The sequence below is a fragment of the Xenopus laevis genome, chromosome 2L, assembly GCF_017654675.1.
Source record: "Xenopus laevis strain J_2021 chromosome 2L, Xenopus_laevis_v10.1, whole genome shotgun sequence".
Lineage (NCBI taxonomy): Eukaryota > Metazoa > Chordata > Amphibia > Anura > Pipidae > Xenopus > Xenopus laevis.
The window spans coordinates 34,583,496-34,705,922 of record NC_054373.1 but is presented as its reverse complement, the minus strand read 5'-3'; the positions used below and the strand labels follow the sequence as shown (position 1 = coordinate 34,705,922).

The following is a 122,427-nucleotide window of genomic DNA, read 5'->3' as shown; positions in this document are numbered from 1 at the left end:
CCTAATAAAGTCAATACCAACTTGAGGTCCAGTCCTAGAGTGTGTGCCTTTGAACCAAAAGCTCATGGGTTCAATTCCCACCTCAGCCAAAACATCAGCACCAAAGCAGCTCTGGTCACTTGTGTTTCAACCCTCCCTCAAGAGTGATGGAAGGACAAGTAACAGAGGTCCATCATCTGCCTTCTATTTGGCTGCCCCTTTTTCTTACATGGGTTGTCCTTCTAAGCTACCAAGGTATCTACTTCAGGCCTGGGGTTCTCCATCTAGCACCTTGCCCTTACTTTAGGACCCAACTGCTACTGTTCTTTACCTTGCATTCTCCAATCCTGAGGAATCCTGAGAACTTAGTGGTGAGACTGCCCTATGCTGGAGGGGTTTACAAGAAGAGGGCTGGGTAAGAGATCAGCAGTTGGAATCACTAGCTGCGTGCCTAACTAATTGCCAACCCCAGTGACTAAGGTTTGCTACTTTTGTGATATTATATTAAGACTTGATACATCTGTATAAATTAACATTTGATAATTGTTTTACCAATCCTTCCATAAATAAACCAGTAGCCCAGACCAGCACTAGTGAACAACACCAAATCAGAGTCTGTGTTTTTTTTATTTGAAGAAAGAATGAAAGGCCACATGTGAAGCCTCCTTATTGCCTAAGCATGTGAGGGCAGTATAACTGGCATCTGTTATCAATGCATGTTAAACTCATCATCATCCTATTGTGCATGTTTCTGAGCTGGAATTGAGCTGGAAAAAAAAAGACGTGCCTGCAAGAACACATGGCTTAATTCATTAAGAATGACATCACACCTATAAGTGATTTCGTTTTTGTTTTACACAGAAAAAACTAATTATGCTGTTAACACAAGATAATCACGCCCACAGCTGAGCAATGGGAGGAGGTTTAAACAAGCCTTCATTTGTTTTTCAATACAGACCATACCCCAACTCGTGGCTTTTAGGGAAAACAAAGCTGAATTATTACTGTGTATATTCATGGGGGTGTCAGCTATCCCAGTACTTGAAATTGATCTCAGAATTACTTATATATAAACTAGGGCTGACATCAGTGGAGACATCATGGACTGCAGTAGGGGGCCCAGCAAAATTTAGATTAGGGATTCAACAAGCCTATAATCTCTGTATTAGCTAAATACCCAATGCCAGACAGATTTGCCCCAATACTGAACAGAACCATAATTTGCATAGTGAATTTGCTACATATCAAATAAATTGCATCAAATGTAAGCAAAAAATTGTCTCCTTCATTTGTACTTTAAATCACATGCCTTTAATGGTTTGGTTTTGGTTCAGATAAACACTGAGGAATCCTGGATTTGGTTCATCCCTACCGATGACAACAGCAATATTGAGTCCTCCCACTTCCGAATAGGCATGGCAATATCTGGGCCCTGTTGGTGCTAGCAAAGGGCTCACCCCGCTGGTTACAGGGAGCCCCAATCATTTAGTTATACAGGCCCCCAAGATTTCTAATGGCAGCCCTTGTATACATTGTGTCTTTTAGGTACAGTTATGGGACCTGTTATCTCGAATACTTGGAATCTGGAGTTTTCTGTGATTTGGATCTCTATATCTCACTAAAAAATCCCAAATAGCTGTTTTTGCCTCCAATAAGGATTAATTATATCTCAGTTTGGATCAAGTACAAGGTACTGTTTAATTATTACAGAGAAAAGGAAAATCATTTTTAAAAATGTGACTTATTTGATGAAAGTGGAGTCTATGGGAGACAGCCATCCTGTAATTTGCTGCTTTCTGGATAACGGGGGTTTCCGTATAATGGATTCCATACCTATACGGTCATTCCTCATTCCTATTTGGCCATCCTGTGCATGATCAAAAAAATAATAATATAGAACCTAAGCAGTAAAGAGTAGTACATTGCGAGCAATAAATGATGCTTATAGACAGGAACATAGCACATAGCTGCATTCCTTTCTTTTTATTGTCTGTTCTGTCTTCTTATATAATCCCACTGCTGTCATAATAAAGTAAGAGGAGGTGCAGAGACAATGTAGGGCAGCAATTATATTCCAATTATAAGATAATTTGTGATCGACTAAGTTAAAAGTTGCTGAATGTCCTGCCAACTATTGCTCATCTCCCAGCATCCTCTGGCAGTGATTGTATGGATTGCCATCCCATGTTTAGCATGAATGGATACATTGCCTATTTGTTTGCCTGCTGAATTAACTAACATAGTTCGGACTAAAACGTTTACTGCAGAAAGGACATTTTGGAGAATGAAAAAGCAAACCATTAATACATTTTTTTTTTTAAAGTTTACAAACTTTGCAACACTGAAACGAAAGGCGAGTCCAGATTGGAGGTTTAGATTTAATTCAAATTTTTACCATGATTTGAATTATTTTGTGCTAAAATGTATTTTATTTGTCAGATTTCAAGAACTTGAATGTTTGATATACGTTAAGCTAAGAAAACCAGAAAGTGAAACTTCTGCATCTTAAAGCTTGCAAGTTCATGTAGAAGTCAGTTTGAGTTTTCCCAGTTTTCACATTTTCTTGTATGTTTTGAGAGTTGATTGTTTTCTGATTGCTATCTGTTTGTACTGTCCATAGGGTTAATTTCTGAACTATGAGCATGCACTGTGGTATCTGATCATGATAGACTGGCTTCCATAGTAATGCGTATGCCATTGCTGGTGTGGCACCCTCAGTTTAACTGCAAGTGATGTTGCTGCAACAATGGCTGAAAGTAGATACCCAATGCATTGCAAGCATTGAACGTTTATATGTTTGAGTGTTTTCTCAATATATAATTGCAGTATGTTTGCAGTTCCAACAAAGTAGAAATGTCTAATTTGTATGTTTTTTCTTAGAATTTGCAGTACGAACCACACCTGTCTAGTAAATTCAGACAAACAGGTCATTACTGCAATTATAGTAGAATAACTACCAAATAAAGATGTAGCAAAACTCATTAAGGATTAACTCCCTGTCAGGACTGAAAGCTTACAGTGTAAATAGATTTGCCTCGTAGTTCTTTGAAATACTTCAGGATGTGACACTGACACTGACAAATATCTTTCCGACATCCTACGGATCTTTGCAAGTTGTCTTTGTGTTGTTCATTTAGTTCAGAACAGGGGGAGTTCTGGGCAATGTATTGTCTGGTCAATAAAAATTATATAGGGAGGCAAAAAAACAGCTTTCTTCAAAACTCAAGGTATGCCATTGTGTCCTCTAGAAAGATCTACTGGTGTAGAGAGTATCTGACATACAGTATTTTATAAAAAGTTATCTCCCCTTATATTTTTCTTCATTTCAGCCTTTCCATCCTTTCTTCACAACTAAGATCTTTCACAACCTTTATTAGATCAGTTACTGTTCTGGGTACTTTTAATGCAACTTTTGAGCACTGGAGATACCAAGTGCACTTCAATTTCCACATGAGACCTTATAAAGGGGAAAAATTACCTCCCATTAATCTATACCTTTTACAACAGAGGAAAATACTTTGCTGCTCCTGCTGCTGTTGACTGCCATTGCTTGCTCCGTCCAGGATATGCCTAATGTGATCCCATTGAGGGTATAAATGCCCTATGTATTTTATACCCCAAGTGAATAAACTTTCTATTAGTTTATTTGACACTTAGTTACCCAGATTGGAGGTTTGTCCAGATCCTTCACAAGGATGACACATCCTGGCTAGATGGTTCAATGTCATCAAAGTCCCCACATACATGGACGACAATGCGACAATAATGTGCAGATTAAATAAGGGTGGACCCCATGCAGAACCTTGTATCGTATTTTTAGGATTCCTAGTTCAATTAGAGATTATACCCTACACAAATAGTCTTTTTACCAGTTCTCTATCTATTTAAAAAGAGAATTACTAAGACCGCTGGAAGCTTACTTCTACTGCAGCTTCATGGTACACGTTTCTACTGGTACCTCATTGTTTGCCATGATCTGCCATGATTCCTACTTACTACATCATTCAGATCATCACCATGATCTGTTCTTCACAAAACTATGTTAAATATTTACTTACGGTGCCATTCTCCAGAAAATCATCTTGAAAGTGATCTCTTTACAAACCTTCAGATAACTATCCTATGTCAGATATCAAGTTTACAGGCCTATAATTGCCAGGTTGAGATAGTTAGATCAGCTTTGCTTTAATCCATTGTACAAGATGAAAGCGAAAAAAAATCTGAAACAGTGGGTACATTTAAGTTGAACTAAACTGAGCACAGCTTGGTGCTTAATGTTTTTTTATTTGTTTAGTAAGGGAATGCATTAAGAATTTGATTTATTAATTTGATTTTAGCTAGGGACTAAAATGTTGTATCTTTGTTGGCCTAGGTGTAGGCTTGGTATTTTCAACAAATGTTAAATGTATATATATAACATAATGCATGACACAGGTAGTATCCTTGTGATAAGTAACCATTAAGGCACCAACTTCAGTTATTCAGGTAGATTTTAAAATCATTTTTGAGGGCTTCTCCCTACTAACTTTTTCATTGGTACCAATGTGTACCAGGTCTACTGGAACTTTTCCAGACCTTCCTAATAACATTTACACTCCCTCCATCTTGTCCTAAAACCTAGTACTAACCAAAAACAATTTAGATTGCAAACTCTTTGCAACAGATTATCAAATCCATATTTCTAATACATTCTACACTTAAATGTTGTTCTAATGTTGTTTGTACATGAACAGGAAACTGGCTACAGGATCAGGTACAGATGGTGCTTGTCAGTGGTACATTCTTTACTGGAGAAGAGGCACTTAAAGGGAGATATAATTATTATGTTTAGATATTTAATAAGCTTTGTAATGTTTAGTTTACCAGTAGGCAGGGCCGAACTGGGCTGACGGGGCACCGGGAAAAGTGAGCCCCAGATCTTCCTCCCTTTTTCGGGCAGGTTGTGCCAAATACAAAGCGCAAGCATGTTCTGTTCGGGGGGCCCCGCCTGGAAAACCGGTAGGGGACATAGAGGGGGGGCACGGCGACATCAGCCCAGGTGGGCCACAGGCCCCCAAGTCCGACCCTACAAGTAGGTCCTTCCAGCTGACACAAGGGCACCCATTCCGATTAGAAAAAAGGAGGCTCAGTTTAAATAGGGTTATTTTTACAGTGAAAGCTGTGAAGTTATGAAATTCTCTCCCTGAATCAGGCAAACTGGCAGATAAATTAGATAGCTTCAAGAAGGGATTGAGTGGCTTTTCAGCAAGTGTGAATGAATATACAGGATTATTAAAAAAAGACTAGTGCAATGATTTTTTTTCTTTCTCTGAGGCAAATCAGGGTGGCTTGATTTCTTCAACCTAAATTACTATGTTACTTCTCTATGTAACTAACCTGACTCCCTATCTTCACCTCCTACTACACTGGCAGCAGTATCTGTTCAGACTGGAGAGAGGACAAGCCCTTAAAACAACAGAATAGCTGCAAAGTGTAGAAAGCAGATTGTGCAATGCCTTTGCCTATTTTCCCCAAGCTTTTATTTTAGCAACCCCACTATAAGAATTTGTGCCTGTCAGTGGCACACTGGAGGGCTGTATATGGGAAGTACACAGGTGACCAATCACAAACATCCCGTTTGCACACCATTACTCATATGCAAGAATGAGGGCCTGCGGGTGCAATGTGTACTCACTGCCTGCTTAAGGCAGACTTTAACCAGCCCAAGGTATAGAGCTGACTTTGTAGTGCATTTGGGAAAATACTAACTGGAATGGATGCTCTTTTGGGCCCTTAAGCACAGTTTTGCATTTGTGAATGAACCCTTATAACACTTTGGGTATTATTTAATATAAGTAGCAACATTCTCCAAAATTCTAAGGGCTCTTACTCACTGGCGTTCTGACCTGCGCTCCCCTGCGTTCCGTTTTTTGGCGTTCAGCTGCAGGGGAGCGCAGGAATAGACACATGTCTTTATTTCAAATGGGGCTGTACTCACTCAGGCGCGTGTAGGCACCGAACGCAGGTTGAGACGCAACATGCTGCATTTTTCCTGCGTTCGGTGCCTACACGCTCCTGAGTGAGTACAGCCCCATTTGAAATAATGACATGCGTCTATTCCTGCGCTCCCCTGCGGCTGAACGCCAAAAAACGGAACGCAGGGGAGCGCAGGTCAGAACGCCAGTGAGTAAGAGCCCTAACACTGGTAGCAGCTAATCAGCAGGTGTTGGCATTACTGTTTATAAGCAGCACCTGCACCTATGGGTTATAGCACCTGCTCAAACCGTGTATTTTATTACACATTTGGGTGAGTCACTACCAGCAATAGGTTCTCATCTCATTCTTGCCCCTAGTTGAGCTACTCTTGCAAAATGGTTGTTAAAGTGATTATAATCACATCAATGTGTTTAAAGAACATTATGGTCCTGCCTGATCTTCTTATCTTGGCATTCTGTGCCAAGTACAAACCATTCTTGCTAAATAATATAGGATACTAATAGTTTACAAATTACATTTTATAGATGAAGGTACCCAGATTATCAGGTCATTCATTCCAAGTCTGATCTCATGACACTAGTGTTTTCTCTTGTGCAAGATATAGATGTATATGATGGGAAGAGCAAATCTGCAGGTTTCATTTAGAAATCCTTCTTTGTACCAAATATAATTGAGATTCCCTGGCAATACACAGTTACATAGCAGATAAACGTTTTGCTGAAATGATATAAAACCAGGTTTTTAGCTGATCCAAAGGATGGTCAAAAGAAAACTTCTAAAGCTGTCTCCAAAACTGCAGATGGACCAGTCCCTGGATCAGCCTTCCATGTACTATAAATATAAATACCAATGACAAGTATTTTCTTGCTTGCTTAAAATGCAAATTGTGTGTACGTGTAAAATGCCTCCTGGAAGAAAATTCCATAACTTAAAAAATAAACTATATGACTATAAAAAATGTCATTTTTCTCACTTTAAGATGAAACATTCTTGTCCCAAGGCATGCTCTTGTGTTCTAGGGGTGAATAAGGCATGAGAGAGGTTACTGGTATGTCTCTCTCTCTCTCTCTCTCTCTCTGCCTTCATAAGTGGCTAATATATCCCCTACTCCAGTGTAAATGAACCCAGCTTGGTCACTTTTTTTTATACCCAGGGACCTGCATTCTATGTTTATTCTTTTTCCATAATGTCCACTTTTTGTAGTGGAGCCTAAACCTGTAGCCTACTACAGGTATGGGATCCATTATCTGGAAACCCGTTATCTGGAGAGCTCCAAATTATGAAAATGCCATCTCCCATCTCCATTTTATCGAAATAATCCAAATTTTTAAAAATGATTCCCCTTTTCTCTGTAATAATAAAACAGTACCTTGTACTTGATTTAAACTAAGATATAATTTATCCTTATTAGAAACAAAATCAGCCTATTGGGTTTATTTAATGTTTACATTTAAGCAGACTTAAAATATGAAGATCCAAATTATGGAAAGATCCATTATCTGGAAAATCCCAGGTCCCAAGCATTCTGGATAAAATCCAAGGTCCCATACCTCTACTGATATTGCTGCTCAATTGTCTGAATGCTTGCACAACATATTCATATATAACTAGGGATGCACCGATTTGATTCGGGAATCAGCCAGGATTCGGCCTTTTTCAGCAGGGTTCGGATTCAGCCTAATCCTTCTGCCAGGGTGAACTAAATCTGTTTATGCAAATTAGGAGTGGGGAGGAAAATTGCGTGAGTTTTTGTAACAAAACAAGGAAGTAAAAAATGTTTTCCCCTTCACACCCTTAATTTGCATATGGAAATTAGGATTCAGATTCAGTTCGGTATTCAGTAATCTTTCGCAAAGGATTCGGGGGTTTGGTCGAATCCAAAATAGTGGATTCAGTGCATCCTTATATATAACTGAGTTTGTCTTGTACAGGCATAGTCTCTATTTTCGGGAATTCTCAAGACTCTGGGTTTTCCAGATAAGGGATATTTCCTTAGTTTGGATCACAATACCTAAAAATCATATAACGCATTAAAGGGGTTGTTAACCTTTAAATTAACTTTTAGTAGGATATAGAGAGCGCTATGCTAAGACAGTTTGCATTTAGACTTAATTTTTTTTAATTTTGTGGTTTTCGAATTATTCTGCACGCTCCAGTTTTTTATTTCGGCTGCTTTCTGGTTGCTAGAGTCCAATTTAACCTAGCAACTAGGCAGTGGTTTGAAAGATAGACAGTAATCTGAACAGGGAATGGCCTAAATAGAAAGATAAGTAATACAAAGAAAGAATAACAATAAAATTGTAGCCACTGTATAACATACTAAACGTTACCTAAAATTGCGCCACTCCTTTAAATAAACCGAATGGGATAGTTTTGCCACTAATATGGTTATCAAGTTAGTTATCAAGTTATCAAGTTCCTGTTTCATTAGTACAGAGGAAAAGAAAATATAAAAAAAATATATTATTTGCTTATTGCTTTCTGGGTAATGGGTATCCGAATAAGGGGTCTCATATCGAGAACAAGATTATTAACAGAGGAGAAGATGATATACAGTATGAATGCAGGTTCCTGGGTAGCTAATCAGATACTCACTAAAACGACAAAATAATTAATTAAAGACATATATGGCCATTAATTAAAGGTCAATTTTTTGTGGTATTAGATCTTTTTGAAACCATTAAAACCAAAGTTATTTAAAGATCCAGATATACAGTAAAAAGTACAAACGTTAAAGAGTATAGAAAAAATACTAATATCTCTAAAACCTTATTTAAATAATGTTTATTAGATAAAAAAATTTTTAAAAAAATTAAAAATTAATGTTTATTTAGATAATTATTAGCAAAAAAGAAATCAAACAACTTTTAAAAGTCTGAATGGCTACAAAAAAAGTCCAATAGTATCAGCGCAGCTCCCATTTACTTCTACGGAACCTTAACTACTTTTAGCTGGAGAAGTTTTGTTTTAAAAAATTTTTGCGGTTTTTACACTTAATAAATGTTTTGCGTTTTAAAGAAATTCTTTTAAAAATAATAATAATCTGCCTTAGGGCGCGTGCGGCGCAGACTTCCGCTTTTTCTATGCGCATTGATGCTGGTGTGAACACGTCAGCGCGCAATTGCGTGAAATTCAAATAGTATTAAAGGGTATTTTACACTCTGATACTTGCCCGTTGTTAGGTTCATCCTTGTGAGTTCCAGTAATCAGTCACACACAACTATCTGGAATATTTTGTGTTGTATAGTTCCTACCGCAATCAATACCATGTCAATAAGTTTGTCACCTGCCCAGTTTTGACTCAGACAGCCTGGTATTTTGAAAGGCTGTCCGGTTTAAAAATGCCTGTATGGTTTTCCAAATTAGGAAAGGATTTCCTGAGATTGTCGTGGAGATCGACCAATCGCTGATCTCCTTGTCATAGCCCCACCCCCAACACCACATCCCACCCCCACTACATTACATCCCAACCCCATTACCTCACGGACCGCCTCCTGCTACATCACAACCCCGCCTCCCCGCCCGGAGTTAGTTGGGAGGAAAGGTGGCAACCTTAGTTGACAGTCTTATAGATTGGTTATATTTTAATTTAGAGGAACATTCTGACTAAACTGATAACCCTTGAGTTGAATGCACATTTATAGAAATACAATATAATGAAGTTGTGTATATTTTGTAGATATGTTTGTACCAGTTGGTTTCATAAAACACTGAACAAAACGCGCTAAAGGAGCCAAGAACAAATAAGAACATAAACCTGGGGTTTCATCACATCGTCTCAGACGGCAATAGATGCTCCTTTCTTTCAGCACCTTTTGCCATTTTATATTAGTAAGTGTGAGAAAAATGTGATTGGTCTCATTAGTGACGGGAAGGTGTGGTCTGGGTCAGGAAAGGTAATATGAATAGGGTGAAGCGTAAAGTCAAGATGAAGCACAGGAAGCTTAGTGGCCCCCGAGGCCCCACGGAAGTGCCTGCTAATGTGTTGTTTATAAAGACAAATATTTATATACAAAATAGATCATATTCCCAAATGTTTGGAAAAGATTCTGCTGAGGGCTCCGAGGATTTCTTTGTTATTGTTGCATATGGTATAGAGTAATGTGCGTCATTCATATCTGTTATTGCTGCTTTTTCACAATTAATTGGCTGCGGGTGGAGATTACAGTATATAGAGCCCCTCTATGCACGTTGTAAAGGCCACGATGAAATCAGAGCCAAACGCTTCCAATGTTTCCAATTAAATGATCAAATATAATTTGGGGATAATAGCAGCCCCAGACTACTACATACTTTAGGCTACATAAACCATTAACTTAGGAAGCGAAACATCACATATACCTAGATGTCATAAAGTCTTTTGGCATCACCTGTCATTTACTATAAAACATAGTAACATAGTAAGTTAGGTTGAAAAAAGACACTGTCCATTAAGTTCAACCTTTTATGTCTATATACTGTATAACCTACCTAACTGCTGGTTGATCAAGAGGAAGGCAAAAAACTTCTAAGGCCTCGGATTTGGGGGAAAATCTTCATTCCAAGATTACAATTGGACAGGGGCGGATTAATGCCTAGGCTACCCTAGGCTATAGCCTAGGGGCCCATTAGTGGTAGGGGCCCATGGGGTTTTTAATTTTTTTTTTTAACATTTTTTTTTCAATTTTATTTAAAAAAAATCAGGCTTGCTGACTGGGACTCTGGCTCACAGCGTCTCTCTGCGTCACAGTGTGCACGTGCACAGACTCGCCGGGCTGACTATCTTCATGTGGAAGGGCAGGCGCTCACTAGTGACGTCATTGGTGTGCGACAACGAAAACCCGCGGCTACTTAAGTGGGTTGAGTGCGGCGCGCTCTCGCACACACCCGGTCAGGCGCAGGCAGAGCAGACACGCAGTCTGACTCACCATCATCACTCCTCTGAGTCTTGCCTTTTTTTTTACCAAGAACCTGCTGCCCAAGTTCAAGTGGCCTATTACTGGCTGCACTGTGCTGGAACTTGTCTCAGTCCCAGGCAGCTAGCCTAGCTAGAAAGCAAGACACGGGGGTGGGGGGCCCAACGGGCCACATGGCCAGCCAGAGTGGTGGTAGCAGTACCCAGGTCCAGGGTCCTGCAGGCTGCAGCAGTCAGTGACAGTGGGCACCGGGCAGAGAATTTTTTTTAAATTAAAAGCTACCGTGAGGCGGGGGTCAGCCAGGAACAGGGGGCACCAGCTGGGCCCAGCAGCAGCTCTAGAGGCGCAGCCAGACTGCGCCTAAAACAGTCTCTGTCTGTGAGGTAATGTTTGCTGTACTGTACTGCAGCCAGAGAAAATTTGCAGCATGCAGACAATAATTTTTGTAGCCTGCAGACAGTGAAATAATTTCTGCAGACAGTGAAATCATTTTTGTAGCCTGCAAACAGTGAAATCATTTCTGCAGACAGTGAAATCATTTTTGTAGCCAGCAGACAGTGAAATCATTTCTGCAGACAGTGAAATCATTTTTGTATCCTGCAGACAGTGAAATCATTTCTGCAGACAGTGAAATCATTTTTGTTATTTTTTTTATCGCCGCGTAAATACACTAGCGTCATGTGCCATTGCCTAAGCTTGAAACCGCTAGCATATTTACACGGCGGTCAGGTTTTTTTAAAAAAACGGTGCACGTACCGCGCCGAAATAAAGTCCAACCATAGAAGGGCGCCCCGTGGAAAGTGTAGCCTAGGGGCCTCACATGTCCTTAATCTGCCACTGCAATTGGACCAGTCCCTAGATCAACTTTGCATAAAGAGCTATTGGTTGGTACATGGGTAAGACATGGCTATTGTCTGAAACTCTTCTACCTTCAGTGGCTTAACTATAGAGGAAGCAGACCCCACAGTCACGAGGGGCCCAGGGAAAAGAGGGGTCTGTTCCCACTATTGCGTTAAAATCCCCCTCTCCTCCACTTTCTTATAATTTTCTTTTAATTAACGTGTGAGCAGGAGCAGCTTTGCATGCTGGTCCTCCAAAAACTGTTCTGGGGGGGGGGCGGAACGCACTTGTTATGCCCCTGAATTAGTTAATAAAAACCTGCCCAGTTACCCAAAACAACTAATCAGCAATTTATTTGATCAGCATTGGTCAGTCACAAGTTAGAAAATAAAAATAAAGATGCAGCTCATAGACAATATATTTAGGGGCAGATTTATCAAAGGTCGATGTGAATTTTCGAATGAAAAAAAACTATTTTTTGTGTACTTCGACTAGGGATTAGTCCAAATTCGATGTAAAAAATTTAAAAATTCGATATTCCATCAATTCGAACGATCGAATTTGACCGAATACGGACCTATTCGATCGAAAAAGGGACCTATTCAACCCAAAAAAAACTTTGACTTAATTTCGGTTGGTCTTTTTGAATTCGAATTTCACGTTTTTTGAATTCGAAATTAGACCCTTGATAAATATGTCCCTAAGAGTAACAGGATAAATCACAGTTACAATGGGAGGCTTTTTGGCGTCACTGCTAAGCTGCCATCTTTGTCACCTTGCATCACTGCTGAAATGGCATAGCATCTTTTGTTCATTATAACAAGAAGATAATAGGTCTAATATTTTATATAGCAAATAAAGTGTACGGTTATTAATTAACTTAAAATACATGTTGTTTTGTCTGACTCATTATACATCTTGCTAACACAATTTTATACGTCAGTCTGTCTAAGGGACTCAATTTATTGTAGAATATATTAAGAGGTAAGAGCTCTCAGAACACTTACATCATGTAAAAATATAAGAATATATATAACATACTAGACCCTGCCCTCCAGTCCATGGCTTTTCAGTCATCACCCATAAATAAAACTGTTGTGCTTTTACCTGTACACAACTTATTCATTATGAATTCAATCAATGTCCCTCTTAGTTAACTGCGTGTATTATATATATATATTTGTTTTGTTTAAAAGACCCACATTCCAGTTTGTAATCACTCAAATTGCTTCCTGTATTGCAGGATATATGTAGGCAATTAAAGCATTTTGAGTGATTACAAACTGGAGTGCGGGTCTTTTCAACAAAAATATACACAATACTTTTGACCCTGCACCCGCATTAATTAGAGAAAGACCGGATTGGAGTTTGGCTACTTACTACTGACTAAGATATATATATATATATATATATATATATATATATATATATATATATATATATATATATATATATATATATATATATATATATATATACATATACCTTAGTTTGGATAAAGTACAAGGCACTGTTTTATTATTACAGAGAAAACAGAAATTTGGTTATTTGATTATAATGGAGTCTATTGGAGATGGCCATCCCATAATTCAGATAATGGGTTTCCAGATAATGGATCCCATACCTGTACATGCTTGAAAGTGGCATTATTTTTGGGGTGAGTATGGCTTGTGTTGAACATACTTTAAAAAATCTATGTTTTTTATTATTTCTTGAGCTAAACAGGGCTACCACGGAACTTTGAGCTACTCCATATTTGGTCCTTGCAAGGTATATAATTATATTTTCCCTTGTTTGTTATAGTTATACAGGAGCAGTGACCAGCTCCATGTTGTAGCTCCCACCCCTCCCAGCTATAGTCAGGTGATCCCACTGGTGTCTAATAAAAGGGCAGCCAAGTATGGAGGTTTACTTTGAAAGCAGCAAGTTAAGTTGCAGGTAAAACCAAGTCCCTTTGTAAAATGTATAATGAAGCAACAGAATTCTTAATGAATCAGATAAAATTGAGCATAGGACTGGCCAGATATGGGATGACTTTGACGTAGTTGGCCAGCTTAAATATATTGCAATATATGGACAAACAATCCCTGTTTTGTTTAAAGGGTAAGGCATTTTTTAGTAGCAGTATGCACAAAATGTCGCTGTCTTAAATATATTGATAATGGGTTGAGTGCAGAGGACTCTTGTATTTGACTATATAATTATATTCCCAGTGCATAAATAATTGCTGTATTTTATAAATCTCTATCTGAGGACTGCTTTAAACTGTTGTTAATGAGGTACCTGTTGAGAAATGGCAGCAACTATTGAGCCCATCTATAACCACAGCGTACAGCTGTTGTCTCACAGCCATTGTTCGAATATACACCATTCATACACTAAAGGTTCTCCTTGCACTTCTGCATACTGTAGTTGCGCTCCATGTCAACTCTTGTGAATCATGTACAATCCAACTACTGACACAGGGGAACTCTGGAGCTCCCACACTTTGTTCCCAGGGCAGCCACCATCATCTGACATAACAAACTTGTGTTTAGAGCATTGGGACTGATCTTGAGTGGTTGGACCCCAGCATAATAATTAGAGTGATCTATCCTTGGTTATGATTGTCATTGGCCAAGAAGAAAGTCGGAGGGGCTACACATCTCCAGTGGTTCTGGAAAACTGGGTCATTTGGCTGAATGACTGAATGTGGTTTGGATGCCCTCTACTGGTATTAAAACACAAACAATTTACATGCGCCTGTACTTGTATTTACAATATGTTGACTGATTAAACGATGTCTAAGTAATTGACATATATACATATAATACAAATATAAATATATATAAATGGAAACCTATTCCATGGCAATGATGACCTCGGGATAATTGTACTGCAGGTTTCCAAACCTGTAATACTTTCATGTAACTGATTCACAGAAAATTGGAGGAGGAATGATCAGGCACGAGAGGACTTGTTATGCATGGAACGGCTGATTAAGACATAGTTAATCATTAAGTGACCTCATCCATGCTAATCTTCATTCTCTTGTCTAGTGTCACCAAAAACAAAAAAGCTTTTTCCTTTAAAACCATAAACTTAAATAAACACTGGTTTTTTTAAGAAGAAGAGGAGGAACACAACTGTCCCTTCCAAATTCAGGCTGTAAATCTGTTTTCAGGGTTCATATTGACATGAATGTAGACAAAATACATATGTTGGCAAACAGCCTGGGTGTGTGCAGTGGATTCATTGCAACTTTATTACCAAGGTGGAGACCTGGGCAGGGCCCATCTTACAAATGGGTAGAGGTGCAGCAAGTAACTTCATTGTCTGACTTAGGCTGTGCTTCTTGCTTAACCTCTTTGAGGCAGAAGGACTACAGGGTTCTATGTGCTCTGCTACAGAGCAATACATGTCTTGCTGAGAAACAATGAGTTAAACAACAAAAAAAAGTGAACTGTCTCGACACATTACACATCTCTTGGGTGTGGTCCCCTAGGCTTATTTATTTCCTTCTAATATGCCACCAAAAATATTTCACAACAATGCTTTCCAAACTATAAAATCCTGGAGGAGACATTGGAACATAGGCAGGAGGTGTGTCAGCTCCTAATCTCTTTCTTCATTCTTTATTCCTCCTTTCCCAAAATTCAGACAATGTTTTGCACTAATCATTTTTCAGGTTCTGTTCAGCCCATATCACTATAAATTTGTCATAAAATGACTGACTGCGTTTTTAATGAAGCCTTAATATTATATATTCATTTTTAGTGTGATGAAAAAAGTTGTTTGCAATTGGTTTTGATTTTTTATTCTTTGTGTGGTTTGAGTTATTATAGCTTTTTATTCAGCAGCTCTCCAGTTTGCAGTTTCAGCAATTTGACTGCTATGGTCCAAATGAACCTAGCAACCATGCACTGATTTATACAAATCCAAAGGCTTGAATTTGTGTCAAATCCACAAAGGTCCGGGCCTAGTGTGGCAAATTTTTAGGGGCGGCATTCCGCCCAGCCACATAAATTATACTCACTGGGACACCCGGAGGGAAGAGTAGAGAAGCCAACAGAGCGGTGAGTTTACACGTGCAAATAATTAAAAAACTATAAAAATATAAATAATAAAGACCAGTTGAAAAGTTGCTTAGAATAGGTCATATATTAAATATAACATACTAAAAGTTAACATAACGGTGAATCGCCCCTTTAGGGCTGTTAGAGTCACAGTAAGTCTATAACCAGATACAAATTATGTCTAGACTAGGCTTTACTTGTACTTTAGGAATGGGCTATGGGTGCTAGTATTTTCACTTTTTCTTGTGATAATTATTTGTATGTCAACAGAAACACGCAGCACCTTATTTATAGGCCTGTTAATCATAGAACATGCAAGGCATTGTGGGAGTTGGAGTCTTTACTGGAGTAGAGCTGACTATTGCTACACTGGTTCAATGGAATGTGGACCAACAGTGAAGGAGCAGCAAACAACACACAACCCTTTCCAAAGCAATTACAGGTATAGGATCCATTATCCGTTAACCAGTTATCCAGCAAGCTGCCTCTCATAGACACCATTTTATCCAAAAAATCCAAGTTTTTAGAAATTATTCCTTTTTCTCGGTAGTAATAATAATCCCAACTAAAATATAATTAATAGTTATTGGAAGCAAAACCAACCTATTGGGTTTATTTGAAATAATTTTCCAGTAGACTTCGGGTATGAAGATCCAAAGATCCATTATCTGTAAAACCTCAGTTCCCGAGCATTCTGAATAACCAGTCCCATACCTGTATATTTACTATTTTAAAAGTCACTAAAAAAAATGTTTTACCAGTGCTGCTTCAGAATTCCATTTGCATTCATTATACAAAATCTTATATTTGAGTTTTCTGCCCCTTTAGGCTTCCCTGAGGCAGAGCTGCATTCATCAATGGCTTCCTTGGAAATAGTGGCTTTAGTATTCTAGAAGGCATCACAATTAGAACATTTGACTTCTAAATACTGCTTATCTAAATGACATGCAAAATGAGAAAATGTTTAGGGTGTTCAAGTCATTGTCTTTCAAAATACACTTGGAATACTATCGGTTTATGTGTATAATTGAATGTAGGCAGTGGTGTAACTATAGAGGAAGCAGATCCTGCGGTCGCGGGGGAAACCTGGGGAAAAGGGGGGACTGGACCGCAGCCGCAGGGTCTGTTTCTTCTATAATATTGAAATCCCCCCCCCTCCCCTTCGCTTTCTTTTTCTTTAAATTGACCCGCTCGTGCCTAGCGAGCACCGGGCCCTCCGAATATTTTTCTGGGAGGGGGGCCAACATGCTGTTGTTACGCCCCTGAATGTAGATGCAGTATTCGGGATGCAACCAGTCAGGAGGCTTAAGGAGAGGTAGCAGGCTAACAAATCTCTCTTCAAAGCAGTTAGCAGGCGCCAGCTTCAGCTCGTGATGACACTTGATGTCATCATAAATGTTACATGCCCTAAAACTTTCTTGTGGTTTCTCCTAGAACGCTAGAACTCTGTAGTTGTATATCCTCCCTTTTTTTAAATGCTCACAGTTGTATTGTGGCTGATGAGGTTGCAAATCTATCTACTGTTCCAACAGATTAAAGGTTAACAGGCAATACAGCTATTAAAGGGGGTGGTTCACCTTTAAGTTACCTTTTAAAATGTTATAGAGCAACTTTTCAATTGGTCTTTATTTTTTATAGATTTTTAATTATTTGCCTTCTTCTTCTGACTTTTTCCAGCTTTCAAATGGGGGTCACTGACCTCATCTAAAAAAGCAAATGCTCTGTACAGCTACACATGTATTATTGCTACTTTTTATTACTTATCTTTCTATTCATGCCTCTCCTAGTCATATTCCAGTATCTTATTCAATTCAATACATGGTTAGGAAATTTGGACCCTAGCAACCAGATTGATAAAATTGCAAACTGGAGAGCTGCTGAATAAAAAGCTAAATAACTCAAAAGCCACAGATAATAAAAATGAAAACCAATTGCAAATTGTCTCAGAATATCACTCTCTACATCATACTAAAAGTCCCTTGTTAATTCTAATTGCTATTAAGCATTGCAGTGTCTGTTCCAGGGCCACATTTCAACTGAATAAACACTCAATTTACAAGGATAAATTAATAGGAGCATAGTGGCAAGTGCAATAATAGGCATATTTTCTAATGATGCTGCAGTTCTATATATAATACCCACATTTTCCTTTACCGCCCCCTTGTGCTATCAACTGATTATTAAGACAAATATAACGAACCAGTGGCGTAACTATAAAGGAAACAGACCATGCAGTCGTAGAGGGTGGGCTACAGGGTCAGCGTTCTCTATAGTCTTAGAAATCCCCCCTCCCCAGCTGCTGTGTTACCTTACCCGGCGCGTTACTGTGCACTAGACCCCTCCAAAAAATTTTTTGCAGGAGGGCTTGATGTAGCGTTGTTACATCACTGTAAGGAACAAAAAAAGCAAGATTACAAGCAGCGAGATTAAAACAAAATGCAATTTATTCAGGGTAAGGAGCATGCAATTTATGTCACTATGAGAGCCTCAGACTAATATACAAGTTATGCCACTATAAGAGACACTCATACTGGTGTTTTTACCAGAAGCTGCTTCCTCTATAGTTATGCCACTGGTTTTTACCTTACAGAACTTAGTGGGCAAAGTCCAAAAAAATTCTGCAATTGCCCGTTTCTGCAATTTGCAAACTGCATTCTTGTATTGCCCCAGTTCTGTCCGCTCTGTTTCGGAGCACAGTGAGTTGCTGCTTGCCCCACGAATACAGAAAAGGGATTTTAAGCGACCACAGAAACATGCTTGTACCCTGTACATTTGCTAGAGACTTCCCCCGGAACCTTAGATACATAAATATACTCCACTGCAATGAAAGATGAACCTTTTCAAAACCATTTGAACATTGGAGATAGGCAGATGTAGAGGTTTTCCTAGCTTTATTTCCGTCTCATTGTTCAAATCAGGTAAAATTTGGTAAATTGTCAGTTGATAAAAACAATCATAGAAATCAATGATGGCAGCTTTACTGGGAAGCGCAAAGAGATAGAAACTATCTGTGCTCCAGTGGGTATTAATGCTCTACCAGAGTTACTGACATTACACTCTCTTGGAAAGATGAAATTGTGAATTAGGAAAGTATTATTTGACATTTAATTCAAGCATTAAACACTTTAGCTATATGGCTATACACAATCCATTCCAATCCATGCACAGTCTTTTCCAGCAAAACAGATTTACAGCAGTCAGAATAAGCCCGTTTTTCTTGTTCCATTCCAAATAAATGCCAAAATGTATTGCCCTAAAGGAATTTTGAATGGAAAAGACAAAATGTGATCAGCAATGTTGTGGCATGTGCTTGGGAGGGGCGTGTTGGTGTATGTCTTTAACAATGTTAGTTTATATATAGGATGGAAATAACTAATGAACTAATATTCACAAATGGAACTGAAAATAAGTGAGTGATTGTGCTTGTACATAGGATTCCCAGAAAATTCATAGAGCCAGATTTGGTAAAGACTTCTGAATTCCTGGGTATGTGCAATAAAGGTTAAATGTTACAAAAAAATGTAAGGGTACAGGTATAGGACCTGTTATCCAAAAATGCTCAGGACTTGGGGTTTTCTGTTAGTTGGATCTTCATGCCTTAAATGTATTAGAAAATCATGTAAACATTACATAAACCCAATTGGCTGGTTTTGCTTCCAATAAGGATTAATTATATCTTAGTTTGGATCATCAAGTACAAGGTACTGTTTTATTATTACAGAGGAAAAAGGGCATTTTTAGATTTTTGGATTACTTGGATAAAATGGAGTCTATGGGGAAGGTTTGTGCATAATTTGGAGCTTTCTGGATAATGGGTTTCCGAATAACAGATCCCATACCTGTATTTGTATACAAATTATTGTCCAGTTTATGGAAAACTGTCCAGGAATATCCTGCCTACATAAATCATCATCATGATGGGTATATATAGACCTCAGTGTTACATCAGTAGTAGAATAAGGAATCAGAAACCAAACGGCATTTGGAAGGAGTGGTACTGAAAATAAGGTGAAAATAAGGTGAATCTAAAGTGCAGGGCATTAGCTACCATCAAGTGGAACTTTTATAAAAGGTAAAATGTCCTGTTTGTTTTGTATAAATGGACAGCAGAATGAAACAAGGAAATGGGAGAACAAGCTAAAAGATAACACTGCTATACCGTGGTACAAAATCTTTTCTTTAGGGGGTAGCTGATTGGGGGACCAGGTCTGGAGCAGCAGGGGCCCACCTGTTTTTTTTCCCAGTCTGACCCAGGGAAGATAGAAGGAAGAACAAAAGGGATAGGTGGAAGAAATCACTGTAATGCTGGTCCAGATTGTGCCTCTTGTTTTTGGGCCACAGAACAACAATTGAACTTTAATAAAATGTTACCTGTTCTAAAGGAAAATGTTATTGTGCTCAAACAATCTTTTTTTTTGTAACATATTTTTATTTTTGTTTATAAAAGGCGATTAACATTTAGCATTGCATAATATCAGTGTTACAAAAATGACTGCCTCGTGAATGTTCTGCAAACAATATAATGAGGAGCCAAATCAAAAAAGAAAGGCATAAATACAAAAGGAAACAGAATACAAATTAAAACAAAAGCAAGAAACAAAAAAAAACAGAAGCAAAAGGAGTAAAACATTGCAAATTACTGAGATGCATATATATTGGATGCTTGTTCCTACAATGACAATCACTTTTGTGCTCAAATGATCTTTAAACCCCACAATAAGATGCAGTGAAAATTGGGTTGCCATCTGTGCATTTTTGACTTGGGCCCGGGATTCGGAAAGGTTGTACAGGTTAAAACTGCCAGCCCACTAACCAGGGCAGCCATTAGAAATCAGGGGGCCCCGTATAACAAAATTTTTGGGGCCTCACACACATGGCCAGGGCCCCCTTATAAGTTAAAAAAATTGGGACCCCAAAAAAAAAGTTAAATTTTTTTTTTAAACATTGTTGGCAAGGCCCCCTTACAAGTAAAAAAAAATTGGGCCCCCCAAAAAAAATTTTTAAACATTTTTTTAAAAAACAACCAAAACATTGGTGGCAGGGGCCCCCTTACAAGTTAAAAAAAAATTGGGGCCCCCCAAATTTTTTTTTTAAAAAAAACATTGGTGGCATGGGCCTATAGAATATTAAAATAATACATTGGTGGCCAGGGTATTATAAAAAAACACAAACTGGTGTTCAGTAGAATTCAACTCAAGGCTTCAGGACTTCAACTTCGCCTCCTTTCGTGACTTCGGGTCTTTTCTCCGCTTCAGGACTTTAATTTTGGCTGTTTTCTTGACCTTGGGTCTTTTCGCCACTTCAGGACTTCAATTTCGGCTGTTTTCGTGACTTCGGGTCTTTTAGCCGCTTCGGGACTTTGGCTTCGGCTTTTCGGCACTTCTGCATTCGGCAACCTGCGAAATGGCCGCACGGCTCGGGCGCTCGTAAGGGGGACCCGGCTCTTTCAAAAATGCAGCACTGCCGGGCCCCACTTCAAGGCCCGTGACACTTGTCGCCCCTGATGGCAGCCCTGCCACTAACCACCCCACTAACGCATTGTCACATCCTCACCCTGATGATGTCACCACCCCGCCCCAACCCAGGGAAAAGTGGCAACCCTAAGTAAAAAGCGTACATAATGCACCCTTCTATAAACAGGAAATCTGAAGGCCACTAGAAATATGAAGGTGCCAATAATAATTTAAATTAAAGGGTACCTATCACCTAAAAATTGCTCTGTTAGTGTGGGATTGTGGGACTTGCTCACATATCCTATGCCACATACATGCACATAATGAGCGAGCTGAGGGGCTCACTAGTTATGTGTGTGCCCCAACATGGCTGCCAACACAGGAGTCCCTTCCCAGTGCCAGAACTCCTGCAATTTATTTTTTGCAGAAAATGTACATGCTCTATTAAACTGCTCCTCCTGTGAGGGATACGATTTTTAGGTGATAGGTGCCCTTTAAATGTGTGTGCTTAATGTGATTCTTCAAACTTTTGTTAAAGCTTGAAATTCAGATTGTGAATGCAACTCCACCTTTGCCCCCCTCCCCAGTGATTATACATTTACTTCTCCTTTAAGGGTAAAAAAACAAGCAAAATTAATCATTAATCTGATTTTGCATTTTGCCTATTGCAATACTGTTTGCTACTTATAAATAGTGTGTATTTGCTCTTTAAATATCATATACACATTATTATTCATTATTACACTGAAAGCCTTTTCTCTTTATTTAAAACAGATTCAACTGAATCAACTTTCACAAAAAGCTAATTAGAATACATCCCAAAGATAGCTGAAGGAGGCCTCATGCAATTAGTGGAAATATAATGTACCTGACAGTAATTTTAGTAAAACAGCAGAATTTTTAATTCGAAAAAGTGTTATTTTTACATTGTAACTGGGGAAATGATATGTCTCCTTTAAGCATGCTGTAGCAACACAGAGCTACGGCAACCCCATTCACTTTCCAGTTTTCGATTAGGGGTCACTGACCCTGGCAGCCAAAAAAACTATTGCTCTGTGATTGCTACAATGTTATTGTCATTGTTACTTTTTGTTATATCTCTCTCTCTCTTCAGTTCCTCTCATATTCATCTCCCTGTCTCTCATTCCTGCCTTGTTACTAGGGTAAATTGGACCCAAGCAACCAGATGGTCACTGATATCTCAAATTCGAAAGCTGCTGAACAAAAAGCTAAATAATCAAAAAAATGATTCCAAATTGTCTCTGGATATCAGTCTACATCATATTAGGGGTTAATTTAAAGGTGAACCATGAGTTTGAATAGAAGAACTGTCCATTCTCTCCACTGCAGGAGCTGTAGAAACGCAGGTAGTTATCCTATATGTATAATATGCACCGCTTACTGTTTGCTCAGGCTGAATCTAGCACATTGTTTAACTTTGATGGGACTTTCTATACACTGAACATCTGTAAGCCAACACAGGCCCTTATAGAGGACAGATATATAGAGAAGTTATAAGGGTTCATTGATGCACTGGGGGCAAAGTGCAGAAATCCGGTGGAACGTACCATGTTTTTTTGTCTATAGGGTTCTTTGCCCTTGCCACTGTCAGGTGTCCCCTATGGGTAGTGGCACACGGGGCTGATTCAGCCAATCCAGAGGCCTCTACACATTGGTGTTTCTGCACTGAAGGCCAGGGCTGATGGGACACCAGGAAAATACTTAGTGGGCCTTTGTGGGCCCCAGATCAGTGATTTCCAGACTGCTTCCTGCCACAACCACCCAAAAAAATGAAGTGTGCATGTCTGAACAAGTGCACACGCTCTGTGTCGCGGAGGCATGGCGGCGCACCAAGGGGGTCCGGAGGGGGGCCTTGGAAAGTCTGACCCTGCTCACGGCACTGTGTTGGCCTGGGTGCAAACACAATGAGCAGATTTTTGTGCGAAAATGCTGAAATCAGCTCTGTGTGTCTGCACCCAAGCCAACACAGTACGTGTGAGTGCAGATTGGACCCAGGTCCAGACTGAGAATTAAAATAGGTCCTGCAATTTCAGGTACACAGAGGCCCAAACAGCCCCCACCAGCCCAGTAAATACTGACTTACTATTGCACCTTATAGCAGCCCCTCTGCCATTTGCCAGAACCCACAGATTGCCAGTCTGGGCCTGATTGGACCCCTATGGGATGCAAGGATTTGCACTAGACTGTGATTGGCTCACTGGATGTCAAAACATGAACCTGCCATTTACACAGGGGCGTAACTACAGAGGAAACAGACACTGGAGCTGCAGGGGGGGGGGGGGGCAGGATGTATAGGGGATCCCATGAGGCCCTAATTAATGAATGATTCATTTCAACATATATTGGTAAAACAGGACAAGCTCTGGATATGTTGGGGGCCCATAAAATGAATTTGCTGTGGAACCCAGCATTATCTAGTTATGCCACTGCATATATGGGGTGTCATTTGAGCAGGAAACCCCTTACCAGTTTGCCATTCTGCAGGCGCAATGAAGGGGAGATTGCTGGCATAATGAACTAGTTGGTTCAAGGGCATGTATAGACATAATAGTGTTCTATTGGAAAATGGATTTTAACCTCCACATTAAATTCAGACAACCACCTGTTTGGTCTCTCTGTAGATAAATGGCTACGTGCAAAGTCTGTTGTACACAGATTTCATATCTGAACTGAATACTCTTAAATGAAATGTACTGTCAGTTACTGAAGACTTCAGATGCATGCTGCAAATCGCTTTACTTTCCATAGATCCATACTGTAGGTTGCCCTGTACCAGCCATAAGATCCACATGCTGTAGGGCTGCTTAGTAATTAGATAATTCAATCATACATGCATAGAAACCAGTGCAGTCTACAGTATTCTTTATTGTTAATTATTAATAATCCCTCTAGCAAAGGTTTCTGGATTTTACTTCAATATATATATATATATATATATATATATATATATATATATATATATAGTGAATAAAGTACCCCCTCTTGTAAAATATAAGGATATTATAAGTTACCGAGGAGTTTCATGACCATATAAAAACACGAGGCCCGAAGGCCGAGTGTTTTTATACAGGTCATGGAACTCCGAGGTAACTTATAATATCCTCATATTTTACAACTGGGGGTACTTTATTAATTATAATATACAAATTTTAGTGAGTCATGTGACAGAAATTACATCACTACTCACCGTTTATAACTGATGACATCACTACTCACCGTTTATAAGGATATAATTTACAAGATATTCACAGCTTTTGTGTATTATATATATATATATATATATATATATATATATATATATATATATATATATATATATACGCATAACGATCCATTTCACAAAAATTACCACAAAAATATTACACAATATTTCAAAGTGCAGTGGCTTTGAAATATTGTGTAAGTTCATGACTGAAATATGCGTAATTCTCTGATATTCCCTGACACATTATTTTTTAAAAATTCCAGTATTTTTCATACCAGTCCTCTAAATCACAGTAGATATTAAATTTCCTACAATATAACAATCCCAGAATGAATAGATGAATAATTAGAAACAACCAGGGACTTTCTATCATGGAAAATCCCTCTAACTTGCATTAAGTTCCCCCAAGAACTACAGTGCAATGTCACTAAGTACTAAACAAAGAACCACAATCACAATAAGCTGCTGCAGGGAAAATTCCAAATTAATGGCAAGTTACAGTTTCAGTCTTTTATAGATTGATGCAAAAAATATTCTTCTGCTGTTCTGCCAAATTCTTCTTCTTACCTGCTATACATTTGATGGGAAGGGATGGAAAGGCTTGGTGATTAACTTGTTGGAGTACCATCTCTAGTGATGGGCGAATTTATTCGCCAGGCACGAATTCACGGCGAATTTGCCCATTACACCGCCGGCAAATAAATTCACGAAATTGATGGTTCTGACGCTGGCGTCAAAGTTTTTTCATCGCCAGTTCTGACGCTGGCACCCATTTTGACGCAGGTGTCGATAAACGGACGCCCATTGATGTTAATGGCCGACGTTGGCGAATTGTTGCCGGCTCCAAAATCAGTGTTTTGCTACTTTTTCGCCAGTGTCTCAAAATTCGCGGGAATTTCGCGAAATTCATGGCAAAGCCAAACGGGACAAATTTGCCCATCACTACCCATCTCCCATAGGCTCCATTTTAATTAGATCATTAAGATTTTTAGAAATTATTTTCTTTTCTCTGTAATAATAAGACAGTACTGTGTACTTGATCCCAACTAAGATATAATTAATCCTTATTACATGCACAACAATCTACTGGGCTTAATTAATGTTTAGATGTTTTTTTAGTAGACAAAATATGGAGATCAAAATTACAGAAAGGTCCCTTATCCGGAGAATCCCAGGTCCTTAGCATTCTGAATAACAGGTCACAGACCTGTATTTGGCTACATTCTCTGTAATGGGAATGAAGCAGAATAATACTACAAAGAAATCTGCAACATGTTTTGTCTACAAAAGCCCAAGGTTAAACACAAAACAATATACCAACCATTATAAACTGGAAAAAGTGGCACAAGCTAGTGCCTGCCAACAGCCCCGTGTTACTACTTTTTCAGAACATATAAGTCAAACAGGGCACAACTGGGGTTGGGGTACAGTAGTGCAGTTCAGGAGAGGGGAAGGAGACCCCTTACTGGAAGGAAATGGTGAGTCTTGCTTTTGGGTCCACCCATGTATACGCTCGGGAAACCTTAGCCAATCAAACTTAAGAAGAAGGGCAACCAGGGGGTACTGCCTTCTTAGTACCACCATGTTCTGCTTCCCTCCAGATCAGTGGGCCCCAAGAGCAACACACGAGAAAGTGAGCAGAATTTTGCACATTTTTTAAATCTTTATCTTAGTCCATAGCGATGCAGCAGTGTTAAAAAAAATAAGGAAGAAAAAAAAAGGCTAGTTTGTCCTTTAGGTTTATCTCTTCCTGCCGATCCTTCCACAGTCTCCCCACTGTATATAGAAAATCACAATCGTGGACCAGCGCCTGGGGCAACGGAGAGATCAGAAACACAATATTGTATAGTATGTTCCAGTTGGGTTATATAACACTGTGTGTGGATATAGCTCCAATTTGTGCGATTATTATGGTGAACAGTTATTTTCCCTTTAAATCTAACAACACCGCTTCACTCCAGCAGCCTGCTCGTGATGACGTCGCTTCCGCCTGACGCATTCCAAACGGCTTCCTAAGAGGCATGTGTATCAGTATAAATGCCTTTTTATGCAGCAATGTAGCAGTATAAATGACTTTTTATCATCTTTTTATGTTGTCATGTCCCAATCGTGTTGGTTACACAGTGCTATACTCCAAAGTACATTGTTTTTTGGGGAGGGGCCAGAAATGTGACAGCACCCCACTGGTTACTAGGGGGGGCAAAAATGCTGCTCCTGGAGCCAAATTTCCGGTTATCAAACATGAAGTTAGGTTCTTCTAGTGCAGAGAGCACAATTAGACCCCCCTGGACTCCCTTTTGCTCCAGGAGCAGCATTTTTGCCGCCCTAGTAACCAGTGGGGTTTCTCAACTCTCCTCATTTACACAGCACTCCTGTATAGGGGCTTTATATGTAAAGAGCATATGTTATGAGTCATTCCAGGACATCCTTTCTACTGATACTCTCAGCTGTCATGGTATTGTAATCAGAATTATGCTCTGGTGGAATTGGGGTATATTCTTGCCCAGTGTCTTCAGCCCACTTTATTTCTGCCTTTGATTGGCTGGTTCCTTCTTCATTGTGTTCTGTTCTGGTCTGGATGCATCATGTATCTGGCAACAAGTAAGTCAGAGGTACAGTAGATATTTAATTTTTCCTAAATTCTGAATTCTGCACCATTCTTCTGCTTGGGTTCATATAATGATCAGGTTTGACTAAGGGAAAGAATGATTTTGAGACAAATCTTTTCCCTTGAATTGTGGCTTTAACTGCCTCATTCTTTACTTTTTCAACTATCCATTTAATATAGAACTGAATAGAGCTGTAAACCCCCGGGTTTCGGGTTTTACCACAGCCTGAACCCCAACTTAATATTCCTATTAGTGAATACACATTGCTCTTCTTTGTTCTGCACATTAATGGCGATCCTCTGTCACCCTGAAAAAAGAAGAAGCAATATTACATAAATTGAATGCAGAAAATAAACTGTTGCAGAAAATCTCACTAAAGTTGGTAACAAATATACTTTGAGAATGTACTGTAATTGATACATTTGGAAGTTTGGAAAGAGGAAGGAGCAGCAGTGGAGAGAACCACCCAGACCAGGGGTAGGCAGAAGACTTTGGAACAGATAACTGCCCAGCACTCCCACATCTTTTAGCCCCAGGCAGGTGTCTCTTCTTCCTACCCCTAGTTCCAGCACTGATGCCCAGTATAGGAAAGTAAGCACAGTGTCACCTCCCTAAAGCAAAAAAATTAATTAATACCTCTAATTTTTTATCCAGTCCATTTAAGAGACAATATTATAATTATGTTCCAAAAAGAAGTTGAGCTTGAACTAACTAATCTATTCAAAAAAGTAAAAAGCATCTAGGGAGAAAAAGAAGAAAATCAAATTTAACTACTAAAGAGTTAATTGCACTAAAAACCTTAAAATGTGAAAAAAATATAGTCATCAGGAGAGCAGTATTACTTGTAATTATGTTAGATAGACTGCTACTTTTTCTTCTTCTACATCTGGGAAAAACCTACAACATAAAACAAAATATTAATTGTAATTCCAAAAACATTGTATATCTCATTACATGTAATAAATTTTCCAAGCAATATGTCACCCAAACCAGTGGTACCCTAAAGGAGAGAATTAGAGAACACATAATTATTAAGAACATAAATAATTTAACCACTGTAGCCAGACATTTTGCAGAATGCACAAATATATCTCTTAACTGTTTTTCAGTAATTGTTAAAGAGAAGGGTTCTGAGGTCAGAGGCCAGGATACCTTACATTGACTTCTTAAACAAGAATCCAAATGGATCTTTTTTCTAGGAACCAGAAAACCATTAGGAACGAATTTAGGGGCACATTTACTAAGGGTCGAATATCGAAGGTTAATTAACCCTCGATATTCGACCATCGAAGTTAAATCCTTGGACTTCGAATATCGAAGTCGAAGGATTTACCGCAATTCGTTCGATCGAACGATTCGAAGGATTTTAATACATCGATCAAAGGATTTTCCTGCTATCAAAAAAAGCTAGGAAAGCCTATGGGGACCTTCCCCATAGGCTAACATTGGTGCTCGGTAGGTTTTAGGTGGCGAAGTAGGTGGTCAAAGTTTTTTTAAAGAGACTGTACTTCGACTATCGAATGGTCGAATAGTTAAACGATTTTTAGTTCGAATCGTTCGATTCAAAGTCGTAGTTGAAGGTCGAAGTAGCCAAAAAAATACTTCAAAATTCAAAGTATTTTTCCTTCTAATCCTTCACTCGAGCTAAGTAAATGTGCCCCTAAGACTATACTAGACGTCTCCTGCTTTATTCAAGCATATTCATATTATTTCCATATGTCACCCAAGCTTATACACATTATTACTTAATTATTTAAGTAAATATTATTTAATATCTCTAATTTGTATCTTTCTAAGTTTTTAAAATTGCACTTTTCTATAATAATTGTTTAACTTCGGACAGTCTAACTTAATCTGTACAGAGCTCTCTGATTGGCTGTTTTATACTTGTTTGTGATTGGTCTGTTTTCATTTAAATACCACTGTATGTTTAGAAGATCCTTAGCCTATGACTAAGTGCCCAGAAGGCATGAAACACGCAAGGCTACAAAGATTGAGATGTTTTTGTCTTAAATAAATCACTTTTTAACTGAATTAATTATTGGAGTGAAGCCCAGTTTGTGCCAACCTACAATCAAAGAATAAGTGTGTTTATCACCTCCTGAAGCTGAAGGTCTGGGGCATGAGCACCTGGACTTAATATTGGTAAGTTAAAAATGTGATCAACATTGGATGTTTTCCCCAAAAAACTGTTTAAAGGGCACCTGTTGGCAAAAATATTACCCGTAACCAACAGGGGCGATCCTGGCCCCTCCCCCGCCTGAGGCAGCAGCAGTTGCTGCTGCCCCCCCTCCCCCGGAAATTCGCTCTTAAAGTACCAGGAGCAGCATTTTTGCTGCCCCTGGTACCTAGTGGGGTGCTGCCGCCTGAGGCGACAGCCTCAACTCGCCTCATTGGCGAAGCACCCCTGGTAACCAAAGATGCAGGCTAATAAAGCCCACACTCCGGTTGGGGGTAACAGTAGTTGGGGCACACGCAAGTGCATAATGAGCGAATGCTGTGACTTACTTATTATGCATGTGACATCAGATGCACATTACGTGCATACACTATGTACGATACAGCCACTCATACCGTGCGTTCCTCCCAGTGCGAGTGCCCTAGTGCTGGTGGGGGGCAATTTAAAAAAAAATACTGTTACCCCCAACCGGAATGCAGGCTGTATAAGCCTTCACCTTTTAGTTGGGGATAATAATTTTACCCGACAGGTGCCCTTTAAGACTCAGCTATAAAACATCCCAGCATATATATAAACCTTTAGTAAGCAGTCATCTTTGTTTATTCATTTCACTTTAGCTGCCAAGTCAATGTCATGTGTAGCAAAATAAAGTTCAAATATTTGCCCTCTAACTCACAAAGTACAAGAAAGACATCAGCTGTAATCAAGTGAAATTATTTAACTGCTAAACAAACACATTTAAACAAACACATTGTAAAAGCACTCTTTATATCATAATTCAGTAATATAATGATGTGGCGCAGATCAACTGGCATAAAGCTAAAGGAATGCTATACATGTCTGCATCATGTCTTTATGTGTCTGTAAATTAATATCTACAGTACTGTATATTATCCTATACTACCAATTAGATCAGTGACCTTTATCAGTGACCCTGACATCATTAAACACTGATTATAATGATATAATACACAAAAGCCATGAATATCTTGTAAATTATATCCTTATAAACAGTGAGTTCTGAAGTCATCAGTTATAAACGGTGAGTTCTGATGTCATTTCTGTCACATGAGTCACTGAAACGAGTGTATTATAATAAATAAAGTACCTTCGGCCTCGTGTTTTTATACGATCATGAAACTCCTCGGTAACTTATAATATCCTTGTAATTTACAAGAGGGGGTACTTTATTCACTATATAATACACAAAAGACATGCATATCTTGTAAATGATATCCTTATAAGCGGTGAGTTCTGATGTCATCAGTTATAAACGGTGAGTTCTGATGTCATTTCTGTCACATGACTCACTGAAACTTGTGTATTATAATAAATAAAGTACCTTCAGCCTCGTGTTTTTATATGGTCATGAAACTCCTCTGTAACTTATAATATCCTTATATTTTACAAGAGGGGGTACTTTATTCACTATATAATTTACACGGCATTCATGGTTCTTGTGTAATACATTCTTATAAATATATGCATGCATATAGCATCTAGACCTGAACATAATTAAGAAAATAAAGGTAAAAATGTGGGGTACAAAAATTCAACAATTGCAAAAAAAGGTTGCCCGAGAGGTACTGATTATTTTGTGTCAAGTAACAGCAAGGGCAGAGGTTTTTGGGCATTAAGGCTTCAAGTCCTGTTTTTTTTAGGCCAGCATTTGAACATGCCCCCTTAGGTCATAACACATGAGAAATAAAATACTGCCCAAATGTGAGGTTTTTTTAACCTTAAATAAACTCACAACTCGAATGGTTTATTATTTAAGAAAAAACTTGAATCAGCGAGATCGGGGTAAACAACACAAAAACCTGAATTGATAGATTAAATTGCTGAAACGATTTTTCGAGTGAAACCCACTGAAAGAACTCGAACATCATGAAGGCTATTAACATCTTCAAATGGTTCAAGGGACCTCTGCCATTGACAGGTTTTAGATGTTATATTTTAAGGTTCAAGCTATTTCCAGGGTCAGAGTCTCTCGAAAAAATTTGAGGCTTTTTTTTTCACCTGAAAAATTTATTTTTTTACTCAAAAATAACCTTAAAAACTAAATTTTTTTGCGGAAAAAATATCAAACCTTAATAAATCTGACCCTAATGGTCCAAGAGTATCAAGAACAGTAACTTAGCATTCTTTCCACAATATAGCACCACCTCATTTGAATTAGAGGCTTTGCCGTGATTTGAGAAGATTGGCAAAAAATGTTTACAAATTTGATTTTTTACAGTCAAGAATTTGAGATTTATCAGTCAAAAAAAATGAAAGAATTTGCCAGCTAAAACCTGGCGAGCTTCTGTAAATGTTGATGGGAGGTATATATTCAAAATTCACATTTTATTTTATTTATTTATAGATTTTTTTTTAAATCTCTTATTTTCTTTTTCAAAAAGGTATGCAGTTACAAAATATTTTCAGCATGTTAACCGTTATGGGGGGGGGATGTTAGTATGGGGGAACAGCAAATTGCCGTATTGTATATTTCTTGCCAGTATTGTTGCCTATTACATCTGATTTAGGCAATTATTTCTTCTGCCGGTCTCTTTTGATCTTTTGTACGTGCTCCAAGGAGTCCAGATTTCAGCATGTTTGTCTACTTTATCTGCCAATAAAGCTGTTAGATATAACAAGTTCTGTGTTAAATTGATTTTTTCTCCTATACCATGGGTGTCTATAGTCACTTGTAACCATGTTTTGCCAATTCTTGCCACGGCTAGGATTTGGCCCATTAATATATTAGTTTTTCCAAATTCTTTGGATTGAAGGGCCAAAAGCTCTATTCGAGCTTCAGGGGAAATAGGTTTATTGAATACCTTCCCAATTATTTGAAAGATCTCTTTCACATTTTATTTTTTTGTGTTTTATTAAATATTCAAATTAAGATGAACAGAACAATGTGATTTTTGTAGTGATGAAGATAAAGCAAATTTTACTTTACATAAGTACACTAAAGATGCTAGTTATAAATATATTAGGTGTATGTAACTCTTTATTATATCTTGCTGCCGCCCCCTCCCTCCCGCATGCACTCACCTTTTTGTGCTGGAGGGGGTCCGGGGGGGTCCAAGTCGGCTGCGAAGAGGGCCAGGACGCTAGCGCAGAGAGCATAATTGCGCTCTCTGCGCTAGAAGAGCCAAATTTTTGGTTTGAAAACTGGAAATTTGGCTCTTAAAGTACCAGGAGCTGCATTTTTGCCAACCCTGGTACCTAGTGGGGCGCTGCCGCCTGAGGTGGGTTTCTCAACTCAAATTGTCATTCGGTCGGGAGGGTAGAGGGTATGCTGACTTTCGGAATAGGATCTGTTATCCAGAAACCCGTTATCAAAAAGCACCAAATTATGCGAAGACAGTCTCCCCTAGACTCAATAATAAGCAAATATTTCTAATATTTTAAAATGATTTAATTTTTCTCTGTAATAATAAAACAGTACTTTGTACTTGATCCCAACTAAGATATAATAAATCCTTAATGGAAGCAAACCCATCATATTGGGTTTATTTAATATTTAAATGATTTTTGTGTAGACTTAAGGAATGGATATCCAAATTACAGAAAGATCCCTGGAAAACCCCAGGTTAGAGTCCTGCAGCGGGTTGGGTACCCGCAAAAACCTGCAGTACCATGCGGGTTTTTCGTTGAAGTTCAAGGTGCGGGTATACCCGCGGGTCGGCGGTTCTGCGGGTTTGCGGGTTGAGGGCCGGGCTGCGGGTCTTCTCAATATCAATATTTTTTCTGGTCACGTCCACTTCCGATGATGTCATTTCCGGTACACAATGACAGCACTTCCGGTTTACTCCCTTTTTCCTGATCATATCTACTTCCGATGATGTCACTTCCGGTTTATAATGACAGCACTTCCTGATTCTTGATGGTCCAATCGGGTAAGAATGCGGGTTGCGGGTGCGGGTTGCGGATTGCAGGTTGCGGGTACGGGTCGGGTTCGGGTCCCAAAAAATGGACCCGCGCAGGACTCTACCCCAGGTCCCTAGCATTCTGGATAACAGGTCTCTGGCCCACAGTATATATAGTTGGGGAATATAACAAAAATAATATGCTAAAAAACATGTTACCTGAGTATTTATTCTAAATAAACTTTCTGATAATTGCATGGAGGTGACTCAAGTCACCAGGGACACACACCCAGTTTTATATGTTTTAGGCTGAAGACGAGAAGAAGCCATGCCAGACCAGGGTTGGAACAACTGCTGCCAGTTCCCTGGCGCTGAATCACTCTAGGTTGTGCCGATACATATTTTAAGACTCAATCAGAAAACCTTTTCAGGTCATGAGCGATAGAAGTAAAATCATGAAAAGCAAAGGATTATAAATCTCCATGAGTAGGCCTGTCACTAGGCCAGAGTGACAATTTATCGAATTTGGATTCGGTATGACTTTTAATGAATAGGCCTTTAAATGCTAAATAATATAATAAATATATAATATAATAAATGCAAAAAAAATCCCTAGAGACATTTTATCCTCCAACCCCCCCACTAAATCGCTGAAAATCATTAGAAACCTTGCCATATTGCCCAGAAAATGTGATTAATCCAGCACATAGACTTTGTAGGCCTTGCCATAATTATAGTGTGTGTCAGTTTCTAGTCAGTCTTCCTTCACTCTTGCTCATCTTCATTTTATTACATTCCCTCTTTTATGCCTGTGGTTCATATTAATATTATTCACCCCTTCTTCCCAACTTCTCCTTCACTACACCTATACTGGTTCCATCTATAGAAATACGGGTATTCCTTTACTGAAATGTATATATATAATAATATATAATAAAGTCTTTTTATTTATCATGCTATGTAACTCCACGCTATGCCACTCCACAAAGGTTAAGAAATCTGGAAATGGAATGCTGCACAGTAACTAATGATTTTTATGGACTTGTGACTTGTTTGGACTGGTTGGTTTCTGTATGTAAGTGTTTTCAAACAGAATCTATTATCCCCTATACTTTAATTGTTATATTAAAAATTAAATATGACACATAAGTAAGCTGGAATACCAGCTACCATCACCTGCCCTCTCCTCTATTTACATTTAAAGGGTTAGTTCACCTTAAACAATGTTCTTAGACAACTTTCAATTCGTTTTCAATTTTTATTTTTTGCTGGTTTTTGAAATACTTACATTTTTTTCAGAAACTTCTTAGACTTCTAATTTCAGTTTAGAAGCCGGAATGGAAGCTCTATAAATAAAGTTAAGCAATTCAAAATAACAATAACAAAAATATTGAACCCTCACAACCAACTGATTGATCAAGCCATATAACATTTACAACTGGATAACATTTTCATGCTGCATTTTGAAAATAGGCAAAATAGGAATGCATAACATAGGCCCAAGTGCTCATTTTTCAGTGTTGACCCAACGCACACAACTGGTACGCACCTAATGAATCACACATTAACACCATTCAGTGCTGAAAATGACACTATTCACACACCCCATGTCCCAAAGAGAAATTAGCGTCTTTATGGATAAATAAAATTCTCAGCTGCTGCTGGTGATTTGCATGTTTTTGTAAAAAAAGAAGAAAAAGAAGCCAAATAGAAACTTCAACTCTAAATGGAACACTGATGGTGCACTGAAAATGCCATCCCCTTTAAACAAAACAGGGATTGGTTGTCTATATATTGTCTATATATATTGTATATTCAAGCTGGCCAACTATGTCAAAGTCATCCCCGGTCTGGCCAGTCCTACACTCATTTTAACCTGATTCAATAAGAATTTGATTTGCTTCATTATACATTTTTTTAGGGACTGTGAAACTTCTAAATGGTTGCCCTTTTTTAGTAGCTTTATGCACAAAATATCTTAAAGGAGAAACAAACCCTTAATTAAAAAAAACCCTACCCCCCTACCCTACATAGACCCCCTCCCTCCTCCCCCCCCAGCCTAGCTGCCCCCCCTGGGCAAATGCCCCTAACTCCCAGCGGAGTTCACGGGTGCCATCTTATTCTCTTTGCCAATCTTCGGAATCAGACTGGTGAAGTGGCACATGCACAGATGGAGGCAATTTTCTGTTTTGCGACAACTGCGCCTGTGCTGAAACTCACGAAAATTGCAGAAGCGCTGGTGTCATTTCCGAAGATTACTGAAGCAGCTGAAGATGGCGCCCGGTGGGGCAGCTAGGCTGGGTGCAGGAGCGTGGGAGGTATATGTAGGCTAGGGGGGTAGGGTTTTTTTTATTAAGGGTTTTTTCACCTTTAATGTCCTTAATATATTAATAATGGATTGAGTGCAGAGGACCTCTTGTATTTGTCTGTATGAATTATGTGCTCACAGCCTCACCTAATGGTTTAAAATTTAGTGGTGAGCACAACGTTCCCTTTTTTGCTTTCATGTGATTCCCATTGAGAACAATAGGAGATGGCAGGGGCACATGTCAGTGTTTTGATGTCACTTATAGGCAGGCAAAAAAAATTACCTAACCCAAACTAAGAAAACGTCATTCCTACATTAATGTAATACGCCTCAGCACTTTATTATTAGAAATTAATATAATAATACAATGTTTTATAAAATAAAGGGATGTTTTTCCAGGACATTATTTTCCCATTATACGTTTATATAAGATGTTCATTCTTCGGCTATTTATCTGAGTGCTCCCTTGCCTGGACGTGCCTGTAAGGAAGACCTACTGGAATTACCGCCGATCCTTCCTCCTTCCCCAAGATGGAGGCTCCCAGGGGTCCCAGGGGTCCCACGTAGCACCTTCTGACGCCAGCGCGTCAGAACGGATGCAGCGATGTGTCACCAGCATTGTGTCGCCAGCGTCAGAAAGGACCCAGTGTCGTGACACCAGCGTCATGAAGTCATCATGTCCATTTGGTGCCAAAGGAGGCCTATTTTATGACTGTCAGATGTCTGATTCTGTATAGCTGTTGCACTGCAGTATCCAGCACCCCTGATAGCCTTTAGTTTTCAGTTAGTACTAGGAATTGCATTTCACCAGTAACTAGTGATGGGCGAATTTATTCGCCTGCATCAAAAAGTTCTTTTGACGCCGCCGACAATTAAAGGCGCCCATTGACTTTAATGTGCTTCGGAATTGTCACCAGCATAGGAATTGCTGGCGTCAAAATTGTTTTGCTAATTTTTCGGTGAAACGGGACAAATTCGCCCATCACTACCAGTAAGTTAAGGTCTGCCAGCTGGATGAAACTCATATAAAGTGTTAATTCTGCCATCTTGTCCTACTGTAACTATATTGTATAGCTCTACCTTATGCCCACCCCCCACAGTTACTATCTGCTATGTGTAAGGTTAGTTCTAAATGGAGAATCTAAAGAAACCTTCTCCAACTGTCACTTTAATGTGGTAGATTCATTTGTAGGCCATCTTTAATGATCAATTTCAATATACCATGGTACAAAAAGTCAACATTCCAATTTTGGGGCCCTACATTAAATTTGCTGTGGGGCCCAGTAATATCTAGGTACATCACTCATTGTGCTAATTTTTATCACTAACCCCCAATAGTAATTGAACCCCAGAGTCTAACAGAACTGAGCCTGATGCCATGTAAACCTGTCAAAATGAAGTTGGAATACTTTGTTAATAAGTTTATGTGAGATTCTAGAGATTTTAATCTTGGCAAAACCAGCAATGTTCCCTTCAGTGATAATATCACCAGAATAACTCGCTGTTTCATGGAAAGTGGAAGACAGGTGTGCAGACGGGTGTCTAAATTACTGATTAAAGGTGATGAAAGGAATACATCTAAATAACAGGAGGAAGGTGTGAAGCAGGGAGTTGGACAGCAGGGATTACAGTAATATGTTTTAGGGAGGAGTACGCAAGGCAGACTTCCAGACATAGTGACGTACCCAACACAGACAACACAGACGTGCACCAACATTACTATCCTAAAGGATCATTGATAATGTAACTAGATGATGGATATTCATTTACCTATAGCCTAATTAGACTGGCGCATTTCAGCTACACATACTGTTATCTAAAGTGCACGTATAGAATCCATCACTTTACAACAGAGCAAACCAGGCTCCGGTATGAGAAGGATTCACATGTGTGCTAAGCTGCATATTAAAATGAACATTTAACATCACAGGAATGGATGGAACAACATTACAGAGCACATACACCAGAACACTGGGGATTACACGTACAGGGGAGTAAAAGAGCTGCACGTCCCCAGTGCTCCTTAGAATGCGGCTGGTCGGCATGCAGCCCCGAAAATCTTGTAGCGCTATCTGGGCCTGGGCACAAAAATAATGTCTGTGTCTGATTCTTTAGACAAAATTTAAAAATTTCATTTTATACAAAATTTCAGTTCACCAGTTGATGCAACTTCCCCCATTAGCTCCCCATGTTCTTTTCTCACAGCACATGTTCTGGACTGCTTTGTTAATTCACATTCGTATCATAGTCATAGTCAGTGCATTCTGCATCTTTGACAGACAAACTTCGTTTTCTGTGTCTGATTTCTGAAGACCCCTATGCTTAGCTACAGCTGCCCAGAACACGTGAGAAAGGGCACGAATGGCCCGAAACATGTCGTGTATGGTAGTCAGCGAATAAATACTTTTTCACAGCATTTTGCTTTGAAGTGCTCTCCTGGAACCAATTGTTTAAAGATTTACCTAAGGGGAAGCGGTGCCCTGAATGAGGATTGATGCACTCTACACTGGAAAACATAGGCGGAGCGTAAGAACATTTACTTAAAAGCTGCCCAGAGCACACTGAGCATGTGCAGTGTCACTGACTCTCAAAAGATGGGCTAACAAGATCCAATATGACAGACTTAAAGGCCTAAATTCTTACTGTTATTTCTGCTTATACAGCAAATTTAGTTTATAGAATGAAGCCATTTTTAGGCTTTATTTTTCACTAAAAGGTACCCATTAATAAACATTATATAGAACTTCCTAGTCTAATGCCCTAGTTCAGGCATGTCCAAAGTCCGATCCACGGGCCAATTGCGGCCCGTTTTCAAATTTACACTGGCCCACAGCCTTGAACAAGGAATCGCCCATTCATGGACAGACCCGGATTTGAGCCTATGGCGGCGTTACAGTATAAACCAAAACATACCATTTGCTCAGCTCTGACTGTTTAAAAACTGTGCCATTTATTTTCATAAAGCATTGGCACCCAACTAGCCACCCCGACCCAGGATCCAGTACTTTTTCGCTCCTGAAAATGGGAGGAGAGCAGTGCCTTCTATCTTCTTCCCATGGCAGCTGCACGCAGTGACATAGTCGCACGTTTGCATGATTGCGTGACGTCATGACATCACTGGATTAGGCGCTAGTTCTCACCGGAGGCTGCCACAGAGCCAAATCTGGCCCTCTTTGCAAAAAGTTTGGACACCACTGTCCTAGTTATTGAGTAAAATATACTTTATCCACACAACCAAATACTGGTACAGGTTTGGAATCCGTTATCTGGAAACCTGTTATCCAGAAAGCTCCAAATTACAGGAAGGCCATCTCCCATAGTCTCCATTTTAATCAAATAATCCAAATTTTTAAAAATGATTTCCCTATTCTCTGTAATAATAAAACAGTACATTGTACTTGAACCTAACTAAGCTTTAATTAATTAAGCATGAATGTAAGGAGACCAAAAATTCCAGAATGACCCCTTAGCCAGAAAGCCCCATGCCCTGAGCATGCTAGATAATAGGTCACACACCTATATAGGCCTGTCCCATATAACCATACTCTACTGCAAACAATCACATGGCTATTGCTGTAAAATTCAATGTATGAAATGGCCTAGAACAGAAAACACATAAATTCCACTGTCAACAGCCGCTTGGTGTATTCTTCAAAAAGATTCCCATCCTTTCACAGGCAAATGACAAAAAAATATCTTTTGTTTTACTCTTTTAGTTTTTTTTCCAAGTTAGTTGTGATGCAGCGTTTTTTGTACACCTATAAGCAATCCTAGAGAATGCTTCATTTTACATTTTCAAAAATGAGTAATACATTATGCACAATCAGTATAAAGCTGCTTGTAATGCAGAAACTTTCTCTCTAATAACCTGATGAACTGCATTCCATGCTCAGGGGGTAAAATAAGGTTTAGATATTTGATTATTCATTGGCTTGGAAAAATAACAATATAGATTTTAGATTGAAACTCTTCTTCGCAGAAAGCAAATCCAATAGGCAGTTTTTAGAAATGGCAGCATTGTTATGTTTTGGTAGCCGAGTATGAGTAAAGTATAACAGTGCTTTTTTAGTAGGTTCATGCAGCCATTACACTTCAACAGTAGCTTCAACTCTAATACTTTTAAGCAGTATAGAAAGTACTATCTACACAGTATAACTCTTGTGCACAGTGACACTTACAGGCCCTTTGTATAAACACCACATATAACCCCTATAGTAGGAAAGCATTTGGGCAAATGTAATAAACAACAACAATTAAACAGTATGCATCTTAAAGGAATATTATGCATTATTCACATTACATAGTCCTTAGTCCATGCAGGTAGTTTTCTGATTCTCTCAGTACGCCTTATAGGTTCATTTTCTTCAGATCTATTGCAGTTGACATCAGGAGTAGCAAAATGTCCTTCATCAAATGGAGCTTCTCCAAAGTCATATCTAACGGGAGCAAGACGACTTGCATTCCATATGCGTCCATCAGACAGTTCATATGTGTATGGTCCTCGCTGGCATTTCACTTCAAGTGGTGTCGTAAATTTAGATTGTCCTTGTTTCAGTAGTCCTGATTTCGTAATTCTGACTAAAGAGCCAGGCTGAAAGTGTACTTCTCTGGCACCACGTTTTCTGTCCATATAAGCCTTGCATTTGGCTTGTTGAAGTTTGACAATGTCAGCAGTAGATGATTTTGTAGGCACAGTATTTTGTGGAAGTTTGATGTCTGCAACATGTAACTTAGTGCGCATCTGTCTGCCATGTAATAATTCAGCTGCAGATGATTGGGTTGTTGCATGGCGCGTTGCTCTGTAGTTATGTAGGAACTCTGTTGTAAATACTTTCCCAGTAAGATTTGCTGTCTGTAGTGCTTCTTTCAGACTTCTGTTGAATGCTCGATTTCACCAACAATCTCTCTCTCAGAAATAATTCAAACTCAGATGAGACAAACTGTGGTTTGTTGTCTGATATTAACTCCTTTGGATTACCTTCTCTGCTGAAGACTGTAGACAGAAATGTTATTACTGTAGCTGATGTTATATGAGAAACAAATGCAATTTCAGGCCCTTTACTGTAATAGTCTATCAAGGTTATAGCAAATCTACAGTCTATAGGAGCATCTGCATAATGACCCACAATATCAATAGCAAGTTTTTCCCATGCTGAATCAGGAAATGGTACTGGCTGAAGTGGTGGTGTATGTGTGATAGCTGTTTTTTCATGATTCTGACAAGTAACACAATAATGAATGGCAGTTACCACATCGGCATCCATTGCTGGCCACCAGTATAGTTCTCGTAGTCTTTGTTTTGTACGTACAATTCCTTGATGCGCAAGTTGTATGAGCTTTTCTCACAAGTCTCTGGTACCAGTAAGCGGTGAGCTCAATGGACAACATAGCCATCTACTAAGGACAGTTCGTGTCTAATCCTGTAGTAAGATTGAAGATCAGCACTGAGTTTTTTCTCAGTATTTGGCCATTTGCTTTATCAGATGTCCTGTAGTTTTACATGAATTGGACATGTGAGGCAAGCTTGCTTAAAATCAGCAGCTGTAACTGTAGATGATAGTAAATCAGTCAGTACTACAACTTCTATGTCCATAGGGGGATAATTAAGTTATACTAATTACAGGGTTACTAATGGGTGGCCCACCTTCAAGTTAAACTTTACTATGTTATAGAATGGCCCATTCTAAGCATCTTTGCCCTTGGTCTTCATTATTTATTTATTTTTATAGATTTTTAATTATTTTCTTTCTTCGTCTGTCTTTTTTCATTGACAGATGCTCTGTAAGCTACAAATGTATTGGTATTGCTACTTTTTATTACTCATCTTTCTATTCAGGCCCTCTCCTATTCATATTTCAGTCTCTTATTCAAATCAGTGCATGGTAGATAGGGTAACTTGGACCCTAGTAACCAGATTGCTGAGATTGCAAACTCCAGAGCTGCTGAATAAAAAGCTAAATAACTCAAAAAACACAAATAATAAGAAATGAAAACAATTGCAAATTTTCTCAGAATATTAAGCTCTACATTATAATAAAAGTGAATTCAAAGGTGGAAAAACCCATGTAATAGTCAACAGAGCATTATGTGCCTACCTCTACTATATGTTTACGGCTCTAAAGCAAACCCTCAGATATTACTTTGCAAAAGATTAGGGGGAGAAATATTTTACTCCACCTGTTTTGAGTTGTTGGCTATATTTGTTTTTTTAACCTTCCCTAATGGCTTTCAAGGTATTGGGCCCCACAATGAGTTCCTGAATTTATACAACATACCAGTGGGATCACAATAAAATATTAATACTAGAAAGATATATGGTTGGCTGCACGTTTTTGAACCCAAAATCTGTGAGTATGGGGAGGGTAACTTTCATGCATGCTGTGATTACTCTCACCATAAATGGTATTTATGGTATTTAATGACCTGTAATTATCCACTGATAGGATGGCATATATAACACATAGATTATTTTTTGTGCTTTGTTGAAACTGAGGCCAGGCTCTACCCTGAGGATTCGTGTAGGAGGATTCATGTAGGGTAGAGTCATTGAGAGGGAGTGATAACAGGAGGCCATGCAGACCAGATGGGCAAGAGGAGAAGGGAGCTAGGTCTTGGCCGTTAATACTATTTGGCCCTCCTCTGGATTTAGGCATGAATTTTGGTGCTTAAGATGGACTGAGCTTTAACTACGTGACACTGAAAAATTCTGTAATTCTGTATGCAAGGCTACCTTACACATGAAGCACAATGTACAGGGTGCAACAAAGTTGTTTAAGATCCATTCTAGGAGGGCAAATAGTTGGGTGGAAGAGGCAAAACACAAAAATAGTGCTTTACATCCAACATGAGTGTAACTAACTATTGATTAAACAGAAGTGGGCAGGGTCAGACTGGGCAAACTCTAGGTAAAAATCCTGGTAGGGGTACATAAATATAATACAAATATAAATATAATATATGAATCTTAATACAAGGTTTGTGTGTGTGTGTGTAGGGGATGTTGCGGCGGCAAATATTCCACATGGACCTCACCATTGTGGTAGGGGGCCCCCTGAAGTGTCAGACCCAGTGGTTCTGGATCCCCAGTCCGACACAGGAAGCGGGAGAGTAAAGACAATAGGCAGGTAATGTCCCAAAATAATAAAATTGATAACAACTGCAACCAGCATTGGAGCTAGAGTGTTCAGGGACTAACAGGCTTAGGTTCAAACAAAAGTGCACTCACTCTGTGATATTAAGAATATTTTCTTAATACCAAAAAACATGACCACAAAATCAAGTGGAAAACTGCATGTCAACAGGTATTGGATGTCTTGGCTGTGCTTCAGTCTGCTCCATTTCATTAGGTTGAAAAGCAATCAGTTTTAGAATGGGAGATAATAAAACCAATTGAAGGAGGTGGAAATGTCCACAGCTTGATATTACACTGAATAATTCCTCAAGATCGAAATCCTCCTTGTTAACAGAGTTTTGATGTTCATGGCTCATTAGACAAAGTTTGAGCATATCACTTACTAGCAAAAAAAATTACATATACAGTATTAAGTAACAATAGAAGTAATTCTAAATCTAATTACATTAGGACCTCCATCTTACGTTTTTCAGGGGACCAGAAAAAATGGTATGAAATCAGGGAAATGTATTATGCAAAATAAATATGTGGGACCACAAAATAAAAAGAGGGAAAACTTAAACTTGAGGTTTCCCTGTATATCTGCTTTGTAAAAAAAAACACTTTGCAGCAATATATTGACTTGTGCAAATATATGATTTGCATACAGTTTCTATACTGAGACCCAGGGGGTTATTTATCAAAGGTCAAGTTGTGTTTTTCGAGGGTAGTTTCAGTAAAAACTAAAATTTTTCAGGTGTATAATGGTTCTCTGGACATTTTTCCCCAGTATTTCCAAATAACTCTTTAGGGCTTTTATGCATAAATGTGTTTGCTTGCCTGGAGGATGAATCAAAAATCAACTATAATTGTTTAGAGGATTGTTTATAGGTATGGGATCCCTTACCAGGAAATCTTTATCCTGCAAATAATTCCAGTTTTTAATAATTAAATAGTACAGGTATGGTACCTGTTATCCAGAATGCTCGGGACCCGGGGGTTTCCAGAAAATGGATCTTTCTGTAATTTGGATCTTCATACCTTAAGTTTACTAGAAAACCATGTAAACATTAAATAAACCCAATAGGCTGGTTTTGCTTCCAATAAGGATTAATTATATCTTAGTTTGTATCAAGTACAAGGTACTGTTTTATTATTACAGAGAAAAATAAAATAATTTTAAAAAATTTGGATTATTTGAATAAAAAATAGTCTATGGGAAATAGCCTTTCCGTAATTCTGAGCTTTCTGGATAACGGATCCCATACCTGTTCCTTGTACTTGATGGTAACTAAGCTGCACGAATCCATATTGGAGACAAAACAATCATATTGGGTATATTTCATGTTTAAATGGTTTTAGCAGACTTCTTATAGTATAGTAGAGTTGTTATAGTATACGATGGAATGTCTAGCAACTTTCAATTTCTGTCTATTTCTAGCGTTCTAGCGTTTAATTGTTATAGTTGTATTACTTATTTTCATATTCAGTCTTTCACGTATACATATTCCAGTAACTAGTTCAAATGACTGCCTTGTTTCTAGGGTAAAGATGACCCTAGCAACCAGATGACTGCTGAAATACCAGATTGGAGAGTTGCCAAACAAAAAGATATTATATAACTAGAAAACCACGAGAATACAAAAATCAAGACCAATTGCAAATTATATTAACTGTTAATGTAAAGGCGAACCACCCCTCTACCTCTATATGTATAGAGATCCAAATTACAGAAAGATGCTTTATCCAGAAAATCCCAGGTCCCAAGCATTCCGGATAATAGATCCTATTTCAGTAGTTAAAAGCATCAGATGAGGTTTACCTGGAGGCGGGTTTAGTTGCAATTTTATGATATTATCTTTGTGAGTTAAAGCACAGAATGCATTGCACAGAATGAAAAATGAGTAAATCATGCAGCCAGAGAAAGTGCATTGATCAGTGACACTTTCATTGTACTGTAAATCACATTGAAGTGCTCCCACAAACAATCTGTTTTATTTGGAAAACACATAATGGCATCAAAATTTACATTGCAATACATCTCCTCTAATATATTATTGAATAAATGCACCCTCATTGTGATTTTCTTTGCGCTTCTGCTTCTCCATCTTTGTTCCATTTTCAGACACTGTCAAATTTATGGTAAAATGCAATAGACACTCTTCCTCCAAGGAGCTCATCTGAATTGCTTTCTGACTGAAAGGCAAAAAGCTCCATCTAGGGCAGATTTAGCATTAATCTGGCAAGACCCTTTTTAATCCCATTCTAGTGATGTTTGCAAATAGAAACACGAGGCACTGTAGGGTATTCTAAAATCCTTTGGGTGGCATCTAGATGGAAATCCCCAGAGCTATATGAGATTGGCATCATTAGAAGAATGGCCTTGGGCAACAATAAAGGCAAATCTGGATCTGTTCTATTGCTGGTGGGCCTTTTGTACCTTGATGTGGGGAATAACACCACCAGCATGATGTAACACCAGCGTGATATAACACCAGCGTGATGTAACACCAGCGTGATGTAACACCAGCGTGATGTAACACCAGCGTGATATATATCTTCCATTCCATTTACAAAATTGTAGTGTATGGAGTGGCTGGTTAACTTCCATTCCACACTGTGAACATGCTGTTAAAGGGATAGTACACTGCATTGTTTGATACTAACATGTATGGCCATGTGATTGGTATTAATGAGTGGTGACTTTTGTGTCCATTTTAGAGCTTTGCACTTAGGATTGTGTTTTAAGTGAATCCTCCAGTTTTGCTTCCCTTTTGGTACATAACTATTTCTCCATCTTGCTTATTTCTTTCATTATATTGATTCGTTCCTGAACTGTAGGTGGAATAGCATCCTTCCATTTACTTGTAATAGGTAAATCAGGAGAGGAGAGGTATGACTTTTTTTTTGAAGTTCCAAGTTGAGGATACAAAGTTTAGTTAAGGGACCCATCTTTATACAACAGGTTATGTTACACAGGTTATCTCTTCAAAAGGGCTGGAGAGGGGCTGGGGCAATTCCACAGCATGCTGAGCAAAAAGCTTATTTTGGACACACGTCTCATGCAATTGAGGTAGATACAATGACATACATTGCAACTTTGCATAGCTGATTTGTGGTCCACAAAGGTGTTGATCTTGTCTGTGGAATGGACAGGGTTTTGGCAGATCATGAATATCAGTGGATATGACATGTTCTAAGGCATCGGTCCCCAACCTTTTTTGGGGGGGGTCAGGAGGGGTCAGGAGATGGTTGGGGGGGTCGGGAGGAGTCGTCGTCCAATTCTAGCACACCGGCGTCCAAGTCAGGTGTACCACATTCAAGACTGTCTGCGGCCCTGTACTGAGCCGCAGCCCAGCAGTTGGGGACCCCTGGTCTAAGGGGCTTCAGGCTGTGGCAGAACTAGATGATGCTGGGCCTCAGCTACTTGGTTACAGATAGAGAGGATTTCAATATGGGTATCCTACTAACTGCCCCTCCAACTGCAACCTACACCAAAATGGAGAAAGCATAGATTCTTTTCTGGTCTCTGTAAAAATCTGGGTCTACATTACTCTATGGGGCTTATTTCCAAATGTAGGGCAAGTACAAATAAGTACAAATAACAAGCCCAAGCCTCAGTGTTTTTACACTTTGTACCCAGTACTGGCATAAGTGCCCATAGGTGAAGGTCCTTGCAAGAACCTGTGTTTCCAGATGAATACAATATTGCCTGCATTTGGAAGTCATTACAATATTCAGGAAGAGAAAAGCAGGGAAAGGCTTCCTCCAGCAATGTACACAGCGCAGCTATAAACCAGACTGGGCAATTTTTAAATAACTCCTTATAGTTTCAGGCACAGACAAAAACAATATATTTTAATATGACACCTAAAGCCATATTTAATAGGTCCTAAACGGCTTAATTTAAAAATTATTTCTAGGGAACTATCTGAAAAAACCTGTTATTTACCATAACAGCTCCCGGTACAGAGAAAATCTGAGGAAGAACTTTGCGTGCACAGAAGGGGAGAAAAAAAAATCACTTTTTTTTTTTTTTTTAAACAACGTGATATGATCTATTCAAATAATTCTCCCCTTAAGCAGTGATGAGAAAAGCATACGGAGATATACATCGCTCTAAGGCAAACTTGTCAACTTATCTTGTCAGCTATGGAGCACTATCACAAATTATATTTATGTACCAGTTACATAGTTACATAGTTAAATTGGGTTGAAAAAAGACAAAGACCATCAAGTTCAACCCCTCCAAATAAAAACCCAGCATCCATACACACACCCAGTAATATTATTCTGCAATAACTGAGGGACTTCTTGATGTTTCCAGTAATGAGTTCTGAATGCATGAATTTTATCCACTTGCTTGTCAGTTTCATGCAGTAATATTCTATAGCCATGCAGGGCCGGGCAAAGCTATTTTGGCACCTTAGGCAAGTGCTTCAGTTGGAGCCCCCTCCAGTCACACTGTTACTGCACAGGCACTCTCATCACCAATACCCAACCCCTGTATGTCTGGCCCTGATAAAACCCCCCAAGTCTGACGTCATGATAGCCAAACACACTGCAGCTTTTGCTTCTCATGCATCCAAGGAAACTAGGCAAGCAATTCTAGTATAGATCGCAAGGACACCCCAGCACTTTAAAAGGGGTTCGCCTTTAAGTTAACTTTTATGGGCCCATTCACTAAATTCGAGTGAAGGCATAGAGGAAAAATAGTTCGAATTTTGAATGTTTTTTTTGGCTACTTCGACTATCGAATTGGCTACTTCGACCATCGACTACGACCTTCGACTTCAAATCGAACAATTCGAACTAAAAATCGCTCGAATATTTGACCATTCAATAATCAAAGTACTGTCTCTTTAAAAATGTCTTCGACCCCCTAGTTCGCCACCTAAAACCTACCGAGGCCAATGTTAACCTATGGGGAAGGTCCCCATAGGCTTTCCAAGGTTTTTCTTCGATCGATGGATTAAAATCCTTCGAATCGTTCGATTCGAAGTATTTAATCGTTCGATCGAACGATTATCCCTTAGATCGTTTGATCGAACTAATTGCCCTAAATCCTTCGTCTTCGATATATATATATTCGAAGTCGAAGGATTTTAATTCGGCAGTCGAATATCGAGGGTTAATTAACCCTCGATATTCGACCCTTGATACATCTGCCCCTTAGTATTTTATAGAATGGCTAATTGTAAGCAAATTTTCAATTGGACTTCATTTTTTCTTTTTTAAAGTTTTTTAATTATTTGCCTTGTTCTGACTCTTTCCAGCTTTCAATCCAAAAAAAACAAACAAATGTGCCATAAGGCCACAAATGTATGGTTATTGCAATTTTTATTATTACTCATCTTTCTATTCAGGCCCCCACCTATTCATATTCCAGTCTCTTATTCAAATTAATACACGGTTGCTGGGTAATTTGGCCCATAGCAACCACATTGCTGAAATTGCAAACTGGAGATCTGCTGAATAAAAAGCTAAATAACTCAAAAATCACAAAATTAAAACCATTTGTTTCAGAATACATTTTATTATTAAAATCCACATAAACCATTGTAAAAAAAGAAAAAATACAATAAAATTCCCCCTGAAAAATGTGCCCCTCCATGATTGGCAAGTGCCAACTCTGCCTACCCCTAGTTCTGTCACCTGAAGGAATGTAATGGTATACTTCTTGCACATTCTTGTATGTATGTATGTGTGTATATTTGTATAGCGCTCCTTGAGGGCAAAGCACTGTACAGCAAAACAATAAATTAGTTGTAACAAACAAGGGTCATTGCAATAATAATAAGTGCATTATTAGAAATGCAATTCACATAAATATAAAATAAAATTACAATACGGATTAAGTACTAAGTGCCAGTTCTGTACCCACCAGTGAATAACCTACAAACAATTTTTTTTCTATCTAAGGCTGTCACTAAAAAATATCTTTTGAAATATGATTCTTTCATCCAGAACTGAGACTATTCTCTGCCATAATATCAGCGGAAAGGCAAGTTTTGGCAAGGGTTTATAATAACCATAGATTCATTTGACTAATGTAACCCCCATCTAGGCTAAGCTAGACCTTGTCAGGCAAGGAAACAGGCAAACATTTGACCCTCGCTCCACAGGATGGGCCTTTGCTACTTAGAAGAGTGAAGGAAGGTGTCATACCTCCAAACATTTATGATATAGATAGAGGGACAAAAAGAATACATGTATAAGGCTCTGCTGGTATTTGAACCAATAACCCCATAGCTTGTGATTTCTGAGTTGATGGCAACAATATGATTATCTCTGAGTTAATGTCAACAATATGATGTCATTGGTATTTCTGATACATGGCTAAATGAGCCCCATAACTGGGCAGTAAGCAAAGAAAATATGGGGGTGTACTGTATGTCTGTATGCATGATCTGAAACCCAGTTAAAGGAAAAAAGTTGTTGTAAGGCAACAAATCCCTTAAAGGGCTATTATAACTCCTTGTTCGACATTAGTTCATTGAAAATGGCTTGTATTCAACATCATTTTTGCCATATTTCAAAAAAAAAAAAAAAAAAATCAAAGTTTTTGTTATTTGTTTTATAAAACAGCAAAGAAGCAAATGAAGCTACTCCATGTAAATGTTACAATTGATGCACTTACAGAAATTGTAAGTACATCAATAATAAACACTTAAACCTTAAGAAAGTGCTATATCTCCCTTTTATCTTGTATTGTAACAAATTGGTTGGAGGACATCTCATATAATTTCAGAATTGAATTTAAAATGGTTTACAGTTTCAACACCTGCATTGTGCTATTGTGCCTCGATATGGGTGAAAATTTCTGCATCTGAAATCTGATTAGAGGCTATGCTTTTAATCTCAGTAGGTTAATTTATAAGGCAATCCATCCAAGTAAAACTTGGATATCTTCTTGTGATTCCTTCTGTTTTGGATAAAAATGGGGAGGACTATACATGAACATTAAGGGCTTTATTTACTAAACTTCAAATTTATCTGGTTGGGCTTTTTTGGGCAAATAACTGGCAGGCACCTATCTCAATTTGAATTTTTCGTGGTCTTCTCTGGCTTTAGCCTGAACATCTAACTTTTTCAGGGTTTTGGGAGAAAACTAGAAAAATTAGAGCGATTTGTGAAAAAGCCTGAAAAATTAGAGAGATTCGGTTTTTTGCTTGATTCTGCAGTCCGATGTATTAAGGTTATTCTATTTATAAATTAGGTCAAATCAAGCATGGGACTTTGGTCATGGTTTTTTTTTATAAAATATGAGATCAATGTGGATTTTACTAAATAACCCCCTAAATCTAACCCCTAAGTCATGAAAGTAGTGATCTGAGCGGATAAGTGACAGATGAGATGATACAGATAATGAAATGTCCTGAGAACTGTGACAAAGCTTGTAAAGGGCATTCCTAGTTTTAAGAAAGGGTTAGATGTCTTTTCAGCAAGTAAGAAAGCCCTGGGTTACTAAAATTTCCCCTCTGATGTAAAATGCAGATGGCTTTAGATGGGGTTTTTTTCACCTTGCTATTGATCAAAAGATCAATGATGATTTAAAATTCTATAAAAGATTTAGTTAGCATAGATACTGTATTGGAAGAAAACCAAGAACAGTTTTTCTTCTTTATACTTACACAAAAAATACCCAGATTCAGATGTCACTGGGCTCTTTTGGATACAGTCCTTTATAAATATCCAAAAATAATTTCTTTCCATACCCTGTATAGATACTTACATACAGTACATGTATATTGTACATTTGTATAACGGCAACGTATTCATTACTTTTACATTTTATGACTGTTTAACGAGTTCAATAAATCTAGTTTTTCATATGTCAAAGTAAAATACTCCAATCTATAAAAAACATATTATTTGACATCACTTTAGTTTTTTGTATGTAATTTGGAGAATTTTTAGTACTGGATGCTCTTACAGGTCGCAGCATTTATAGTTTCTGATCTATTGCTTTATGTCTTTTTCACCACAAGCTTATTTATTATCAAGGTCTGGACCCTGTCTAAGACACATATTGGGAATATCCAATGTTGCAATGTTTATTTGTTACATCTCTATAACTTACATTATGGCAGATGAAAATCTTTTTTATTTTGTCCTTTTTATTCTCTTTAGTCTTCTCCTTTCTATGAATCTTTTCCATTTCCTGCGCTGCCTTATTAAACATGATATGGATCCCTTTTGTTTGAACATCTTTTCTAAGATTTTAAATTCTTAATTCATCCCTATCAGTAAACTAGATTTCTAAAACATTTTAGAGCCATAAAAAGTGAAAGTAATATACTTTGATCCTATATACATGTAGGGCCAGATTTATCAAAATGTGAGAACAGAACTAACCATAGAAAAAATCATCCACTTTCTATTCTATCCTATTGGATTTTGAAAACCATCTTTATCGAATGGTGAACTCTAATTTGTACCTATTGATAAATATGATTCTAAAAATCCCATAGAATTGAATAGAAAGTGGGTGATTTATTCTGTGGTGAGCTCTATTCTCACATTTTGATAAATCTGCCCCTTAAAATAATAATAGGCACCCTAACTAAGGGGCAGATTGAACTCTAACTTGTACCTATTGATAAAATATGATTCTAAAAATCCCAAAGGATTGAATAGCAAGTGGGTGATTTATTCTGTGGTGAGCTCTATTCTCACATTTTGATAAATCTGCCCCTTAAAATAAGAATAGGCACCCTAACTAAGGGGCAGATTGAACTCTAACTTGTACCTATTGATAAAATTTGATTCTAAAAATCCCAAAGGATTGAATAGCAAGTGAATGATTTATTCTGTGGTGAGCTCTATTCTCACATTTTGATAAATCTGCCCCTTAAAATAAGAATAGGCACCCTAACTAAGGGGCAGATTGATCAAAATGTGAGTTTAAAGCGTAATAAATAAAAACTCACCCTTGTTTTATTCATTCCTATGCGATTTTTAGAACCGTCTTTTTCAATGGGTGAATGTTAAATATCACATAGGAATGAATAGCAAGAGTTTTTATTTATTAAGCTCTAAACTTACATTTTGATCTGCGCCTAATTCCTATATTACATTTTTAATAGTCAAATAGATTATAATCATTTTAATTGTAGAAAAAAATCCCTATAATGATGACTTATTTTTAGTTTGAATTTATAGGTTTTATAAATTCATTAAAAATTATAAATAAATTCAATTATAGGTCAAGGGGAATCATCTTCCCAAAGAGGGGTGTATGTCTTCAAATGCGTAGAGATTAAATTCCTTCTACATACTCACTGGAGGTCATTTATCAACACCGGGAAAATTTACCCATGGGCAGTAATCCATGGCATTCAAATTGTTGCATTCGTTGTTCTCCTTGCAGCTGGCTGAAAAAAGCCAATCACTGAGAGGTTGCTAGGGGGTTAACAAAGTATATTATTATGAAAATGGTTTATTTACATGAAGCAGGGTTTTACATATGAGCTGTTTTATGCAAAATATTTTTATAGAGACTTACATTGCTTGGGGGGTATAGTTTTCCTTTAAGTGTGACCTGCTGGAACCTCTGGACTCTAAGTCCCATGGAATACAGGGTGTATTCTTTGATAGCTAAAAAATGCTGATGTTTTGTGTAGTCTGTCATTTTTGTGAATGGCATTAGCCAATCACTAGTTGTGGCAAACATATTTCAGTGACTTCAAATTTGTATTTTCCAGCCAAAATACCACTACCATTAGTGGATGAAAAACAGGTGGAGAATGCACCAAATATATCACGTGTCTAAAGAAAACTCCATCCATGTGATTTTGATTGGTGTAAAACAAGACATTTAACAGACGCATTATTGCAGGCATGTTCAAACTCCAGCCCGCGGGCCAATTGAGGCCCATTTTCAATTTCTGACAGGCCCGCAGCCTTAAACAAAGATTCGCCCATTCAAGGACAGGCCCTGATAAAAATTGGCACCCAACTGGCCAGCCCAAGCAGAAATGAGTCGAGGCGTCTATCTTCCGGCTGTGCGCAGTGACCCAATCGCACGTTAGCGTGTGCGCGTGACATCACTGGACGTCGCTGGATTAGGCAGTAGTTCTCGCCGGAGCTGTTCATCCAGTTTTTCTGCAGGACTTGTGACTCCACCCACCATGACAGACTGCTGGCAGTTTACTACTTTAGGTGGCTGGTCTCAACATTTGAAGAGCCCAGAATGTGGGAACATGCCCACTCTATTTACAATGGTGCAAAGCTTGACCGAACATTTCAGCGCCAGATGCATCTCTGGTGATGAAAACGTATCATCTTTATTTTATGTTTGTGTTATGTCACCTATTGGCTTTTATCAGCGCCATTGTCTCCTATGACTAAATATGTCAAGACCGACTTGGAGTGATTTCATTCTAGAGAAAGAACATAATGCCATCTCACCTACTCCCTCTAGAACCAACTGCATTGGCCACTTTGGTGCCATCTCATGATGGATATCCATGGTCAGTTGTTTCATTTCCCCGCTAGTGGGTAAAGAACACCTGAAGGGGACCCATCCCACTGGGAACTTGGAAAGCCTTGAATAGTTTCCTATACTGGAGCTTGGGGCAGTCCTAGATATAATAACATGTGTCCAAATGCTTCCAGGTGTTAGTCACAAAACAACTCAGTAATGGTTCAAAGAATATGACACTGAATGGACAACCCCCACACATTTTCACCTCACCAAATCTGGCCCTCGTTGCAAAAAGTTTGGACACCCCTGCATTATTGCAGATACAACTTCTGAAATATAATTAAGCATTGTTGCATCATTGACATAACAATAAATGTTGAAGAAATTCCCGCATCCGTTGTGCACTAGTGCTGCAGTCCACTAATCAGTTAACTTCAACAAGAGAGATACCATGTAACAGAAAGGAGACTACGTCATTGGCAATATAAGTAGGTGGAAAATACTAATGGAGGGGAACCAGTCCCTGAAATAACTGTACCAAGAAATCTCCTCAAATAACAGGAGTCCTAGTAAAGAAGCCAAGAAATGCAACGTGTGTAAAGAAAATAAAACTGTGATCCTGCAGGTTTGGCATACAGCGGGGGATGAACCAATGACTTTGATTTAAATCGATAAAAATCCACAAACCCCTATTATGGATGTGAAACATGTAAAGGCATTGGGAACCAGTCAGTAAAACATTTTAAACTGTCTCCCTAATAAAAAAAATCTATCTATCATCTATCCATCTTCTCTATACACAAAAGGATAGCCCTTTGTCCATAAATGATGTGTGCTACATACATCTAAGGCACAAGATGCAATAATTTCTAGTAGTGATGAATGACATTTTTTGCCAAGTTTTGCAGTGAGAATGACACTCATAGACTCCAATGGGTGAAAGAAATTGTCGCCAGTAAACTGCAATGCATTTCGGAACATTTTCACCATTTTGCGAATTTTGGCCGAAGTGGAATGGCTCAAATTCGCCTATCACTACTCAGTAGGTAAGCTGAAAGCCCATCCAGTCCATACATTGAAAAGTCTATGAATTTGTTCAGGTTCCATACCCTTAGTATATTTGGGTGAACATTATAATGTAGCAAAGTGATGAGCAAAGATTTTGCCAAAATGCATTGGAGTCAATAGGAATCTCCCATTGATTTATGGAAGGTAAGGGGCAGAGTTATTTTTTCAGTGTAACAGGTCACTTTTTTTTTTACAGTGAAATAGACCACATGGCAAACTTTATAGTGTGGATTCACAAACATCTTCATGGGCAAAAATGCAAATTTTGCTGTGAAACTAAAAGTTCACTAATCCCTAACCATAAGGCACCGTGGCCCTCAGATGGCTCTGCATCCCTAGGAAATATAAAGCTGCATGATTACTTTGAAGACATTGATAAATACAAGTGTGATCGTAGAGAAAACATCTGCCAAACCTGTTCAAGTATTGTACTTTTGTTAGCAGCCAGAAAAGTAAATATCTACATAACAAGATTTTAATACACATGGGAAGTTTGACCTGAAGCCAGTTTGGCAGGCACAAGCAGAAGGCCTAGTATAGTAAATGCTTATATAGAACTTCAGAAAATATAAATGTGCATTTTCCCTAGCAATATTTGAGCTGCATGGGATTCCCAAATTACTCTGGCAAAAGTTGGCAAGGAGTTGATGGAGTGTCTGTCTATAGGGTTCTGTACATTATTCTGCCAAGTGTCTAGGAAATGTATTAACGTTAAAATCAATTGCAAGGTGACATTTATTAATGAAGCCTGTTAACCAACTGAGCAAAAGACAAATATATCTTCAATACTTGATGGTAAGGGTGGAAACTCAAGGTGGTGCAAATCGTGTTCACTGGTCCCAAACAACTGCAGATATGAGTTGTGAAATATATGAGAAGTACAGGTGTCTCTGCCGTCAGATTGTGCTTTTCCAATAATGCAATGTATACAGCAATACCACTAACCATTTCTGATCTTTTGTGATGTGCTTTGGCACTGACATGTTGCCTTTTTGTTTAGTAGGTCCAGGGAGCCTCATAGGTGCTGAATGCTTTTGTTCCACTCAGTCTGGAGGACATAATGATATGTCATAAAAATGGAATAGACTGGAACCTTGATATGTTCTTCTTCAAATGATACTTTTATGACCCCTATGCTACTGAAAGTATTAACAGCCTTATATAGATGCAATTAATTAATATGGTTGTCATGAAGTCCCTCGTGATTTATTCTGTTGGCTTTTTGGCCCATTGTATGGAGATCGTAGACAGCACTGTTCAAGAGGATACAGAGACAGTGGCTTGTATCTAGCATCTTGTATCAAATTCATAACTAGCTGTAACTCATGTCCCTGAGACATGTCCTGGTAAATGTGTTGAAAAGTTTGTGGACTGGACTTCTGGATGTCTGTCCCACCCCACCATTAGCTGTTGCACCTGTTTCTATTTTAAATCATTTTTAAAGGGCATGTAAAGTCTAAAATAGAATAAGGCTAGAAATGCTGTATTTTGTATACTAAATATAAACATGAACTTACTGCACCACAAGCCTAATCAAACAAATAATTTATGCTTTCAAAGTTGGCTACAGGGGGTCATCATCTTGTAACTTTGTTAAACTTCTTTGCAAGACTAAGACTGTGCACATGCTCAGTGTGGTCTGGGCTGCTTAGGGATCATCATAAACAAAGCTGCTTGAGTTCTGCATGGCTGGGAAGTAAGGCGGGGGCTCCCCCTGCTGTTCATAAGTATGATTGTTTCCCTGCTCAGTAGTAAGGGACCATCTGACAATTCCTATCCACAGCAGTATTTGAAGGGAGAATTTCACTGCATACAGTCAGGTTTCTTATAAAAACTGTACACTTTTTTTAATTAAAGTATATTGGAGATAGGTTTCTTTTTCATTAAAGAAAGTAAAAATGGGATTTTATTTTTTTGCCTTTACATGCCCTTTAACAGTTTTGGGCCATGCAGCACAAGGGGGCTCATTGACAAATGTGCCCATGGTCAGTGAGCCACTGCAACCAGTGATTGGCTTTTAATCAGCTGCAGGTAGAACAATGCATGCAACAATTTGATTGATTGTCACGGGTTCCATGGGCAAATTTACCCAGAGTTGATAAATTATCCCCCTATAAGGTGTTTTCTCCACCAGCATGCTCTTAAGTCTTGACATATATGAGCACCTGTAATTACTGCTAAGTATTTCATAGGAAAACTTCCACAGTCCCATGCAATTCACTCTCAAAACAAGTGCAAAAGAAAGCAAAGAGATTTATCAAATGTACATCTATCCAAAGTACATATGGCACATATTTTGGGAGTTGGCTATTTGTGGTGCTTGCCAATGCTGTAAATGGTAAGCCGCCCCTGTCAAGCTCTGGCATATCAATTGCCCTTTTTTAGTAGCAAATCTCACAGTCCATAATCCCTACTACAGTCATGTAACAAGTGTTGTTGCTAACTGGCCCAAACTTACCCATGTTACTGCAACACCTTATTGCTATTTTATTTTTAGGTGTGTGTATGTATTATATTCACAACATTAATCAACCATTTGTGGAATTTAAGTTGGATTATCTGCATCTCTGACTGTGCTTTGTCTTGGGAGAACATATTCTATCTAAGAAAGCTGTACCCCAACAGAGTGCAAGGTTTTGCACGACAGATACCAATAACTGCAAGTCTCTTGTTCATTCACTCTCCTTAACTGCATGACAGGTAAAAGAAGAAAAAAAACCTGCAGCTTATTCGCTTGTTGAGCTATTTTCTTACTACATGCAGATTTGCTGGAGGCAAATTAGAGCTGATATAATAATTGGCTTGCTCAGCCAGCTGCCTGCCTTATTTCAACTGATGTAATCATAGATCTGTTTCACTACACTTTTTTTATTCACTCAGAATCCTCTCCGCCTCTGACATGAGCCAATGCCTAGGTGTACAGCAGCAGCACGCTGATTTGCTTCAGTAGGAAAGTAAGGAGAAACTACTTCCATCTTCCACCAGCATTTTCCAACTCATCCGTGGCAGCCAAAGAAAGCTATCACCTAGCTTGTCTATTTAATACCAGCTGCTGAATACTGCCTGCATGACATTTCCAAGTGGGACACGGCAATATCGATACACTACATCCATTTCTTCACACTGCAGCAAATAGACATTGTAAGGCACAAGGCACCACTTACAGGTAAGTTTCAGAAAAGAGGTGAAAAGGAATTCGATTTGGGTTTTGTCTCAGGGCACATTCCATTTCCTAATGTTTTCTAGTTATTATGATATTGCATGCAGATAATATATTTTTAAATCTTATTTTTTTATACTGCCATACAGTTTAGTTCAAATCGTTTTGCGAGTTAAAGATCGCAGAAGAACTTACACTCTACTACGGGCCACAAAAGAAGAAAATAGTTTCCCATTTTTTAGTACTAATTGTCTTACTATTGCCAAAAAACTTGATTTTGAGGGCTTTTTAAATGCTGATATTTTCATAGTGGAATATTGACAGGTATAGCTCTGATAAAATCAAATAGGAAAGCCACCAGACTCCATGCTTTTGTGAGATAAGGCTAGTCATGAGCAGTTCATTCATATTATACATTATTTTCAGCTATGCAAAGAGCAAGTTGCGATTCAGCAAAAAATAATTACACAATGATTGGTGTAGAAAAAAAAATTCTTTACAATTCCTTGTAGCTTCATTTCTATATAATTGACACTTTAATGAATTTTAAACATGTGAAGTAATTTTGCAGACTTTTATATACTGCTGATAATTATTGACAGTGTCTGACTGGCCCACTGGGATACAAGGAAAACTACTGGTACCCAGTGGGCCCTCCTGCTCACCCAACTATTTGCTCTGCATGCCCATACCAAGGCCATCTCCCAATTCTATATGAGAACAAAGAGAAGTAATAGAGGAAAGGATAGAAGGTAATATATAAGGAGACGTTATTAAAAGAACAAATAAGAGAAGAGAGAGAAGGAATACAGTTTTGACAGAGAGTACAAACTATTTTCCTTCTCTCTTCTCTTCTGTGTTTAAAGTTTTTCTGGTGGACCCTTGGCACCCCAGTCTGAAATTGGCATTCGCGATTGAAAATGTTAGTTTTATATGAGAACAAGTACACAAGAAATGAAATGACATGGATACCAATGGAGTGTACACCACACCAATGCTGTCATTATATTATTTTAACTAGTAATGGGACCATTATTCCATGTTTAAAGCTGAATGATATAACATTTTTAGTTTCATACAAAGTCTTCTGTGCAGACATGGGAGTATTGCAGTGGAGCATCTGTCCTGCAAGTCTCATACTGACTCACTAGCAATATTTTGTTTTGTTAAGGGACCAATGCAGATAAAATCATGTCTCTAAGAACGAAAATATGTAAACAGGAAATATTCTCTGCCCTAAACAAATACATAACCAAGACTCGGTGATTCATTATGTCTCTGCCTTATTTCTCTACTACAAAAAAATGTAGCTAGTGGTTCATGACTAATGGGGTTATTTATTGTGTTTGTCTTTTCTCTAAAAATTTGAGTTTGTCGAGGTTAGTTCCACTAAAAACTAAATTTTTTAGAAGTGTATTATCCCCCAAGCTGCTAAAAGTCTGAATCTGAAAATACTCCAGCTAAAACCTGTCAAATTCATATAAAAGTAATCGTCCTTTAACCATTTGAAGATGTTTTTTGCATTCGTGATTTTCGCTGGTAAATTCAAGGTATTTGAGTTTTTTCCCCGATTGCATTCAATTGAGTACATTCAGATTTTTTCATACGTAATCAAACATTTGAGTTTGTTTAAATTGTGAGTTTATTCGAGGTAGGAAAAAAACATCACAAACCTCACAAATTCGACCTTTTATAAATAACCCCCTAAATCTATTTATTCCTATGGGATTTTTGTGTATTTATCAATGGGTGAAAGTTAGAGTTTCCCATTTGATAAATACTCTTCTAACAATCCTATAGAAAAGAATAGAAAGTGGGTGAATTTTTCTTGATACATCTGCCCCTTAGTATTTAGTAGTCTGGAAGGATCAAGGTGTAAGAATGGAATTGGAAGAGAAACCAAACCACTGCATCCCTTTGCATCTGATATGAGTATTTGCAGGTGATACCTAGTTCAGTTATCCCATAAATAGCCCTGTTGCAGCTCACAGCATGAAACTAAATTATTCTACAATGTAATAATTTGTGCAGATTGTCAGATGCAAAAGAGATATAGATGCATGGGAGAGACAATATCTTGAACTGTTCGATTCAATGATACCATAATCTGCTGCTCAAATGTGGATCATAAGAAAGTTTTTCCTGTACTCCGACTTTCTGTCTGTATTCCTCTCATCAACAAACTCTTATTATAAACTCTATCTGCTAAACAACTAGCACTGCCTCCAAAACCACTGGCAAATAAGGCTTGTAAGCAAAAAAGAAATCATATAAACTTATAACTACTATTTGTACTTCCCAAAAAATATAGCATTACTCAGTTCTACTGGTCCCCACTGTGTTAAATGGATTGTTCACCTTTGAGTTAAGTTTTAGGGGCACATTTACTTAGTATAAAAAACAGAATAAAAAATACTTTGAATTTCAAAGTATTTTTTTGGCAACTTCGACCATCGAATGGGCTACTTCAACCTTCGACTTCGAATCGAACGATTCGACCTAAAAATCATTCGACTATTTGACCATTCGATAGTCGAAGTACTGTCTCTGTAAAAAAAACTTCGACCACCTACTTCGCCACCTAAAACCTACCGAGCACCAATGTTAGCCTATGGGGAAGGCCCCCATAGGCGTTCCTACCAATTTGGGATCGAAGGAAAATCATTCGATTCGAAGGATTTAATCGTTCAATCGAATGTTTTTTCCTTTGATTGTTCGAATGTACTAAATGCGGTAAATCCTTCAACTTCAATATTCGAAGTCGAAGGATTTAACTTCGACAGTCGAATATCGAGGGTTAATTAACCCTCGATATTCGACCAATAGTAAATTTGCCCCTTAGTATTCCATAGAGAGTGATATTCAGAGACAATTTGCAATTGGTTTTAATTTTTTATTACTTGTGGTTTTTAAATTATTTAGCTTTTGATCCAGCAGCTCTCCAATTTCAGCAATATGGTTGCTAAAGTCCAAATTAACCTAGCAACCATGCATTGATTTTAAAAAGAGACTGGAATATGAATAGGAGAGAGCCTGAATAGAAAGATGTGTACTAAAAATGTAGCAATAATAATACATTTGTAGTCTTGCAGAGCATTTGATTTTAGATGGGGTCAGTGACCCCCATTGTAAAGGCTGGGAAGTTAGAAGAAGGCAAATAATTTCAACTATAAAAAAGAAAAATGAAGAACAATTGAAAAGTTGCTTGGAATTAACCATTCTACAAAATACTAAAAGTTAACATGAAGGTGAACCACCCCTTTATGATTTTACATAAAGAATCCCGATAATTATTTGTATTATCCGATGGATTGATAACTATAATTACAGACAAAGAAGTGACAAATTATTTCCACTGGGTGACAAGCAGTAATGCCTGTTATTATTGTGCAGCACCCAGTTTGCACCTAAGAAGCCCTTTACAATGGCAATTGGCACCCAGGCCCCACCTTACTACTTAATCACAAATGACAGGGTGAGACGACACGTGCAGCCAAAAGCCTTCTATACACGCTGCCTAATTCACAGAGAGCTGTGGGGGCATTTGAAGAAGTCCATATTTATAAAACATGTTCTTTGTTGTTCATGAAATATTAACTGAAGTCATAAAAATACTCAATATCTTGATTTTGTTTGAGCCATTAAACTCAAGACTGTAGAATTTCAGTAACCTAAAACACACTAGAAGCCTAGAATGATCAACGTTTATTGCTAATGGGTCAATACATTGGTTCAAATTGTAACTATTCTTAGTGACCCCCTAAAGTGACTCTTCTCCAAAATCTTAGCACTCGTATGTAATGGAAACTATTTTTTATGTACCTGAGCTTTTTGTACACTCAACTGCAAGACAATATGGATATTATCAACTGCTGGGCGCTATATATGGTACCTTCCTAGACTAAACCAAACTCTGGTCATTGATCAGGATACTCAGTATAAATATTTACATTAAAACAGAAGAGGTAATTCATGTTCACATCCAAGCTAATTGTTCTTTATGCTATTTTTCAAAGATTCATTAATTAGGATTTTAGTATTTAAAGTTGTACAGCAGTAAAAGATCATTTGCCTCCTTTATAAATTCATTGGGTTCATTCAACAGAGTAACAGATTGCGAGTAACGCATGGATGCCCTTGTAGCTTGCATGCTATTTAGACATACATTCAAGTAAAGGCCAACTTACACAAGGAGGAATGTACAGTACTTACGTATTGCAGCCATTATGTACAGAGTTGTCTTGTACCTCAATAGCACAGTTGTGCCTAGAGCTACATGTATGATAAATGATGATGATGATGATGATGAAAAGAAGGGGGGCATAGAAGCAGTATAACATTTGAATACCTTCATACATATCTCATATTATTATGGGTGCACATAGTTTGCACTAAATAATCATTGTAGAAATTTGTTCACGACACATAAGAATAATTTTATTTTGTTTAAAATAAGAATGAATACTCCTAAAGCAATTTATACAATCAAATGAGTTACATTTCCTAATCTGCCTGATCCATGCTTAGTATTGTACATACTCCCTATGGTGTAAAACATAGAAACCTTCTGCTACAAATGGCCAAAAGGTGTTTATTGATCAGTAATATTATCATACATATTGTTATACCCCTCTATCCAAAATGTCAACATTGTCCAAAACCAGCAAAACAGAATCCATGGCTGCATAACTAGAAGTTGTTGAGTCTATACCAGAGGTCCCCAACCTTTTTTACCCGTGAGCCACATTAAAAAATAAAAAGAGTTGAGGAGCAGCACAGTTCCCTAGTGCCAGAGAAAGACTGTGATTGGCTATTTGGTGGTCCCTATGTTGACTGGCAGCCTACAGGAGGTTCTGTTTGACATTACACCTGTTTTTTATGTAACTAAAGTCTCCAAGCCTGAAATTAAAAAGAAGCCCCTGCTTTGAGTCCACTGAGAGCAACATCCAAGGGGTTGTTGAGCAACATGTTGCTTGCGAGTTACTAGTTGGGGATCACTGGTCTATACCCTCATCCCTTGAGGCCACAGGTCCTACAGTATTTAGTAACAGAATCAGGCAAATTCAGGAAGCTCAATAGCGAATTTGCCTACATCCCTCTTAATTTATATGCTCCGAGGCAGAGAGAGTGCTTAAGGGTAAGGACACACGAGGAGATTCAGGGAGATTTTGTAGCCTGGCTACTAATCGCCTGGTCTTTTGAGCAACTATCTCCCTGAACTGCCTCAGCGTTTTTCCCCATAGGCTACAATGAAAAGTTGCCTGCGTTAATGCACACACGGCGATGCGTTTTCAATAGTTGCCTGAAATTGCCTCACTGAGGCAACTTTGGGCAACTATTGAAAACGCATCGCCGTGTGTGCATTAACGCAGGCAACTTTTCATTGTAGCCTATGGGGAAAAACGCTGAGGCAGTTCAGGGAGATAGTTGCTCAAAAGACCAGGCGATTAGTAGCCAGGCTACAAAATCTCCCTGAATCTCCTCGTGTGTCCTTACCCTAAAGTCAGAAATGACAGGGTTATAAGTGATTAATGCACAGGTTGGCCAATGTACTGGAAAGCCAGCACTATAATTTTCTAGGTAAATGTCTCTTGCTATAATAAAGAAGTCTTGAAAGAGCCAACTATTACTAATACATGTTACTAATACATGGCTCTTTGAAGACTTCTTTATTACTGTTCTGTCCTGTAAATACTGGCTGCTGATTGGATACAATAAGTGACTAGACTAGTAGCCAGTTTTCCACCTTTTATTATATAACCTTAATATTTTAGGTAATGGCAACTAAAGTAAACACCCAAAAACATCAGTAGCATGTGTAATTCTCCATGCAACACTTGAATTAGCATATTATACACAAGATAATAATAATATAGAATGGCACAAAAGTACCCCTCCCTGTTATTAGTGGCAGGAATAATAAATGGGTTAGCATTTGCAAGTCCTCTTTCTGTGGTCTTTGGTTGAGTATGGTTAATGCCAACTAGATATTACTGGGCCCCACAGCAAATTCAATTTTAGGGCAACCAACATTTCCAGAAGTTTTACCGATAGATATCCAATTTGCTCATTATTTGGGCCTCATTGGGCCCCCTATACATCCTGGACCCCTTGCAGCTGTAGTTAACAGTGGCCACATTTGCACCTGGGCATTAATCTATGGTAACTGCCAGAGTAAAACCTTAATCAATGATTGGTTGCTATTGATTTATGCTTAGGTGCAAATTTGCCCAGTGTTTATAAATGAGTCTCAACTTCTTGCACCACTGTACCATTTGCTACAAATAAAATGAAGAAAGGGGATGTGAGCAGAATATTTGTTTATTGTAAAAGAGTAATTCTTGAAATATTTTAAAGTAGTAGATATGGATTTAGTGGTAGATAAGTGTTGGTGGGTAATGAAGACAGCATTGCTTTTTGGTAATCTTCACTTTTGTGCTTGTCCATATATTGGGCAGGCCTGCTATACATTACTTGAAGGATATGGGATATAACTGGAACTGGCACTTATATGGCAGTGTCACCCACTGTAACCTACAGCACTTAATATTCTCCTATTTTTGTCTGTAAGTCCCTCCCATTTAGATTGTAAACTCTATGGAGCAGGAACCTCCATCCTTTTGTCTCCTTCACACTAAGCTATTAATCTTTATTGTAACTGTACTTTGTATTTATTATTATACTTTGTACTTATTTGTATTTATCATTGCAATGACCCCCTGTTTATTCTATTCATTTATTGTTCTGCTGTACAGTGCTGCTTTTTCAAGATGCACTATATAAATAAAAATACATGCATACAATGTTCCATCGAAGTTGTGCGCTCATGCGTACTCACACAAATCTTCTGTGATGACAAAATGCTTTACATTTATTCTGTCCTGCGCACACAAGTTTAAAATGTGCACACAAAATAATTTTTTTGCGCACATAGCCGAGGAGGATTTTGAGGGAACATTGCATTTATTTCTAATATGGTAAAACATAACTTCCCTGTGCAATCTAATGCAGCAGCTTCATCTGATCATAATACAGTATAATCAGAAGGGGGAATGGGCTGAATTAAGTTAGTGTTACATAGTTATATTTTCTTTACAGTTTATTAGACTCGTGCATAATGTGTGCATGGCTGGGCAAAGGCAGAGGCTCTGAACCTAACGTTTGCCAGGTATTAATTCTAAAACGACATTTCTTATTAAATATTATCCAAGATCTAACATTGTCCAACTTCTGTTTGCCTGAATATATGAAGATTTTGGTTAATAATTAATCAGATGATTTTAGATACATTTTTAGTGCAGAGGCCAAGAATAAATTTTACTTCTTACTGCTTTTTTTTTGCTATGAAAGAAGTTTACAGTGCATGGAATCATTGAATCAGTGACGTAACCATAGAGGAACAGGGTCTGCTTCCATAATACAGGGGCCTGTGGTGGGGGGTCGCAGATAACCTCTGATTATTTGCTTGACTTGTGACGCACGCTCGATCACTGGTGTGTCATGGGTGACCCTTGACTTCATTAAAAAAATTGTGGGAAGACCCAGTTAAACCACTGTATTAAATACTCTTGTATCACCTTTCAGTAATATGATGCTAAGAACAGATATATCATCATAGTTACTGAGAGCACTTGGTATCTGTCAGTTGGTATCAGTCAGTTGAACAGGGTTGTCTATTATTAAGGGCCACTCACAAACAAAAAATTTAAAGTTTTCCCATTGAAGAGAGTAATTAGTTATTCCTAGCTTGTATTAATCAAAAGCAGAAATCCTCATCTGTGATGGTTTCACAACACTTCATCAGTCTGTTAAATTACCTTTTAAAATGTTTATAGAATGGCTATTTCTAAGCAACTTTTCCATTGGTCTTCAGTTTATGTTTTTTATAGTTTTCTAATTATTTGCCTTTTTCTTCTTCTGACTCTTTCCAACTTTTTAAAGAGGGTCACTGGCCCTATCTAAAAGACAAATAATTTGTTATTGCAATTATTAATTATTCATCTTTTCATTCAGACCCTCTTCTATTCATATTCCAGTCTCTCATTCAAATCAATGGAAGGTTACTAGGACAATTTGCGCTCTAGCAACCTTGAAATTGCAAAGTGAAGGGCTGCTGAATAAAAAGCTAAATAACTGAAAAACCACAGATAATAAACAATGAAAACCAATTGCAAATTGTCTCAGAATATCACTCTCTACATCATAGGAAAAGTTGATTTGAAGGTGAACAACCCCTTTAAGTTCAGTGGAACGTTAGGTAATGCACAGGCCATTAAACAGAAAGTATGGTGAAGAATATACATTAATATTCTATAACAATAAGGATGACTGCAGCCACAATTGCAATAGTGCAAAAATGGACCTAGTCGTTTCACATATTGACACAATCTATTAAAGGTACAATGCTCCTAGACATGCTCCATACACTTTTTGTATATTTGCCCCAATAGCATTGTTTTCATGGTGGAGGGTGCTTTTTGTGTTTGGGGAGGCTTGTCTCCTTCACTGCTAGGATGTTTTGGCCTTGCCGCTTTGCATATTTGCCATAAACACATGGCATGACATAGAGTATCAGGAAATGGTAATTTTGCTGTGCTGATAACCATATCTGAACATTTTTTTAAAAAACTCAGTTTTAGAGTTTAACAGATAAACAGATATTAATTAGTTGCGCAACTCTGGTGGTCTTCCCCTACATTAGACTGGGTGTCCTATGGGCCTACACTGACAGTATTTAGTGCCAAATGGTACAGGCTTTTATTTAGGTCCATGGTAGAATTATATATGGTCTGATTGGAATTCTTCTAGATTTAGGCCCACAAGGGTCTTAATCCACCAGGCAAACTTCTGGTACTCTAAACCCTGCTATTTGTTGTCCTGTAGTTATGTAGTACATGGGATATTCACCAAACTGGCCACATGCTGAAGGGTATGGCTTCTTGTAAAACTAATGAAGCCCAGTGGATATTTACTTTGTTTCTATTGGTATCCCTACAGAAACAATCTCTATCTTTATTTGCAGTTCGATGGATGTTAAATAAACACGTTTCATCCAATTCTATCATATGGAATCTGATAATGAAGAGTTTTCTCCGGGGGATAATGAAATGGTGAACTCACAGTCCGGTAAAACACTTTCTTTATTATACAATAAAAGATGGATACAGTGTGCAATAATTTATATTAAACATTCTTCAAAGCAACTGGAAAAGCCAGAGCCAAGTTAATATTAACTACTATTGGGTAGATGAGCAATTACAATGAATGATTTAACTGGTCATCTTTGGAAGTCGTAGTTCATTCTGAGGGAAAATTAAATTCAGGACTGTCCAACTGGAAGCCCATGAGCCAGACTTTTTTATGACATCATCATCATTATTTTATTATAAGCTGGTGCACAGATGTGCTATATACTGATAAATTAACCCAAAGCATCAAAAGAGTTTAAAATTCTTGAGTTCAGGTCCCCACAGTTATAGGTAAAAAAAAAGATTTGGGACCTGTTATGCAGAATGCTTAGAACAAATCTTGCTGTAATTTGGATCTTCATACCACGTCTACTAGAAAATCATTTAAACATTTAGGGGGTTATTTACTAAAATCTGAACTTATTGCATAATATTAATAAAAAAAGCTTGACCAAACTCCCATGGCTGATTTTAGCTTATTTATTAATTTTAAAAACTCAATTTAATCAGATCTGAAAAAAACTCAATAAAATTCAGCAATAACTCACATCGTACAATTTTTTTTTTTTCTAAGTTCGATTTTTTCCCCTCAAAAGGTTGGATTTTCAGGCTAAACCCAGTGCGGACCACAATAACATCAAACTGGTATAGATGCCTCTTCTATTGACTTATACGGGACCTCAACAGGTCTCAGATGGCGGATTTTCAGATTCAGGCTTTTTGCAGAATAGGGGTATAATAAATCTCGAAAAAATAGAGTTTTTTATTCTCTAAAAATTAGAGTTTTCTAGTGAAAAAAAAAAAAGATTTCTCAGCTTGACCTTTAATAAATAACCCCCTAAATAAACCCAACAAGCCATTGGTTTGGCCCAAGTACAAGCTACTGTTTTATTATTACAAAGAAAAGGCAAATATTTTTTAATAATTTGGATTATTTGGATAAAATGAAGTCTATGGGAGATGGTTATTCTGTAATTCAGAGCTTCCTGGATAGTGAGTTTCCAGATAAGAGATCCCATGCCTGTACAAAGCATTTTATGCTAGTCACAAGGATAGTATCAGTTAATGAATATCAGAATTCATCCCTGATATCACTGTAAATTGGTCTTCAGCAGCCATCCACTCAGTTTGGGAACATCTGCACTACATGCAGAAAACAAATGACATTGGCTCAGTTAAATGGTAGCTGTTTGCCTCATAGTTAGGAGGAGTCTTGAATTACAAAACCTTTTAGAATATGAGTAACAGACAAACAGCTAAGTAGTAAGGAAATCATGCAGATTAGACACTTGAGATCTGTGATATCACAGGCCTCCACCTAGTGCCCCTCCTATAGTCAAGGCAGTGTTAAATCCCATACAACTCATCATCATTCTTCTTTATAGCTGACTTGTACAGCTGACTTGTCAAACCTACAATGGGCGTTTGCCATATATCCTAGGGCATTTTGAAATGCAAAGATCAGTTGGCTTTATTTTGAGATGCTTTTTTATAATTCGTGAAAACTTTATGTGCAATATTTAGGGGGTATGCAGATCAGAATCTGACCATACAGATCATTATGGTGCAGTAGGGGACAGTAGTATGATAGAAAACAAAAAGTGTATTCTAAGGCATAGGTCACATTGACCCATTCAGAATACAGACTTTGTTTTAGAAAAAAAACGATCTTATAATCACATACCAAGAGATGAAAATACTGTAAATCTCAAGGAACATTAAGAATTTCATATCATTATCAGGTTGGAGCTTGTCAGAATTCAGTATCTGAATAGAACGTAAATATTTTTTCTTGTGCTAATTTATGTCTTTTGGAGAGCTTAAATGCAGGTGAAAAAAAGCCACTACCTAAAGTATGAAATACCATGTTACATAATACTTTTAGATTTAGATTTAAAAGTTAAAGCATTATTTTACTAGAAAACATTCAGTATGCAGTAGGGATGCACCGAATCTACTATTTGGGATTCTGCCGAATCCCCGAATACCAAACCGAATTCGAATCCTAATTTGCATATGCAAATTAGGGGCAGGAAAGGAAAAAGTGGAAAAAATTCTTCTTTGGACGAAAAGTCACGTGATTTCCATTTACAGAATCCGAATCCTGCTGAAAAAGGCCGAATCCTGGCAATATCCCCAAACCAAACCTGGATTCAGTGCATTCCTAGTATGCAGGTACAGGATCAATCAGGACAGGTACACAGTGTAGGTATGTGCCTAGTAAGTAAAGCTGGGGGGCACCAGGCACATACCTTCTCTGTTTCCTACCCCTAGTCCGGTCCCCATTTCTCCTCACTGGCTGTGAGTGCGCGTGCTTATTCATGCGTGTGCGTAAGCTTATTTGCCATTGAGCCTGTTCTGACATGTGCCCAGATTGCCTAGGGCACCTGGCCGGCCTGGCCCAGCATTGGGATCTATTATCTGTAATGCTTGGGACCTGGGGTTTTCCTGATGATAGATATTTCCGTAATTTAGATCTTCATGCCTTAAAGTTAAACTGACACTAAAAACTACTTTTTAAAGTGTATTAAAAGTTACCTATAGGTCATGTTGATTGTTTTTCCTGAGAGGTTTGTTTTTGTAAGTGAAGTGTTAGTTGAAGTTCTTAAACCTGACTGTTTTGCCAATCTGTCAGTTTCTGATGCTAACAGACTCCTGCTACACAAATATGGCAGCCCCCTCATACAGGAACATGGGGCATCAGACAGGTAATGTAAAAGCATTGTGCAAATACTTTATGGCAAAGTTATAAGTAGCTTTCAAAAGCAATATTATGTTAGATGTAAAAAAAAAAGTTCAATTTCTGGTGTCTGAATCTCTTTAAGTCTGATAAAAATCATTTCAACTTTAAATAATTGTTTTGCCACCAATATGGATTCATGCAGCCTAGTTACAATCAAGTACAAGGGACTGTTTTATTATTACAGAGAAAAAGGAAATAATTGAAAAAAATGTAATTAAACTGGACTCTACAGGTGATGGCCTTCCCAGAATTCTGTGCTTTCTGTATAACGGGTTTCCACGTAACAGATTCTTATACACTAATGAGAGCAAATGTTTGTTTTCAAAAGCAGATCACTAATAAGTTTATCCCAGGTATTGTGTAACTACATCTTCAGCATAATATAGTTCAATGACAACAGTGAGACTGATTGATAGGCTTTCCTGTTGGACATGTAAAATACCAGATTTCAGATTTTCATAGTAACATAGCAAGTTAGGTTGGAAAGAATGTTCATCAAGTTCAACCTTTTAAATCTATATATAACCTGCCTAACTGCTAGATGATCCAGAGGAAGACAAAAAAAAACATTTGAAGCCTCTCCAATTTGCCTCAGACGGGAAACTATTCCTTCCTGACTCCAATATGGCAATTGGACCAGTCCCTGGATTATTATATGAATTAGGGCCTCATCGGGCCCCTATACCTCCTGAGGCCCAGCTGCAGGGTCTGCTTCCTCTGTAGTTACGCCCCTGCTCTAAATTACTGAAAGGTCATCTCCCAGAGAGAAAGGAACTCACATGTCCCGTCCTGGAGGTCACGCATCCATTGTGCCCATTCCACGATTTGTGCAGGCCTCCTCCTGCTGGTCTCCATTCCAGTGGACATAATGTATTGGGGGTTTAGTAGTAGAGAAAGCCATCCCACACTCAAATCAAAATTCTAGCTTTATTGGGATATTTAAAACCAACAACAGGCATCTATTTACAGATGTACTTCTACCCTATGACATGTGTGGTCACCTGACCCTTCTCCCATAGACTCTATTTTATCCAAATAATCTAAATTTTTAAAACTGATTTCCTTTTTCTCTGTAATAATAAAACAGTACCTTGTACTTGATCCCAACTAAGATATTATTAATCCTTATTGGAATCAAAACCAGTCAAACCAGTCTATTAGGTTTATTTAAGGTTTAAATGATTTTCTAGTAGACTTAAGGTCCTCATAGACGCGACGATTCTTCTTGCCGAACGACCGATTTTAGGGAAGCCCGACCAATCCTTCGAAATTATCGTGCGGTTAGTGGTATTCGAACGATCGTACATCTTTCGATTTTTCGGCCGACATCTGTCAGGAAATTGATCGGCCAGGTCAAAAAATCTTTGTCGGTCCCAGTGCAATCGATCTATATTTGCAGGGCCAAGCAGGCAGCTCCCCTTTGTTTTCCTGGTAAATTGGTCTTTTTAGTTGATGGTAGATTCGTACGATCGTACGATCGTTCTGAGAAGATCGTGGTCTCACGATCAGGATCTGATCTTTTAAAAATCTCAACATCTATGGCCAGCTTTAAGGAATAAAGATCCAGATTACGGAAAGATCCATTATCTGGAAAAACTCCAGGTCTAGAGAATTCTGGATGCCATACCTATATTGAGTTGGGTGTGGGAATTAGAAAGCATGTTTATGATCCCTAGGATCCCATTAGGTAGAGAATTTAGCTCCTGAAAATGGTATATGTTTCTGCCACATTGTCACTGGTATCCAGTGCAATCTAATTTCTACACTGCCTTTAAAATATTTTAGACAATATCTCTGTGTTCGTCATACTAAAAGTTAGGTGGAAGGTGAAATACCCTTTAACTCATGAAACATAAATTAATCTCAGTCTGGAACAAGCTAGAAACTGAATTTTCATGGCAGAACAAGAGCTTTTATAAATGTGTAATCTTTTCAGTCAGAAATTGGGAGCAAGAGCATCTGGAATGGTTTTATTACCACCTTTAAGGCAGGGAGGGGATGATAAGTGTTCCATATAGACTTCAGCAATTCTCTTATGCTTACATCCCAGCCCAAAGGCAAGATGGTGTGGCATAGGGTTTTATTAATCCACACTTCATGCAAGTGATCTTAAAATACATCAGCCCTAATGCTCATTGGTGGTGAGGTACTACATGTAATACACTGCTACAGGGACTGATTATTTGAATGGGGGGATGTAGAGGGTTGAAGAAGGGAAAAGACTGTTGCAAAGTACCATGGACAGCTGACTTTTCAGAGAGCTGCTACAAAAGCAAGAGCGGCTCTAAAAAAAGCAAGAGCCATTCTAAAATAACTCTAATCTCAGAATACTTTACTATGCCTATCTGAAAAATGTTATGTAGCTACAGGGGAAAAGGGCATTACATCATACAAAGGCATTGATTGACGTTTCTTTACAATTATAGTAAATCTGATAAATCTGATTCAATTTATTGCATTATATATATAAATATTATATATATTATTATTTATTATATATTATATATATTTATGTGTTCAAGGAAATTGTCTTTTGGGTAGCTGTAGATACCTGATCTGATGAACAAGTACTTAACACTGCTTTTTTTCCATAATCGTTACACTGATCTCATAAAGAGACCTAAAGAGACACTGATCTTCGAGAGAACAAACTGTTTTGGAATTAAGTTTCCTTTAATTATGATATTAATGTACTATATATTTTACATACTTACACTTCTTGTCCTTCTTGCCCTCATTTGCTAAAAAGGAGCCTGTTTCTATAACAGACAGTGGCATAGTAAGGTCAAGGTTACTTGGGAACTCTTGCTTAGGCATCCTCAAGATATGGGCAATGGGCAAGGAGTTTTTGTCCACCGCACGTCTCAAAAGGACATCATCTTGACCACTTTTTGGTATATGCGCTTCACCAGTTTTCCATTATAAATTGTCCATCCAAGGCTTCTGACTCCTTAGGAGTATAGTTCTAAGAATAAGAATAACTAGCACAGAAAGGGGTTATTTTAAAACAATCATGGCTGTTCTGACTATAAAGAACATAAATGCAGCAGATGAATAAGGCATTATATGTTAAAGTTTGCAAATATGTTAAAGTGAATATTTCTATAAACATAATATAACTCCTACATTTCAATATTACATATTTACATATATATGACTTATATATTTCTCCTTAATATATATTTATAGCCCCTTACAATCATGGTGTTCAACCAATTACATGTAAGATTTAACAAATCTCCGGGATGATTATTCTAACAATGTATATCTCAGATTACAAACCCTGCCCCTATTAAAATATCAATTGCATCTAACATACAAGGTGAAAACACACTTTAAGATACATGTCACAGAAAGCAATTAATTACAGAGCTTAAATACCAGGCGATTCCCAGCAGGTTGGTGGGAGTGACTGGGGATTGGCTGATAATTGATGTTCAGAAAAGGCACAGTAGTCCCCATTTTGGAATATTGTACTGAGAAGGCAAAACAGGAGAGAATGGGCATATAGCACTTTCATGTGGGTTTGTGCCACGCCTAGTATAAAACAAGCTGTCGCAGCCAAGAACAGAAATGATTAGGGTGGAACAAGGAACACGCCTCTGTAGTAAAGAGGGAAATATGGTACAGGATCCCTAAGTGAACCAAAAAAAGTGGCACTGGGAGTTGTTCTTTAAAAAGAGCAGGAGAGGAATGTACAGGTAAGACCACTCATCCAATGCCAGCTCTATGACAATCCTCTAAAAGGTCTCGACAAGTTCTGGCACTTCATTTTGCTTATGCCAGTACAGGGAGTGGCCCAGTTGGCCAAGGCAATGACTGTATTGTCTGGAAAAGTCTAATAATGCCTTTGTCAGCACCTTGTGACTTTAAGAAAATAATTTTATCTCCAGGTGCTCTAGGCACTAAAAATTAGATTGCAAGCTCAGTGTGTCTAGGACATGTTGTACCTAAAGAAATCCTTTCTGCAATCCTTTGTGAGATGTCTGTTACATAAATGACTGCTGAATTCAGAGCAGATAGGTAATTACAAATACATTTAGCAGTTCATTATTATTTCACAGTAAGACTTGGCCCAGCAATTAGAATGCATCAGCTGTGGAATGTACCATTGCTTTTTTGTATTTCCATCCAAACAAGGGTTGTCCAAATCCTTGTTAGCTTTTGTATTTTTCTATAACTGTTTTGATAAAATATATTGGTGTAAGTGATAGGGGAGCCTTATTTATCTGTATTTTGTATGTTCATAAGAGTAGGAGTTACAATTAAAAGTCATTTATAGAATTAAACAGCACAATAGATGGGGGGAGCATGTTGTCATTGAGAATCGTAAATTCATTGCATAGGGTTGGAAAGCAGTCGTTTTTAAATATAGAACAGGCATAAAAGCAGCCAGGAAATGAGGAAGGCTGAGACCCCCTTTTGAGGGGGTAAGTACAGGGGCGGTGCACCAATGAAGCGAGTTGAGAAGCAGCACCCCACAAGTGACATGGGTGGTGAAAAGCCTCTCCTGGTAACTTTAAGAGCCAAATTTCTGGTTCAGCTCTTCTAGTGTAGAGAGCACAATTGCGCTCTCTGCACTAGAGACATGGTCCCCCTTGGACCCCCTCTGAAAAGGTGAGCCCAGGGGGGAGAGAGGGTGGCAGCATGAAAGCCACATCAGGGCAGCAGAGGGGTAAGGAATGCCCCTGGGTAAGAACCACTTAACTATAATCTCCAGAATCCTGAAACAGCATTTCTAGGGTGTAGTGGAGGGCAGCAGGTTGCACATACTTTCTATGATCACTAGAAATATCTTACAATTGTTGCAAAATAGATTAGAAATTTATGATATATATTTTGTGCAAGGGCCTCTTTAATGGCAGATTAAATTACCTTGGTGTCTAAAACTACCCCTATTGCCCTATTCTGGAGTTGTTGTGGGTTATTTGCCCAACTTGATCTCTTCTCTTGTGGGTTTTCTCTTTTCCTTTCCCCTTCTCTTGTTTTCTTTCATTCATCCCTTCTATATAGTGCTACTTGTGTACACAGGAGGAAAACTATTGCAATTAATAAATATACAGAGTTATGAAGATGAAGCGCCATATACTATTAGAAACAGTATTTTGGAGGTCCCTGACCCTCAGGACTTCATTTTGGCAAGAGCTAAAAAAATTATATTGTGTTGCTCGCAAATCTGGAAGCCAATGCTGTATGGGGTATATTTATCAAAGAGTGAAGTTAATAGTGAAGTTCCGCCACTAGAGTGAAATTCCGCCACTCCCCATTCATTTCTATGGGATTTTTATAGGCGTATTTATCAAAGGGTGAACTTTCACTTTCACCCATTGATAAATACGCCTTTCAAAATCCCATAGAAATTAATTGAGAGCTGCGGAATTTCACTCTAGTGGCGGAACTTCACTCTTTGATAAATTTACCCCCAAGTGTTTCTCCTGTGCTACACTAAGCATAATACAAACCAATGGGAAGACTTAGTAGCAGCTGTAAATCAGAGAGGTGCAGTGTTGCAGGCCCTGAGAATTTGATCATAGCCACTTATCCAGTAGATCAATGTAACAGGTCACATTGCTGCATTGCTGTATTTGTGACCTAATATATTTTACTCAGTGGTGGTTTAGCCCACAAATACATATTTAAAAGCCCTTCCAGAATTTCTACTTGCCACATAAAGTAGCTCCTCAAAATCGGCTGCACCCCAGTTCAACTATACCCTCAGCACTTAAGCTAGTTACTCCCATGGTAATAAATATGTACTGTCTCTGTGTAATAAAGGCAGCTAATAGTCATGCTACCATCCTAGAATTATAAACACATTACTCACATGTAATGCAATATATGTCAAGCATAATAATAGAACTACCTAATTTTTTTGAAACTAATAATATGTACCAGCAGACAAGGATTTTTATTGCAGTGATGTATACATTACAATAGAAACTAGGTTATTGTGTGGTGGGCCTTCCATGGTTTCATACAATTATTTTAGAAACTAGGTTATTGTATGGTGGGTCTTCCATGGTTTTATACAATTATCTATACAAATAATTGTATGTATATATATATATATATATATATATATATATATATATATATATATATATATATATATATATATACAAACTACTGGATAGGTGCACTGAGAAAACAATGGAAATGCCTAGGTGCTGGAACATATATCAAAATCTATAGAGCAGAGAAATCCGCACTCATAGGTCTTTTGTAAAGAAAAAAATGGGTTTATTCAACGTTTCGGCTCTTAGACTCGAGCCGTTTCGGCAGGGACGCTGGGGAGCAGGTCTGTTTCAGCCTCACCAGGTTTTTTTTCTGTGTCCCTCTGGCCCAGGCAGATCCTGCTTGAAACGTTGAATTTTTTTAAAATAAATAGTTTTTCTTAATCAAATTTAAGAAAGTAAAATCTATTGGCCCATTGAGCTGGAGGGCTCACATCATGCTCCCAGTGGACCAATTCCCCATACTTGAAACGTTGAATTTTGTTTAATTAAAATAGCTATTTTAAAATACAGTTTCAGAAAGTAAAAACTGTTCCAACATTGAGCTGGAGGGTTCACATCATGTTCCTAACAGATCAGTTCAACATATTGCTCCAATCTACATTGGAGCAGAAGGGGCTAGTCATCTCTTACAGTCCATTTATACAACCCAGCCAAGGTGGACAATTGTTGGTAGTGACAACATAGTGAGATTTAGTCAATTTTACAGGGTACCCTCCTACTACCAGTTCCCCTTACCTTCCCAACCAGCCAATTCTGTCTGTCTACACTGGGACTGAAGAGAGCTAGTCACAGCTAGCAAGTTTAGCAAGTTTGAGCGCAGTTCATTTTCCATTTATATATATATAAACACACACAATTAAAAAAAGTCAAATAAAAAGTCCTAAAAACCAAACTGATGAAAAAGAATTGGGCAGATCCCCTGTCTCTGGCAGCATTGAATCGTCTGTATTTTGTTCTTTGCCCTGGCATGTCTAATGGCAGCTTGTGGTTATAAATAGCCCTATTTGCTGTTTAGAGGTAAAAAACGGAGATTAGCATCTCTGAATTTAGCAGTTATGGTAAATTAAACCTTATTATGACGTAGGACAATCTATTATGCAGATGTATCATCTTTAAAGGGAAGCTACCTTATTAAGTGACCTGGGCCAGACTTGCACCTATCGTAGTAAATTAAGTCCCTGTTATTATTGGGGGTGCACTACCCAATAGCAACCAATCAGCAATGAGCATTTACTGGGCCAATGGAGCTGGGTTTAATTTAGGAAAGCAAGCATATTATTTATTATGGCCAAACATGTCCATATTACTACAAACTGCCCTCATAACTAGGTTGTGCATTTGCTTGACACTTTATAGCAAGCTATACTGTAAACATTTTGAGAAAAAAAGTATGCATCATGCTGTGTACTTGAATCATGGGCATAAGAAGTTATCAGTGAAATACTAAAGAAAAGAAGGCAGAAAAGTCTCTGATATACAATTAAAAACTGGAGCACCAATATTGTTGTTAAATACTGTAAACATTAGTCTATGTAAATATCTGCCAGCAGAATGTCAATTTTGATTTATTTTAGCAGCATTTGCATCAATAAATGACAGCCTTGTGTTTTGTGTAAGCAATCTTAGTTCCGTGTTTGGCATGATACCATCAATATTTTTTTTTGCCTTATTTGAACCATTGAACTATTTACATGTTCCATAATAATGTATTAAAGCAAGATGGCGTCAGGGTAGGGACTGTAAATGAGACACAGACTGCAGGTATGCCCCAAGCAAAGTCAATGAGCATTGTTTTAGTGCACACAATTTTGTCTGGTACGTATGTAAATTACTGTCAGGATTTATAAGGCTGTCTCACTGTCAGTCTTCAGCTGCTGTTGAACTAAAACTCACAGAACCCATAACAGCTGAAGGCTGCTTGCATTGTAAATAATGGGTCCTCACACAAGACGTTTTGCCGCAGGCCATGCTGATGACCAGTAAAAGACAACAATATACATTTTTTATTGGATTTGTATCCTTTAACTCACTTAGAAGCCCATTGTCTATAGAGATGAAGAAGTACTTAATGTAGGGTTTATTGCTCCCCTGTAAATATAAGGATATTAAAAGGACTTTTATGACCATATAAAAGCATGAGGCTACAGAAACGCCAACAATATTTTTACAGGTTATTCATTCCAGCCCCTGCTCAGTAACTTTATATTGAAAGAAAATAATTTCTGGAAAGGTGCTGATTTTATATGGGCATATATCCATTGTGTTTAGCTGGAGCTGTTGATTGCTAATAGTGTTCAGACGTGGCTGCTGGGAATTGTAGTACAGGTATGGGATCCATCATCCGGAAACCCATTATCCAGAAAGCTCTGAATTACGGAAAGGCCAACTCTCATTGACTCCATTTTGTCCAATTAATCCACATTTTTTAAAATGATTTCCTTTTTCTCTGTAATAATAAAACAGTACCTTGTACTTGATCACTAAGATATAATTAATACTTATTGGAAGCAAAACCAGCCTATTGGGTTTATTTAATGTTTACATGATTTTCTAAAAGACCTAAGGTATGAAGATCCAAATTATGGAAAGATCTGTTATCCGGAAAACCCCAGGTCCCGAGCATTCTGGATAACAGGTTCTATACCTGTACAATAACAGCTGGGATGTCACACATTGTACTTTGCCTGCTTGGACAGGGTAGGGTAGGACTCCACGAGCGATTTAATCGTAATCCGACGCGCTGCAACAAAACGCATGCAACAAAAATAAGAGATAGAATTGTCACATGGTGTTGCAGCGCTGATCCGACGCAATGCGACTGTCGAATGCAAACTCAGCGTACAGCGTCTGCATCTGATAGTCGTGTCGGATCAATGCTGCAACACCATGCGACAATTCTATCTCGCACCTTATTTTTGTCGCAGCGCGTCGGATCGCGACAAAATCGCTGGTGGAGTCCTACCCTAAAACAGCTAACAATACCAAGACAGCACAGATCTGAGTCTGATTAGTGTCTCTTAAAGTGTGATGAGCTATAATTAATAGATCATTTTACACATTACCCTGTCTGTCTAATACTATATAATTGACATCCAGAATGAGAAATGAGTTCCTGTACATACCTTCATCTTCCAAACTCTAATTTCATACGTTTATCATTTTATTGTCATCCAACCACCCATATACTGAAGAGGTAATACTATCACATGGATGCATTTCTCAATGGGCCATGGAACACTCATTTAAATGTATCTATGGGAAAGAAGGTAGCAAATGCATTTATTTTCATGTTTTTCCAAGATTTAGCCCTTCACCAGTGCATTTGCTGTCTCTTAAACTGGCCATTTTTAAAAATCCCATTACAAGACATCAGAAAGTATTTTGGTCTAGCAGTTCATTAGTATAGCTTGATATCATTGGGGTAGTCAAATAAGAGGGAATGGATTATGCAAAAACGTTCACAAAGGCACTTGCGAAAGTCAGCGACCATATTTGCGACCTTTATAACTGATTAAGACCTCAAAGACTTCCTCGTAAAATTTGCAACCAAATTGCATTTGAGATATTGTGCAGTGTATGTAATAACATTTTGAAACGAAACTCCAGAGCAGTTGTTAAAGGTTCACAATGTACAATTTAGATTTCCAATGCAATAAAAGCCTAACGAAGAATATTACATTGCGACAGGCGAATTTTTATTCACAAAGTTTTGCTCTTTGCAAATGTCATTACATTTCCCCCATAGTTCCTTAAAGGGTAGTCTCTACTTGGGCACATTTCCCAAGCTAATACAGATATGGGATCCCTTATCCATGAATTAGTTATCGAGAAAGCTCCTAATTGTAGGATGGCCATCTCTCAATTATTAAAATAACTTAAATATAATAATAAAACAGTTCCCTTTAGTGATTCTAAATAAGATGCATTGATCTACATTGGTGGCAAAACAATGTGATTGGGTTTATTTAATCTTTGAATTTTAGAATGCTTAAAGGAGAAAGAAAGTAATTTTCCACTTGGGGGGTACCAAACATTAGGCACACGAAAGTGAATGTATTTACTTCCCTGGCACCCTGGGCCTGTGCTCCTATCAGCAGAAAACTGCACCGGCCCAGGTTTATTCCAGCGAGCACCACGGATCGATTCTCTTCCTGCAGTTCTGCACCGGCCCGGAGTGTCAGGTAAGTAAAAATACAATCACTTGGCGGTACCTAACATTTGGCACCCACAAGTGGAAAATGACTTTCCTTCTTTAAGGTATGGAGACCCAAATTACAGATCCCTTATCTGGAAAACCACAGATCCCAAGCCTTCTGCATAAAAGATGCCAATCTGTGCCAGAATAGTTATTTCCTTTCAACTGAGCAGGGATTTATTAGAGTATAGTGTCCCTTTAATGATTAAGAAATGCTAAACAAAAATTGCAGACAGTTTGGTGCCAGATCTGGACTGACTGTGTCATATTTCTCCTACTTCCCTCTCTATCTAGTAAAGGAAGTAAATTTGATATTGTCTCACCTAGGGATATGTGCCAGAGGCTCCCCATGAGTGCAGAACTGTGTCATCAGCTGCTATTATTTGGCACTGCCACACATGGGTCTTACATTTCACTGACTCCCCTCCTTCTGCTCTCTGATAGTCCTGGGGTAAGCAGAGTATACAGCTGTCATGCATCATTTGCAAAATGAGGTAACAATATAGGCCATTTGTCAAAGAATTTCCAGCTGCCGATATTCAATACTAAAACCTTCACTTTTGGCTTTCCGGCCTTCTGAAGGCGCATCTGTCATTGCAAGGAGCCTTGTCATGTGCAGGAAGTTAGTGTACCAGTCACACGTTCATGAAAATACCAACAGGGGTCTATTGCTAACTGATTATAAATATGGCACAAAAAAAACAGTGAGGAAATATGTATTTTTTCTCGTCCATGGTTTTATTTAGTGAATTGCATTATTCTAATGAGCTTAAAGGGGAACTAAATGTATAGTCGCTTATCTGATACCCCAGGCCGGTGCTCTTGGTCGGTAAAAACTACACAAATCTGGGGGATCATCATCATTTTCTTCTGCTTCTTCCAGTCCAGACAAATGAGACAGGTGCATGCGTAGTAAAGTGAAAAGCAAAACTTATATGCAAAAAGCCATTTATTTCATTAGAAAAGGAAGGAAGGCAGAAGCAGAAGAACATTACGACAAATGAATTCATACAGAAATACCCCGGCAACAGTACAAAGTAAAACAGTTTAACTATAACAAAAAAAATCTCCTGGGCTGGTGCGGTTTTACAGGAGTGGTTAGCCTCTCCTGTAAAAAGTTAACTTTTAGCATGTTATAGAATGGCCAATTCTAAGCAACATTTGGCTGTCACTATTTATATTTTAAAGTTTGAAAATGATTTGCCTTCTTCTTCTGACTGCTTCCAGCTTTCAAATGGGGGTCACTGACCCTCATCTAAAAAACAAATGTGCTTTAAGGCCACAAATTTATTGTTATTGCTATTTTGGCCCGAGTAAGCAGATTTCTAAAATTGCAAACTGAAGAGCTGCTGAATAAAAAGCTAAATAACTCAAAAACCACAAACAATTAAAAATGAAAACCAATTGCAAACTCATACCTCCCAACTGTCCCTTTTTTCGGAGGGACAGTCCCTCTTTTGACAGCTCGACCTGCAGTCCCGCATTTGTAATGGAAAGTCCCTATTTTCTCTGCACTGAACAGTCAGAAAAAGAAACAAAGTTTCTCACTTAATTGGCTTTTAGCAGAGACCACAGAACAGCTAACAAGTGCAAATAAGATACTTTGTAACAATTTCCAGACACAAAAAAACAGTTTAGATAAGAGAATTATTTTCAAACCTTCATAACCTGCCAAACTTTGTAAAATGAACGTGGTAATTAGGGGGTGTGGCCACAGAATGGGGCATGGTAGCTGCGCTACGTGCGGAAAAAAATTTTGTCCCTCTTTTTACTTTCAAAATGTTGGGAGTTATGCAAACTGTCTCTCTACATCATACTAAAAGTTAAATCAAAGGTGAACAATCCCCTTTAAATGAACAGGAGCACCAGCCAGTGCTATCTGGTAAGTGATTATAATCACTGAGAAAACCTAAGATTTGATTCCCCCATTCCAGTCATTCAGGTCCCAGATTTGTGGCAGGGCCACAAAGGCCCGGGCCTAGGGCGGAAAAAAGTAGGGGCGGCATGCCGCCCAGCCGCATTACGGGGACCTGTGCGTCCCCCGTTCACTGGTGCTCGCGGTCAGGCGATGGGACCGCGCGGCCTAGGGGCGCCCACTTGAGGAATCCAGCCAGGACTGTATTTAGGTCAGATGCTGCCCTAGGCACTGGACCTAAACGCATGTGCGTGACTCAGTGACACCACTTCCGCCAATCAGCTGTCCCATACCACTTACCCCCAGTGCTTTTACCGGTTTTCTTCTGGAAATCCGTGGAAGAGGCTGGGCAATATTTTTTTTTGGAAATTTAAAAAATGTATTTATATGCACCCGAGGGCCGCCCCCCCCCCCCCCAAAACCTGCCGCCCTAGGCACAGGCCCTTGGGTGCCTTAATATAAATACGCCCCTGAATCCGGCCCTGCTTTCATTCTTCTTTAATGTCTGTGCACTTCATTTCATAGACTTAATTATACTGTTTAAACTGCAGGCATCTCAGTCACGTCTCAGGCAGAAATAGATACACCGTAGGGTACGGATAACTAAGTGTAAAATAGTTACATTGACAATCATGCCATAAGGCACATATGCTGAATAAAGCAGGCCGACACCGATTCTTCACTCTGAAGTATAATACCTGTAGCTAAGAATATTTGTGTCTTTACAATGCAAATAAACACCAGCAGACTGCTGTCAAGATTCCCAGTTCCGGGATTACCCACATTATTTATACATTTTGCAGTGAGCAACGCAGATCATATGGGTTCAAGGGTAAAAATAGAGCAATACACAAAAATGATTCCAGACAGAGGGTCTTATAACATCCGGCCCACTTGGTGATGTAGCCCAGCTATAAAAACCAGTGAAGGGGGACAGCAGGCTAATCAGGTGTGGCTTGAGCAGCTCCTGTAGCCTTGGGATGCCTAGAAATAGAGGAGACCCAATTAAAAACTACTCCACCTAGCATTTTACTGTTCTCAACTACCCCACATTTACATGGATTGTTAAAACAATCTTATTTCTAAAATGTGCTGATCACACCAGAATTTTCTAGCAGACAAGTATGCGATTCTGTATAACTGCATGGCTTATAACTGCTGAAGAATGAACATATTTATATATTTATATGCACGTTAAAGGGCATGTAAAGGCAAAAAAGTAAAATCCCATTTTTACTTTCTTTAATGAAAAAGAAACCTATCTCCAATATACTTTAATTTAAAAAAATGTGTACCGTTTTTATAAGAAACCTGACTGTATGCAGTGAAATTCTCCCTTCATTTACTGCTGTGGATAGGAATTGTCAGATGGTCCCTAACTGCTGAGCAGGGAAACAATCATACTTATGAACAGCAGGGGGAGCCCCGCCTTACTTCCCAGCCATGCAGAACTCAAGCAGCTTTGTTTATGATGATCCCTAAGCAGCCCAGACCACACTGAGCATGTGCACATGTGTCTTAGTCTTGCAAAGATGTTTAACAAAGTTACAAGATGGTGACCCCCTGCAGCCAACTTTGAAAGCATAAATTATTTGTTTGATTAGGCTTGTGGTGCAGTAAGTTCATGTTTATATTTAGTATACAAAATACAGCATTTCTAACCTTATTCTATTTTAGACTTTACATGCCCTTTAAAAAAGACATATCCAGCACCACGCAAAGCTACATTAGGCTACAACTGTTTAACATGGAGACCATCTTTTTTATTTTACTGTCCCTTTTAAAATATCACTCACATGAGAGCAAATAGTCATCTCAACAATGTCAGTATTTGTCAAATAAGGGCAGGGGGGGGCTTTGATTCAATGTCGTCATTAAAGGGGGCAATTAAATTCTTCACATGGAGCCAAATAAGTGGAGAGGATGTACAAAGGATTCTGACTGGAGCATATGTAATATACATTAAAACTTGCTATTATTTAAAGCAATTAAAGAGTGTTGAGTGAGCAGGAGATGCTGGGGGAAATAAATGCTAATTGTGTTTTATATTTAATTGTAAATTATTTCAAAAGCATCTAAAATAATTAGAGAAAGTGCTGGTTAGTAAAAACAATACAGAAAATGATTTTGCTATAATCTGTAAATATCAATATAATGGACCCGTTCCCCAGTCTGCATACAGACCTCTATTTAACCTTTATTTCTGCCACTTCACAAATGAACTTCAATTGACTCTTCACTTTCTGAGTTCTACATACCTGCTTTGGGATCATCGCACGGTCTTCCCCTGGGCAATGCAGAAAAGTCTATATAAATGTAATTTTTTTTTTCAAGATCTTCTTTCAAATATTTACTGCAGGAGAATGACAAGCCTGGGGAGATATTAAAAAAAGATTAACACTATTTTTCGAAGTAAACTGATCAGGTGAACTGTTGACTTGAATGTCGGACTGTTAATCATTAGGGAAGGGAAGAAATATAGAATGACATCTGTATCTTTATAATAAATATAGTCATGTGATGCATAGGAATACAGCAGCTCTCGCCCAGGGAAGTCTATCTGATGCTCAAACATCTGCACAACACAGTGCTCCTCAATCTTCAGATACTACATCCCAATATAGTCCACATATAGTCCCGGCATAGTCTTTCTATTCAGACCATCTCCTCTTCATATTCCAGTCTCTTATTCAAATAAGTCCAAATTACCCTAGAAGCCAGATCGCTGACATTGCAAATTGAAGAGCTGCCAAGTAAAAAGCTAAAAAAACTCAAAAACTACAAATATAAAAAATGAAAACCGACAGCAGATTGTCTCAGAACATCACTCTCCGTATCAAATCAAAAGTTATCTCAGTGGTGAAAAAACCATACACACTAAGGGGCCGATTCACAAAGGTTCGAAAATCGAAGGTTAATTAACCCTCGATATTCGACTGGGAATTAAAATCCTTCGACTTCGAATATCGAAGTCGAAGGATTTAGCGCAAATAGTGCGATCGTACGATTGAAGGATTATTCCTTCGATCGAACGATTAAATCCTTCGAAACGAACGATTCGAAGGATTTAAATCCACCGATCGAAGGAATATCCTTCGATCAAAAAAACTTAGGCAAGCCTATGGGGACCTTCCCCATAGGCTAACATTGAGTTCGGTAGCTTTTAGATGGCGAACTAGGGGGTCGAAGTTTTTTTTAAAGAGACAGTACTTCGATTATCGAATGGTCGAATAGTCGAACGATTTTTAGTTCGAATCCTTCGATTCGAAGTCGAAGTCGTAGTCGAAGGTCGTAGTAGCCCATTCGATGGTCGAAGTAGCCCAAAAAACACTTCGAAATTCGAAGTTTTTTTACTTCGAATCCTTCACTCGAAGTTAGTGAATCGGCCCCCAAAATCTGTTCAGCTGATGAAATTTAGCCACCTAAATTCTGGGCTGATCCAATCATCTTACTCCAAGGCGAAAGATTGGATTATAAGAGACATCTATGGAGGCCCATCAGGAGAGAAACCAATGGCATAATTAGATGTTACTGGTCCCCACAGCAAAATAATTTTAGGGCACCCAAAAATCCAAAGGGTCTACTTCCTCTATAGTTACAACCACGAGAGAAATGCCTCAACAAGCCAATGTGGTCCCTGCCCAATGGGATTTTTTAACCTGCCCAAACTATTTCTGGACAATTTTCACCCAGAAATCTATCGGAAAACAAAAACAAAGATCCGATCAACAGTGATGTTTGTCTTACTCTCTAATGTTTTACACAGCATGATAAATAGACCCTTAATCTCCCTTTTGTAATTCCAGTCCAGTAGAATACTGAAATAGTAGAAGCTGTATTTTTACTGTGAAAAAACAGGCGACATTTCATGTCTTTACTGGAGCAGGGATAGGGTTCCCACCTTTTATCTCAACTAGATCCAGACGGGGAGAGGTTGGTGATGTCAGGGGGCTGTACCAATGACATATGTGTCAATATCATTTTTGGGGTGTGGCCTTGACATTTAGGGACGAGATATTACACTGAGGCCTGTGATTGGCCACATTTCACGTCAATCAGAGCACAATCCTGCCTGGTTTTCAAATTTCTAATAACCAGGCAGCCCATCTAAAAACTAGGCAGGCAACACTAAGCAGGGCTTTGTTGACGTGGATAGAGCCACGGAATTATTTCCATAGAAAATAGACATGGTTTCTCATAATGGCCCAGTTTTCACATAATTTGAATAACAGACAGTCAGACCGTGAACTTGATTGCCAAAAGCAGACAGAAACCTAATTGCCTTTTACAAAACAGACATATATCTGTATGTTGTAATTATGTTTGTCATATTGTTCTCTTAATTAAATAATGTACAATACATGTATGTGTTAGTCTCCATTAAAACCTACTTCTTAAAAAGTTATAAAAAAAAAACTTTACATTTGTAATAACCTTAATTATAGAATTACTTTCCTGTATCTGTCATACAGAAGCCTGCTGAGAACAGAAATGGTATTTATTGCAAATTGTGCTAGAGAACTACAAATTCACCAAGATATCAGTCAACATTACAGTATATTAGTGCAATTCCTTTGAAAATCAAAAAAAAAAAATTAATCCCTGGTATGGTATAATAAGGACAGTGCACCCAGGTGTTGAATCCATTCTCATTTAGAAGAGAACAGGTATTTTCTCCTTAACTTTATATCCTAAGAAGTGGAGTGGAAAACATTAATTATACAGGTATGGGACCTGTTATCCAGAATACTCAAGACCTGGGATTTTTCTGGATAATGGATCTTTCCATAATTTGGATTACTAAAAAATCATGTAAACATTAAATGAACCCAATAGGCTGGTTTTGCTTCCAATAATGATTAATTATAGTGATGGGTGAATTTCTCCTGTGAAATTCACGAAACTGCAGAAAAATTGGCGAAAAATTTGTGAAACTCAAAAATTGAAGCCCGCGTCAATTTTGACGCTCACGTCAATTTTCACGCTGGCGTTAAAGTCAATGGGCGCCTGAATAGTATTGACGCGCATCGATTTTAGACGCACGTCCAAAATTTTTGACGCTGCCGCATTTTCACAGGCGTTTTGCGAATTTATACGTCGGCGGTGAACTTTGCCATTTTTACGCAAATTCGCACCAGGCTAATTTATTTGCCCATCACTAATTTTGGATCAAGTACAAGATACTGTTTTATTATTACAGTGAAAAAAGGAAATCATTTTTAAAAATGTGCATCCCATACCTGTAGAAGAAGATCACATATAGTGTATTCTCTCTTTCCCAGGATCTAACAGTAGTAATGGCTTATGAGCTAAATAATAGGACTCTGGCTTAGAAAGGTTTGGAATTTGTCTCAGTGTCATCAGATTGAGGAGAGAGGCAAGTCACTTAATGAAAGGCCTATGGGGTGTTGACTCACTGTGCCAAAAAAAATCCCATGTTAATAGTGACATTCACTTTGGTATTTTCATTATTAAATAATGTTGGAATGTCTGTACCTTAATTATTGTTTGTTATCGTTCAGCAATTTAACAGGGATTAAACTTTTTTGTTACGTAGAAAAGAGTAGCAACTTTATCACTATTTAAGTCTTACACAATAGTTATTTGAATTCTCTCTCTCTCCAGGTTTTGTGCACAACCAAGAGCTGTTGGCTTCGTCAATCATGCAGGACCAATCAAATTTGACATTTTCTTCAGGATCTCTAGATAATGAATGTTCCCCCGTCAATCAACCAGATGATGGAATGCTAGAGCAAACAGGTTCTGCCTCCTCCTGTTTACACATGGTATGTAAATGTAGCCTCCTGTATGATTCTGCTGGAGTTGAGCATGGGATGGAGAACTTTAGGTCAGATGTAATAGAAGCTCCCCATCTCCACCGTAATAAATCACTAATAAGTGGACTCAATTCAGTCCATACAATGCCATTTTGAGTGCAGATTGACAGACATACACAAACAAAATTTATGAGAAATGCATTTACTTTGAAGATAAATCTTCTCTTCTCTTCTAATGTTATACCAAGGTTGAAGGTGCTGTTTTTCCAGAGACAATTCCTGTAGAGTAAGGCTAGGGAGTAGTGTCTAACCCAAACTAAAATCCTAAATTGGAGCTTAGGTGCTCCAACATAGTCACCTAATATACAGGGACATACAATAGCTTAAAAGGAAGCATCAGTATAAGAACAATAAAGAAGTTCATGTGGTTAGATTCATAAAATGTAAAGCAGCTTTGTCACCAATAAATGTTTACATCTGGCACCACTTTGTTTTGATATGCCTGCTTTAAATAGTAACATAGTAGACAAGGTTGAAAAAAACTCACATCCATGAAGTTTAATTAGAATTTTTGTCTGAGCCATCCTACATTAAATGCTAGATGATTCAGATGAAGGCAAAAAAAACCCTATCCATAGTCTCTCCAATTTGCCTCAAAGAGGGAAAATTTTCCTTCCTGATTCTATAATCAGGGCCTGATTTACATAGCGGGCACCCCTAGACCCACTTTCGTTAGTCATCTGTCTCCTTGCCTTCACATGCACAATTTTTCAACATCAGGTCAGGAGCACAGAGGAATCCACACAATAATGGAGTGCTCAAACCTTATGCGTAATCCCTTGGGATCAGTTGCTTAACAGTAATTAACCCAACCTGCCACGGGTCAGGAAAGTACTATGCAAAGTCCAGTAACTGCAGCACTCTTTCAAATGAAGTGTATTGTGATTTTTGGCTCAATTTATCAAGTAGACAAAAGTGGCAATGTTTTGGGCCTCACAGAGCCCTTTGTCAAGGGCCCTGCGAGGCCCAAAATGTTTAGGTGCCTTTAGGAGGCCCAATTTAGGTGCCTTTTCTCCACTGTAAACAACAGATATATTGGATATAACTGTCAATGATTATCTGACAGCCCTGCATGAAGACAGAATGAAGAAGAGATGCTCAGAGAAGGATAATGAACATAGACTTGATTATTTCAGAAATGGTACAGAATTTTTTTATTGATTGTATTTAGAAAGTTTCTTATTTCAGAATGATGAAGCTCATATTAAATTTTCATTTTCATGATAGTTCCCCTTTAATAACTTAATGCTAAATTTACCCTAAATTATTAGTACTTGTATGTTACAAACAGTCAATACATATTGGGTAGAACAAAACTCTGAAATTAAAAGACTACATACAGTAGAGCTACTGAAAATTCTTCAGAATATGACATAATATCTGTTGTTGTGGTGGTAGATGGCCGATACCATGTTTGTATGTATATTTTTATTGATAAGGTAATACTTGTGCATGCAGCGCTGTGCAGTAGAACAATATATTAATAGAACAAACAGGGGTCAATACAATAGTGAAATAAATGATAAATACAAAATATAGTTGCACTCAAGTTTAAGGGGCCGATTCACTAACTTCGAGTGAAGGATTCGAAGTTAAAAAACTTCGAATTTCGGATTTTTTTTTTGGGCTACTTCGACCATCGAATGGGCTACTTCAACCTTCGACTACGACTACGACTTCGAATCGAAGGATTCGAACTAAAAATCGTTCGACTATTCAACCATTCGATAGTCGAAGTACTGTCTCTTTAAAAAAAACTTCGACCCCCTAGTTCGCCATCTAAAAGCTACCGAACTCAATGTTAGCCTATGGGGAAGGTCTCCATAGGCTTGGCTAACTTTTTTTGATCGAAGGATATTCCTTCGATCGTTGGATTAAAATCCTTCGAATTGTTCGATTCGAAGGATTTAATTGTTCGATCGAAGGAATAATCCTTAGATCGTTCTATTTGCGCTAAATCCTTCGACTTCGATATTCGAAGTCGAAGGATTTTAATTCCTAGTTGAATATCGAGGGTTAATTAACCCTCGATATTCGACCCTTAGTGAATCGGCCCCTAAGTCAAGTGTTAAAAGAGTAGGGTGGTCCATGTCCTATAGAGCTTACAATCTAAGTGCCAATCTTTTCCTTAGCATTTGGAAATTACAGTCTGGTGTAGTGATCAAACATGGTGCCCGGCAATTTACAGATATGCATAGAAATTAGATTTTCGTGTTTTTTTCGAGGAACAAACAAGCAAGAATCACATTTTTTGAGGCTAAAAATATTTCTATTGGACTATTCCTATTGACTTCTATAGAAACTTGCCTGCTTTTACTTCCTGCGTTGTTTTTTTGTATTTCTCATGGCACTTTATATATTATTTGTCATCAGTTCATAAGATATTGAAGGTGCTTACTGCTTCGGTAGCTAGTTGAAGGGTCATATATGAAGCAGATACAGTAGCTCCTTTTGGCATCCCCAGCTGTTCCACAATTCCACACATCTATACCTGGATGTTTGAAGATGCCCTAAGGGAATTTTTAGATTCAAACTTTAGTTTTGTTCTAGGGACCTCTGGGGCTTAATGTTGGAAAGACCATCTGGTTTAGGGTCAGATAGTGGGTGAATGATGTTGTGAATACCACGGGTGTCCAGATATGTATCCATGTTTTCACCCTATCTTGTTACTTTTTTTGCATGATTGGTCCGATTTATAAAATTGAATAAGGACTAGGACTAACACTGGGGGTTATACACACCGAGTTTACTTGGTCTGTAACTATAATAATAGGAATATATTTATTTTCTGGAATGCATGAAGAGAGCTATTTAAAGGTACATTCACTGCCTTGGGCACCTCTTGCCTGCAAGTTAACCCATCTGTTCAGCAATATTTTTGTTTCATTTTGCAGCTGAGTTATGATCAACTGATGAAACATTTTCATGGTTCCCTTTAAATGACCCCACTATGATTTGATATCATTTGATAAAAGATAAAGTATCTTAAATTAGAATTTAAAGAATGCAGTACTGCTTTGGGGTACTAAGTAAGCAATTTAGAAGCACCACTTTTTTTTGGATGAACATGTTTATGGTTAATGTATGTGTTTGCATATTCTAGAAATCTACTTTAGTACTCTAAGAATACATTTGTTTAGGGTAAATATGACCAACCCAGTATGTCTCTCTAACACAGTTGGTTCCAAATCATAACCATTTAGTTCAGACCAGTTGTTTTGCACCACTAAGAGTTATTTTTTCTAACATCTGCTCTCTCCAAATATCAACCTCTGCCTTTAGTATTTCTACAAACCCTGTGTTTTATTCTACTGTGTGGGTTAAATCATTTTTTAAAATAATTCTGTCTTATACACTCTCTAACTTACAGATATGGGCTCTGTTATCAGTAAACCCGTTATTCAGAAAGCTCAGAATTACGGAAAGGTTGTCTCCGCTCGATTTTATCCAGATTATCCAAATTTTTAGAAATGATTTCCTTTCTCTCTGTAATAATAAAACAGTAGCTTGTATTTGATCCAAACTAATATATAATGAATTCTTATTGGGTTTATTTAATGTTTACATGCTTTTCAAGTAGACTTAATGGATCTTTCTGTAATTTGGATCTTTATACCTTATCTGGAAAATGCCAGGTTCCTAGCTTTCTGGATAAAAGGTCTTGTACTTTTACCATAAAGCACTGGTGTTCACCAGAAGCTTCTCCAAACCAAGTCCACTAAACCACAAAAGTGGCAGAGGTCCACAGATGGTGGCTTTCATTGCACTCAGCTAATAAAAGGGCTCTATTTAGCCCATTAAAGGAAAACTATACCCCCAAATGAATACTTAAGCAACAGATAGTTTATATCAAATTGAATGACATATTAAAGAATCTTACCAAACTGGAATATATATTTACATAAATATTGCCCTTTTACATCTCTTGCCTTGAACCACCATTTTGTGACTCTATCTGTGCTGCCTCAGAGATCACCTGACCAGAAATACTACAACTCTAACTGTAACAGGAAGAAGTGAGGAAGCAAAAGGCAGAACTCTCTCTGTTAATTGGCTCATGTGACCTTACATGTGGTTTGTATGTGTACACAGTGAATCTTACGATCTCAGGGGGCGGCCCTTATTTTTTAAAATGGCAATTTTCTATTTATGATTACCCAATGGCACATACTACTAAAAAAGTATATTATTATGATAATGGTTCATTTACATGAAGCAGGGTTTTACACATGAGCTGTTTTACTCAGTATCTTTTAATAGAGATCTACATTGTTTGGGGGGTATAGTTTTCCTTTAAGAAAACTTTGTGTGCCTCTTCCATTTTTTGTTCTTAAATCATATACAGGTATGGGACCTGTTATCCGGAATGCTCAGGACCTGTTGTTTTCCGGATAAGGGATCTTTCCATAATTTGGATCTTCATACCTTAAGTCTACTAGAGAATCATGTAAACATTAAATGAACCCAATAGGCTGGCTTTGCTTTCAATAAGGTTACATCTTAGTTTGGATCAAGTACAAGGTACTGTTTTATTATTACAGAGAAAAAGGAAATACACTTTAAAAATTTGGATTATTCAATTATAATGGAGTCTATGGGAGATGTCCTTTCTGTAATTTGGTGCTTTCTTTATAATGAATCCCATACCTGTATAGACAATTTAGGCGTGGAAAATTTGAAAATTCAGTAATTTCTGAATTAGACTAGACTTGAACATTTATTTACTACAAAGTAGTAGTAAACTACATCTGCTTAGGATCCATATGACCAAACAAAGGATATCTTACTATGTCATGAACTAGTTAATTTAGTAGATATTTGTAAATTCTATGTGTGAACCAGTTACATAGCTTCTGCAAATTAACCAATTTCATTAAAACACAATTGTATTAGAATTTTTTTTTATCTGAATATTACTTACAGGACACCTATGGAAGCCACACCATTGACATTGAAATTCAGGGGGAAAGAAAGAACTCAGATTCTTCTAAGACTCCCAGTCTATCATCTCCCCAAGAACACCTCCAAATGGGATTCCCAAGCAAATCCTCCCCTAGAGAGGTATTCAGAAGTTATAGCTGCGATGACACAACAGAGAGGAGCTACAGCAATTTTATCAAGGACAGAAATCAGTTTCATCCGTACAAGAGGCAGTTTAGTGATGTTTTCCCCAATACACTTGATTCTCTCTCACTTGTGGAGAAAACATTCAAAGAAATGCACAGAGTAGACACTTTTGAAGATGTGTGCTCATCACCTGGACCTGAACTCATTGAGCCATTTGTCCCACATGTGCCGGATATCTCAGCAGAACAAGCATGGTGCAATTCAATGCCATACAACTCAACTCCTGATGAAGATTCCCAGATTATGGTGAGATTGTACATTTGATATTGTCAATGTTGAGGGTACCTGACCATAAAACCGTTGGATAGCAAAATGCAAGGACCAGAAAGGAGGCCCTTAATCTATTATTTGGTTTGAAAAACAAAGTCCTGCATCTAATACCTTGTGCTGTAATGGTATGTTCATAACTTGTATTAAAGTGCCCAGGTTTGGACTGGTAATCTCTGGGTTCTGGCAAATGCCAGAGGGGCTGCTGTAAAATGCCATAGGCCGTCACTATTTATTGAGTTTGTGGGGGCTTGTACATGAAATGCCAGGGCCTATTTTCATTCTTAGTCCAGACCTTAAAGTGCCCAATACAATTAAGAGTCAGGCTTATATCGTATAGGGGTCTTTGTCATGCATTATGCCCATATGCATAAATACAGTATATAAAAAAATAGTAATTATCTTCTGTAAGCCTTAAGAATAGATCACTATAGAGCAGTACTAGCAGATCATCAACAATTCTTTATGCCAGACAAAATGAATCAATCTAGCCTAATTTTCCCTCAAAACACTTTAGTGTATGTGAATTTCTGTTTCCTTCAAGGATGTATAGTATTTGTCAGTAATGTGTTGTTGGGGAAATTTAAGGTTATATTTATTATTATATTTATTATAACTGGAACTGGGGATTATAAACATTTTCAAAAAAAGGTTTTTAATGAAATGGCATGTTTATCAACATAAGTTACTGCTCTGAGCTCAACTGGAATGTGCTCATTTGTTTTGACCAGTCAAATTCCATTCCATGCTGTATGGTGTTCAAGCTCAGCAGCACTGCTAAACTCTAACACCCCTCTGATTCGCTAAATCTATGGATTTAATCATCTATTGGGGTCAGAGGAGTACATTCTAGGAGTAAAAGACCCGCCCCTTTGGGTGGAACTCATGGGAAAAGGTGAAAAGTATGGACAGGAAACGTGTTTTTGCACCCTGTCCCATTTAATGCAATTCATCGAAAGTTAATGGAGACAAAATGATTAAGAAATGCTCTTTTTCGATGCTGTAACAACTTTTCTTTTAAAAGTTTAGGTATTTTTTAATATTACATTTGCATTCTTTTTAATACATGTATGTACAATAGTATTCCAGTTTGTTACCAAGCTTGTTTATGAGATATTCCTTGTTTATTGTTCTCCAAGGTGGGACTCCTTAAGTGTCTGACACCATGTAAAACTATTTAGTGCTTTGCAGCTGGCACGGGACTCTGCTGGTGAATAGATGGCGATTCTGGTGTTTTCATTGTTTCTGCATCTCTTGGGGCAAGTATGAGGGATTTCTGCTGTGATGGGTGAATGCTGGTGGAGGAGAATGAAATGGCCTTCTTCTTAATTACTTTTGGCTTGGTTTAACCTGACGCATAAAAAAACAATTAACTTCAATTTAACTTTTATCATCATACAGAGAATGGCATTCTGAAAAAAAGTGCAATGGTTCTTCAGTTTGACATTATGCTTGGCTCAATCTTGGGCCAATAAATACAAAGGGGCAGATTTATGAAGGTTCGAATGATAAATTCGAATTCAATTTTTCGAAAAACAATTTTGTGTCAAAACTCACAAATTCAAATTTAATTTTAAAAGCACCAACTCGAATGTAAATTAGAATGTGAGATTTATCACACCTCAACCACGGAAAGAGTTCTCATTCTAATATTTGCCACCTAAAACCTTCCGAATTCATTGAGAAGTCAATGGCAGAGGTCTGTTGACCCATTTGAAGATGTTAATCGCCTTCCTTACATTCTAGGTTTTTTTGGAGTTACAATTGCATTTGTATTAGATTCAAATATGAAACAAATTTTCGGGTCGTTCCCATTCGAACAAATTTTAGATGTTCGAGTTTTTTCATAAATAACCTCTCCCATTCAAATTGTCAGTACAGGTACAGGACCCCTTATCCGGAAACCCGGTATCCAGAAAGCTCCGAATTACGGAATGGCTCTCTTCCATAGACTCCATTTTATCCAAATAATACAAATTTTTAAAAATGATTTCCTTTTTCTCTGTAATAATAAAACAGTAGCTTGTACTTGATCCCAACTAAGATATAATTAATCCTTATTGGAAACAAAACCAGCCTATTGGGTTTATTTAATGTTTAGCTGAATTTCTAGTAGACATAAGGCATGAAGACCCAAATTACGGAAAGATCCGTTATCCGGAAAACCCCAGGTCCCGAGCATTCTGGATAAAAGGTCCCATACCTGTACATTCAAATTTATTACAGTGAAAAAAATGCACATACCTGTAACTTCTAAATTCAACCTTCCATAAATTACTCCCAAATGTCTCTCTGAAAGATAAAGTTATTGAAAATATTAAAAGTTAATGTCAAGATAAACCTTTCAGCAATTAATTCCTGCTGCAATCTCTCCCTGCTCTGTTATTTTCTGCTTACACTCTTCAAACATATAATTTGGCTTTTGTATAACAAATCCACAGCAAAACATTTTGTTCTGTACAGAAAAATAATTTTACGGTCAAAGACATTTCTTATAACTTTTCTGACACAATGGATCAAGAGGTTTTACTCCATTTTAATAGTATTAATGAATATTTGAAATGGAGAACACAATTATTATAAAGAACTTATGAAATGTTAACCTACATTAGTTATAGTGCTGCATTATTGTTGATTACAGAGGATGTAGAATTCTGCCAGTATTACCGTCAGGGATCAGCTACATTCTGTGAACTGGTCCATTTTTTAATCAGATTTTGTAGCATAACAGTCGGTTATAGACTGACTTCATATTATCGCCTGGAAGTTCCCGGATACTAGAGGTGATTATGCAATGTCAGGAACATTTTATCTTTTACAAGTTATACAATATTTAGTTATTTGTTATGAAACATTAGTCTGCCACAAATATGATCTCACATTAAGGACCATTAAGGCATCGAGGGAAGCAATATATTAACTATTTTTCTTGAAAAAACATTGCATTGTGCTATTGATAAATAACACTGAATATATGAATGTAAATTAATTTTTTATCATATAAAGCCATTGCATAACACCAAAATCACTTAAATATCCAAGGCCAACCAACTGGAATATTTCAGCCTGTTCTTGGGTCACTGTAGAGTGAATAAAATGTCATGATGTCTTAGCCCAGCTACAAATAACATATGGTTATCCTCTGTGATTCATGTGGGTTTGTGGATTTTTATCTTTAAACAGTTGGGCTCAGTAGTCAAAATAAAGTCTTCAGCTTTGCGCCAGCAAGAAAAAGAGCAAAGAATGTACTGGTCCCAGACACAGGAGATATATTGTACCCCACAATCATTTCCACAGGTATGCACTGTTATATTTTATATATTTGTATGCATAAATGCCATAAATATAGAGGGAGCAGAACCTGCTGTTTTCCCTACATTCCCACAAGGAGAAGCATGTAAAATCAAGGGTGGCACGTGATTTCGGTTCACCAACACCAAAAAAATGTTTTTGCAGGGGATGCCCACTGGTATGTACATTGTATGGCTAAGCATGATGATTACAGCAATCCAAAATTCAAATAGGTCAGCGCTAATCAAAGCTCAGGGGAAAATATGAAGAAAAAGAGAAAAAATATAATATAGTGTAGTATTTAGTTAGAGAGTTATAGTCTCACAACACCATATGGTTTCACTTAACCTTTAGTGCAATTAACTCTTTACACTCCACCATGTGCGTTTGTTTAAAGTGGATATTTACAAACGTTCAAATTATTTTGTGCATATCAGACCTTGTAGATTGCGAAACTTTTTGTTGATCCTTCTTGCTAGGGGAAGTTTAAAAAAGCACAGATAAAAAGTGTAAAAACTTCTTTATTTTTCAATAAATAAAAACCAATTGGTCACATTTAAGTGGATTAAAACGGGCAAAACATCTCTCTCTCTATCGTCCCAGTTTCTTGGATCTTTGATTAGCGCTGACCTATTTGAATTTTGGATTGCTGTTGTTTCACTCGAGGAGAAACGAGGACTGTTGGGTTGGAAATTAAGGGGATATTTCAGAAACTTTGGTCACACAAAAAATATTTTTATTTTTTGGTTTGTAGTAAGCATGATGATTAAAATGGAGATAGAGTCAAAGCCAGTTGTTTTGACTGATAAAATAATCATACTGTGTGTTCTTCTGCTGCCACTAGGAAAGCTTTGCGTCTGCAAAACAGGTACTGCAAGTGACAAAGCTATCAGTGCTATATTTGCTCCAGATTAAAGGAAGCTGTGTATTCAACAAATCAGAGATGGGTGTAATTAGAGGGAAAATAACGTTAGATTAAAAAATGCATTTTATTATAAAAAGATATAATATACAGGATAACAATATGCAGTGTGTGAATACCAATGGCATGCTAGTAGACAGTTGTTAATTTAATATATACATTTTTTGCCTCTCCTGCCTGGCAGTTGAATTCTTTTAATACTTAATATAATAGTAAAAGTATATTTCAAAAACGGAATCCTTGCCTCCAGGCAAAAGGAGCATACCTATTGTATATCCTAGGTATAACTTTACGTAGCCCACAACATGTTGCTGACTATTTTACAGCTATGTGAATGCCTTAAATGTAGGTCTATAATGAAAATTGGGAAGTAAAACAAGATGCCTCCCCTGCTGTAGCAAATGCCAGCTATATTACAGAGTGCTTTTGTTATTTCTCTGAGACTGTAGCATGTAGGAATAACACAGACAAGCAGCAACATGCTCATATCTCAATGTATTCATTATCTATCCACCTGCAGTCTGGACAGCTGACAACTGCCACTCTTCCCACCCTTTGCAGAGCTTTCTCCCTGACTGCTGCAAATGTTGGGGTTTAAGAGCCTTTGCACAAAATCTTTGTGTTCCAGGTCTATATATCGTGACCCTGTGTAATAGAGATTGCTGAGATGATTCATATGTTAGTGCTGGAATGAGAAATATCAGCAGTTCTTGCTTAGTCCATGAGTCCACTAACTAATCAGGTAGACCCAGCCTTAGGGTAAATAGAAATGAGTGCAAAATAATGCAAAAAATGGAAAAAGTTGAAAAATCACCAGGTGTACCAGTTTGTTAGGTAACCCCAACAACCTTAATTACTGTGTGCACTGAGCAAGGTTAAAATTGCATCCAGAGTATTGATGAGTGAACTTTTTTGCCAGGCATGGATTCACAGCAAAATTATGTAATTCCCCATCTGTGAATTTATCAGCAAAAATTGTGTTGCGTCAGAAAAGTCGCCAAGACAAAATTTTGGCCGAGACAAAAAAGTCACCGTAAGAAAAAACGCCCATTGACTTTAATGCATTTGGAGTGAGAGAAAACTGTTGCATGTAGCATAGTAAAATGAGTGCACCTTTCTCTGACTATGAGCTCCACTCCCAATATTGTGCTCTGCATGAGACCTTAAAATCTTAGGGAGTAAGTCCTCGCAACGGTTTGGAGGCAGGATGTAGTGCAACTGTAACTGTATTCAGGGTGCAATAATTAGGCGCCAGTGGTTCTTATTACTTAACCATTGAACATATTTATTGAACATACAATTCTCAATGGAGCGTACAATAAGCAATACAGGATCAACAGTGGATAGGCAATACTCCCAGCACCTTTGGTGAATATCTGTCCCCTTGTGAATGAGGACAATGTATGCAGCCTTGAGGGGGTACACCCAGCTTTCAGCCTTTTCCATAAGTGGAACCTGAGGGAAAACTTTACGTTAGGTCTGGACACTTAATCCCTACTTCTGGGCAATTAGTACCCAGGATCTTAATCCCACTCACAATCCTCGGAGGAGACACAGATGCTCAACTAAATAAACTAAATATCTGTCACTCCTAGAGTGACCTATTCAGTAGATAACCGATACTGACTATTCAGGTTTCGGTTCCACAAGGGTCCTGTCTGCCTGTTCAGACCAGGGCTAATAGGAAATGGACCCTGAACAGATGGCCACAAAGGGTTTTATACTTTAGCACAGTGCCATCTACTGATCACTGTGAGAAACAACAAGGGGCATAGCTTAAAGCAGGAATAGGAAGAAGTGTGGAAGCAAAAGATAGAACTCTGTCTGTTATTTGGCTCATGTGACCTAACATGTATGGTTTGTTTGGTTTGTTTGTGTGTACCGTGAATTGTACAATCTTATTTTTTAAATTTGCAATTTTCTATTTATGATTACCCAATGGTACATACAACTAAAAAAGTATATTATTATGAAAATAGCAGGATTTAACATATGAGATGTTTTAATCAATATATTTCTATAGAGACCTACTGTACATGGTTTGGAGGGCATCGGTTTCCTTTAACAACCTTTTGCAGCTTTGCCCTTGCAAACATATAGGTGGGATCGGATTCAGGCACAACATTTTGAGAGTTCTGTTTTTTGGTAAAGCACTGACATGAATGGAATTACAAACTTAGTTCAGTGTGTTATTTCAAGTTTAACCCCCTGCTAGATGCTCTTACATGCTGTCTGTGATAAACATGTACTGAACCTGTGCAGACAGGGTTGGACTGGGGGGCCCAGGGCCCACTGGTGCTGCTGTCCCAGGGCCCCCCATAGGACCCCTGCTGCACGTGTGCAGTTATTGACACGCATGCACTTTTTTTGCCGAGGCCCAGAAGGGAGGTCGCAGCAGGAGTCAGGACGGCAGGAAATTATCCAGGGAGCGGCTCTGGACCGGTGCAGTCCACCCTGTGAGCAGATGTGTTTTATGGTGTATTACTGATATAAAAATCAAGATAATATATATAGTTTTCCAAGTTAAAATAGTCCAGAAAATAGTCCAGAAAAGTAAAATTGCCCTTTATATAACATTGCTGGCAGGGTCTTGTTTAATGTGGATGTGGCCTAGAGAAACCAGACTTTGTGCAGCCCATTGTTTACATGGATTAGTGACACCCAACCTACATATGTTGTGCATCTGCTTTCCAAATCAAGGGGCAGCAGGTTGATATATTGAGATATATTTATCAAATAGTGATAGTAGAGTCCACCACAGTAACTCAATATATTTCTGCTCTCAGTTCACTTGTATGGATTTTTTAGGACATATTTGTCAACATTGTCCCTTCTCAGAGACTATTATCCCTACTACTACTATAGGCACCATCTTTCCCTACTATACCTGTTATCCCACAGCCACACTCCCTTCCCAGAGACTATTATCCCACTGTTACTATAGGCACCATCTCTCCCTACTATACCTGCTATCCCACAGTCACACTCCCTTCCCAGAGACTATTATCCCACTGTTACTATAGGCACCATCTCTCCCTACTATACCTGCTATCCCACAGTCACACTCCATTCCCAGAGACTATTATCCCACTGTTACTATAGGCACCATCTCTCCCTACTATACCTGCTATCTCACAGTCACAGTCCCTTCCCAGAGACTATTATCCCACTGTTACTATAGACACCATCTCTCCCTACTATATCTGCTATCCCCCAGTCACACTCCCTTCCCAGAGACTATTATCCCACTGTTACTATAGGCACCATCTCTCCCTACTATACCTGCTATCCCACAGTCACAGTCTCTTCCCAGAGACTATTATCCCACTGTTACTATAGGCACCATCTCTCCCTACTATATCTGCTATCCCCCAGTCACACTCCCTTCCCAGAGACTATTATCCCACTGTTACTATAGGCACCATCTCTCCCTACTATACCTGCTATCCCACAGTCACAGTCTCTTCCCTGAGACTATTATCCCACTGTTACTATAGGCACCATACATGGTGAATTAAGACTGCTTTAAACATGGCTATGCTGACAACCTAGGCCTGCTGCACTCATACCCCAAAAGATCTATAGTTTACAGATTATATGGAAGCTTTGTATAGTTCTAAAAATGCACTTATTGTTAATTGTATCTATGAATTACAGACAATCAATGTTGACCTGCTAATTGCAATTTTAGACCTGTCCCTAATTTTTTATGCAGTCTGGTATCCTTTTGCTTCACTTAAAAATTCATGAATTTCCTGCCAAATTTGCGAAACAACGAAAAATTCGCAAAAAATTTGAAAACAAAACTGACGCCCGTGTCCAGTTTTGGAAGCGCATCCGAAAAGTCATTTGCATCAATTTTGATGTGGGCATTAAAGTCACTGTGCGGCCGAATAGTGTGTGCACAGTGATTTTGATGCAATCGACTTTTCAGACACACATCCAAAAAAATTTTTGCCTCCGAATTTTCTCGCGATATTCCGCGAAATGCAGAAATTTGCAGTGAATTTGTGACAGGCGAATTTATTTGCCCATCATTATCCTGCGCTAGGCAACGCATGGGATGACCATGTTACCCAGCCATGAAATATCTGACTGAACTGACTGACAACAATATCCCCAACAATATCATTCTCAAGACCATAATGTGATATCATTTTATCACACTGATTGTACAATGGATTTATTCCAATAAACATATAGAAAATAGAATCTGCTTAAGCCTCAGAAAATGACTTATTACATGTGTTTGGCACTGTTTCAAACAAGATCGTAAAACAAGTTCTAATTTAACAGAAGTCTTTACATGTGCTCTCAAGTCTATACATTAGAGACCCATTTCGTGGAATAACAGAACAAATGATAACATTTACGAGCCTGTGAAAAGTCTCTTGACAAATAAGCTAAATGACTCATTAATACATGTTTCAAATATGCATGCTGGAATTTATTAGAGTTATCGCTTACAGCAAAAGATGAGGCTTCAAACACATGGCCATTGTTACTCGTGCTTGTCATAGGGCAGATTTTAATGCATGCATTTTAATGAATTCACGTATCTAGGGTAATTTTAGTCTAGTAACCTTTAACAACCAATCACCAATTTGCTCTCATCTGCCAACTACACTACTCTAAATGGTAAATGGAATTGGCTACACTTCTATATACATTCATAGTTTGTTTGAAGAGGCAAAGCTCTAGCATGTTATATAATGTCCCATTTCTTAAAACTCTTCGGGTTTTTTGGATAGATTTTGAATAATGCACTCTCTTCTTTTAACATTTCAAATGGGGGTCATTGACCCCGGCAGCTAAAAACCTATTTTTCTCTAAGGCTACAATTGTATTGTTATTTGCATGTATTTATTATTTACCTTTTTATTCAGCCCCTGTCCTATTCATATCCAAGTCTCTCATTCAAGCCTCTGATAAAATTCAAAACTGGAATTCTGCTGAACATAAAGCTACATAATTCAAATACCACAAAAAAGTGCAAGTGCAAATTGTCTCAGAATATCATTGTATTAAGCGATATTATACGTATTTCTAGCACTATCAGCAAACTTTATCAACCGCAGGTGGAGATGGTTGATGGTCAAACAGCCACAGATCATCCCTTCTTATGGTGGTTTACAAAATGATTTCCAAATTAATACAACATATCTAATGGGGCACATTTTATGAAATAGCAGTGCTTATCAGTACTTGTTTTTTCTCTAAACATTTGTGTAGCTTGATTGCTCTAAAAAATCAAGATCTATGAAGAGTAAAATCGTAGAAAACTAATAAAAGAAACCAATGCTTTCTTTTAAAGGGCATGTAAAGGCAAAAAAATAAAATCCCATTTTTACTTTAATGAAAAAGAAACCTATCTTCAATATACTTCAATTAAAAAATGTGTACCGTTTTTATAAGAAACCTGACTGTATGCAGTGAAATTCTCCCTTCATTTACTGCTGTGGATAGGAATTATCAGATGGTCCCTAACTGCTGAGCAGGGAAACAATCATACTTATGAACAGCAGGGGGAGCCCCCGCCTTACTTCCCAGCCATGCAGAACTCAAGCAGCTTTGTTTATGAGGATCCCTAAGCAGCCCAGACCACACTGAGCATGTGTACAGTCTTAGTCTTGCAAAGATGTGTAACAAAGTTACAAGATGGTGACCCCTCTGAGGCCAACTTTGTTTATATTTAGTATACAAAATACAGCATTTCTAGCCTTATTCTATTTTAGACTTTACATGCCCTTTAAGTGCTTGGATCCTCCCCATGTGCCACTGTCCTTAGGTTGATAGACAATGGGGAGCTTTTAAGCTGCCTAAAATGTACCAAATATCGCCCTCTGTTGCCTCACTTAATTGGACAATACTAGAAAGTGTCCTCAAAAATACCACTTGAGGATAAAACTTTAGTACAGGTATAAGGAAAGTGTTGTTTTTGGGAACACACTCTACTGGAAGACATGGTATGAATGTTCACTGCACCAATCTAAGCAAGGGTTGGAAATTGTGGCTCTTTACACTGTTGCCAGGTTAGGTGCAAGAAATAAAATTGTAATTGCACTAAGCAGCTGTAACTATCTAGGAGTGGCTGTTAAAAATGCATTTCCACATAAGGTGACAGATATAAAGTACTATACTATTACATATAGTTTTATGTATGAGTTATTTTTAGGATGCAACGATGATTGCTAAATGAGCTTGTGCAGGTTATTTTATCCCCATTATTAATTTTCCTTTCTATATTTTAGTATTCCACTGGGGGAAGTTACCCCATGACCTACATTTCGACATCTCATTACCCTTACCAAAGGATCGCACCTCAAGCAAGTATGGAGGCCCAGCAGCCCCTCTATCCAAAGCCAATTTATTCATACAGGTAATCATTTCCTGTGTCCCAGCAAACAACTGACTTGTTAAATGCCAAGTATTTAAAAATACATATTCACAAACTGCCCAGTGCTCCACAATTTAAAAGTGCACATTTGAAACATAAAAAAGATTGGGGGACAATTGGTGATTTATAATAAACTGATTGAATATGTTTCTCTAAACAGATCTTTAGCGAGTGCCATTTGTCCATTTGTCAGTTACTTTGGCTCTTCCAGAACTGACACAAATACACTGCAGTTCTCAAAAAGAATGTTGCGTTGTGAGTAAAGAAAAAAATAGATATACTCAATCCTGGATATGGTTTTTCATTCAGACAAATCCTTTCGGGATTATTTGTGGTTCAGCCAAATCCCAAAAATAAGGATCTGGCGCGTCCTGAAAACATACATACCTAGTCTTGCAGATGGCAGTTGGCACATCATGAGTGATAATCTTCAAGAAATACTTAGGTGACTTTTAAATGTAATATACAGTAACAACAATTTATAACAATAAAAAAAAATTCCAGTTAGGGGCCAGATTTATCAAGGGACGAAGTGAAAAATATAATTTCGAATTCGAATTTTCACTTTTTTTATGGCCAAAACTGTCAAATTCGACTAGGGAATTGTTAAAATTCAGTTTGAGTTTTTTTAGAAAATTCGAATTCGATTTTCGAGCTTTATCATACACTGGCCCTTTAAGAACTCAAATTTGACTATTCGCCACCTAAAACCTGCTGAATTGCTGTTTTAGTCAATGGAAAACATCCTGCGATCAATTGGAGTTGTTTGAAGCATTTCTGACATTCTGGTTTTTTTCAGAGAAAAAACTCGAATTGGATTTTTCGGGTTGATCCTATTCACCCGAGTCTTGAAAATTCAATTTTTTTAATAAATTTTGATTGGTTCATGGGAGTTTTTAATAAATGTGATAAATGTGCCTCCCCATGTCTCATAGCAAACTGACATTCTGTTTGTATAACTGATGAGAACATAAATGGTCATTTATTTCTGCAGCCTGTAACAATCTGTAACAATAACAATAAAATGGAAACCTCACATAACAATAACTGAGGGTCACTGACCCTCAACAACCAGACTGTATTTAAATGTGCAAGCTTTAGAAGAGGAAAGGACCAACTGAAAAGTTACAAAATTACAGAAAGCTCCATTATTCAGAACACTTTAGGTACCGAGAATTCAAAATTCCATACTATTTGTTTAAAGTGACTGGAACTGTAAATATAATAACATAATTGTTTTTCTCATAGCATACTAATATTTATGGCCCTGAAGAACAGCAAGACGGGAAGTCTGCCTGTGAGTGAGATTTATAATTTTATGACAGAGCACTTCCCTTACTTTAAGGTAAGACATTCATATTCTGTATATTCTGCTTTCTCTGTATCCTCTGGGAAAAAACTCCCAGAGTTTCTTTTAAACCTACATTTTACTGTGAAGGAGCACACAGAAAATCTAGCTCAAGATTAAATATATAAAAGGGAAATAATATTTATTTAAAAAGTTCAAAAAGTATAATTTTCCTTTAAGCACCTTATACCTCTGAATAACTGGAAGTGACTATTTATTGTTGACAAATCTGAATATTAAAATAAGAGTTAAAATTTGGTTCAGTATTCTGCCAAATCTTTTGTGAAGGATTCGTTATTTGATAAAATAAAAAAATGATGAATTTGGTGCACCCCTGTTAAAAAAAAAAGACAGGTATCAAATTATATAAGAATCCCATAGGGCATTTAACTGAAACCCAGTATTGGTAGATAGACAAGGGGACTAATGACCTGAATGGGCAGATATGAATTACCTATCAATGTATTATCCCCCATGATCTTATCCGCAATGATCTACATGCCCAGTTGGTAAATAGCCATGACATCTGAACATATATGGGCAGTTTAATAGCTGAGAGCCTGAGAAGGACCAAATTGAGATGAATAAATGAGCTATGGTTCTTGATACTGTAGCTTAAATCATTGCTGGGAGTCTGGCCTTATATTGGGCAGCCAATGTGGAACTGTTTGAGCCTTGTATACATAAAGTGCTGGAAACTCCATTTCTGGTACAACATTCTGTTCCATTCTGTAACAAAAGTGCTAAAGTCAACACATGCAGTTGCCCAAAACAACCAATCAGATTTTAGCTCTCATTTTCGACATTAGATAATTTGTAATCACTTGCATATAACTTAGAAAATGCCTATTATAATTAATTGAATTGGTAATACATAACCAGAGAACCTCTCATAAGAATATATTGTATAATACTAATCTAATTCACACTTGAACTATTGAAAGTCTGTGATATCAATACAGTACAAATTATGACAAGTTATTGTCAGAATATTCTGTTGAACTAATATTACTATACTAACAATCCTTTCCTGGGTAATGTGTGTGCTATTATATCAGATGACATGGAGGCAACCAAAAAGAGCATGTGGAAAGTCAGAGCAGGCTTGTTTGTTTGCTCTCTAGATTAGTTGTAATAGCTATTATAGAAAATTATTTGAAGAAAGCAAAAAAAAGAGCACTGAATAAACAAGACTCTAAGCAAAGGATACATGAATAGCCATTAGCAATACACTCATTAAATAATAGGATAATATTGCCAGTACATGAAATTGGCCTTAGGTGAAGGAGTAGAATAATTGAATTGAACCAAATCTCTGGTTAAGGAGAAATAAGTCTTGGTCGTTTTAACAGTTGCCATAAAATAGCAATGAAATGTTTAATTAAAATTAAATTGCTTATAATTAACTGTCATTAAAATCATAATTAAACATTTTTAAAAATGTTGGATTAATGCAGTAAATGTCCTGCCTGTAATTTCTCTTAATAGTAACATACATGTATCTGACACAGGCAGCTATTTAATGAAATGACTATGTATCACATAGTCTAATATTAATCTATTTAGTTGCAGGGAATGTGAAAAGGTGTCAGAAAGAAATAAATACACAAAAATGGAGACCGCTCAAGCTCACCGCTAACTTCTCCCCCTGCCAGGGGCTCAGTCTCCAGTGTCCCCACTGTATTGTGTACAAAAACTAGAGATTTACAGCATTTCTGGACTTGTTTTATTGTAGCAGGTATTTGTACAAAACCTAACATGTTTCGGGATGAGATCCCTTAATCATAGGCCTATGATTAAGCAATCTCATCCCGAAATGCGTTAGGTTTTGTACAGCTACCTGCTACAGTAAAACAAGTCCAGAAGTGCTGTCAATTTCTAGTTTTTGTGTCTGAAAGAATACAGTGCGGCACAATCCATTTCTGAACAAAAAAGTAGAAAACAAATCTGGAAATGAGAAGGGCATGTGCTCAGCAGGTAACAAGAGTGCAAGGGGAAGCATGAAATAGTAAGTGGGCCAGAGTGTGAGATAGACAGGGTGGGGTAGAATTAGCAGTCTTGTGCTCCACCGAGGAGGGACAGTGTGGGGTTAGTTCCCCAGGCAACACCTGTCAGAGTAGGGACTTGAGTATGTAGAGCGGCCTTAGTAGACACCATTGAATATGAAGTACACTGGAGCCAGGGAAGGACAGGTTGTGTGTCGGATGCTGTCAGTGGCAGCGGACTGGGCAGTCAGTGGCATTGGGAGCCAAAGGGTCCCCAGGCCAAAACTGGCTGGGCTGACACCTATGGTGAGATTAACCTGTTGAAGGAACGGTCATGACACCTATACTAAAACTGATGAAAATGAATAAGCTATCTGCATGATATATTTGAGAGATATATAGAAGTTAAACAGGATACAAAGTGAAGTAACTTCTTTGTCTATGATTTCTGTAAATTGTTAGTTGCGGTTCAGTTTTTGGAGGGCCCAGCTGAGAGTCACATGTGCAGAATTTAAACTGTGTGTTTCAACTGTACATCTGTACAACTGTACTTGCATATCAAATGAGCAAATAAAAACATATGTTTCCTAGAGCCTTTCGTACCCTAAAGCTCCTAAAAAATCATTAACTGTAACATCTACACTTCATCTAGTAATTTGGGTTTAGTAAGAGGCGTGATTATTAATTTCACATTTTTGGACACCAGGCCATTTTTACTTATTGTCCTTGCACTATGAGTGACAGGTATTCTTAATAACACAGCCGAGACTAGAGGATAGTGGAGTCTGATGCCGAAGGCAAGACATGCCTAAAAACCACTGAGTCACAAGTGCAGAATTTAAACTGTGTGTTTCAACTGTACTTTACTTGCATGTCAAATGAGCAAATAAAAACATAAGTTTCCTAGAGCCTTTCTTACCCCAAAGCTCCTAAAAAATCATTAACTGTAACATCTACACATTCTAGTAATTTGGGTTTAGTAAGAAGGGTGATTATTAATTTCACATTATTGGACACCTGGCCATTTTTACTTATTGTCCCTGCAGTATGAGTGACAGGTATTCTTAATTACACACCCTAGGGTAGAGGATAGTGGAGACTGATGCCGAAGGCAAGACATGCCTAAAAACCACACCTTTAAAAATTGTTGCTAATTTTTAAAGCAATAATTTACAAGACAGCTCATGAAACCTATAAATCAATTCAAATAAAACATAACGTTTTTTTAATCACATATGGGACTATTTTCAATTTATTATCACCATTCCACCTTGCTTTACTACATATACAAGTGCATTCTAAATACAATACAAAAACAAACAATGTAAATATATATATATGGAAATGATAAGAAAATATTTCTGAAGACATACAAGACAAATGTGAGAAATTTTGTTGACGGAAAGATGCAGAGGGAGAACTTGTATTACAAGAGAGAAAAGAGAACAGTGATGCCTTTTGGTTTCACAAGTTCTATAGTAGTGGTTCTACCAATCCTTGGGCCTATCATAGATGTACTCACAGAGCTCTCCTGGAATTTGGCACCACTACAAGGAGTGTAGGCTTGAGCTTTAGCTCATAACAGAATTTCCTAACATCTTTTAAACTTAAATTTTGTTGAAATCTTGAAGGGCACCAGCATGCACCAGAATATTCCAGTACTTTTTGCGACAATAAAACAGATACAGAATGTTGTTATTTTCCCTACAGACAGCTCCAGATGGCTGGAAGAATTCCGTGCGGCACAACCTCTCTCTGAACAAATGTTTTGAAAAAGTAGAAAACAAATCTGGAAGTTCTTCCCGTAAAGGGTGCCTATGGGCCCTGAATCCTGCCAAGATTGATAAAATGCAGGAGGAATTACAGAAGTGGAAAAGAAAAGATCCAGTATCCGTGAGAAAAAGCATGGCAAAGCCAGGTGAGTACAGCCAAACCAAGGTCCCCAACTGTGGGAGAATGGGGCATCTATAACTTTTGATAAAATTGGGGATTATAATAGAGATGATTGGGGGCCCAAGACTGTGGCCACCCCTATCATGTATGTTATAAACAAGGAATATTCCATCACTCTTTATTCCTAGGTCTGGGGCACATGGACTTTATTATATGCCCAGGCTATGGTTGTTTTTGCATGTAGGGTTGGACAACTCTAAAGTTACAAACTGTTTTACGTAGATATCTATAATAATTACTTAACTAAGTATAATAATAAAAAAAGACTCAACAACAAAGACTCTGACTAGCCCTGGGGGGTTCAATCAGCAGCAAGGGAAGACCTTCATTACTTCACTACTGGGGAAGTCTCTCTAGCACTGTGCTGGAGCAACATTATAGATAGTAAAGTCCTTGGAAGGCATAGTGAAGACTTTCTGATGCCCTGCTCCTGAAACGGTTACCCTTGTAATACCTGTTATGCTGCATTTAGATGAAGCCTTTACTTTGCACATAGAACTAACGAACCCTTTTATTTTGATAGTAAGTTTAAATGTGAAGGTGAATATCATTTTTTTGTTTCCTTTAGAAGACCTTGATAAGCTCATAGGAGAGAGAACAGAAAAGTTGAGGTCTTCCCTCTTGGCACATAGTGCCGCTGGCCTTGTGAACTCCCCCACTATGCAATTATCAATGCAGACGCCAATGTGTGAGACAACTATTTCCCTAGTACCTGTACCAATACAATCTGTGCATGACATTTCAGCATCTTTGCATGACAACACACATCTTGCGAGGCAACAGCCACCATGTTATACGCCATTACCACATGACATTTCCCAGATCCCACATGCTATGATCCAGCAGCCCCATGGCATTTCCCATAATCATTTTTCATCATCTGAAAATCAAAGTGACCTGAGAGCTCAACCCATCAATCCACAGGACTCCCCAATCCCTGCCCACACCCCGCCACTCCAGACCATGAAGATGCTGTCGGAACACTCGCCAGCAAGGATGGTGCAGGAGAACCTCACCGAAGTGGAGCTCAGTAATGATATTGACAATCTCAATCCTTCTCTTACAGATTTTGATTTTCAAGGTATGTAGTTTTCAATTGGGAATCATTTTTGCCCATTTTCCAAGCTGATTTGCAACAGTGTGTTTAGTTTAGACAAAGCTAGAGCTACTCAAGTTTTTTGTTCTAAGTTGGATTGAGATCAGAATTGTGTCTGGCAATTGTAGGACACCTTTTGGTCTTGGGCCACTCCAATGTTGCTTTGCCTTGTGTCCAAGATCATTGCCTTACTGACATTTTTTACTGTGGATTTATAAATACACAATGTACAGTCTTTTCACCCTATGTACCAAAATAACTACAGCACTGGTTTAGGACACATGTAAGTGACTCCTGTTGTTGGTCGGTCTAGGCACTCCTTATACAAGCTGCAGAACTGGGAGAATGTTGTTTGATTCATATTATAGATATGTGGGCTGCGACAAATGGCAAATGCACTTTCCCTTATGACCTTATGCCTCTGCTCACTTGGTGGGTGCTGGCTGGTTCAATTTGAACCAGCTTTTCAGCATTTTTCTACTGTACACAACACTAGTATATACAGGCTTGACTGTTCACTAGGCAGAAATTGGTCTACAATGCCTCCCAATGCACGAGGGAGGAGCTTATGCATATTGCCTGAGTCTGATGTGTTCCTAACGGTAACTCGTCCACCTCTACTGTACAAGATATTGGCACTGGGTACCCTGTTACCCTACTAACATGCTACCCCATGTCCCCACAACGGGTGTGGGTAGGTCTATAGGAGCTGGCCTAATTAAGGGTTAGTACATACAGGAGCCCGTTGTTACAACCAGAGGGTCATTTTATTTTCACAGGTGTGCTTCTATATGACTATGATGTCATCAGGGTGGGCGGGCTCTATCATCACCTAGCCTCTCTTTGGCTATATATGCTGAACTCACACACTGCATTGTGTTTCCTTGATAAAGGTTCCTGTGTGGGACCGAAATCTTGTATTGATGTGAGCTAATACAGCCAAGGTGGCATTTCGGTCCACTCTGGGACCTTTCTCAAAAAAAAAAAAAAATAGTTCCATGACCTGTATAAAAACACTCGGCCTTCGGCCTCGTGTTTTTATATGGTCATGAAACTCCTTGGTAACTTATAATATCCTTATATTTTACAAGAGGGGGTACTTTATTCACTATATATTTCTTTTTTTTCTCACTTTGAGAAATGCCTTGGTTTGGGCCGAAACACTAGTTTGAAGTTCTGAAAATAAAAAGATATTTTTTATAAGTCCTGTGAGTGCAGATCTTTTTGGACATGTATGGAGAATTTTTGCTGTTTCTGCACCCAGGCACAATTAATGATTTTGTTGAGAGTGCCGGTATGGGACCTGTTATCCAAAATGCTCAGGGCCTAAGGTTTTCCAGATATCTTTCTGTAATTTGGATCTCTATATTTTGTCTATTAAAAAATCATTTAAACATTAAACAAATCCAACGGGACTGTTTTGCTACCAATAAGGATGAATTATATCTTGGTTAAGATCAAGTACAATGCACATTTTTATTATTGCAGAAAAAAGGAAATCATTATTTGATTAAAATGGAGTCTATGGGGACAGCGATCCCATAATTTGGAGCTTTCTAGAGGTTTCTATATAACAGAAACATGTATATATAGTTTATTCTTGCTGTTCTTTACTGGGGTTTGCTGTAAAAAGGTGATTAATACTTATTTTCTCAACAGGGAGCCTTTGGGAAGAGCTTAGAGATGACAGCCTGGTTTTGGATCCCCTAAATCTTGTTTATCCCTCTCCAACACCACCTCCTCCTCAATATTTCCTGCATAACCCAGCCAGCAAAGGATTCAGCAATGGGACTGGCTCCCCCAGCAATAACTCAAGCATGAGTTATGGAGACATACATCTCACCACTGTGTATTCCTCATTCGTGGAACTTGACAAGCAAATGCCGTCGTATCTTAGTACATGTGGGAGCAAGCACGTCGCAATAGTTTGACCATATACACAACATCTATACCATCATCTGATAAAGAAACTTTCTGCAACCCCAGTTACATTCACTTTACAGATGGAAATACCTTTGTTAAATAAAAGACATTTTAGTTGAGTTACATCTGATTGATGTTCCTGGAAAAACAACTCTTAATTCTGTCTTCAACAGTGATTTTCTAAAAAACTGATGAACTACCAAAGTAATGCACCAAGGGCAAAAGAATAATAGGCCCAGCATTTACACTGCCACAAATGAAGACACTTCAACAGCTTAAAGAGATGAGACATAAAAACGTTGATTGCTGCCTATACAGACTGAACATCGGCTTTTTATTATAGGCTTATCCCATTTGATGATGGTTAAAAATTGCATTTTTATTAGAACCCTATTATTATGCATTTTTTATTGCACCATATGAATGATTTTTGGATTAACGAATAGAAACAGGGCCCTTATTTAAACAATCAAATTTGCAAAACTGTTTTTAATGAATTTACATTGCCCAGAGCTTTGATTTCACATGAATTTAAGTGTACAAATTCAGTTTAGGTAAACAATTAAGGGTCGATTTATTGACATCTGGGTTTGTGTTTTGCCACAGTTTGAGATTGTGTTTTTTTGCCACAATTGCAGGTTTTCTTTGCAGGAGACACAATTTTTTTCTCTATAGCATTTCTGCAGGTTTTAGGTGGCGAGATTTCGATTTTTTCACATTTTGTTAAAAATAAGGATGATGTTTTTATCTTGGCATGAACACAAACATGAAAATTAATAAATCAGCCCCTTAGGATTCAGCCAAATCCAGATCCTGGAAAAAAGTGCCAGCATTTGGCCGAAGCCTGGATTCAGTATATGCCTAATTAGTATTTGTAATCATGGATATTGCTTTATTGCTAATAATGTAGCAGTTTAATTGCTAATAATGTATTCTAAAAGAAGCACAAAATGGACCAATCTGAAACGACTTTTTTTACCCAAATGACTTCTCAGCTCCACCCCTTGTGGTGTTGCAGATGACATTATACATGGTCCCCTCGCAAGTCCCTACATTTGAACAGTCAAAAGTGTAGCAGCAGTGTCCTTCTCATACCCCCAGGGAAACCTCCTTTCCATTATTTTCAGCTAAAGTATGAGAAAACCTGCAAACCTCTCAAACCCCTGACAAGTGAAATTTAAATGAATAAATGAACGGTATCTAAATTACATGACTCCCCTCTGGATATAAATATCACGTTACATTGCTGGTTGCATCAATGTCAGGTTTTTCACTGTCATGCCTTCTTAAAGGGATACTGTCATGGGGGAACATTTTTTTTCCAAAATGAATCAGTTAATAGTGCTGCTCCAGCAGAATTCTGCACTGAAATCCATTTATCAAAAGAGCAAACAGATTTTTTTATATTCAATTTTGAAATCTGACATGGGGCTAGACATTTTGTCAATTTCCCAGCTGCCCCAAGTCATGTGACTTGTGCTCTGCTAAACTTCTACTGCAAGTTAGAGTGATATCACCCCCTCCCTTTTTTCCCCCCAGCAGCCAAACAAAAGAACAATGGGAAGGTAAGAAGATAGCAGCTCCCTAACACAAGATAACAGCTGCCTGGTAGATCTAAGAACACTCAATAGTAAAAACCCATGTCCCACTGAGACACATTCAGTTACATTGAGAAAGAAAAACAGCAGCCTGCCAGAAAGCATTTCTCTCCTAAAGTGCAGGCACAAGTCACATGACTGGGGGCAGCTGGGAAATTGACAAAATGTCTAGCCCCATGTCAGATTTCAAAATTGAATATAAAAAAATCTGCTTGTTGTTTTGAGAAATGGATTTCAGTGCAGAATTCTGCTAGAGCAGCACTATTAACTGATGCATTTTGAAAAAAACATGTTTTCCGATGACAATATCCCTTTAAAGCCTTAATTTCAGGTAGAAAGAAACCTCGCTATACTAGCTTTATTTCTTGCACACATTACAGTATTTGACTGCAGTATTTAAATGACCTGTAACTTATATAAGAATAATGTACCTCTATAATACATCACCCAAAACAATCTCATGACACATAAAGGCACTACGCTGCTGTGATTGCTGATCCTTATATTTTCTAAGTAGGGCGTACATTATTTCTTCTAATTCTCAAGTATCAGTAACTCATGTGACACAAGTGAATTCTAGGGATGCACCAAATTCGGCCGAACCCTCGAATCCTTCATGAAAGATTCTGCAGAATACTGAACCTAATCCTAATTTTCATGTGCAAATTAGGGATGGGAAGGGAAAACATTTTTTAATTCCTTGTTTTGTGACAAAAAGTCATGTGATTTCCCTCCCCAACCCTAATTTGCATATGCAAATAAGGATTCGGATTCGGTTCGGCCAGGCAGAAGGATTCGGCCAAATCCGAATCCTGCTCAAAAAGGCCGAATCTGAATCCTGGATTCAGTGCATCCCTAGTGAATTCAGAATGAATCTGGATGACATCACAAAGTGCATAACGGTATATTTTACAGCCTGTTACTTTTTTTGTATATAAAAACAAACATAATGTTAAAAATATTTTTTTAACTATGGAACAAGATGGCCCAAAATATGAAACTGTGTAAATGTGCAAATTAATTTTAACCCCATATGTGCCATGGATTGATATTATTGGGATGCATAGGTACAGGTATGGGACCTGTTATCCAGAATGGTTGGGGTTTTTCGGATAAGAGGTCGTCCTGTAATTTGGATCTCCATACATTGCCTACTAAAAATTAATTTAAACATTAATTAAACCCAACAGGATTTTGCTTCCAATAAGGATTATTTATATCTTAGTTTGGATCAAGTACAAGCTACTGTTTTATTATTACAGAGAAAAAGGAAATCATTTTTTTAAAATGTGATTTAATTAAAATTCATTCTATTGGAGATGGCCTTCCCGTAATTCGGAGCTTTGTGGATAACAAACCCCATACCTGTACTCCATATGGATCACAAACACACACTCAGAGAAAGCAGATCAACATTTCATTTACTGGCAAAAATCTTCCAAGGAGTGGTTGTTTTTATATATGACTCTGCATGCATATCATAAAGCAGGTGTGTTTTTCTCCCAGGCAATATCTGTATAATTGCTTTGTGATTAGGGTTGCCACATAAGGCCTGGCCGGTAAACATGATGGTTGATCCTAATGTTATTAATAGGGAAAAAAGATAAGAAGGCCAGTATTTTTTTTCCAGAAAAGATGGCAACCCTATTTGTGATACATACGGTATGTTCATTGCTTTTATTCCATTCAAGCTGTTCTCATTTGTCTATAAATAAATTAAAAGAAACTGCTGAATTTTGATCACAGTACTTAGTTTCATTTCACATTCACAGTTCCCTTCTCTCTATTTTCCCCCTGAAATATTTAGAATAAGACAAGTTTCACCATACATACTAGATTGTACATGTACAGGTACCTGGCATCAAAATGCAAAATGACTAAACTTCCTTAAAGGGGCGAAACCTAAAATACAAGCTGATCCAGTTTGCAAAAGCATTACATAACACTGATACATACAGTATACAAACAAATTTCTAAATTCAGAAGGAAATGTGCTGGATTTGTCTTACAGAAAATTTAAGTACAAGGAAAAGAAAAAAACACTGGGGTGGCCTTTTGCACTGGCTGTGGTACTGTCACCCTGAGCTGGTGGCTGCCATCTTTCCCAAGAATCCCAAGACCTTCCCAGAGAGCTCAGACTTAATACATGCACAATACAGAACTTTTCCAAACTTGACATAACTACCTGGGCAGCAGACATGCAACTGCACGGGAATTAAATAGGGCACCCTGGAGGCACCCCATGTGCAACATAGAGGCCCGAAAGAGTATGCACAGCGTGTGCTCCAGGTGGGGTTTCCAAAAATTTACATACTACATATGCGCCAAGGCTAAGCTTTTGCAAGGGATACCTGGGCTATTGGAATTGCAAAGAATGATATTGAATGGAGGGCACTCGAAAGCTAGGTAAAAAAAAACAAAAAAAACTGCTATACACAGTAACCATAATATATGTAAAATATGGTGCCAGAGACTCAAATATATTAAAATAGCATGTGAATAGTATATAGTACAATTTTAGGAATTATTATCCAGAATGCTTGGGACCTGGGGTTTTCCAGATAAGGGATTTTTCTACAATTTGGATACCATAAGTCTACTAAAAATCATTTAAACGTTAAATAAACACAATAGGAATTATTTTGCCTCCATTAAGCAACTTAGCTACCATTAAAAGTATACAGTACTGTTTTTTATTACAGGGAAAAAAATAAATAAATTAAACAAATTATTTGCTTAAAATGGACTCTATGGAAGATGGCATTCCTGCAATTCATATCTTTCTGGGTGATGGGTCTCTGGATAAGGGATCCCATGTCATAGCATTGGAAAGCCAGACACTGTTAAGCAAAGTTTCTCCACACATATCACACACACCACCAAGTGGTATTGAAAAATCATTTCTTACTGGTCAGTTTGCCTGAAGTGAGTACATTTCTATATTTTACAGTGCAAATTACAGTAAACATATACTTTTTACAGAAAAGGGATACAAATGGACAAGTTATAACTCCTACATCTGGCACAAACATTAAAGTCCCCTTAAAAAAGGCTTCTTTTTGTAACCACTAAGAATGGATGAATTTTCTCCAGGCCATAGTGTTTTTTATATAACAGGGCACCCCTAGTGGATAGAGGTTGCTGGGGGCTCTGTACAAACTTGACAGGCTTCTGTTATTTTAACTTGTCTTCTTCTTTAAATGACCAAAATGGTTGAATTAACTGCTTCAAGAACTTTGAGGGCCACAGGATAAAAGTGTTAAATATATGCCCTATAGATATGCTAATATTATTGCTCATCTAAAACAGGATAAAAGACATTTTGTGGCTACACAAAGCCTCTTCCTAACATCTACAATATGGGTCCTGTTATCCATAATACTTGGGACCTGGGGTTTTTCAGATAACTCATCTTTCCGTAATTTGGATCTTCATACCCTAAGTCAACTAGATCTTAGTACAAGGTACTGTTTTATTATTACAGAGAAAAAGGTAAGTCTATGGGATAATTTTGGCACAGAGCTTTTCCGTAATTGGTAGCTTTCTGGATAACTTATCCCATACCTGTATACACATATACTATATTCAACACTAAGGGCTTATATCAGAGAGGAAGCTGATTCCCTATCATAGTTATGTATCCTTATGTAAAACATTTTAACATATAATTCCATTGTTTTTTTTCCATGCATTCTCATGGATAGAAACGGGGTAACCAAGCAATTCAAACAGATGTCACCTTGTAGGATATGAAGAATATCTGAGCATTCTGTAAAACCACCAAATGCAGTCATATAATTTGCATGGGTCATTATGTACTTCTGTGCACAACAACCAATAGAAAGCCTATATGCAACTCTGTTTATGCTGCAGAGATGTGTTGAAATCATTACCGGCCTGCTGGATGCAGATTAAAGTTATATTTGGTTACTGGGGAGGTCTGGTCATCCCAGTGGCATGGATGCAAGTAACTGGGCCTTACAGCAAAATATTTTTTAATTCCCTCTTGCTCCTAAGAAGACAATGCATTTTGTTTAGATAAATAGAATTTTACATTACAAGGAACACTACGGAGGTTATGTAAATAAAGGACACTAAGTTAACCCAGAAGCAGTTATCCATAGCAGGCAGCATTTAATGGTCACCTGTTTTAAAGCAAACATCTTATTGGATGTTACGGGTTACTGCCCCTGGGCTTAGTGCCTTTTACTACATATGGGGGTTACATTTTTAAACTCAGCCGTCTTTTATCTACTGTCTTTCTGGGAGGTGACTTGTACCATGTGTATTAAATCTTTAAGGGGGAAGTAAAGTCTAAAATAGAATAAGGCTAGAAATGCTCTATTTTGTATACTAAATATAAACATGAACTTACTGCACCACAAGCCTAATCAAACAATTTATGCTTTCAAAGTTGGCTACAGGGGGTCACCATCTTGTAACTTTGTTAAACATCTTTGCAAGACCAAGACGGTGCACATGCTCAGTTTGGTCTGGGCTGCTTAGGGATCGTCATAAATTATCAAAACAGCACAAGTCAAATAATATCTGCCAGAAGCCGATACAGCAAGATACGATACATATTAAAAAGCAGAATATGCTGACTGCACTGGGTCAAGTGTTGTCAAAACAGTAAATGGGATGTAAAGGCAAAAATAAAATCCAATACAAATCTCTACACAGTCGCTGACTGTTCTACAGGGAAACAAACAAGACTGCTTGAGTTCTGCATGGCTGGGAAGTAAGGCGGGGGCTCCCCCTGCTGTTCATAAGTATGATTGTTTCCCTGCTCTGCAGTTAGGGACCATCTGACAATTCCTATCCACAGCAGTAAATGAAGGGAGAATTTCACTGCATACAGTCAGGTTTCTTATAAAAACGATTTTTAATTAAAGTATATTGGAGATAGGTTTCTTTTTCATTAAAGTATATTGGAGATAGGTTTCTTTTTCATTAAAGAAAGTAAAAATGGTATTTTATTTTTTTGCCTTTACATGCCCTTTAAGTTAGAGGACAGCAGATGAAGTAAATCTAAATTGGTAAATCTAAATGGCTTTCCGGAAGGCTTCAAGTTGACTGATACAAGCAACAAACAATGTGACACCTTTTTTACTATTTAGAAATTGGAACTAGGGATACAAATAAGAGACATGCATTTGCCTTCTGGAAATTAAGTTTTTTACATAGATATTTCAGTGATTATGCCACATGAGTCAGCCATGGCACAATGTGTTGAAGTGATGGGGTGGGTAACTAGCACAGTACACATGGAATTGGGCCTTCGGGAATGAATGATGTTGCTCATTCCTGAGTCACTCTGGTTGCTCCCCGAGAAGTCAACATGAGCATGCAAGGTGAATCAAGACTGAGAAGCTCCATTCACTGGCATTTAAAAACATAATGTTGAGACACTTTCAGACACACATATACAAAAGCTGGAAACCGGTTGGATAAGTCAAAATCTTATTTAAAACAAATAAATAAAAGTCAAGCAAGTGATTAATTATTTACATAATCTCTGTTTTTATTACTTGCCTCATTATTGTAAGTCTCTGGCTATACTGGATTACACCAGTTTTCATTTGTGATCTCAAGTTAATTATGAAGAAGTCTCCCCAAATAAAAAAAAATCAGTATGTGAACACACCTTTATACAGATTATAAGCAACCTTTAATAAAATACCTGGGAATCAAAAAGATGATAATGTGGGAAGAGAACCACATTATCACAGAAAAGGAAGCAACAAATGTAGTTGCCAACCAAGGTATAAGATTGCACAAGGACTGTATTTAGGGAACTGCAGCGGGACAGACAGGACAGACTAGATGGAGGAATTTATGCAGAATATCAAGCAATCTTTTCCCCAAACATGCAAATCAGCAACAGAGTATATAAGGGATAGTACAGTCCTCAAAGTCTAGGCACAGGCTTCACCGAGTAAATTCAAATAGTAATAAATGTAAACTGGATGAAATGTTGGATGTTGAGACGGATCATTAAGATGATATAACCTGCCGATTTGGTCAACATGCTTCCCTAACTCATATCTGGTCTGAGCTCAGACATATCTAAAGGTCTGGCTGAAAATTCCCTTTGGGGCCAAATGATTGGTCCTGATTGGGCCAACCAATTGGAATCTGCTTGTTTGCAACCTCACCAAAGGAACGGAAGAGGTTGATCTAGACTAGACCCTTTATATACTGGATGGGTCAAATATGTACCGTTTTTATAAGAAACCCGACTGTATGCAGTGAAATTCTCCCTTCATTTACTGCTGTGGATAGGAATTGTCAGATGGTCCCTAACTGCTGAGCAGGGAAACAATCATACTTATGAACAGCAGGGGGGAGCCCCCGCCTTACTTCCCAGCCATGCAGAACTCAAGCAGCTTTGTTTATGACGATCCCTAAGCAGCCCAGACCACACTGAGCATGTGCACAGTCTTAGTCTTGCAAAGATGTTTAATAAAGTTACAAGATGGTGACCCCCTGTAGCCAACTTTGAAAGCATAAATGATTTGTTTGATTAGGCTTGTGGTGCAGTAAGTTCATGTTTATATTTAGTATACAAAATACAGCATTTCTAGCCTTGTTCTATTTTAGACTTCACCCTTTAAACAAAGTCATTGTAAATGACTTATTATTTTTGTTACTCTTTATTTACACTGGGAAAAAGACGATTATGCCCTTGCATAAACTATAATGAGCCTGGAAAACACGGTAAGTTACATAGGGTTTTCATTCATTGGGCATTTTTATATTTTTCATTCCATCGTGTAATTCTTCAACTTCAGTAAAATAAGGCATCTGCTCCATCTAGTAGAGGGAATGATGTTAATGTATTCAGTAAAAAAACAATGTTCATAATATCCCGGTAATAGTAGTTAGTGTATTACATAAAAGTATTGAGAAAGACAATCAGTAAAATGAGAGACAAATAAACATTTGTTCTGCTAACGCATTGTCATGTACATTTAGGTCTTACATGTATGAAATGCATGATAGTGTGTACAGTATATAGGTAATAAGATACCTCTTTGTGGAGTACAAAAGTATGCAGGGACATGCAACCACAGGCCAAAGGACTTCATAAAATTAAAGAAATAATACGTATAATTAAACACATAAACAGAGTGAATCAATAGTGGATTGAGAAAATTGTTGCACTGAGGTTTTTTAGAGCTTCAAAGTCCCATGTCAGGAGACTCATTTATCAGCTCCATCTTTGGGTCTGGTATGTCCACGGTGTAGCTTCATTGTTTACAGATGTAAGGATGTGTTTCCTTAGTACATGCTGTTGCTATGCATGAAGGCTCCTGGATGCATGCGCTCTGCTTATTTAAAGGGGATGTAAAGGCAAAAAAATAATCTTTCTCCAATATACTTTGATTTCTAAATGTGTACCGTTTCTATAAGAAACCTGATTGTATGCAGTGAAATTCCCCCTTCATTTATTTGCTCTGACTGCTGAGAATAGGAAACTTCAGAGGGTCCTTAACTGCTCTGCAGGGAAACGATCATACTTTCAAACAGCAGGGGGAGCCCCCCCCAACTTCCAAGAAGCTTTGCTTGTTTCCCTGTAGAACAGCTGGCGACCATGTAGAGATTTGAATCCACAGACCCAGTGCAGTCTGCATATTCTGATTATTAATCAGGCTTGCTATATCAGCTTCTGGCAGATATTGTTTGACTTGTGCTGTTTTGATAATTTATGACAATCCCTAAGCTTAACCTCCCAACTGAAGCTCAGACCACACTGATTATGTGCATAGTCTTGGTCTTGCAAAGAAAGTTACAAGATGGTGACCCCCTGCGGCCAACTTTGAAAGCAAAAATCATTTGTTAAATTAGGCTTCTGGTGCACTAAATTCATGTTTATGTTTAGTATACAAAATACAGCATTTCTAGCATAATTTTTTTAGATTTTAGTTTCCCTTTGAAGACGCCAGTCTAGCTGTTCTAGATGTGGAGTCGAAAGCAATTTTGGATATCTGAAGTCGGAGCTGCCAAAAATGTGCAGACTCCAATGCCTAATATCTTTAAATTAGGGATGCACCGAATCCAGGATTCGGTTCGGGATTCGGCCAGGATTCGGCCTTTTTCAGCAGGATTCGGATTCGGCTGAATCCTTCTGCCTGGCCGAACCGAATCCGAATCCGAATTTGCATATGCAAATTAGGGGCGGGAGGGAAATTGCGTGACTTTTTGTCAGAAAACAAGGAAGTAAAAAATGTTTTCCCCTTCCCACCCCTAATTTGCATGTGCAAATTAGGGTTCGGATTTGGTTCGGTATTAGGCCGAATCTTTCGTGAAGGATTCGGGGGTTCGGCCGAATCCAAAAAAGTGGATTCGGTCTATCCCTACTTTAAATACAGACACTGAAAACAATCAAATCTGATTTAATAGCTTCTATGAAGGAGAATATGTAGTTATGCTACAGCTATATGCCAGGTTTAATTGATATATAAGTTGCTTAAGGTTTTCCAGTTGTGTTTGGTTTATGTAGTTTAACTTTGGTTTTGTTTTCGAATTACCAAAGGATGTGGTTTATATTTCTGAGCCTTGGCAGTGATAACATGCCTTGTATGTTTTGTACTTAACTTCTTTCAATCAACATGGAAAATATATTATATAATCCTTTCCCTCCCCTTTCTGCTGCCGAATAATCTTTCTATGGACAGGCCCGCCTATTTCCCTCCCCAGTCCACCCATTTTCCCTTACATTTTTCCTGCCCCCCTCCACTTTTATTCTGTCCAACCCGTTTGTTTTCCCACTCCATATGCCACAGGCCAGCCACTGACCCAAAAGCCAATAACATAAGTAAAAAGGTGGCAAACCTAGTATCTCCAGACAGACCGATGCAAGGCCTGTCAATGAAACTATGGGAGTTTGCACAGAAAAACGGAACTGCTTTTCGCTGTCTCTATAAAAAAAAATAAAAAAAACACCTGCGGAGGAAACTGGATAGTCCTTGGCCTTACACTGAAGGAGTGGGGCACAGCTAAAGTTCCTATCAGTTATCCCTCATGTATCATGATAAACAGGACTGATTATGGGGGAAATGGTTGCTTTGTATTTTGCATCAAAAATTAACGGCATGGGGGACAATTTACAAATATAGGCACCAAGTTCCATAGGTGCAGTTATTAGCAGCAATGAATCAGCAATTAATATTAAATGATCTTCTACAAGTTGGAAAATTACAGAAATGACCTGATTGGTTGCTACTGCTACTGCACTTCACCAACTATATTCATAAATCAGCCCTATAATCTTTATTAATGAATCCAATCATTTTGCCCTAGAATTGCTCCCATTGCATTAGTTAAATATAGTTTGTTCATATGTTGCCAGTTATTTATACTCTTGTAATGTTTCGTGGCTGATTTACTGATCTTTTCTGATATCTGTGTTTGTGTAAATTGGCCATTAGGTCAGTAAATAATGCTAAGGATAGCACAGCAGCCACACCCCCA

The 122,427-nt window shown here is 38.0% G+C and overlaps 1 protein-coding gene across 1 annotated transcript; it reads left to right on the top strand.

Moving 5' to 3' along the window:
• The first annotated feature begins 56,825 nt into the window (after positions 1–56,825).
• On the top strand, positions 56,826–112,263 carry foxn1.L (forkhead box N1 L homeolog). Its single transcript, XM_018246133.2, has 10 exons — positions 56,826–57,154; positions 66,171–66,274; positions 86,832–86,992; positions 91,967–92,416; positions 95,621–95,734; positions 102,902–103,029; positions 104,296–104,392; positions 108,091–108,298; positions 108,902–109,414; positions 111,089–112,263. The coding sequence occupies exons 2-10, from the start codon at positions 66,214–66,216 to the stop codon at positions 111,358–111,360; spliced, it is 2,004 nt and encodes a 667-aa protein (XP_018101622.2). The 5' UTR covers positions 56,826–57,154; positions 66,171–66,213; the 3' UTR covers positions 111,361–112,263.
• Positions 112,264–122,427: the final 10,164 nt, after the last annotated feature.

Coding starts and splice junctions, on each gene's coding strand:
- foxn1.L (XM_018246133.2), top strand. CDS start 66,214: ATGGAATCTGATAATGAAGAGTTTTCTCCGGGGGATAATGAAATGGTG. Junction 92,417..95,620: donor ATGAAGATTCCCAGATTATG/GTGAGATTGTAC, acceptor ATCTTTAAACAG/TTGGGCTCAGTAGTCAAAAT. Junction 108,299..108,901: donor AAAAAGCATGGCAAAGCCAG/GTGAGTACAGCC, acceptor TGTTTCCTTTAG/AAGACCTTGATAAGCTCATA.